Below are 121,896 nucleotides of genomic sequence, written 5' to 3'. Positions count from 1 at the left end.
ATGTTACGCTTACTGGTCTGTAATCCCTGGTTTCTCTTTCTCACCTTTCATAAATAAAAAATGAGAGGTGTCATTTTCCAATCTAAAGGGCCAGTTTTTGAATCAAGAGAGCGTCAGAAGATTGTGGAGAGACAATTGAGATGTCTGACATCACGATTTAAAAGTTTATACAGAGTAAATTGGAAATATTTTTTTTCCGTTAGTTGTAGGATTAAAAACCAGAGGGTATGAACTTAAAGCAATTCAAAGGAGTATTAGAGGGGAAGACAAAGATTTTACTACAAAGGGTGGCAGGGGTCTGGAGGGGACATTTGACACAACTCAAAAGTGCCTGAAAATGTATATAAAAAGCCATGACCTGCAAGGCTATAGAGCAAGTGCAGAATTCAGCATTGACCAAAATGAGCCAGATAAATCTTATGTTTCTCCACTTAAAGTTAGATTTTCCAGTTACAAATGGTGGGATTCAGCTCATATCTCTGGATCAATAGAGCACGTCTGTAGATCCTAATCCATGACCTGCAAGGCTCTATAGCCTTGCAGGTCATGGCTTTTTATATAAAGCATAACCATTGTGCTCCAATGTCTTCTCTCCTGTGGGTTATTTGATATTGGGCTACACTGCTGAGTATTTGATATTAGACCCAAAAAGCTGGAGCAACTCAGCAGGCAGCATCTTGAGAGAAGGAATGGGTGACGTTTCGGGTCAAGACCCTTCAGAATGAGTCATGGGAGAGGGAGTCTAGAGATATAGAAGGGGAAGGTATGAAAACAACAGATCACAGCAGATGTCGAATGGTTCATTGTTGGCTGAGGGGAAGGTGACAATGCTGCATACAATCAGTAATATTTATTGAGGAGGACAGTAGAACCAGTCGGAAAACTGCGATGGGGAGGGATGGAGAGAGAGGGAAATCAATGGTTATGAAGTTAGATAAATCAATATTCATACTGCTGGATTGTAAGCTGCCCAAGCAAAATGTGAGGTGCTGTTCCTCCAATTTGCGTTGGGTCTCACCATGACAGTTGAGGAGGTCCAGGACAGAATGATCAGTATTAGAATGGGAGGGGGAGTTAAAGTGTCAGCAACTGGGAGATCACGTAGGGGCTAGGCGGACTGAGCGGAGGTGTTCAGCGAAAAGATTGCTGAGTCACCTAACTATGATGTTTGATATAGGAGATAAGCTTGTGTTTTTTTTTGTTATATTGAGATCAGATGTGCCTGGATATTTGATATTGGTATCCTGCAAATCCCAGGTGTTCAATATTGGGGCTCCCTTGGATAACTGATACTGCAGTCCATGCCAATCCCTCATCCACTTATCATTACGCTACCTGTGTTGTGTAATTGATAGGGCAAGAGATTGGTATTTCCCTAAGGTAGGATATTGAGATCCTGTGTTGTCTGGTGTTTGGTTTTCTGTGGGTCTCATTTATTCACACTGGGTCCCGGTTTATGTCAGAGCTTGTTATTTGGAGAGTAGAAATAAAGTACTGCAGATGCCAGTTGATACACAAAAGGACCCAAAGTGCTGAAGTAACTTAAGCAAGTCAGGCAGCATCTCTGGAGAACATGGATAGGTGATGTTCCCTGTCCAGACCCTTCTGCCTGACCCGCTGAGTTACTCCAGCTTTTTGTGTCTATATTCGGTTTAAACCAGCATCTGCAGTTCCTTCCTACACATTTTCTCTAATATGGACAAGATCCAATCTGAGGCACCAAACAAAAAGGATCTGCGTACTAATCTCCCGCTCAGACTAGATCCTCGTACCAAACCACGGTTCAGTATTTCAATATCATGCACCAAAATTAATAACATTTCAATACCAAACTTTGGGATAGAAAGTATTCCAATATTAAATTCCAGAATAAAATGGATTCCAATATCGTCTGCAGAAGGGTCTGGATAGGGAACGTCGCCTATCCATGTTCTCCAGAGATGCTGCCTGACTTGCTGAGTTACTTCAGCACGTTGTGACATTTTGTGTATCACCATCCGCTGTGATCTGTCGTTTTCACACCTTACCCTTCTAAATCTCTAGACTCCCTTTCTGAAGAAGGGTCTCGACCCGAAACTGCACCTCTTCCTTTTCTCCAGAGATGCTGCCTGACCCGCTGAGTTATTCCTGCTTTTTGGATCTTAGAGATCCCGGTTTGGAATTTGAGACCGGAATCCTGTCTGTGCCGAAGTTTAATGCCAGATCCGATCGCGTTGGTACTTGACTTGTGTACGTGAGGTGCTCGGTACCATGAACCACTCACTGTGTGCGGGATGTTTCATTCGCGCTCAGTTTCCCTTTGCTTTTTTCTGTGCGCTCCACACGGTCCATTTCCATCTCGCCTCCGTTGCTCTCACACTTTCTGCTTGATTCGCACGCTGTAATGTAGCAGTTTCACATCGGCTCACCTGCATGGCTGCCTGTCTTCCCGCCTGCACCCCGGGCTATGTGTGTTTGTGTGTGTGTGTGTGTGATTTCTCCCTGTGTTCCGCTCGCTGAAATGCCCACTCCGTTTTATCCCTCACTATGTGAGATGCCTGCTCCGTGTGGCGGGCGATTCCAGTGAACCCTGACGCCGGGCTCCTGCGCTGTTGCTGCGGCCACCCATTCCATCCACAACCCGGGACTCGGCGGTCGGCAGGTGAGCTGAGGGATGAAACTAAGAGAAACGATACGGCAACATGACAGAGAATAATATGAGCGATAGTTCACCTTTTCGTAAATTGGCATGGGACGCGAGAGGGAAGTCAGCCTGGTGTGTAACATTTTCCGCTCGAATTGCAACAGAATTAGCACGGCTTTCCCTGCAGCTGATTGCATTTTGATGTGGAATAGATTTTTTTTGTTGCAGACCATTGTATTGAACAATCGCGATAATGTTTGCGCTGTGCTTTCAGAAGTGTGAATTGTCAAAAAAAAAGGACGCGCAATTGTGCAATTAGATGAGCTATTTTTTTTCCAATGAATAATTTTAAATGCCTTTTGTGAATTTTATGTTAAGTGGGGAGGGAGGGTGTCTGTTATTATTTTGGGAAGGAATGGTGGTGTTGCCCAGCTGTCCAAAGACGAGTAACAAAGACAAAGGGCGACGTGTATTGCCATGGAAACAAGTTTACAGAGGTTGGTAATGTCAAGTTTCTGCAAGGACCCGACCTCTCCCCTATCACAAATCTACATAACTCGCAGCCGCTCCAGACTCTGAAATAATTCCGTGAAGCATTTCAGGAAAATCAACTGCAGCTGGAGGCGAGCCATGTACAATTTTCTTTATTTCATATCGTGGTGTCTCCCAGCAATTGAAGCATATTGAGACCCCCCCCCCCCCTCCCCCCCTCCCTCCCCCCTCCTCCCTCCTCCCCCCCAACATCTCAAGCTCGTTAATCCCCAGGGTTGTTTCTTGAACAATTGCATCCATCCAGGTTGCACGTTTAAAACATATATATATTCGAAGGTGTTTGATATTTTGAAAGTCCTCACAAGAACTGAACCCGCGGATTTCCGATTTGAAAATCAATGGTCTTCCCTCCACTTCCCTGAAGCCGCTGACTCATGTTGAGGGCATGTATTCACCGGGGCCGGATGCAATCTATTCAATTCGAATGGTCCTAGGCTGGAAAGCAAAGCCATGACAGCCTCGTCAAATACCGTCCTAACATCACATCCACCGCAGACTGTCACCGATGAACAAAAGCAGGATGGAGGGCTACCTTCGCCTGGTCTCCAGCCTTAGATAAACGGTGTATTTGCATTGCTGATCCCGAATGAAATTGACAATGGTGCTCGAATTCCAATTGAGGATCCGTTTCAAGTCTATAAAGTGTCAGACAGTGTGGTTCCGGGACACTGAGCTGGGTGGACATATTCACTAAAACATAGCTAGATGTAATATAAATGAACTGCAGATGCTAGTTTAGACCAAAGATAGAGATAAAATGCTGGAGTAACTGGACGGGTCAGGCAGCTTCTCCGGAGAAAATGGATAGATGTCATTTCGGGTCGGGACCCTTCTGGTTTCATGCCTGTAGCCTAACAGATAGTTAAAGGAATGACATATTGCTGATTGAAGCTGATATTGTTCGGGACATTTCTGCAGGAATACACTATGTTTAATAATTATTTTACGGGTTCAAAAGGTTACCTGTGACGGCAATAATTCATGCAGCCCGTATTCGGTGTCTGTAGCCCCTCATACACGAGTGTGCCCCACGATCTGAGGTGCCGTCCTTTCCCGGCAATACGTTAAGCCACGCTACTGTCTCAGGTGGGTGCGAAAGATCCCAAGGCACTCTGTCAAGGAAGAGCAATTACTCGGAGGTGACCGGGCCAATATTTATTTCTCAACCAATATCACAAAAAAAACACAATCTCTGGTTATCCTCAACCGCCCGCCCCGCGCCCGGGTGAACATACTGCCACAATTCTGACAGTTTTACAAAGACCGCACTTAAAGAAGTATATGAAGAAAACAAAAGCACAGGTAGACACAAAATGATGGAGCAACTCAGCGGGACGGGCAGCATCTCTGGAGCAAAGCAATACCTTATCTCCAGAGATGCTGCTCGCCTCGCTAAGTTACTCCAGCATTTTGTGTCTATCTTCGATTTAAACCTGCATCTGCAGTTCTTTCCTACACATAGAAAACCACATCACTAAGTTAGAACAGGCCATTGGGCAGTTGGTTCAACTCCCTCTTGTTGAAAGTGGTCATTACTTGGCATCTTTGTGGTGAGAATATTATATCCATGTACCAATTCATGCATGCAAGATGTCTATGTTTGGCTGAATGAGGATTTTCAGAGGAGCTCTGAACGGATGATCTTTGATGAAACAAGTGATGATTGGTGAGCCAACGATTCTGCCCTGAGGAACTCACGTTGCTGGGGTTGGCTCTTACTTTCCAATAACCTACCTTGTTGAAGGAATGGATCCAACCATTGGAATGTTTTCTCTTTGATGCTCATTGACTTCAGCTCTTGAAGATAGCAGAGTCAAGGGGAACGGGGAGAAGGCAGGATCGGGATACTGATTGTGGATGATCAGCCATGATCACTTTGAATGGCAGTGCTGGCTCGAAGGGCCAAATGGCCTCCTCCTGCACCTATTGTCTATTCAGCTCTCCTTAGTCAAATGATACCTGAATGTCAAGGACAGTTACTCTCATCTCATTCTCAGAATTCACCTCTTTGATACCTATTTGGAACAAAGCTGTGAAGAGATATGGTGCTGGCAAAATCCAGAGTGGGTATCACTGGGCATTTTATAGTTGAGTAAGTACTGTTGATGACATATTCTATCAATTTGGTGGAACTTGTGAGCAGAAGTGATGATTGTGTTGACTGGAGAATTTGCATTCTTGGGGTTATGCATTGGGTAATCCAAGACTTTGGCCCAGAGGCAGCAATCCTTTTTTCAGGTTCTATACAGTCTGAAGATGGACACAAAATACTGGAGCAACTCAGCGGGACAGGCTGCATCTTTGGATGCTGCCTCTCCAGCTGAGTTATTCCAGTATGTTGTGCCTCTCTTTGGTGTAAACCAGCATCTGCAATTACTTCCTATACTTGGCCTCCTTGTCTACTTGCCAGTTATCTGTGACAACATTCTGAAGAATCAGCTTAGCTACATATTTTCATGACAAGATCTTCCAGTTTAATGCAAACCACTCTGCAATGTGAGACCAATGTACAACCATGGATCTAGCCATAGATGGCCACTGCTTCTTCCACATTGCGAAGATTGAGGCCAATGTTTTCAATTTTTTGAGCAGACTTTACATTATGCATTAATACAATTTCAATCCATTGTATCTATTGGTCAGTGTAGTTGACAAATCTTTGAGCATTAATTTGTTCAAATTCACCAAGCCTTGCTGTCTTCCATTATCATTCATTTATCCTCTTACTCTGACCTTTTGTGTCCAACCCTCTCACTTCACATGTGGCTGTGGAGGCCAAGTCAATGGATATTTTATAAGGCGGAGATTGACAGATTTTTCTTGACTGGTAAGGGTGTCAGGGGTTATGGGGAGAAGGCAGGAGAATGGGGTTGAGAGGGAAAAATAGATCAGCCATGATGGAATGGCTAAGTAGACTTGATGGGCCGAATGGCCTTATTCTGCTCCTAGAACCTATGAATTTATAAACACTTTTGATGGCACGTATTCTGAACTCATACCCAAAATCCCGCTGCCTTGACTTTTCTCTTTACTTTTAAAGCTTTTTCATCATCCTTTTTTTGTCAAAGTCCAGTCGAGCCTGATCACAGCTCCAACTGCACAGTTTGCAGGGAACTTAACTCAGAGCCTTCCCTTTCTAAATCATTCAAGCTTGAATAAGTCAACAAAGAAATGTAGTACAGACCTCAATCACAGTGTATGGCTGATTGAGTGTCTTTATAAAGCAGTACCTGTAGGCTTGATATAGTTGGATTTCTAAACTAGAGTTGCTGACTGTTAACTTTCCACCTGAGAAACCACCAGATTGAATTTCCATTCTGTTGCTCTGTGGTAATGAATTGAATGACTATCTAGCTGCACTACAAGGATTCAAAGAAAGACACATTTGCAGAAAATATATACAAATGTCGGATAATACACACAATTTATTGTCATTTTCTTTCACATCATTGTCAATGCTCCTGACCAAAAGAACACCGCATTGTAATAATGGATTGATCCTTTACTGTTGTGTAACTTCAAACTGCTTTTTATATAGACAAATAGACCAAAGTTTAAATTAGACCTAAAGTTGGCTCTTTTCCAGACCCACTGAAGTGCTATTTATTTCATCTGTATCTTTCTGGTTAAATATGGCTGAAGATAACAGTAGCAATCTTGTGACATTACTTGGCTCAAAATCTGATGGCTTCCTGTCTATGCTCCCAATTATACGTGAGGAAATCATTCAAACCAGCTATCTCCATGTAGGATTATCAGCAATATTAATATGAAATATGTTTTCCTTATTTAACGACAGAGAAAGTTATTGAAAAGCAGGCTACTAATGGGCTGAACAGTCTCTCTCTGTGCCACAATGATTCCATGATTTTATTTAGGTTTGTTACTTATCAACCAAATGCTTGGGCAATGCTTTCACAGTGTTTCTGTGAAAGATCAATCCCAATGATTGAACAATCAAGTGGATGTATCTTCTACCATTTAGTTCACGAACACTACTTTTATGAGGCACAGGTTTGCTCCACAGACAGTGAATGTAATGAAAATAGTTATCATTAAATAACACCTAAAAGCTCGTAACTAACACCAAACTTAACTCATGAACTGGGAGTACACACATGATCCAACTACCTTTTCGAGTAGAATCGGAACTGTAGGTGTTAGTTTACACAAAAGGACACAAAGTGCTGGAGTAATTCAGGCAGCATCTCTGGAGAACATGGATACGCATTTTTTCTAGTTGGGATCTTCTACATACTGATTGTAACTACTTTTTAAAAATCCATTACTTTAAAATTTGACTCCAGATTTTGAGCAGAATCTTCTTTCCATTAAAGTTTCTTTATAATAAGGTGGGACTAGAATTGTTCAAATTGACAAAGTTACAACTTTTTACATCTGTGGCACTTTTTTAATGAACCCTTTCTAAGTCTGCCCCTCTTCTGAAGGCTGTAAAGTCATTGTTTAGCTTTGTATTGTGCCTGTGCAGTTAATTTGCAAAGTCATTATAACCCCCCTGTAAGTGTTGTTGAAAGCAGCATAGATATAATCAATTAAATGAGCAGGTACAGACTTATTTACTGTCAATAACAAATTGAAATAATACACATCATTGCATAAAATCAGTGAGAGATTAATTTTGTAGGCCCCCCTCAGTTATGACTGACCACGGATGATGCATCCTAGTCGTTGGCTGCGTGCTGCAAACCTCGTCTAGAGCAACGTCACTTGTGGCTGAAGAGACCAATGCGGAAGTGACAGTCTCTGTCGCAAAGATCACATTTGTGTGTGGTGTCTGGTTTGTTGAAGTTGCTGCGCTCCTTTCTGCGTGCCTGCTTGGCTGCTCATCAGTTTCTCTTCCCTCATTTAGAGTTCAGGGTACCTCTCCACCTCGTGCGGTCAGCTGCAAGGCTCTCCCAGGGCTCCACATCGATGTCAAGCGCCTTCATATCTCTCTTGCAGACATCCTTGTAATGTAGCTGGGGGCAGCCGATGGTTCTCATCCCAGATGTCAGCTCTCCCTAGAGGATGTCTTTAGGAATACGGCCATCCTCCATGCGGTGGACATGGCCCAGTCACTGCAGTCTGCACTGCCTGAGTAGAGTGTACATACTGGGAAGGCAAGCGCGAGACAGGATCTTGGTGTTGGACACTCTGTCTTGCCAGGACATGCCCAGGATACGGCGGACGCTTCTAAGGTGGAAGGTGTTGAGTCTTCTCTCCTGTCTGGCAGATGTAGCCCATGTCTCATTGCCATACAGCAGAGTGCTGTCGACACAGGTGTTGTAGACTGCTATCTTTGTCTTCACTATCAGCTTTGGGTTGGTCCACACTCAGTTGTGAGGTGAGCGAGAGTTGTAGCTGCCTTCCCGATCCTCTTGTCAATCTCTGTGTCCATGGAGAGGTTGTCGGTGATGGTGGAGCCGAGGTACATGAACTGATGGACGGCATCGAGTTCGTAGTCGTCGATGGTGATGACAGGCGGCACCTCTGTATCCATCCCCAGGATGTCCATCTTCTTCAGGCTGATGGTCAGCCCGAAGTCCTTGCATGCCCGATAGAAGCGGTCCATCAGTGACTGTAGTTCCTGCTGGGTGTGGGACACAACTGCTGCGTCATCGGCAAATAACATGTCTCTGATGAGAGCTTCACATACTTTTGTCTTTGCTCTGGGATGGGTGAGGTTGAAGAGCCTGCCATCTGATCTAGTACACAGGTAGATCCCCTCTGTTGTAGTGCCAAAGGCATGTTTCAGGAGCAGAGCGAAGAAAATCCCAAAGAGTGTGTGAGCTTTGTTTGACGCCACTGCGCATGTCGAAGGGCTCCGAGAAGTTGCCACTGAACTGCACTGTCCCCTTCATGTTGATGTGGAAGGATTCTATCATGCTCTGCAGTTTTGGTGGGCATCCGATCTTTGGCAGAGCCTTAAATAGGCCATCTCTGTTGACGAGGTCGAACGCCTTGGTGAGGTCAATGAAAACAACATACAGGGGCATCCGCTGTTCTCTGCACTTCTCCTGGAGACATTAACACATACTATAATTGAAGTATTGCACAGCATCTGAACTGATTATTCCTAATCATTAATTTGGCTCCGTCTGTAAAACAGATGCTGTATATTTCAACTGTAAATGTGTTGAAATTGTGTTTACTGCTTGCATTCCACGCTGAGCAACATGTGTAGACAATAATCAAAGAGTCTAGTCAAAATTGTAGTGACATCGTAAATTCAATGAGATCAATCTAAACTTTATACAATAGCAAAAACAGGAGTCTATTTTGTATTGTCGTGAATAGCAAAATGAATGGAATTTGCAATTATAAAAAGGCATGAAATGAGCATCCCTTGTTTTACACTGTTGTACAAGATCTACTCCAGTGAGCAGACATTTGTATTTCCGATCATGTGACTATCTGCCAGTTGAAAATGATGACATTATCATGCAATATTTTTAAGAAACAAGTTAATGCTGTTGACGTTTTCATTAAAATAAGCAGCAGTACAAACTTTAAACCAACATCAAAGTGAGACTCTTCATGGGTCCCGACCCAAAACATCACCTATCCATGTACTCCAGAGATGGTGTCTGGCCTGCTGAGTTACTCCAGCATTTGTGCCTTTTTTTTGTAAACCGGCATCTGCAGTTTCTTGTTTCTACATTTTACTGCTCCACTGCAAAATCTCCTTAAAGTATGCCTACTTTGAAGAGGTTCTCCTCCTCTCTCCATTGGGAGTTGTGTGAGACCCTCCCTCACTGCTGCCCCTCTGTGACTCCTGCTGTTCTCCTGCGCTCTGACTATGTTCTGGCCCGGACTCACAACCACAGCCACATGTGTTTCCTCAACACCTTCCTGTGTCGCCATCTTGTGCCATGTGGCCTCAAGCTCCGTTTCCAAGCCTCCCAATTTGGACCCGTCCAGAATTCCAGGTACCTACACTCAATCAACCGCTTCTCGTAACAGTTCTTCTACCATGAACTTTGTTCCACACTCTCCACCATGCGTCGGCACCAGCAGGCCCTCACTCTATTTGTCCCACAGCTCCGGGCCTCACTCACTCTATTTGTCCCACAGCTCCGGGCCTCACTCACTCAGATCTACAATGGACCTCAACTTTATTTTATTCTCTGCTAAATCTAAGAAAAAGGGTTCCGACTCAATATATCACCTATCCATGTTCTCCAGAATGCTGCAGGACCCACTGAGTTGTTTCTTTTTTTGGGAAACCAGCATCTACAGTTTCTTATTTTTACAATATCAAAGTGAGGTTGTGAAACCCATAATTAACAAACATACCCCAAAGTTAGGTAAAATATTTTCATGGTTCAATGTACTCCATCAAAAGTGGAAAGTTGATATCTATCTAACTATTTGTACTTTTATTCTATTTGAGGGATTTGTACATTTCCGTTGGTGAGCAAATATTGGCAGTCCCTAAATGTCCCTGAGAAGCTGATCTTAAGCTGCCATTTTGCATTGTGCCAGTCTGTTCAATGAAGCAGTTCCCACAGCAGTAGAGTGGCACAGCAGTAGAGTTGCTGCCTTACAGTGCCAGAGACCCAGGTTCAATCCTAACTACGGGTGCTGGCTGTGTGGAGTTTGTACATTCTCCCTGTGACCGTGGTTTTTTCTCTCGATTGCCATGGTTTCTTCCCACATTCCAAAGACGCACAGATTTATCAGTTATTCGGCTTCTGTAAATTGTCCCTGGTGTCTAGGATAGCACTAGTGTACAGGTAATCATTGGTCAGCGCGGACCTGGTGGGCCGAAAGGCATGTTTCTATGCTGTATCTCAAAACTAAACTAAACTAATGGTGCTGGGAGATCCTGCATGTCAGCTCATGACAGTAGAGGGACAGTGACATATTTCCAAGCAAGGATGGTGTGCGACTTGAGACACAAATTGTGGTTATGATATCCTCCCCTGTGGCTGCTGCCATTGTACCTCCAGGTCTTAGAAGCCTTGGATTTAGGAGGTGCTGCTGAATATGTTGTAAATGCAAATATTGCAGCCATGATTTGTCTTTAGAAGGTGTGAATGTTTCAGATGATGGATGGAGGGAGGGTGGGGAAAGGAACAGTCAAAAGCACCATTCTTCAAATGATGTGTAGTTTTTAAATGTTGATGGAACTGCACTCAATCCAGGTAAGCAATATTATTCCCAGCTGATGCCTTTTGGGTTGTGGAATGACTTTGAAGAGGCAGGAAATGAATAACTCAACAAAAAATACCCAGACTTTCATTTGTAGTCGCAGTAATTATGTGCATAATCGCGTTAAATTTCTGGGCAATGCTAACCTCTGGATGATAGCTCAATTGAATGTCAAAAGGAAGTGCTTAAAAATCTATGGTTGACAGTAATCATTGAAAAGAGGAATAATAAAACATAGAGACTGAAGTCTGAAGAAGGGTTCCGAGCTGAAATGTTTCCTGTTCCTTTTCTCCAGAGATGCTGCATGACCCGCTGAGTTACTCCAGCATTTTGTGTCTATCTTCAGTACAAACCAGCATATGCAGTTCCTTCCTACACAATATTAAAACGTAAGCAGGTAGCCAAATATATTCCGTTTTTTTAGATTCAAATTAATGTTTCATCATGGAAGGAATTCATCAAGGAAGGAAAGCCCCATCTGCCACTCAGGGGGACATAAAGGATTCCAATAGATTACTTTGAGGAAGGTTAGCTTTTATCTCAACATTATGGCTAATATTTATCCATCAGTCAACACCAGAGCTGTTTATGATCTTGTTTCTTGTTTCTCCAAATTGACTGCTACATTTCCTACATTATACCAAGTCAGTAAATTTCAAAACAGTAAATACTTCCCTGGCTCTGAAGCTTTTTGTGATGCTATGAGGCCATACAATGTGGGAGAGAGTTGCAAGGCTTTCTTGTAATTGCATATGTTATTTCGGTCTTCATTCCACAAAACAGGCACCATGTGATTCAAAGCTCGTTCATTGTGTTGCCATCATAATTGTAATTATTTTTCGCTGCATGTAAAACACATTAACGTTTATGAATTGGAATGTAAAGGAAAAGGAAGGGTTGTCAAAAAAAATTGCAATGGTTTCATATTTTAGAAAGTAAAAGCCGATGTAATCTAATCCTTGAGAATGGTAAAATAATTCTACCAAGCACAGAATGGCACAGTGGAGTAGAGTTGCTGCCTTACAGCACCAGAGACCCGGGTTCGATCCTGACCTCGGGTACTGTCAGTACAGACATTGTCCATTCCCCCTGTGACCGCATGGGTTTTCTTCGGGTGCTCCAGATACCTGCAGGTTTGTAGGTTAATTGGCTTCTGTAAATTGTCCCTTGTGTGTCAGACTAGAACACGTGTATGGATGATTGTTGTTCGTCGTGGATTGGTGGGCCGAAGGGCGTGGTTGTACAATATATCTCTAAACTAAATTTTACAATTATTTCCTTTTACGAGAGATTTTCTTTTACTATTTTTTCTTGGGAAAAGGGGCAGCATAGTGGCACAGCTGGTAGAGCTGCTGCCTCACAGTGCCAGGCACCCTGATTTGATCCTCACCTTGAGTGCTGTCTGTGTGAGTTTGCACGTTCTCCCTGTGATCTCATGGAATTTCCTTCTGGGTGCTCCGGGAGCCTCCTCTCACCTCCCAAAGACATGTGGGTTTGTAGGCTTATTGGCTGCTGTAAATTTCTCCTCATCTGTTGGGAGTGGATGAGAAAGTGGGATAACATGGAACTCGTGTGAATGGGTGATCGATGGTTGGCATGAACTCAGTGGGCCAAAGGGCCTGCTTCCATGCTGGAACTCTAAACTAAACTAAGGTGCAGACATGATCCAACCCTTTAGAATGCTAAAAGAATTGTACGAGACAAGATTTTCTTTAATTATATTTTCTTAGGATTAGGAATCAGTGAAAAATCATGTATTTATTGCCTTGTCCTGGTTGCCATGTAAAGTTGTGATAGTCTTTGAATTGCTGTAGCCCAGGCATTCTTTGTGTAGCTAGAGAGCTTCAGAGGCTTAGTTCAATGACAATGAAGAATACATTTCCCTGTTGGGCTGAGGTATAAATTGGAGATGATTGTGGTTTTAGTCGCCTGCTTGCTCTGCCTTTCCCAGTGGCAGACTGCTGATTCAAGAGGTGGTGCAGACAGCAATGTTGTACTGTGCTTTATTGATATGGATCTATGGAAGTGGTGGAGGGAGAAGATATTTAGGCCAGTTGCAGAAGTTGTACAGGATTGTGTATAATTGACACACACATCGAAGTGAGTGGAGTGTACCGCACCATGCGAGCCTTACTATTTGGATAAGCTACCTTCTTGCATCAGAATACCAAGCTTGTAGTGGTTGAGGCATTATATCATTTGCTCAGCTGATTTTCTGATCAATAGTGACATTCACATTTCTGAATTCCATTGCTGGGACCTCTGTGATAGAAATGCTATTGACTCTCTGGTTAGGGCAGTTACCTTGCAGTTGTTCATCACCTAATGTGTAGATTAATGTGTTTGGCAAAAGCTTGGAAATGTCTGGATCTTGTGGTCATGCTCTGTATTATATGGGGAACAAAGAAATTGCTGAACACTAACAAACTCCGTCCTGTTGACCTTATGGTGGAGGGCAAAATAAGCAGGGAGGCAATTGAATTAAAGGCGCCATGAGGAGCTCTAGTGGTACTATCCTGGGCCTGATAGATGTGTTTCACCAACGACACATACCTTTCATTGCTTCCGTTATGACTCTAACCTGAGGGGAGTATTTCCCCCTTTTCATTCTGCATTGTTTTGCTCGAGTTGTTTGGTTCCACATTAAGTTGACTACTACTTTTGCAGTGGATGGAAGACTGAATATAGGGCAAAGAGGGCGGCACAGTGGCGCAGCGGTAGAGTTGCTGCCTTACAGCACAGAGACCGGGATTCGATCCTGACTATGGGTGCTGTCTGTATGGAGTCTGTATGTTCTCCCCATGACCGCGTGGGTTTTCTCCGGGTGCTCCGGTTTCGTCCCATGCTCCAAAGACGTACAGGTTTGTAGGTTAATTGGCTTCGGTAATAGTTGTAAATTGTCCCTAATATGTAGAATAGTGTGAGTGTACCGATTAGCTGGTTAGTATGGACTCAGTGGGCCGAAGGGCCTGTTTCCGTGCTGTATCTCTAAACTTAAGTAAAGTAAATTAGTCAAGGAAAGCAAACAGAGTAAGAATAAATGGGTATTTTTCAGCTTGACATTCTGTTAATGGTGAGCTGCCTCAGTCAGCATTGGGCATTCAACTACTCTCATATTAATGCCCAGAATGAAGTAACAGGGCACAACATATCACAGTTTTCTGATAATACAAACAAAATGGGAATGTGAGCTGTAACGGGCACAAATAAAAAAGGATATGGACAAAAAGGTGACAGAGAAAGGATCATGTAAGGTAAAAGGCAATTGATCTTGGAGGAAGAATAGGACAAATATGTTTAAATATTGAATAATGAATATAAGCCAATTTACAGAAACATCTTTGTGGCTAGCTGCATATTACATAGAAGGTTAGTGTGGTGTTTTGACCTTTTTGCATGTGGCCTGGAGGACAAGAAATAATCTTGCAACATTTATTTGGAACATTGATGAAATTATACCTGAAATACTGTTTGCACTTTTTCCTGTATGTAAGAAAATGATTTATATATGCCCATTGTAACTACACCATAGATCCACTGCATTCTTTCCTGAGCTGATTATCCTATTAATTGTTTTATAATTGGCCAATACACTTTGGAGTTTATAGGAACAAGGCTTAACAGATATGAGATTCTGAAAGGCACTGACAGGGTAGATGCTGATAGCCTGATCCTCTAGCCTGGAAAATATTGATCCATTGGCTATGGGATCACAACGCCTTGCTTATAGCATAGATATACACAAAATGCTACGGTAACTCAGTGGATCAGTCAGCATCGCTGGTGTAAAGGAATAGGTGAGGTTTCAGATTGAGACCTTTCAATAGGTCCATGGGTCAAGACGTGTTGAAGGGTCTTAACCCTAAACGTCACCTATTCCTTTCCCCCAGAGATGCCATCTGACCTGCTGAGTCACTTTAGCATTTTGTGTATATCTTTGATGTAAACTAGCATCTGCAGTTCCTTCCTTAACATTTTGCCTATAGCATGCTGCTCCTCATGTATTCTCATGTTATCACAGGTTGCTAACTGGCTTTCATGAATCCAGGTTGTTGACCTTGGATGTTCTTTGGCATTCCACATTTAGTAAAATTATATTTCAAAATGGATGTTCTGATTTACCTGACTGTGCAATAATCCATCATCTCCACTCAGGCTGGCTACAGCATGGTTTCTGTTAGCACTTTCTATTTGAAGAAATGTAGAGAGAAAAAAAAAATCATCAGTCACAAGTAAGGCTTGAGCTTCATGAGATTTTTTCCCCTGTAGTCAAGTCAAGTCAAGTCAATGATGGATATTAGTATATGTCAAAATTATTAATAGACAGTTTACAACAGTAAACTCTATGAGATTGTATGTGGCTATGTGACATGGAAATATCATCAGTGAGAATACAATGTTGTAAAGTATAACTATTGTCAGGCTATTTGGAATGGGGGGAAATGGTTGAGGATCTATAACCTGAATATTGGCGTCTCTGGTTTTGAAAACTTCACCTACTTTTGTACTCTTGCCCCCGTTATATCAATGTTGAGGGAAATTAGTAACATATAATAACCTTAAAATTATGGCCTCTCCCAGTATTTAGAATGAACTGTTGAACCTGTGATCTGACACCATAACAGGAATTTTTTACACATTTTCTCATAGAGCTTTCAGGTTTTCCATTCTATGTACAAACAATGACTCACACCATGCAATTACAATTCTTATTTAAAGCTCTTATTTTCCACCCTCAATATCAGTTACATTCACAATTTTTAATGAACTAGACTTCTTTAATGAGTCAGTTATGGTTTTAGTTATTTCTCTCAACTGCTCGGTTGCAAGTTTGAGTCACATGCTTTATATATATATATATATATATATATATATTATCCCAGCCCATTCAGCTACAGGTTTAAATCATGTATTACTATGCATGTGGGATAGCATGTAATTCCTTGTAATTCTACACCAACTCAGTCCTGTTTGCTGTAATTTTGGCTCAGGTCTACTGGAAGATTTGGTTTGGTTGGGTTGGGTTGGTCAAACCCGGAGAAAACCCACCTGGTTACAGGGAGAGTTTACAAACTCTGTGCAGACAGCACCCATTGTCAGGATCACACCCGGGTTTCTGGGGCTGTAAGGCAGCAACTTCACTGCTGCGCCACGGTGCTGCCACTGCCTTCCGTCCTTTTATAAGCACTAGGAGCACTCACTCCTGAACACTAACTACTGCTTGTTAAATCTCCCGCACCGCTCCTACTTTCAGCTGTTCCCCCATAAGTGAAACTCACTTGGCCTCACACTTTTGGTTGGTCAAGAGTCAAGAGTGTTTTATTGTCATATGTCTCAGATAGGACAATGAAATTCTTACTTGCTGCAGCACAACAGAATATGTAAACGTAGTATATAACGGAAGAAGAAAAGTTCAGTGTTTATATATACACATGCACACATACTCAATGAATAAAAACATATAGTGCAATAATAATAATAGTCTGTTGTAGTTCAGAGCTTGTATGTTGTTGTGTTTAATTGCCTGATGGCTGTAGGTAAGAAGCTGTTCCTGAACCTGGATGTTACAGTTTTCAGGCTCCTGTACCTTCTTCCCGATCGCAATGGTGAAATGTGGCCAGGATGGGGTGGGTCTTTGATGATGTTGGCTGCCTTTTTGATGAATTGAGTTGGAGTAAAGGTTGATAGAATACTATTATTTAATAGTTGCAATTATTTATGACTCATTGTGGTGGAGAGAAGCCCTTTCCATTATAGCAGTTGATGTTTTTTTATTATTTCATTGATTGCTTTATGTCTGCAGGTAGCTGCTTTGCATGATTATTATTTAATAACAGTACATTTGTACAAAGTAATACAATAAATGCCTTTTTATTTGCCATTTCACTATCTGGAACATTCTAGCAACTAACATTTCAGAAATCCCTGCATATAATTGACCCTTCTCCAATAATCGTGTTCCATATTGGAGCCATCCAGCATATGATTCTAGCCTCCTGTTGTGAGTTTATTGAACATAGACATAGAACTGTACAGCACAGGAACAGGATCTTCATCCCACAATGTCTGTGCCGAACATGATACCAAGCTAAACTAATCTCATCTGCCTGCTTATGATGTATATCCCTCTATTCTCTGCATGTTAATGTGCCTATCCAAAAGCCTCTTAAATGCCATCATTGTATCCATCTCCACCACCACCACCACCACTATCCCTGGCAGTGCATTCCAGGTATCCACTCTCTGTAAAAAAAACTTGCCCTGCACATCTCCTTTTAACTTTACCCCTTTCACCTTAAAGCTATGCCCTATGGTGTTTGACCTTTCCAACCTGAGAAAAAATGTTCTGTCTGGGCTACTGGGTATAGTTTTGGTTCATTTGTTATAGGAGCAAATTAGGTCATTCGGTCCATCAAGTCTACTATGTCATGCAATCATGGCTGGTCTATTCTTCCCTCTCAACCCCATTCTCCTGCCTGCACCCCATAACCCCCGACACCCGTACTAATCAAGAATTTGTTGATCTCCGCCTTGAAAATATCCATTGGTTTGGCCTCCACAGCCTTCCGTGGCAACGAATTCCACAGATTCATCACCCTATGGCTAAAGCTGCTGATAGGTGGTGATAGTGGTTTTACAGGGACTTCCCCTTCAATTTAACACTAATGTTCAACTGATAGTAATCTATAATCTTTGCAATGTCATAAATGAAAAATACAACTGTTGATTATTTGGCCTTTCCATTTGACTGGCATTTGTCATTTCTGGCACATAGCAGATAACAAAATGTTATTTATAGCTTTGACATTCAAAGGAAAGTTTTCCACAAAGTATTTTTATTCTGCTACATTTATTAGTTATCAGAAATAATAACAATAGATTCTTCAACTGTTTGTTCATGGTACATGTACAATAACTTGCATGTGGACTATTAGCCTTCATTGCAAACAGTTTGGAGTTTATTCTGGGCTTTGACATGATCTAATTTGGAGTATTACATCGAATATAGAATATGTTTTGTGCATTTTGCGTCTCTGAACTTGAGGATGCCAGTGTAGCTTTGATTCACTGCACTGATTGATGGACTGACCTATGAGGAGACATTGAGTACTCTTTCGAGGTACAAAGAATGAGTTGACCTTATTGGGATGCAAGATTCTGAGAAAGTGCTGGGGTAGTGCATCTATTTGTCACAGAAGTCTACAATCTATAACCGAGATGCATTGTTTCAGCATGAAATATGGTCGTCTAAAATGATGTGAGGAGAAATTCATTTCTGCAGATTATTGTAAGTCATTGGATTCTACAACTCATAAGGGTATAGGGTATATTCAAAGATGAGTTTTTTCAAGCTGAATGGAGCTGAGGTGGGTAACTTGTTGCGGCACCAGATGAGCGATAATGATCGAACAGGAGAATGTCTCACGGGATCTTGTTACCCATTCCATTTGCTTATGTTCATATGGTGTTACTAACAATTTATTGAATGACCACTGTTTAAACAGAATTTGAACATTTCACAATTGATTGTAATGTTATGAACGTACATAAGAATGTATTAAGCTTATATAAATTATTAAATTACAATATAGTTACTCCAGAAAGTGAATCCATATTCTTGATAAAAAAGCTAATATGATGTCAGTGGCAAAACTGGAAGAAATGTCAATGCAAAATGTTTGCCAATCAAAGGTTAATTGAATTAACATCTTTAAAATTATCACATGAGGATGAGTAGCTAAAGTGGATTTCTGATCAGTTGCTGAAGAGACATAGCTTTATACTTAATTGAAACCATAGCTTGCTTTGGCGGTTGGATGGCTATGTGTATGCTGCACCACTGTTGCAAGACTGATAGGAGGCCAGTTCTTGCTGGTGTAGTGCCTCTCCCTGAACTGCCATCTGTAGTGCCCCCAACATCAGCAGTATTCTGTGCTGTATACAGATAACCTATCTCAATGGCCCCCATATCCTGAAGTCGAATGGCATACTCTCAGTGACAGGGCTTCGGGCAGCAGAAAGAGGACGGCCTGCCTTATGCCTCTGACAGCCTTTTAAAATTGGCAAAACTAGAATTGGGGCATTGTTTTCCGTTACTACTGTCATTGATATTAATATATTGTTTAATATTTTACATTCAGAGACATTTAAATGTATTGAATTTCAAGTTAATAATTAAAACAAACAAAACATTAAAAATATGAACTAAAATATCACTGCCTACACAGTTTACATTCAAGATCTAAACAGTAAGAGCGGTTTTAGAGAATTTTATACACTTTTATACAACACTTGTCTGGCCACTTCTCTGTTATTTTTCCAATCATGATTGAATAAACCAATCATGCCCTTGTGCACCTTTAGAACATCTCCTTTCAACCAGATGCTGCCCAACCTGCTGAATGTTTCCAAAATTCCCCACTTTCATCCCCTTTCAACCTTCTTAGTTCCAAGGACAACAATTTCATATTCTCCAGTCCAACCTTATGCTGCAGTCAAATTTGTCATCCCCGAAATAATCTAGCAAATCTTTTGTGTGCCTACTCTGGCACTTTTACATCTTTCCTAAAGCATGATAAATTGGATGTAATACTCCTGCTGTGATATAATGGGCAATTTGCATAGATTCAACATAATCTTCCTGCTTTTGTGCTCTGTGCCTTTATTTATAATTCCAATGATCCCACGTGCTTTACTAACCACCTTTCCATCATGCCCTTCCATTTTTAAGGATTTATGCACATGCATGCTCTGGTTCCATACTCCTACACAGCCCATGAAACTTTCCATTTAATCTATATTCTGTCTTGTTATTTTTTCAAAAAATGTGCCACTTCATAAAATCTTACTCATTCCATCCGCCATTTGTCTGGCCATTCAGTTTATCTGTACCTTGCAGTTGATCATTGTCTTCCTCACAGATTAAAGTCCACCAGGGGCACCGCACGATTGGCAACCCCGCCAACAGTCTGTCTGTTTTTTAGTGTGTGTTAAAAGTGTGTGTAAATGTTCTCCGGTTTGTGGGGGGAGGGGAAGGGGGTCGGGGGAAACTTTCTTTCAGTTTCTTACCTTGCCGGAGATGCGATTAATTTTCGGGTCGCATCTCCGGTCGCTCTGCGGCTACTATCGGTGGAACTGGAGGCCTCCTCGGACTGACTTGAGCGGGGCGTGGACTTAACATCGGAGTCGATCCCTTGCCTGGGATCGCTCCAACCACGGCCTGCGGACTTACCATCAAGAGCTCGCAGTCTCGGGAGAGGCTGAGTCGGGAAGCTCCAACGACGCAGAGGCTCGACCAGCCCCGACCGGGGGTCCGATTGCCGGAGCGGGGGACCTGACCCCCCCCCCCCCCGCGATGCAGGAGGTGATTGCCCCGATGCGGATGACCCAAACGGCGCCGGCTACAGAAGTCAAGATCGTCCCGTCAACGGAGGGCTTGAGGCCCTCGACCGCGGGAGTCACTGTGGTGGATGTTTATGTTAAAATGTATTTTGTGTGTTCCGTTGCTTTTTATTTGTATGACTGACTTGGCAGATGAAATTTCTCGTATGTTGCAAAACATACTTGATTAATAAAGATTGATTGTGATTGTGATTGTGATTGCTCAGCTATTTGGATCATGTAAGTTTGAAAGTTTTTGGCCTTAGCACTCCAACCCACAGTGGGTTATTTTATAGTTTTCATAGCCCGAATGAAGGCACAATTCATCTGGCATGGAAGCTGTGCAACCTACTGAGCGGAATTGGGCAGTAAGTAAACATGCTGGTACATTTCTTAATCACCATATCATTGTGAAGGGACTGGTGATTGTGGAGACCAAGGAATTTGCAGCTGTCGAACACCTCTACATTAGCCCCATTGATGAGGACAGGATTGTTTTCACCACCCCCCTTCTCTAGGTCAGCACCAAACTCTTTTATCTTGTGGATGTTAAGGGCTAGGTTGTTCTGGAACCGTGACACAAAGTACCCAGTCTGTTTCCTGTATTCATCGTTGTTGCTGCACCGTTGGACAACATTGGTATTATTGGTGAACTTAAAGATCAATCTGCCCGTTGCACTTGGCCCTCATGGTCATGGGTGCAGAGGGAGTAGAACAAGAGAGTTAGCACACAACACCTAGGAGCACCAGTGTTGAGAGAGAAAATGCTATTACCAATTCTAACAGACTGAGGGCTGCCGATCATGAAGTCCAAATGCCAGTTACAGAAGGGGTGCCCGAGGCCCTAGTCAGAAGTTTAGAGAGAAGAGCTTAATGAGTATCATGGTTTTGAAGGCTGAGTTTAGTCAATGAATATCATTCTAACATTGGTGTTCTTATCGCCAAGGTGATCCCGAGTTGAATGTAATGTCTGGGAGACAGTGTCTTTCCTCTGGGCAAATCGCAAAGGGTCTAGATTGTCTGGAAGACCGGAACAGATGTGGGCCATTACTAAACTTTCAAAGCATTTCATTATGGTCAAAGTTAGTGCCCCTGGACAGTAGTCTTAGAAGACAGACCACTTTGGTTTAGTAGGGGACTGGAATGATGAACATTTCCTTGATGCAGATGGGAATATGTTGAAGTAAGAGGTTGAAGATGTCACAAATACAGTGGCCAGATGATTTCAGAACCAATGGATGTACAGGGAGTGGGGGCTGTAATGGTGCTGGCTGCTCTCCAAGAGTTTATACCCGTGAAAGCAGTTTTCACTTATGCCACTGAGAAATATGGGACCGAGCCAACGGAGGACAGGGAACATGCCTGGATAATACTTCAACGTTTACCTGTTTAACATGCCGTGAAAGGCTTTGAGCTCATCCAGTAGAGAACCTCCACCCTACCTTGGTAAGGAAGCTAAATTACTTCTCATTTGGATCTGTTGACCTGATTATGGACACCTCTTGAACCACTGCCTTACCTATTATCTCTACTACATAAGTTCTTTTGAGATTTTGGGAGTATCTATTTTGATCAGAAGACCAGAACAATGTTCCATTATTGATGAGTGTTTGACGGTTCACAGTCTGTACTTACTGCCATTTAGAAGGATGAGGGGGTACCTCATTGAAATGTACCAAATAATGGATAGATGTGGAGAGCATGTTTCCACTAGTAGGAGGGTCTGGAACCGAAGGGCATAACCTCAGAATTAAAGGACGTACCTTTAGAAAGGAGATGAGGAGAAATTTATTTAGCCAGAGGGTGGTGAATCTATGGAATTCATTGTCACAGACGGCTGTGGAGGCCCAGTCATTGGGCAATTTTAAGGCAGAGATTGACAGGTTCTTAATTAGTAAGGCTGTCAAAGGCTACGGCAGAAGAATGGGTTGAGTTTGAAAGTTAGATCAGCCATGATTGAATGGTGGAGTAGATTCGATGGGCCGAATAGCCTCTAATTCTGCTCCTCTGACTTATGAACATGAATTCCACAAAAGGACTCAATGTGCCGGAGTTCCTCAGTGGGTCAGGCAGCATCTCTGGAGAATATGGATAGGTGACGTTTCGAGGCGAGAAGGGTAAAATTCTGTTAGTGTGTATGTTAAGGGTTAGCAATCCGTTATGGAAATCAAACTAATTTAACTTTAAGTGATTATTTACAATTTCTCATAGTCCAGTTTGTGAAAAATAGGGAACAATTGTTCTCATTTGTCAGCTGCAAATTGCAATCCATGGGCAATAAAGCTTGAAGTTATATGGAAGGCAATGTAATTTTGTTGGAATAAATAACACGCTGTAATACAATGCTTTATGGCACGAAGACACACTCTTTTTGCACTGATGCACTATGTTTGAAGAAACATTCTGAGAATATAGGGGAATAGTGGTGGCAATTATCGAGAAAACAATGTAAAGGTTAATAGAAGGCTTTGGTTTAATGGTACATTAAGCCAATGACATTTAGATAGCAATTGTCATTAACTTCAATAGGACCAAATGTGTAGGGGTGAATATGAGTGGAGACTGTAATTTCTTTGCTTAATGTTAGTGACGAAGAACTCATTTCTACTCCATAAAGTTTCATACTAAGACCACTTTGCTGTTCTGTAGCACCAATATCAATATCTCCCTTTGAATTGAGTGCAAGTTCTTCAGTGTTACGGCACAACATTATGTTGAAATACTCACTGCGTAATCACACATTTTTGCGCCTCTGGTACAAATTTTATTTCTTCAATATTGTTTGGTTCCTTTGAAACAAATGACTGGCTTGCAAGAAAATGTCGAAAGGGTTAAATTAGGCTGTGTGCTAATCCATTTCATGATTTGATTTCCCCCTCTCTATCTGTACACTGTGGATGGCTCATTTGTAATCATGTACTGTCTATCCGCTGACTGGTTAGCACGCAATAAAGCTTTTCACTCTTCCCTGGTACACGTGATAATAAACGAAACTAAACTGTAGACAGATACAAAAAGCTAGAGTATCTCAGTGGGTCAGACTGCATCTCTGGAGAAAAGGAATAGGTGACGTTTCGGGTCAAGACCCTTCTTCAGACCCCCTGACTCTCAATCTGAAGAAAGGTCTTGACCCGAAACATCACCTGTTCCTTTACTCCAGATATGTTGTTTGACCCGCTGAGTTACTTCAGCTTTTTTTCTATCTTGGGTTTAAACCAGCATCTGCAGTTCCTTCCTAAATCAAACGCTATGTGGATCCATGCTGATGTAAATCAACTCAAGGGACACAGATTCTAACGACTACACATTAGGGAGATGTGCTGTGGGGTTTATGACATCATTAGAATATCCAAACTCCACCTTGACTGTGACAGAATGTCATAATGTTCCATTCAATCATTGTTCACTGTATGAAGAATCAATTGTCAAATCTTACTTGCTTTGTACAGCCTGCTGCCTCCTGAGAGAAATTGTTTGAGGATTGATGAAATGAAAGGTGTATAATCACTCCAAAACATCACTGTGGGGAGTCAAAGTGGATTCGTTTGTGTCTTTTGCTGTTACATCTTAATACTCATGACGCCACTGGTCTGTTCAAAAATTTCAGGTCAGTTCTCAAATATTATGAATGAATTGCTCTGAGGATTGTTTGTACTCTTGTTGATTTAGGTATTGAGCTATCATTGAGAGGATATTATAATTGAAATTGTGTATGATAGTCAAGTTGACCTCAAATTATCTTTGGAGAGTTGATCAAGAATGAGGAGAAAGATTAAAAATCTTCTCTAAATACATTTAAAATGTAATCACTTAAGGTTTATTTACAATGAGCATGAAACAAACCATAAAAGTAATTGGCTTATTTAAGAACAGATTTATTTCTCTGTCATTGAATATGTCACAAACTTGTCTATATTGAGCCTTTAATTTCAGCAATATACTTGCACTATATCCAACTTACTATTTTCCCAAAGCTCTGCCTCACTAATTTCTTTCTCTCTGCCTATTATTTTAATATCATTTTTCATTCATATAAAATATATGGCTAGAAAAATAAGTACAAAATATCTTTAGCTTCCTTTTCCTTCTGCCACAAATTTAACCAGTAGTCAAAGTCTCAGTTGGAGACAAGGTCGCCCTGTGGTTGAGGTAATAGAGCCGCAGCCTCACTGCACCAGAGGTTCAGGTTCAATCCTGACCTTGGGTCCTGTCTGTGTGGAATTTGCAAGGTCTTTGCAAGTGTCCACATGGGTTTCCTCCAGGTGCTCTGGTTTCTTCCCACATCCAAAGACATATGGGTGGGTGGGTTATTCGTTGTTGTAATATTGTCCCTATTGTGTAGCTGAGTGGTAGAATATGGGTGGAGTTGATGAGATTAGGGTTGGATTTGTGAAAATAGGTACTTGATGGTCGGCAAGGAGTTGGTGGGCTGCTGGGCCTGTTTTCATGCTGTGATCTAACAGGAGGATCTTCCCTCAGATATTGGTATCTACATTGAATTCTTTACCCGAGAGCAATGTGGAGGCTCACTTATTGAGTTTGTTCAGAGATTGATAGATTCCTGAGTGTTAAAGGAATCAAGACGATATGAGGATAGTGCAGAACAATTGAGCTGTGGTTGATATATGGTAGACTTGCCCAAAGGGACAGAAGATCAACTTCCGTTCCCAATTCTTTGTTTATGATAAACTGAATATCTTTGAAGGCCTTAGAGGGGTGGTGCAGCGATAGAGTTGCTGCCTTACAGTGCCAGAGACCCGGGTTCGACCCTGACACCCACACACACCCACACGCATCCACCCACACACCCACAAACACACACCCACACACACTCACCCACTTTCACTGGGGCCACTGCCGCCGCCTGTTGCCGATCTTCACCATCTCCCAGGGGCCATCGACGGTAACCTATCAGCAGCTGCACACAAACCCTCAACTTGATACCCTACGGCAAACTGACGTGTAAACTCCCGCGCTACCACAGAACCCGCTAAATAGCCCGCCACACGGAACGTGTTAAGAGCTTGCCACGGGCTGGATAAAATCTCGAGGCAGGCCGGTTGTGGCCCGCGGACCATACTTTGGAGACCCCTGATATTGGCAAACTACTTTCATTTCACTGTGTTCTTACAGTAAATCTTAAGCTGAACAGTTCTGGAGGCAATAAATAATTTCAGATATGTGGGTGATGTGGGGATGTATATTAAATAATACTCTTCAACCACTTAATAGCATTCTAAATAGCTTCAGAACATTTATTGGTCATAGCAAGCTAGTAAATGCATCAAAATGACTGGGACTAAATAGCAATTTATTGTATTGAAATTTCAAAACATTTTCTTTAATGTTCATGATGGCTATTTCTGCTTTAGTTTTATCATTTATTGTGCTATTTTCTACAATTTTACTTCTGTAAACACATGGAATGAAATCCAGCTCAAATAGGCTATAGTAACTGCTATAGTAATAGGCTATAGTAACTATAGTAACTAGATAATACATCACATCATTCCCTGCCCTAACCTTTAAGGCCCTCATGAAACCTCCTTCAGTCAGAAAAAGAGGAGAGTGGATTTACCATCTAATGATAGTTTAGGTAATTCAAAATAATTTGTGAGGCATAGAGTATTTCTATAGTTTTCTGGGTGAAGATTGTATGTTTGCAGATTACACTTGAAGTATAATTTTGTAAAGCCGGGCGTCAAACACTGACAGTCTGAGGATATGACACTGAATCTGGCATTTCTACATTTCTGATGTTATAATTTTGTACCAGAAAGGTTTGCTGAGGTGGCACTTGTGTCAAACCCAACACTGCATTATACAGTTCCATAAAGATGTTCCTGGAATTTGCATGTGAAAACATTTGGAGATGTATAATTGAAGAAATGTATAGTGATGCATTGAAGAACCAAGCCTGCGATGGAGGAAGTCTTGAGTCAAAAGTCTAATGCCCAATAAATATAAAATTCTGCAGATACTGGACATTTGGAAGAAAAGCATTAAATGTTGTTAACAGCTGGTCGAGCAGTCTCTTTGAGAAAGGGAACAGTGTTACAATGTGTAGGAAGGAACTGCAGATGCTGGTTTAATCCAAAGATAGACACAAAATGCTGGAGTAACTCCAGGGTTCAGGCAGCATCTTTGGAGAAAAGGAATAGGTGACGTTTCGGGTCGGAACCCGTTCTCAGACTGAATGATAGAGAAGGCCAGAACAAAACAGGGCCAGCACCAAATGACCTCAGGAAGGAATCTATAATGGCACAATGTTGGTTGGGGAAAATGTGGTAAAGATTGGGATAAAAGGATGCAAACAGTGAAACTAATAGAACAACTGGGGTGGGGGAGGTGAGTGATGGGGGAGAGAGGGGAGAAAGAAATGCAGGAGTTACTTGAAATTATATAAATCCAGACACCTGTCTTTTTACTGGAATTAGAATGCGCTAAGAGGAATCTATCTGGTAAACAAGTGGAGTGGAGTAAAAACCAGTGGGAAAAGTCTGTAACTGGATGTGAGATGGAAATAATTAATCAGCAAAATATATGTTGGTGGAGGGCATGGGATCAGGAATTGGGAGGTCATGAACAAGATGTTAGTAAAGCCACATTTGGAGTATTATGTACACTTCCGATCGCCCTACTGTAGGAAGGATGTCATTAACCTGGAAAGAGTCCAAAAAAGACTTATGAAGATGATACCAGGTCTGGTTTAAGGAAAGGTTAGATAGGTTGATTTTTTTCCATGGAGCATAAGAGGCTTTATACCTTGCAGAGGTATAAAATCATGAGGGGCATTTCATTCATAAAGTGAATAGCCACAGATTTCCCTGGGGTAAAGGAGTCTAAAACAGAGGCGTAGATTTAAAGTGAGAGGAGAAAGATTTAAAAGGGACCTGAAGGGCAATGTTTTCGCACAGATAATGTCAGAAAATTGAATTAGCCGTCAGAGGAAGTGGAAGATATGGGTACAATTACGACATTTAAAGGGACTTGAACAGGTGCATGGTAGGAAGAACTCAGAAACAGATGGGATCAGACAGGGAACAGAAGCTGTATATGATGTGGTCAGAGAGCACAATTAAATAAATGGAGTGTGGTAAATAAGGTCTGGCGCTGCAGATACAAGTTTAGGTAATAGCTTATGAAACATATCTTTGTGGCAAGACATGTTGGGAAGGCTCTTTTTAAAAATGCATTAACGCAGATAGTTGAGTGTTGATTTGAAAAAGCCATGAATAGCTTTGATGAGAGTAAATAAGCATTAACCTCCCAGCAGCAAACGTTCTGTAATGACCATATAAATTTAAGCTGATCTGAAAAAACAATTCTTTCTGTGCAACGAGCGTTGATCTTGAGTGGTTTTCCTGAGTGCTTTGCCGGAAGGAGAGTGAAATACTTTAAACAGAGAATTTGGGAAATTGTCTGGGGCTTTGGGAAAACATAAAGAAATTGGATTTATCATGAGGAACGCATGAGGAAAGCATGAGCAAGGACTAGCAGAGCCATAGGCTGAATGGCTTTGGACAGTGCTATGATTTCACAGTTTTCGGTTGAAAGACGAGAAGATCATTGTTGAATTAGATGGTTGGCACAATGACCAGAGTTCTCCACTATGATCCTGTTATGAAACTGGTTTATCTTCTTCCCTGTCTGTCAGGTAGATGGACCTGGTGCCTTGTACCACTTGCAACCTGCTGATTCACATTGCTGTTTTTCCAGGCGTTGTGTGGAAGATGCCAGCAGGCCCTGGAAACAAAACTAATTGTCCTGAGATTCTTCACTCCCACCTGGGACACACTCACCCTGTGCCCATGGAAGCAGAAGATCTCATAGTGGTCAACATTTCTTCTGAACTAGACCCCAACACATCTGCTGAAGGCATTGCTTTTAGTATAAGGCCTTCAATCTTTATGTCCCCTACCTGTCAAAGTAACTTCCGGTCTCTTACATAACATCTCCTGTTCTTGGCTGTGGGAAACACAATATGATTGTCATCAATGTCTGGGAGTTACAACCAAGGGGCAGGTGGAAGTCCCAATGCCATTTGAATTGAAGGCTAAGAAAGAGTCATAACATGTTTGTGCCACTGGAGAAATTGGTCAGTTAATACAAATTCCCAACAATACACTTGGTCCCATTTCTTGCATTTTCCCCAAAGTGAAGAACATTTTTCTAATGTATGATTTTAAGTCTCAAAGTTAGCTGCAAATATTTTTTTTTGGAGCTCTTTAGTGTGTCCACTAGGCGCACATTCACTCTTTTTAAATAGTAGTGCCATATTTTGTCTCATTTTTATGCTGTACACATTGAGACATGATTTGTACTTTATTCTTCAATATGTTTTTTTTTCCATTTGTTCTCCAATATATTTTGTTTATCAAAATCAAAGTGCAGCCAATACAGAATCCCATATAAATGACAGTAAATTACAGCAAATAAAACTGCCTTGTAAAATTACAAACTCTTCCATATCTTTTTGCTTTGCCATGTAATTCACTCCCACCCACAATGTCCTTTACATCCCAGTCCAACAAGTAACATAAATTTTAATTCAACATTCTGCATAATCAAGTTTTCCTGCTGCCATTCTCAATTACTCAAAACCTCTTTAATTCTCTGTGCATCTTTATATGTTTTTACACATAAGACAAAAGTTGTAATTATTTTTACATTTTGCTCAAAGGATTGTAAGTCTTTGGAATTATTTTGTTCAAGAGGACTATAGAAAGTGCAGTCATTCAGTATATTCAAGGCCACAATGGGAATCATGGCTTCTGTGATGGGATGTGAAAATTGAATGACTAAAATTGGGGATGCAGAAGTTGTCAAAATTGAAGCGGTGCAAAGATCTTGGCAAACTTTGGAGGAATCTTGCATGAAAAAGAATGGTGGAGTGATTTGAATGCAAGGAATCAAGTAATGTGCAACAGAGGCCTGTTACAAGGGAACAGGTTCGAGGATAGACAAAAGTGCTGGAGAAACTCAGCAGGTGCGGCAGCATCTAGGGAGTGAAGGAAATAGGCAGTTTCGGGCCAAAACCCTTCTTCAGACTGGAGGGGGGGGGGGGGGGGGGGAGGGGAGAAGAAAGGAGAAAGGAAGAGGAGGAACCCAAGGGCTGAGGGAGAGTTGAGAAGGGGAGAGACAGCAAGGGCTACCGGAAATTGGAGAAGTCAATGTTCATGCCGCTAGGGTGCAAACTGCCCAAGCGGAATATGAGGTGCTGCTCCTCCAATTTCCGGTGGTGCTCACTCTGGCCATGGAGGAGGGCCCAGGACAGAAAGGTCGGATTCGGAATGGGAGGGGGAGTTGAAGTGCTGAGCCACTGGGAGATCAGGTTGGTTAATGCGGACCGAGCGGAGGTTTACGGTGAACCGATCGCCAAGCCTACGCTTGGCCTCACCGATGTAGATCAGCTGACATCTAGAGCAGCGGATGCAATAGATGAGATTGGAGGAGGTGCAGGTGAACCTCTGTCGCACCTGGAACGACTGCTTGGGTCCTTGAATGGAGTCGAGGGGGGAGGTAAAGTGACAAGTGTAGCATATCTTGTGGTTGCAAGGGAAAGTGCCCAGGGAGGGGGTGGTGCAGGAGGGAAGGGAAGAATTGACCAGGGAGTTACGGAGGGAGTGGTCTTTGCAGAAAGCAGACGGGGGGAGATGGGAAGATGTGGCGAGTGGTGGGGTCACGTTGGAGGTGGCGAAAATGACGGAGGACTATTTGTTGTATGTGACGGCTAGTGGGATGGAAGGTGAGGACTAGAGGGACTCTACCCTTGTTATGAGTGGGGGGATGGGGAGAGAGAGCAGTGTTACGGGGTATTGAAGAGACCCTGGTGAGAGCCTCATCTATAGTGGGGGAGGGGAACCCCCGTTCCCTGAAGAATGAGGACATTTCCGATGTCCTGGTGTGGAACGCCTCATCCTGGGAGCAGATGCGGAGTAGGTTCAAGGATCTGACTAGTAGAACAGAAGAAGGCTCACTCATTTGTTTGGTTACCAATGTGGCCGGTAGGATATGTTTAAAGCCCTTACAGATTTATTGACATGAGAGAGAACAAAAACAATACTTGTCTCGGTATGCATGGGGCCCGTTTTACAGCAGCACACCTCTCCCTCTCTCTCCGCCTCCGTCCATGGTGCTGATTGTGACCCAGCCCGTCGGTGAACCCCCTCATAACTAATGGCCTACCGGCGCCTGCCTTTATACCGGCAGAAATCAGCCATTATGTCCTGGCCAATAGCACTGCCTCCAAATTCAATGCCACCAATGGCAGGGCCTGCAACCAAGCGTGCCCCCTGCCCCCCCCCCCCCCCTTTGGAAACAAAGCACTAACGGCCGTAGACTTGGTGCATAAAGCAATGCACACAGCGCTGCCGGCTTCAGACTTGGCGCGTGTATCTTTAAACAAAGCGCTGTTGGCTACAGCGCTATGGGCCTTAAATCTAGCGCTAATGGCCACAGCGCTACGGGCCTTAAATCTAGCGCTAATGGCCACAGCGCTACAGGCCTTAAATCTAGCGCTAATGGCCACAGCGCTATGGGCTTTAAATATAGCAATACTGGCCACAGAGCCATGGGCTTTAAATATAGCGATACTGGCCACAGGGCTATGGGCTTTAAATATAGCACTGTAGGCCATAGCGCTGGGCTTTAAATATAGTGCTACCGGCCACAGCCATATGGGGCTTTAAACATAGCGCTACCGGCTACAGCGCTATGGGCATGGACTGTTCAGGCAAAATTCTCTTATTACAAGGCCTCAATGCATTTTAGGATGATGGAAGGTACCGTAACTTAAATTCTGATGAGCTTAAGGGTCTTTAACTTGGGGAATGCAAGATAAGAGGCCAGGCATAATAGCATTGTAATAATCAAATAGTGAGTGTTTCTACAAAAGCTGAGTTGAGACCAGATGATGATAGAAAAGTAGGTCATGAGTTGGAGGCTGGAGTGGCCAAGGAAATGGAAGCTTGCATCTAGTAAAAGAAGCCACTGAGTTTTGTGAACTGTTTGATTCACCCTCTGACAGTGGATTGGGTGAATGGTAGAGACAACGGCCTCGGGAATGGGGTTTCCTTCTCACTGCTCTGAGGGAAATATTGATGCTGAGGAATAGAAAATGGGATTTCATTAGAAGGGAGCTAGAATGCACTAGTTCCCACATCTCTCAGTTCCCAGCATTAAAGTCAAACCCTGAACTTCCAGCGGTAATTTCATTAGAGCACTTTTTCTGGGGTAAAACACCCCTAGACTAAAAATTGTAATTGATGAGTTCTTTAACCTCACTGTATTGAAAAGCACCAATTCTTATTTACTCATTGAATGTTCAATTTCTACTCAAATTTTTAATTGGGCTTAAGATGAGAGGGGAGAGATTTAAGAGTAACCGCCTGCGCAACACATATTCAGAGAGTCATCCATATGTGGAATTAGGAATATGGAAAGTTTTTGAAACGGATACGATTCTGACTTTTAAAAGATATTTGGATGGATATATTGATAGGAAGGGTTTAGAAGGCTATGGGCCAAATGGATCAAGTCCAGTATGCTAACATAGGCATCATAGACAAGGAGGACCAAAGGGCCTGTTTCTGTGCTGTATAGCTCTATAACTCAAAACAGTCGCAACACAGAAACAAAAAGAGGCAAGTGAGAGTAAAACTTTATTTTATATCTTCCCATGGTGTAAATGGCAGAATATAGACCAAGAAGAACCCAAGCCTCCATCTGCAAATCAGCCAGGACCCAAGGAATTCTTGTCTTTCTGGGCTATCAAAGTCATACTTTCATCCAAATCTTGCTATGTCCCAGACTGCAGTTCATTCTTAAACAACTTGAGTCATGGGCCTATTTCTATCACTAATGCCATCTGCAAAACCAAATGCTGATGTAGTGTATACATTGTGATCGGGTAAACAGTGAGTACTGTCTCCTTTTGACTCACCATTATTAATACCACTCAAGAGCAGCTAATATACTATGAAAGCCCAGTATTTCACAGATAGTGAAAATCAATTATCATTTAGATATCTATTTGGGCTTAAGTTAATTGTATTGTATTGTATTTTAATGACCACACAGCCAGGCTGGTGGAATTTGGGTTGTCAGCAGCGATACAATAATAAAGAACACACAACCACAATAAAAATTTAACACAAACATCCACCACAGCATTCATCACTGTGGTGGAAGGCACAAAATTTGGCCAGTCCTCCTCCATTTCCCCCCCGTGGACAGGACCAGAGTCCAGAGTCAGTCCAGGATCGGCTCTTCCTCACCAGAGACCGCGGCTTTAAGTTGTTGTAGGCCGCAGGCCAGCGGTCGAGATTTAAAGTCTCCGCCGCAGCCAGAAGCACCGTAGACTGCAGGGCCAGCGGTCGAAGCTCCCCTCCAGGGGTGATGGTAAGTCCATGCCGGCCCCGCGGTAGAAGTTGGCCGCGGGCCGGCAGTGATGGCTTCTTCTTCCCCCGGGTCCCCCACGAGGTATCCCGGGCTGTAGACGCCGCACCAGCTGGAGCTCTGCAGACCGCGACTTCAGACCGCGGTTTCAGGCTGCCGGCTGCCCCGGGCCAGCGAAACGGAGCGCTCCCCTCCAGTGAGCCCCAGCGAGGGCTCACCCGCTCCACGCCGAGAGTCCACGCTGCGCCCGCCGCTGAAGCCCCGGGCGCGTCTCCAGGAAAGGCCGCGCCGATCCTTGATGTTAGGCCACGGGGGAGGCGACCTGGAAAAAGTCGCCTCTCCATGGAGGAGGCGACCGAAGCGGTTTCCCCCTTAGCCCCCCACACAAACCCACACACAAAGAAACACAAAATACATACTTTAAAACATACTAAAAAATAAGAAAAAGTTGAAAAAAAAAACTGACGCGCTGCTGACAAGGCTGCCGCCAGAGCAGCGCCCCCTAGATCTGCAGCAGCGCCCCCTAGATCTGCTACAAATACAAAACACATATCAGGCTCAATTTGTTAATGAACAGCTTGGAATGGGAAATCAGTGATGATCTGAGAAATGTTATCATGCAGAAATAAATGATGACTTGAAGTGGCTGCACTGGGTAATAAACAAGAACAAAGTCACAGATGACATAAATTACGAAAAAATAAAACTTTACTCTGTGGATTATATGTTTTGTCAATTCCATGATGGTTAATGATGTGCGGGGGTGGATTTAATTTTGAATGCTGTGTGAGAAAGTACCCATTTACAGCCAAGGACATGATGCACTCCACAAAGCAGGTGCCACCAGCCACAGATCAGCCAATAAACCATCCAGAGTAATTGCATGTTCAAGGTAACAGCAAAGCTCTGACACTTTCGATTTAGCATACAGGTCACAGAGAAGATGTGATTTGCTTTACAATTTCCCAGCAAATTCTCACCATGAACTGTGCAACTTGGATACAACTGCATTTGGAATGGATGTTGCTTTACTTTTCCCCATCACAATGTAACTTCAAAAAGCAGTTGACTGATAGATGAAGATCAAGACCAGGATGGCACAGTGGCACAGCGATAGAGTTGCAGCCTTACAGCGCCAGATCTACAAGACCCAGGATTGATCCTGATTAAGGCTGCTGTCCGTATGGAGATTGCACGTTCTTCCTGCGACTTCTGATTTTTCTCCGGGTGCTTTGGTTTCTTCCCACACTCCAAAGACATGTGCGTGTGTAGGTTAATTGGCTTCTGTAAATTCTGTAGGTAAATTGGCTTCTGTAAATTGTCCCTGGTCTGTAGGATAGAACTAGTATATGGGTAATCGTTGGTTAGTACGGACTTGGTGGGCCAAAGGGCCTGTTTCCACGCTGTATCTCTAAACTAAATTAAACTTAGAAGTTCGCCTTTCTGACTTAATTATAAAGTGGGCATTTAAGTAGGCACCTTAAATGACTGAGAGGTTCCTTTTGACTCACTAATATTAATACCACTCAAGAGCAGATACTATACCATGAACGCCCAGTAATTCGCATCCAGGGAAATCAGTTTCGCAGAGCACTGTTTACTTACCATGACACAGGAGACCATAGGTCCATGTCAGCTCTTAGAAGAGCAATCCCATCAGTGTTATCACCACCACCCCCCTCCCCTCCCCTCCCCTCCCCACCCAATATTCTTGTAGTTCAATGACCTATACACCCATCAACTCCCTTTTTCTGGTTTTGCCACCTAGCTACCCTGTGGATAATTTACTGTGATTAATTACATCTATAGTTGGGTAAAATGTGCTCTGTGCTGAATTTAATCAGGGGTAACAATGTCTTTTTAAAGAAACATCCATTCCAATATATAGCACGGGTGGCCCAGAGGGAGATCTTGTTACTGCTGGCTCCCTTCCTCACCCTTCTTACTCTCTCTCCTCCTCCCTCACATTTTCCCTTCTTTCCTTTGCCTCCCTCCCAGGAAGTGACAGGGACTGCTCTTACTTTGAGGTATGTGTATGTTTCTTTTGGAACAGGCAAGCAGCTAACATCTAGCTAACATCTTTCACCTGTTCCCTTCCCTATATCACCCATCCCACTGATCTGCTCCCAACCACCAATTTTCCCAATTGTACTCCTGACATGCCTGACATAACTTTCCCTCTTCTTACATCCAGCCCCCCTCCTGATAAACGACCTTCTGCTGACTTAATTATTAAGACCATCCCTGCTGCACACTCGCGTCATATCCTATCTCCTCTCTACATGAGCAAGCAGTGTCTGCCACTGAATGGAGGATCCCGATCATTTGTGTCTTTCCAGCCCTGAGCCTCGACCTCTAGTAAGGAAAATAAAAGGTAAAAGTGAGCACCGCACTGATCTCATAAGGGGCAGCTAGTTTACCACATAATTTCAGGGCCATTCCAATCATAGGGGATTGCTGGTCAATACGGTGCAATTTTGTGCTCTCTTAAGCCATCAAGCTGCTGTAGAGTATACTATTCTGTGCTTGCAGTTCAACAGTAATATTTAACCATTCATTATTTCAGTGCATTGTAACGACCCTCCCCCCTCCTCTGGCATCACACCAACACTCCTCCGTGGTGGTTTTGATCAGCATCCTTCTCAGCTGGTAGATCTCCCACTTGTCTGCGCCCAATGCCTTCTTGTGGGCAGAGAAATAGCAGAGATAACGTTCAAAGACACCCTACATGTCAAGAACAGCAGGAGATTCCAGATATGCATGTTTTCAGGTTTACCGATTACAAAACAGCCAGAACTTGCCTTTGAGCTACAATTTAGGCCTTTGGGACCATAGTGGACCTCTCAGCTTCTCAGGCCTGCTCCATTATTCAATTAGATCTGTATCCTTTTATCTGTGTATCTCTTGACATTCTTGTATTGCAAAGTACCATCAGTCTCAGGTTTGAAACTGACTGGAAGCGTGTTCAAAATTGACACAATACTGTATAGGGTGACATGGTGATGCAGCGGTAGAGTTGCTGCCTCACAGTGCCAAGCGCCAAGGACCTGGGTTTGACCACGGGTACTGAGTTTAAACATTATCCCAATGTCCACATGGGTTTTCTCCGGGTGCTCCATTTTCCTCCCACATTCCAAAGATGTACAGGTTTGTAGGTACACAAACATGCTGGAGAAACTCAGCGGGTGCAGCAGCATCTATGGAGCAAAGGTTTGTAGGTTGATTGGCTTCTGTAAATTGCCTCTCGTGTGTAGGATAGAACTAGTGAACAGGCGATCATTGGTCTGTGCAGACTCAGTGGCCAAATGGCCTGTTTCCACGTTGTATCTCAAAAACGTAAAAATAAAACTTTGTTTAAAAATAACAAAAGGAAAAAATACTAATTAAAAAGTGGGTCAGGCTGCATTTAGGGAGAGATAAGTGGAAAGACACAAAATGCTGGAGTAACTCAGTGGGTCAGGCAGCATCCCTGGAGAACATGGATAGGTGATATTTTGGGTCGAAACCCTTCTTCGGACTGATTGGGGAGGGGTGGGAGGGATGAAAGCTGCAAGAGTGGAGATGCTGGACAAAGAATGACAATTCATGGGGGAAGGCAGGTGAGGGGGATTTTAATAGACAGATGGTTGGACGGAGGCCAAATAATCAGAGTTGTGTAGCTAGAGGATTGATGAGTTGAGAATTGTTTGTGCAACTCTCTAATCCTTTTGTCTCACACTTTGTGTGTATTCATCTCTGGCCTTTGTCCAACCACTCGCTAGTGTTCACCTATGACCTGCCATGCTTTGTTCTACCCCTCCACTCATCGAGCTTTCATTCATCCCACCCCTCCGCTCAGTCTGAAGAAGGATCCTGATCCGAAACGTCATCTATCCATGTTCTCCAGGGATACTGCCTGACCTCCTGAGTTACTCCAGTATTTTGTATCTTTCCTTGCTGGAGTAACCAGCATCTGCAGTTTCTCGTTTCTACAAAGAGAAGGGGACGTGTGTTTCAAGTTGGTGAGCTTTCATCATAACCGTACTGATGTGAAGGATAATATGAAGTTGCCTCTCTTGGGTACAAAAACATCAACAGGAATATTTCAAATATAATTTTAGATAAGTGCAACTATTACATTATATCGCCACCCTGCCATTAAATCATTTTGTATTTTCAAATATCAGTGTTATTAAAAAATTTGATCACACGAAGACAATTGATTGACAAATTTAAATGCTTAATTTTGTGACCAATTTATTTTCAGATTATATTCATCAAAGTTATAAAGATAAACACCATGTCGCTTTAAATAAGTGGGCAGCATGGTAGGGCAGCAATAGAGTTGCTGCCTTACAGCGCCAGAGACCTGGGTTCGATCCTGACTACTGGTGCTGTCTGTACGGAGTTTGTATGCTCTCCCCGTGACCTGCATGGGTGATGGGTGCTCTGGTTTCCTCCCACACTCCAAAGATGTACAGGTTTGCAGATTAATTGGCTTCAATGAAAATTGTAAATTGTCCCTAGAGTGAAGGAAAGTGCTAGTGTACGGGGATCGCTGGTCGGGAGGACTTGGTGGGCCGAAGAGTTTGTTTCCACACTGTATCTCTAAACTAAACTAATATAATTCCTACATTTATCAAGGAATATTTCCAAAGCACGTTTTTGAAAAATTATGTTATAAACCATCAAGAAGCAGATTGCTCACTGCAGATTTTGCATTTGGTGATGTGCTGATAAATTTGAGCGCTAACATTATCGAAACCAGCATATTTCAGCACAACCTCTGCCCGTTTCACTGACTGTTGCAGATGGAGAAACACAACCATAAATATCATGAAACATTTGAAAGGATGAATAGTAAATATTTCTTACAAAACCAAAGTGCTATGGATGATGGAGATTAAAAAAAAGTAAAAATAACTTAGCAGGTCTGGTGGCAGCTGTAGAGGGAGCATAGATTTTCTCCATTTTCTTTGTTCTGCTCCCATTCTAAACTCAGTCCTCAGGCTCCTATATTCTTCTGCTGAAGCCCAATAAAAGCTCAAGGACTGGCACTATACTTTCAACTCTAATGCGCAGACTCAACACGAGTTCAACAGTTGCAGATAATCTTTCTCTTGTTCTCATTTATACTTGTCACAGATTCACATTTTGTTTCTTTACTTATCATATCAGCATTCCCTTGCACTTTGCTAATATTTGGGCAAGTGTTGAATGAGATGCAGTGTGCTTGGTCAGAACCTTGATTATTTTCATTGACACCTGCCTAGCCAGTGCCCCCGGCAGGCTGCTCATGCAGAAGCAGGTGATTGCAACACTTCCCTGACAAATTTGGAAAGTCTGGAAACACTCATCAAGTCTGGTCATAATTATGGACATAGAAACAGAGTTAAGGTTTCAGGTCGATATAATTGTCTGACCTGCTGAGTATTTTCAGCATATCACTGATTTTATTTCAGATGTGCAGCATCTACACCAGTTTGCTTTGGAAGTGCCTATGAACCTTGCTTCAGTGTGACTGTACCTTTCTTGTACATCAGTGGAGCGGCACACTAAATCTCGTTGCACTGACGTGCAATGACAATAAAAGATATATTATTATTATTATTATTATTAAAGTAGGACATAGAACAGTAAAGCATTCGCCCCACATTGTTTGTGCAAGCATAATGCTGAGCTAACCTGATCCCATCTGTCTGTACATGATCCTTTTCACTCTAGTTTCTGCATTTCCATGTGCTTATCTAAAAGTCTTTGAAATGCCACTATCGTATTTGCCTCCACCACCACACTTGGCAATGCATTCCTGGCCCCCACCAATATCTGTGTAAAAAAAATCCCATACATCTCCATTAGGCACTTTGCTTCCTTTTGGAAAATATGAAGTCCAAAATTGATGCAGGTGGTGTTATAGGAGCTGTTTTTCTTGATTTACGAAAAGCCTTTGATACTGTGAACCACCAGATCTTGATGACCAAATAGTCCTATTTTAACCTCTCTTTGAGCACGATGAAATGGATTGAGTCATATATGGTACAGAGAAAACAATGTGTTAGAGTGCACAACAGTAAATCTGCAACTTCTAAAAACCCTCTTGGTGTACCTCAAGGTTCAATCTTGGGACCGTTATTATTCAGTCTGTACATTAATGATCTACCAAGTAGCTGTACATCAAATGTAACTTGCCAGATGTATGCTGACGATGCAGTTGTGTATGTACATGCCAAAAACAAACATCAAGCTGCACAAGACCTATCAGCTGCTATGATTAATGTGTCAAACTGGTTGCAGTTTTCTGATCTACATCTTAATGTGTCAAAGACTGTATGTTATGTTTTTCTCCAAAAAGGCAAGTACTGATGGAGATCCTGATGTGTTTGTACATGGAACAAAACTTAAAATTGTACATGAGTTTAAATATTTAGGAATCGTGATCGATTCACAGCTCTGCTTCAAACAACAGGTGAAAAGAACAGTAAATTTAATAACATTTAATTTGTCCAACTTTAGATATATTAGAAATAATTTAACTATTGATTCAGCCAAACTATACTTTAATGCAATGATTGTGCCATACATGACCTACTGTATAACAACTTGGTCACTGGCATGTAAGTCCACACTAAAGCCTGTTGAAATTGCTTATAAACAAGCCCTAAAAACTCTTGACAAAAAGCCCAGAATGTACCATCACTGTAGCATCCTGAAGAAATTTGATCTGCTGAGCTGGGAAAACGTAATAAAATATTCTGACTCGATTTTGGTTTACAAAATCTTCCGTGGACTAGCCCCACCTCCGTTAAAGGACTTCATAAAGAAAAACACAAATAGGTCGACAAGAGCAGCCTCCAGGGGTGATTGTATAGTCCCGTTTAGGAAAAGTGTCTTTGGGCAGTCAGTATTTTCATATCGAGCGTCGCAGGCCTGGAACGCGATACCATGCGTCATACGGGATCTGCCAACCCTTACCTCATTTATCAAACATCTAAAAATATGGTTACTGCAAAATCAAAATTGCAATCATAATCTACATTTAAATTAACCTATGGTACTCTTTAATTGCTATTTTTTTACTTTATTGTTTGTTTTGTTTTCGTTTTTGTCTTTTGTTTTTACCTTGTTTGGGATGTGTTTACCTTGTGTTGGGACTAAAGATGGAAATTAGCTACTGGCTACAATCTTGCATATTACATGCAAATGTTTATTAATATGCACTGTCCCTAATAAAATCAATTCAATTCAAATTCAATTAAATTTTTCCCTTCTCACTTTGTAGCTAGTGTTGTACCCTGGAAAAAGGTTCTGACTGTCTACCCTACCGATGCCTCTCATAATTTTATATACTACCATAAGTCTCTGGAACATCTCAACCTCTGATGTTCCAGACAAAATAATCCATGTTTAGCCAACCTCTCCTTGCAGCTGAAACCCTCTAATAGAGGCAGCATCCAGATAAAGCTCCCATCACCCTCTCCAAAGCCTTCACATCCATCCTGTAATGGAGCAACCAAAACTACATGCAATACTCCAAATGCAGCCTAACCAGTCTTATCGAGCTGCACCATTGCCATTGCTGGGAAACCACCATGTTTGTACTGTTATTTGTTATTGAGCTCTTTCCTTGGCTCTTACTCATCCCCCATCATCTCCCGCAGTGATGGCCAGCATCTAGCTAACATATTTCACCTGTTCCCTTCCCCATATCGTCCATTCTATTGATCTGCCCATAACCACCAATCTCCCTAACTTCTCCTGACAAGCCTGACATAAATTTCCCTCTTCTCGCCTCCAGTTCCCCCTCCTGATAAATGTCCTTCTGCTGATTTAATTGTCGACTGTCCCTCCCTCACACTTGTGTCCTTTCCTATCTCCTCTCTACTTACTATGCCTCCTCCACTACCCTCCCCTCCCAGATCCCGTACTCCCAACCAATCTCAACCAACTGATCTTCACTCTAACCACCACCCCCTCTCCCAGCTGTCACCCTGACCCATACAAGCACCAATCTCTGCTCCTATAATAATCTTCAATTCCCCACTAGCTGCGTTGCCAAATCCACCCCCAGAACCTGGAGACAACCTCAGCCCAACCTTACATGGACAATGACGGAGCACAAAGTGGAAAGACCAGCAGCCACTTAAGCTTTACTCAGGTACAGCCAACACCTTGGTTCTCACTCAGTTTTCCAGTGGAGAATAATGAACAAGATGTTTGCTGCCCTTTCACAAACCAACTGGCCAATGGATCTTTGTAGGTGTCTTCCAATTACTAGGATGTTTAATTTCTTAACTTTTTCCAATTCTTTTAAGAATTCATGGATCTGGAACATTATCTTTTGTTTCACTCTCTCCACAGCAAAACATTTTCAGTGGTTGGTAATTAAGTAAGTATATTTAGAAACCATCTGGAAAACATAAATGAAGGTCAAAGGAACATGCCAAGTATTATTAGGATGCAGAATACATTGTTATCAATGGCGTTATCTGTCTGGTCAATCATGGTAGTTAAGGGTGAATTAAATCAACATAAGACTTTAAAAAGGCACAGAAACAGAGCAGTGAAAGAGTGGGTAGCTTAACAAGAACACCAGCAACCAGTCCAGCACAGTCAAGGAAACAATATGAGTCCCTGTCAAAGGATACAATTCTTGATTGATAGAATCATAGAACATAGAACAGCACAGCTCAGGAACGGTCATTCGGCCCACAATGTCTGTGCCAAACATGATGCCAAGATAAATAAATCTTATTTGCCTGCACATGATCCATGTCCCTCTATTCCCTGCACATCCATATGCCATTGGAGTGAGGTATAAGTACAGCCATTCTCTTTGACATTGCAGAATCAGTGCCTTCAAAAAGCAAAAGCGAGAGACTAATGATTTGGGCTTACTATACAACACTGTTCCATATATTAGTGACACTTGGAAGTTGCGAGTCTTAGATTCAAGTCAACAATCGTAAGGTTAGCTACAGTGGTCTATAATGCAAGTTGAAAGAAAAGATACAGGTAAATAGAGTATTGCTGTTGAAACATATTTTAACTCATGCCACAGCTGGTAGAGTTATTGCTTTGTATTGCCAAAGATCTGAGTTTGGTACTGACTTTGGGTGCGGTCTGCATGCTGATTGCCTGCTCTCTCTGGATTGCGTGGGTTTCCCCTGGGTGGTCCGCATTCTTCTCTCATCCCATTGCAAAGGGCTTGGAAGGAAAATTTGCCAATGTAAGTTCACAGGCTGATGTGCAATGTGTCCGGATTAAGACGTCTGTGGAGTGGGCCGCTGGAGGCCCAGCAGCAGCCTGGGGCTCAATTAGATCACGCGCCGCTCCAAGTGGCTGAGCACGCAGAAGGGATGTGGCCTACATTGGCACAGAGTGGCAGAGCAGCGATAGAGGACATCGACACATTGCCTGGCCAACTTGTGTGCAGGTGAATTATTAGAATTGAGGGCGAGTTCATGGGTATGTGGGTGAAATAAAAGATAGGATGAATAAGTCGCTTGTGGATGGTCAGTGGCTTGTGGATGGACTTGTAGCAGGAGGGCCTGCTTCCATACTGTATCTCTTTCTGAATCTAAACATCCAAACTTATTCTGAAATTGAGCATCATATTATTTTCTGAAAGCTCAATATGGTTCACTGCACCTCAACTTTAACTGCGATTTTTAGATGCAATGTATTATTTCCCCTTGATTTACACCAGTGTAGCACAGTAGCCACCAATAGTCCCTCAAATCACAGCCGTCAGTTCATCTTCCAGCTGAGAACAATCCCCGCCAAGATGTGCACAATTATTGTGGGTGAGCCATGATTTTTATCTGTCTTGGCATGGCTCTGTATCTTTCCATTAGTCACTGTATTTTCATTAACTTGGCACTGGATCACATTTTCCTGTTAAATGCACTGATGAGTCAGGTAAAAACTCCAGCAGAGTATAAAGCATTCTATGGTGGTAGTCTTTTCCACGATCTTGGGCCTGGCTATAGCTGATGAATGCTTGCATTTCATCATTAGGCCTTGCGTAAACTTCTGTGGGGATCACATCAGTTGAGCAGTAGAAGATTGCTGGTGCTTACTTGTCATGTGTCAAGCTCATAAAATGTAATCAAAACAAGTCTGATTCTGACCCCATGCAGAAGGACAACATAATTTCTAAGTTATTTTTTCAATTAAGACTGGACTGCCTGATCCAATATGTATATATATACATATACAGGTTGAATACAGAGAAGAGAGTGTCGGCATGAATGAATTTATGTGGTTGGATTGCAAAATAAATATGCATTACAAGGAGGATTTTGGTGAAATTACGCTGGTTGCACTTGTGAAGAAAGTGCCTACTTTCATTACTGACTTTCACTCAGAGCACTTGGAATATCTGAGTGCAGGGCGTGTGGCTAAAACATTTCTTTAAATTTAGTCCTGCAATGTTAGAAGAATCCTGATTCCATTTTAATACTCAACTGATCGATGCATCAATGGAAAAATAAAGTGCTTGGGTATATATATAGCGCTTAGAATGCACCAAAGAGTTTACAAATAATCAGTCTAAAGAAGGGTCTCCCATGCCTTCTATCCAGAGATGCCGCTTGTCCCGTTGAGTTATTCCAACATTTTGTGTCTATCTTCGGAGTAAACCAGCATCTGCAGTTCATTCCTACAGTTTACAAATAATACTTATTTGTGGAGTAGAGTCACTTTAGTCAAGTAAGCAAATATAGTAACCAACTTTTACTATATCCAATATCAATATCATGTCACATGTACCTAGGTGGAGTCAACCTTGATGCAGATCCATGTGTCACGGCCTACACATTCTCAGATGGAACCTTAACTTCATACATGGTCTTTGAACTATTAACACTTTCTCTACTGTTTTATTTTTAAGTTAAACTGAAATATGCACAAATGACAGATTCAAACAGCGTCATATGTTCAAAACATTGTATGAACATGGAATATCGCATTTCAAGTAGTTTGGTTTGATTTATCAGTCGTAATGATAATTGTGTTTTTAAGGAGTTTTGAGGGTAAGTTTTAATGCATAGTTAATGATTGATATCTGGAATGCTTTGCCAGAGAAGGCACTGAAGGACACATTCCTAATGTGGGAACATGGTTTTAGTGTGGAGAGGAACAATGGTCAGCATATTGTAGATGTGTTTAAAGATATATCATGGAAACACACCCATCGGCTCACCAAGTTTGCAATGACCATTGATCCCCCATTCATTCTAGTTCTATGTTATCCCACTTTGTCATCGGTCACAGGGAGAACCTGCAAACTCCACTCAGAAGCACCTGAGGTCAGGATTGAACCCGGGTCTCTGGCGCTATGAGGCAGCAGTTCAACTAGCTGTGCCACTGATCCTTTCGACAGCGGCCCTGTGGTGAGCTGAATGTCCCGTTTCTGTGCTCCACTGCACTACAACTTCACAGAATGGGATGGAGAAGCAGTTTACTTTGATCAAAAATGGGTTTATAATGGGTTAATAGGTTCATATCCCTCCATTGGCATTAGTTTATTTAAATTCATTTTTTATTTAGATTGGTTTCAAATATACTTCACTGTGATTAATAGCTGAAATCATTCCGAGATGAATTTGCAACAAATTATAATTAATCTTGTTGCGTCAGCATTGATGTGGTCACAGTTAGCTGGATGAAGAATTTGGAGAATACTGCAGTTTTGAGTTTAATTTACTCAATTTTATTGAATGCATCATTTATAAATTGAACTCTATACATTTTTGCTTGCAATATTAAATTACATTAATCTATTTTTTGGTTGCACCATTTGCAGTGGTTATGTTTCTCTTTCATTCATGACAACAGTATTACATTTTGATTGCCCCATCAAATTGTATGGAGGACATGAAAATCTTATTTTGTTGAAATATTCAAAGGATATTTCATAGGATACAAAATTGGATTTTGGTTGAAAACAGACACACATCACCGGCATATTAACTCTTGCCATTTGACCTGGTACGGAATATACTCAAAATTCATACTGCATCCTCAGTAATATGATGATGGTGCTAAACTCACTCTTTAGTACATAACCACGGCACATTATTTCAGGAGTTCACCAGTTCAGAATGGTTACTGCCGATAAAACCCGTGCCTGCATTTCTTAGAGATAGACACAAAATGCAGGTGTAACTCAGCGGTTCAGGCAGTATCTCTGGAAAGAAGGAATGGGTGATGGGTTCAGTTCGAGAAGGAATGGGTGATGGTTTAGAGGCCTTGGCAGCATTATGAAAAACATAGGCATTAGTAACACCCCGACTTTCCGAAGCTGTTCCCGAGGCCTTCGTGGATGGTAGGTATCCACCAGACATATAGTCAACTGGCAGGAATTAAGGTGTATGAGAGGGATCAGAAGCCAAGCTGCTACAAGAAATGTAATGATCTTGTGTCAAGCTCAGTGAATGTATCCTACATCCTACAGCTGGGCATATACCATGGCAGGTATATCACCTAAACAAACTGCAGAACTCTTGATGCAATTTGACTTCTCTTTTATGGGGAGTGCAAGCACTTGGCATTGGCAGTGCCTAGTCTGAGCATTAAGCCAGAGCTGACAAGTCTCACGTTCTGGAGCAAATGAGACATTTCTGTTATATGTTCGGCTTGCATGCTAGCTTGGCCATCACAAACACTGTGGACAGCAGCATAATGGAGTCCCCTTGCCCCCAAGATACAGCTGGTATAAGCATGCACATTTAACTGTGGCAACCATTCTCCAACTACCCTACTCCCAAATCCCTCCACTGACCACCAAGCACTTCCGTGGCTTTCTCTTTAACCAAGAACCCTTAACTGGCTCTTGTAATGTCTTGTCACTAATGTTTGAGCAGCAAGGGAGTGGTGAAAAGACACTCATTACTCAACATTACCTTTAAGTCTACCAGCTTTTGTACTAGCAATTTGTGTGTTGTGGAGCATAGGTTAGAGTTGGGATTAACACACGTTGGGTCATTAGGTATCAGTTGGCCTGTGACCAGGTTGGGTGAATGGGCAGCCCATCTTGTTGAACCCCAGAGAGTATGATGGTAAATAATTTCTGCTGGGGTACTCAGGCAGATTTCAAAGTAGCATCAGCAAAAGAAGCTTGATGAAAGGCTTTGTTTATGAGCACATCTGTCAGAAAACATGTAGAATGCTTCAGGGGACAAAAGTGTGTAGCACCAATCTTGCCTAGAATCTTGTCTAAAGACAAAGCCCATTCACCTACAGGTGTGGTATGCGATGATCTCCTCACTGCTAGACCACGTGTCCTGTCCATCCGACAGCTCAGATGTCCATCGCTGATAGTGATTAGTGACTACTTATTCCCAAATGCAACATCATGTGTTGATGATCCACCGTCTTGTTTTAAAAATTTTAAATAACAAATATAATATAACTTAAGCCACTTTTAAGTAATTATAAAACATTAAACCAAAGAATTAAAAACAATGTGACTGATCCTATTCCTTTTTTATTTATTTATTTAAAAAAAAAAAATTTTTTAAATTAGAAGTACGGTAAGTTACAATAATACACAACACATATGTCTTAATACATTTTTTTGTACCGCTTCATTTTTTAAGCTTTAAGAAAAAGATAGAAGTAAAGAAAGTAAGGAAAGTGCGCAAGAGTCGTCAAGGTGCAAGAGAGTGTTGAAAAAAGAAAGCCCCTTAGAAAAGAAGTTAGAGAAGGAAGTAAAGAAAGAAAGAAAGTAGACCCTAGAAAAGAAGGAAAAAGAGAGGAGAAACAATCGCTCTATTATAACATTAAACTCCGCAGAAAGGGAACTCCCAACCAAGTCTGTTTTTGTTGCCAGATCCTGGCACCATTTATTTATTTATTTATTTTTAAAATTACTATTGCACCTCATGCTTGTAATAGTTCCAAAAACGTACACCACGTCTTTTGGAATTGGTCTGCTTTGCCTGCTAAGAGGAATCTCATCTCTTCCAGATGTAGTGTTTCAAACATATCTGATATCCACATTTTTATTGTTGGTGTGGGCGCATTTTTCCAGAATTTAAGTATAAGCTTTTTTCCCATTATTAGCCCATAATTGAATAAATTCTTCTGAAACACGTTTAGTTCAGGGTTACCTTCCGATATTCCAAAAATAATCCATTCTGGTTTTGGTACCAGTTTTATTTTAATTAATTTTGTAAAGATGTCAAATATTTCATTCCAGAATTTTTGTATTTTTGTACAAAAAACGAAAGAATGCGCTATGGTAGCTTCTTGACACAGACATTTATCACAGATGGGTGAGACATTAGGGAAGAATTTATTTATTTTAGTTTTTGAATAATATAGTCTATGTAATAGAAACATAGAAACATAGAAATTAGGTGCAGGAGTAGGCCATTCGGCCCTTCGAGCCTGCACCGCCATTCAATATGATCATGGCTGATCATCCAACTCAGTATCCCGTACCTGCCTTCTCTCCATACCCTCTGATCCCCTTAGCCACAAGGGCCACATCTAACTCCCTCTTAAATATAGCCAATGAACTGGCCTCGACTACCCTCTGTGGCAGAGAGTTCCAGAGATTCACCACTCTCTGTGTGAAAAAAGTTCTTCTCATCTCGGTTTTAAAGGATTTCCCCCTTATCCTTAAGCTGTGACCCCTTGTCCTGGACTTCCCCAACATCGGGAGCAATCTTCCTGCATCTAGCCTGTCCAACCCCTTAAGAATTTTGTAAGTTTCTATAAGATCCCCTCTCAATCTCCTAAATTCTAGGGAGTATAAACCAAGTCTATCCAGTCTTTCTTCATAAGACAGTCCTGACATCACAGGAATCAGTCTGGTGAACCTTCTCTGCACTCCCTCTATGGCAATAATGTCCTTCCTCAGATTTGGAGACCAAAACTGTACGCAATACTCCAGGTGTGGTCTCACCAAGACCCTGTACAACTGCAGTAGAACCTCCCTGCTCCTATACTCAAATCCTTTTGCTATGAAAGCTAACATACCATTCGCTTTCTTCACTGCCTGCTGCACCTGCATGCCCACTTTCAATGACTGGTGTACCATGACACCCAGGTCTCGCTGCATCTCCCCTTTTCCTAGTCGGCCACCATTTAGATAATAGTCTGCTTTCCTGTTTTTGCCACCAAAATGGATAACCTCACATTTATCCACATTATACTGCATCTGCCAAACATTTGCCCACTCACCCAGCCTATCCAAGTCACCTTGCAGCCTCCTAGCATCCTCCTCACAGCTAACACTGCCCCCCAGCTTAGTGTCATCCGCAAACTTGGAGATATTGCCTTCAATTCCCTCATCCAGATCATTAATATATATTGTAAATAGCTGGGGTCCCAGCATTGAGCCTTGCGGTACCCCACTAGTCACTGCCTGCCATTGTGAAAAGAACCCGTTTACTCCTACTCTTTGCTTCCTGTTTGCCAGCCAGTTCTCTATCCACATCAATACTGAACCCCCAATGCCGTGTGCTTTAAGTTTGTATACTAATCTCTTATGTGGGACCTTGTCGAAAGCCTTCTGGAAGTCCAGATACACCACATCCACTGGTTCTCCCCTATCCACGCTACTAGTTACATCCTCGAAAAATTCTATAAGATTCGTCAGACATGATTTACCTTTTGTAAATCCATGCTGACTTTGTCCAATGATTTCACCACTTTCCAAATGTGCTGCTATCCCATCTTTAATAACTGACTCTAGCAGTTTCCCCACTACCGATGTTAGACTAACTGGTCTGTAATTCCCCGTTTTCTCTCTCCCTCCCTTCTTAAAAAGTGGGGTTACGTTTGCTACCCGCCAATCCTCAGGAACTACTCCAGAATCTAAAGAGTTTTGAAAGATTATTACTAATGCATCCACTATTTCTGGAGCTACTTCCTTAAGTACTCTGGGATGCAGCCTATCTGGCCCTGGGGATTTATCGGCCTTTAATCCATTCAATTTACCCAACACCACTTCCCGGCTAACCTGGATTTCACTCAATTCCTCCAACTCCTTTGACCCCTGCTATTTCCGGCAGATTATTTATGTCTTCCTTAGTGAAGACGGAACCAAAGTAGTTATTCAATTGGTCCGCCATATCCTTGTTCCCCATGATCAACTCACCTGTTTCTGACTGCAAGGGACCTACATTTGTTTTAACTAATCTCTTTCTTTTCACATATCTATAAAAACTTTTGCAGTCAGTTTTTATGTTCCCTGCCAGTTTTCTTTCATAATCTATTTTTCCTTTCCTAATTAAGCCCTTTGTCCTCCTCTGCTGGTCTCTGAATTTCTCCCAGTCCTCCGGTATGCTGCTTTTTCTGGCTAATTTGTACGCATCATCCTTCGCTTTGATACTATCCCTGATTTCCCTTGTTATCCACGGATGCACTACCTTCCTTGATTTATTCTTTTGCCAAACTGGGATGAACAATTTTTGTAGTTCATCCATGCAGTCTTTAAATGTCTTCCATTGCATATCCACCGTCAACCCTTTTAGAATTAATTGCCAGTCAATCTTGGCCAATTCACGTCTCATACCCTCAAAGTTACCTTTCTTTAAGTTCAGAACCATTGTTTCTGAATTAACAATGTCACTCTCCATCCTAATGAAGAACTCAACCATATTATGGTCACTCTTGCCCAAGGGGGCACGTACAACAAGACTGCTAACTAACCCTTCCTCATTACTCAATGCCCAGTCTAAAATAGCCTGCTCTCTCGTTGGTTCCTCTACATGTTGATTTAGATAACTATCCCGCATACATTCCAAAAAATCCTCTTCCTCAGCACCCCTGCCAATTTGATTCACCCAATCTATATGTAGATTGAAGTCACCCATTATAACGGTTTTGCCTTTGTCGCACGCATTTCTAATTTCCTGTTTGATACCATCTCCAACTTCACTACTACTGTTAGGTGGCCTGTACACAACACCCACCAGCGTTTTCTGCCCCTTAGTGTTTCGCAGCTCTACCCATACCGATTCCACATCCTCCAAACTAATGTCCTTCCTTTCCATTGCGTTAATCTCCTCTCTAATCAGCAACGCTACCCCACCTCCTTTTCCTTTCTCTCTATCCCTCCTGAATATTGAATATCCAATGTTTTGAATTGAATGAGAGTATGTTGTACGTTGATCGAACATTTATGCACCTGTAGTAAATGATTATCCCAGCTCTCTTTTGAAATTTTTATAGCTAATTCTTGTTCCCAGTCACTTCTAATTCCATCAGTTGTGGGTATTTCTATGTTTAAGATGATGTTATATAAGTACGATATTAAATTAGCTGATTCCGCTTTTGTCTTCATTGCTTCATCCAGTAAGTCTATAGGCATATTATGATAGTCTTTTGTGTATTTTTTCAGATAATCACGAATTTGAAGATATTTAAAATATTGATTATTTTTCAAATTATATTTCAATTGTAGTTGTTGAAATGATAGTAATTTTCCCAATTCATACAGATCTCCGAGCGTTTTGATTCCCATTCTTTCCCATTGTATAAATGATTTGTCTATAATTGATGGTTTAAACGACGGATTATTAACTATTGGTATTAAAAGAGATAGGTTTCTTAATTTTAGGTTCTGTTTTATTTGTTTCCATGTTCTAATTGTGCTATGTATAATTGGATTTTTATTATAATTTTTGTTACTCAGATGTATTGGTGAGAGGAGAGTCGCTCCTATATTACACGGAGAGCAGTCCTCTCTTTCCATTACAATCCAGTCCACCTGCTGGGCAGAATTGTCCAGCAGGTGAATCATATTTTTAATATTTACTGCCCAATTATAATACATAAAGTTGGGGAGCGCTAGACCACCCAGCTCTTTTCGTTTATTAAGGTGTGCTCTTTGTATTCTATGGGATTTATAATCCCATATAAAATTTGTAATGTCTGAATCCAATTTTTTGAAAAACTTTTTTGGGAGATATATAGGTATTGATTGAAATAGGTATAGGATTTGTGGTAGAAAGATCATTTTTATAGCGTTTATTCTGCCTATTAGGGACATTGGAAGTGTTTTCCAGAATTTAATCAAATTATTTAGTTTCTTAAGTAAGGGATTATAATTGGCTTTAAACATATCATGGTAGTTTCTAGTAATTTCAATTCCCAAATATTTGAATTTTTCTGTGGCTATTTTAAAGGGGAATTTCCGGAGGTGTGTTGAGTCTTTTGGTTTTATCGACATAATTTCACTTTTGTTCCAGTTTATTCTATATCCTGAGAAGGATCCAAAGTCCTCAATTAAATTCAATATGTTTGGTATACTAATTTGTGGTTTTGTGATGTACAGTAGTACATCATCGGCGTATAAAGATATTATGTTATTTGAGTGTTTTGTATTATAACCATAAATATCCGGGTGTGTTCTTATTTTTTCAGCAAGGGGTTCAATTGCCAAAGCAAATAACAGCGGTGATAATGAACATCCTTGTCTATTACCCCTTGATAATTCAAATTTCGTGGATAGTATATTATTAGTTAGTATTCTAGCCGTGGGTTTGTTATATAATAATTTTATCCATGCGATGAAATTCTCTCCCATTTGGAATTTTTGCAATACTTTAATCATATAATCCCATTCTACTTGATCAAACGCTTTTTCTGCATCCAGTGAAATGATAGATAACTCTTGGTCCTGAGATTTATGTGAGTGCATTATGTTTAGCAAGCGTCTCAAATTATTGAATGAGTGTCTCTTAGGTATAAATCCTGTTTGATCCTCATTTATTAATCTACTAACATACCTGCTTAGTCTTCTAGCTAGTGTTTTCGCTATTATTTTTTGATCCGTGTTTAACAGAGTAATAGCTATATGATCCTGGTTCTTCTATATTTTTATCTTTTTTAAGTATTAGTGTGATCGTTGATTCTGCTAATGTTTCAGGTAATCTTTGCTCTTTAAAAGCATATGTATACATTTTCTGTAGGCGTGGAGTAACTATGTCGTAAAAGGATTTATAAAATTCGTTACTGAATCCGTCTGGTCCAGGTGTTTTTCCATTCTTAAGTGTGTTTATTGTGTCTTCTATCTCCTTAGAAGTAATTTGTGCTCCCAGTTCCTCTTGTTCCCTCAGTTCTAATTGAGGGAGATTACAATTATCCAGAAATTCTGAGACTTTATTATTGTCTATTGACGTTTTAGATGTATATAGATTCTGGTAAAATTGAGCAAATCTTTTATTGATATCCTTGGGTAGTGTTAATAATTCCCCTCTATCTCAATTAATCTTTAGTATTGCATTCTCTTTTTCCCGTTTTTTCAATTGGCGTTCTTGCTTAGTAATTTGAAATAGTGTTATAACTTTCTCTGACAACAATTTGTTTAGCTTGAATTTCAATAGTAGAATTTTATTATGTTTATCCATAGTTGGATCTTTAGCATTATCTGTATCTAATTGTTTTATTTGTTCTTCTAAATGTCTTTGTTCATTCTTATTCTTTTTATTTTGAAAAGCTTCAAATGAAATAATGACTCCTCTAATAAATGCTTTGAAGGATTCCCATAATAGCGTGGGGGATATATCTGGTGTATCATTTATCTCAAAAAATAGGTCCATCTGTTTTTTTAGATATATACTCCCTTGTGGGTCTTTTAAATTTTTGCGAGTTAAACCTCCAGAACGATTTATTCATAGACATTCCTTCTAATTTTAAAACAAAAGTTAACGGAGAGTGGTCTGAGATCGCATTGATGTGGTATTTAGGGTTCATAGTATGCGGAATTAATTTTGTATCCACTAGGAAATAGTCTATACGTGAGTATGTTTTATGTACCGTTGAATAAAACGAATAATCCCTTTCCGTCGGGTTTGCAATCCTCCAAACGTCTGCTATATTTGTGTTTTTTATATATGTATGTAAGAGTTCACTGGTTTTAGATTTCATGTTACCTCTTTGTTTTTGCATCGATTTATCTAGATACGGGTCTAAAACACAGTTGAAGTCTCCTCCAATTATAACATTTTGATAATTAAATTCTGCAATTATATTCAAAATGTTATTAAAAAATTGAGGATTATCAAAATTGGGCGCATAAATGTTTACCAGCGTAATTGGCGTAGTATTGATTTCTCCTGTTACTATAAGGTATCTCCCTTCCTTATCTGATATAATATTCTTTGATTTAAATGGTATTCCTTTACGAATAATGATTGCAGTGCCTCTAGATTTGGAAGTGAATGAAGAGTGAAATGTTTGGCCTATCCAATTCGCCCTCAGTCTCGTCTGATCTTGGTGTTTAAGATGCGTTTCTTGTAGAAACGAAATGTCCGTGTTGTATGATTTCAACTGAGCTAGTATCTTGCCCCTTTTAATAGGTTCATTAATACCCCTTATATTCCAACTACTTAGTGTGATTCCTCCCATTTTCTTTTGATTGTCGTCATGCATTTTTACCAATTTTAATGACCTTATTTATTGCGGTGCGTCCATACCTCAGGACTCTCGTTATTTGGGGGGCGTTTATCCTCCCGACTGATTCAATGATCCTGCAAGTGGTCTCAAATGGTGCATGATCGTGGAGCAGATTCCTCATCTTACCCTCTGGAGCAGACCTCATCCAGCATAACGGGGTCTATTGCATTAACATGGGAGTCCCACAACTGGCAAGCATTTTCATGTGTAAATGTCAGCAAATCCTTGTGGAAAAAAACCCAGCAAAAATCTAGGTTAATATGTTTCTGGAAACAAAAATGATTTATGGCATGAACATAGCACGTGGAAAACCACAGCACAGGAACAGGCCCTTTGGTCCAAAATGTCTATGCCAAACATGATTCCAAAACAATGTTATCAACCTGCACATAATCCATATCCCTTCATTCTCTGCTAATCTATGTGGCTTTGTAAAAGCATCTTAAACACAAATATCATATCTGCCTCCACACCAGCCCGGGTAATGTATTGCAGGCTCTGGGTCCCGCACATCTCCTTTCACCTTAAAGCTATGCCTTCTTGTCTTTGACACCTATGATGAGACAGTAGGTTGATGGGGTGATTTGAGCAAATGCAAACAACTTGTTATCTAAGAGCCTATCATAGAAAATTATCTAATTAAAAATGCTTTCATCGCTATTTAAACACTATCATTGAAACTGTAGGAGGTTGAATATTGAAGATCAGAAACTGATGCAAATTAAATCGTTTCATACATGAGGACAAAAGTTAATATCCTTAGGAAGTCACAAGGCCCACCTACCAAAGCCTTGGAATTATGTACATAAAACTCTGGTTCGTTATATAAATTAGGATTACAATTCGTTATTCACAATCTTGATATTCTGCTTGTTGCCAGAATTGATGTTCACCGTAATTGCAATTTATTTATCTCAGATGAAATTGGTTAGTTACTCAGAAAAAATAACAGGCTGATCACCTCAAAGCATTTAAGATTGCGATGCTGTAGAACTATTCACACTGGAATAACTAAATTAAGCATGAGCAGAAATCCCAAAGTCTATACGTTTTCAGCTTAATGCTGATGACAGCAATGCCAACTCCTTTTCCCCATCATTATAAGTGCAATATTTGGGCCAATAACTCAAAAGTAGCAATTTATCTTTTATAAATATGGTCTGGTGGGTAAAATTTGCCATCAACACCAATTAGCAATCTTTTCTTTTGCAATGTCTTTTGGAATTACGAGGCTTCAAATCTCAAACCACACTGACAAGGCATGCCATTTGCATTTTTTATATTGTGCATCGCAATTATTGTAATGGATTTAAACAATCACTAAAGACGTATTATGTTTAAATGCACTGAAGGATTTTGCTTAATTGGTCACATAGGAAACTCTAGTAATCTTCAATTCTTCAACCATACAACTCTTAATTTACACAAAAAAGGTTTTAATACTTTTGTTGGAGCTGCCTGGATCATAAAAAACGTACTGGTATCATTGCAGAAATGCATACAAAAATACAAGAAGGGCAAAGAATAGCTCAGGATTAAGTTTCTCACTGAATTACAACTTTTGTTGGCCCACAAAATCAATATTGTGCAGCTTTAAACAGTTATGCCTTAGGTAGATGCTTAAATAAGAATTGGGTGGCAACAAGATATTTTAGTCTCTCTAAATCATTGATGAAGAAGGGGTGCATGCATTTCTGTTGTGGATCTTTATCAGGACCATTGGAATTATCCTCTTGGAACTGAGCAACAATAATCCTCGTCCTTCCTCTTCGTCATCGGGCCTTTGTCTCATCCCTGCTCTATAATGCCCCTAGTTAAATTAATAATTAATTCACTGGGAGAATAGATGTTTTATTTTACAGTTCACTACTGTATATAGCACACTGCAGAGCACTGCATATTACCACAGAGACTAGCTACACATCACATTTATTGGCAGTAAAATATTTCCTATGTATTAAATGTTGTGAAACTCACAGATGATAGCAGGAATATAGTTTAATACTTTTGATCTGCATGTTACTCGTTCCTTTGATTCCACGTGGTTTAACTTGGGTTGGAACTGAGTTACTTTCAAACTTGGCAGCAGGATTTTATCTGCTTAAGATATTTAATATCGGAACAAAGTGGCAGAGCTGGCATCTTCCCCCACGGCTTTGAAGCTACCATCAGGTTTTGCTACAACATATTTTCCATTGGGTCCTTTTAGGATTATTTGATCAGAAGTGATCAATTCAATAGTGAAGTTGACAGGAGTTTCTCCTGTGGCATTGATCGAGTCGTCTTCAGCTACTTCCCAGTATTTGTCCAGAGATACTATTTTGAACTGATAAAATCCATTGTCAGTGATAGTTATTTGGCTTGCCTCATATATGGGCCTGTTGCACACCAAAATCTGCTTCTCAGGCATAATGCCAACAAATCCAAAATCACTATGAAGTATTAGCTGTGATCGGTTGGCAAGTTTGAAGATAAATTCCTCCTCTTTTCCAATTGAACTTGGCCCCACCAAGAGCTGACCTTCGTTGTTGACAGTCACATACCTCCCATCTATTGTTTTCATAGCTGCCTTTTCCCCGTTGTATACTATTTGAAACCAGCAGTTAAATTCCAACTCGGTACAGATTTCGATGAAGCCATTGACACCAACTGCAAGGTAATAGCTGGAAACGTGTTGGAAGCACACTTTCTTTTTTGTCGAGTGCACCATAATTTGGAAGATTTCGGCATCCTTTGTATCAACGACATTAGAATAGACATCTGGACCAGCTTTGCAGGACACGTACTTCTTATTGGTCAAGGACATGATACTAAACTGCCCAGGAGAAGGATCAATGATGAAAAGTTCATCTGCACCTGGATTCAAAGTTCTGATTGCTTTAACATTGCAGTCCTTCACAGAAAGGAACTTTCCATGCACGTCTTTCAGACAGATCATCCCATTCTTTATCTGTAGATGATATAATGTCTTGTGTGATATTTCCGGCTCAGTCTTCCCATTAAATGCAATGAAACTTCCATTTCCTGTCCTAATGGCATATTTTTTCTCTTTGATGTCAAAGTAAAGCGTCATTACACAGTCAGAGCCCCAGGGTGAGCACTTATCACAACACACTTGTTCGTTCTTTTCATTCAGCCGGAGATAACTATCGCTGCTGGGGTTGAACATGTTGACACTAGGATGAATGACTAGGTGAGGCACCCACTTCTCGCTGTCCGAGATTGCCTGGGCAAAGCAGGTGATGTTGTCCTGGTTTCCTCCTAAGTACCGTTTGGAAGGCTCTGACTGGAAGGAAACTCTTCCATCTGGGTGAAGCATCATGATGAATACACAATTTGGATTGGGAAGCTCCTGATCACAGGTGACCTTGCCATCCTTGTCTGCAGCAATGTACCTATTAAAGGAACTTTGAATATGCACCAAGGGGGAGTCCTCCCTGGTGAACTCGATGGTCCATATTTGATTCCTATTCAGTGAGGAACCTGTTGCATTCACTTTGTAGTTGAAGACCTCTCCGGTCAAGTATTTTTGGGCTGAATTAATTAGGCCAAAAGGAAGTACTTTAAATGCCATTTCCCACTGCTTCTCACCTTATACATTAATATGCACCTGTCTCTGGCCAGCAGCTGTTTTTATACATCCAATGACATCATTGTCATATTCCCTAGCAATGCTTATGACATAGCAGTGAAAGATTCAATGACTTTTGGCAATACCATGTTAGGGGCTGCTTCAAACATTTCTTTTAATACCAAAATGTCTAATATTTGTTAGACTGAAATTATAATTTATTTTCGTGTTCTACGCAAATTAAACTGCACGTACTATAATTAGTACTACGATTCAAATATACACTTTTTTTCTCAGGAGATTGACTTTTTAATGCATGCATATATTAATTCTAATTGCAATCAGTGCCTATTATTGAGCGAAAAATTATGACATCCTTGACTTTGCAGTGTAAAGAAAATCCAGCACTAAAATCTAAAAAGTAGTCATGGTTAAAACATGACCAACAGCCATCAATGCCTGATGCAATAGCTATGATTGATACCTTTATCCTAATCTTCATAATAATATCAGCTGCATTTTTTCTGGTACCGTGGACTCTAACTATGTGATAGGGAACAATGAAGGATTCACATTTTTCCTCCACAGACGCTGCTTGATCTGCGGAGTTCCTCCAGCAAATTGTTTGTTCCTCCAGATTCCAACATCAGCTGTCTCTTGTATATACAATTTCTTTGATCTAGACTTCATTAGCACAGACCACCACACAATTTTGAGCCATCCAAGTTGCAATATTGAGGATGATGGTGCTCCTTTGATTGTGCATTAATGGCTAGAATGCGAAAAGATGACTTAGGGATAGGTTTGCTTTCTGCACAGGAGTTTGATACTGAGCTATTTGTAGATGAGGCCAGAAGGGCTGCACATATATCTGCAGGTGTCCTACAGTAAGCAGCTGGCCGGAGAAGTGGATTGCAAGTTCCTCTGTTCTGATAGATAGGTACGGAAGAGGTGTAGAAGTAATTACGAGGAAGATGGTTGTGGTGGAGGATGGTAGATAGATGGTTGTAAATGGATTGTGCTGGCGAGATGGAGGAGTGTTTGGTATCATTGTGGAGCCCAAGGAAGAACTCCATTTGTAGTGGCATTTTCCAGTGGGAGTGACAACATTTCCTTTAAAGTAGTCAGCCTTGCACATTCAAGCCAACACACTCTTCCAGAGGGCTTTATTTCCAAATGCAAAGGAGCTTGCACTTGTTTCAAACATAAGCCCCAGATGCTTCCTGCTTACTTTAACAAATATTTAGACGTTTGCTTCATACCTGTGAAACAAGTGCAGCAACAACACATCTTTAGGTCATCCTGTTACTTTCAGTTTGCACAAGTGCTACCTGTCATCAAATAATTTTCTTGCTGCACCCAAGTAATTTGTCAGAAATGTGGAAGGAATTTAAGTAAATACTGATTGTATTATTTAGCATGTGGATATGTCATGTGAATAATGCTTAAATACTTGAAGAGGTAAGAGCAATTGTACTTTTTATTATTGCAACTTAATGGATATGTTTGTTACTGGGAACTATTATGTTGAATACAAAGAAACATCAACTTCATTGAAGTATCTGGTGTGATGTTTTGGTAAGATGACTGTGCCCCTTGACTATCTCCGGAGAACTGCAAACTCCACACAGGCAGCACCCGAGAGCAATATTAAACCTGGGTCTCTGGTGTCATGAGGCAGCAGTTCTATTATCTGGCCACTGTGCTGCCCTAGATGAGTGACAGAATCTGGGGGAGTGATGAGAAAGTGGGGAGAATAAAATGGGTTAAGGGCATTTAAATGCAAAGTCATCGCCCTCAATATGATATTCCATACATACAACATCAGATGAAAACCTGAATGAGCACTTGGTACCAACCCTGGCAGCTGTACTTAGAAGAAATATTCGATCAACTAGCACATGCCTTACCCTGTGAACTCAAATAATCATAAAACTATATCCAAAATTTAAGAGGGAAAGAAAAGATTCATTACACGCTACCTTAATCAAGCAGCATTTTACCATCCATTAAGCTAATATCTTTTGTGTGCTATTATGACCAATGTTGCTACCCAGTGAGAGCCATTGAGTCAAGTGCAATGCATAAACATTATGTAAATCTGCAGAGTTACAACATAATCCAATGACATCACTTCCATATTCTGGCCACACAGAAAGCGCTCCTATTTCCCTAATAGAAAGAGTCATGACATCATAAAGCAGAGACATAACTTTGTGAGTTGTGTTCATGGTTCGAAAGTTCATTCAATAAATCAGTTTCATTCATTCAATCTATTTATGGATTGCTTCATCAAGGTTAATTTGCATGTTACTACCCTGGCAGAGATATAGAATGAAAAAGCTAATTGCAGGCCTCCAAAGCACTAGGCAACAAAGTAATGGAGTATGAATTCACAATCATAATTTTTCATACATTAATTACCTGCTATCAGCCCCACCCACTGTGGGTGGGCAGGAGCACAAATGACTTACCACAAAGAGGAAATTAAGATATGAGTTTTTTTCCAGGTATTACTCAAACGGTTTCATCCGGCGTAATCCCTTGCAAAGGATAATTACATTCTATAATAAGAGTGGCTGGCACCATTATACATGGGGTTGAACAGATCAATATTGTGATACTTGTTGCTATCAGAATATGAACAGACAAAGACAATGTTAGAGTGGGAGAACATTCAACTGTGCCTGCTGCTGCCTCTTCGTGCTTCCCTCAAACTAAATTGCTGTTTGTGCCAGCTAAACGTGATGCAGTGAACCAAGGACCCGTTTGAATTAGGGAACCACCAGGCAATCTTTTTAAGCAGTGAGATTCAAGGATATGGAAATAAGGATCAAGAAAATAAGCAGCAGCCAGCAGAAGAAGAAGGAATCAATTGGTGTAGAAGGATTCTGTGACAAATTGGATACACAAAGTCAAATTAAAAAGTGAGGAAACAGAGATTGGATCAAGAGAGATGATAAAAAAAGGAGATAGGTGAAAAGTAGCAAAAAAGTATCCAAATTAAAATATTGCAATTTTCAAAACTTCAACCACCATGCGGCTTATTGTAATCTACACAAAGACACCTGAATCAACTGTGCTTCCTGGCGTCAAAAAGCAGAACAAGATAGCCTAATTTGCTACACCTTGTCAGACATACAAGGAAGAAGCAATGGGCTGAAAGGAGACAGGTAGATAAAAGGCAAGAGCTGCAGACTGATCGTAGAATTCTTCTCTTCCTTGTCTTCTTCCCATGAACTGCATTGCTTGGTGTCAGAACAGATCATAAAATCTTCAGGATAATCCTATTGGATGAGCTTCACAGTTCAGAAACTAACTACAGTATTTTCAAGAAGAACAACCAAGCCTCTCTACTCCTGGTGCTGCCGATAGATCAACGTTAAGGCCCAGCCTAACAAGAACCAGGCAAATCGATCTTTGGTTGGTGGAGGTGACGGGTATTGATTGCTGGTGGGTGGGATGCTGAGTGGTGCTTACTTAAAGAATAAACTCGTGGTAGGTTTATGTGGTGATCCACATATTCTGACCAAAATGGCAAAAAGGTTCTAATTAGAGAAAATTAAGCTGGTAGATGAAAGATCAGGAAGTTTTCAGCTGAAGGAGTTTGGAAGCTCAATTTAACACTTCTACTCATAGGCTTGCCTCCTGAGCATCGTGTATTTCTGCATGGACCGTCGATGGTTTGCAGTATAATGCAGCATAAGGGGAATCATTTGGACGAGGAGCCTAGGCTTTTGTTTGAGAAAGGATATTTCTCCCACACACCTGTGCTACATAGCTTTTGGAGTGCAACTGCACAGCTCCCATATCTCCAAGTGCTCATTTTTCATTTTGCAACTCCATGCTCCATTTTGCAATGAATAGGATTGAATTGGTCCAAGCAAGAAGTGCTCACCAACAAAAAATATATCTTACTGGACCTAAATCAGTGAAGTCTGAAAGCTAATCTTGAAGGATCATATAATGTGCCAAATTTTACTCTGCATAGCAAATGAATAGCAGCTGGTGTTCTATGCACTTGCCGTAGACATTCAGTGGGATTTTCCACAGCAAATTGGTGTAAGCTACTCATCGAAATGGTGCGTTGCCATCTGCAAACCACCTGGACCCATATAAACAGGCCAAGTTACAGTGCAGCTCCTTTCCTGGTAAGATTAAAATACTGTTAATGAGCTGCTCAAATTCAACCAAGAAATGCCAATTGGAATAATGAACACAATTAAAAAATAAGGGAAGGAAAAATACGATGAGGTGAGAAGAAAGAGCAAAAATAAGAAATATTAATAAAATGCTCCAAGAAAAACTGAAGGCCAAAGAAATGAAATCCCACAATTATAAAACATAAGTTTTAGTATCTCGTAGCTTATTTCAGTAGGATTATAGTTTACCATGCAGACTGATTCTTTGTTGGAATGTGCAGTTGATTTAATCTATACATTTATCAGAAAGTGTATTTGATGCTGGGATAAGCATTAAAAAAGGAGCCAAGCAGTGAGATGCTGGCTTTAAATAGCTGAAAGAAGAAGGGTGATGCATCTCAGACAACAAAATAAGCTTGCGGAAGTTGCTGACTGATTTACACATAAATATTAGCAAACATTGTTAGCTTCATCTTTATTTTTGCAGCAAAATGATCTAATATATTTTTGGTTGGAAGCAGTTTAAAATGGACAGAAAACAACCCTTTCTCCTCAGTATCTGCAGGTCTGAAAGACTAAAGGCAAGTGATTTTTAAATGAGTGAACAGTGTCAGTTTTCATCTAATTTTAAAAGCGCATTGGGCGGAATTCTTACGTTTTTTCCTTCGTTTACATCGAAGGAATTGGGTTTTTACAGATGCATTGCTGGACCTGGAACCAATACAGTTCAGTGAGCAAGCACATTTAATGGCCTCTATCCATGTTGGCATGTGACTAAATTGTTCATTATGGCTAACTCACTTACATATGATCACCTGAAGAAAATAAATGATTAGATTTGTACATTCTGTGTGCATGAATCAGAAATCAGGAAATAGCTTTCAAAAATACTAGAAGAATTTGGATTATTTTTGGCTGTGGTGCGTAATATTTAATTGCTTTTCCTACTTAGTTCATAGTTAGTTACTTAGTTCATAATTTGTAATACAGCGAAGCAAAGTGTGCGGTCATGCACTTTGGCAGCAGGAATAAAGTGCAAAGGGACTTGAGGGTGCTGGTGCAGGATTCCGAAAAGGGTAATTTGCAGTTTGAATCAGTTGTAAGGAAGGCAAATGCAATGTCAGCATTTATTTCAAGAGGACTAGAATATAAAAACAGGGATGTAATGCTGAGGCTTTCTCATGCACTGGTCAGACCACATTTGGAGTATTGTGAGCAGTTTTGTGCCCCTATATGAGGAGGGATGTGCTGGTGATGGAGAGGGACAAGAGGAGGTTTATGAGAATGGCCCCGGGGATGACTGGGTTAACGTATGGTGAGCGTTTGACGGCTCTGGGCCTGTACTTGCTGGAGTTTAGAAGGATGAGGGGAGCTTCTATGAAACTTACCGAATGGTGAAAGGCTTGGATAGAGTGGATGTGGAGAGGATGTTTCCATGAGTGCGAGAGTCTCGGACCAGAATCTATTGCCTCAGAATAAAAGGACGTACTTTTAGAAAGGAGATAAGGAGGAATTTATTTGATCAGAGGGTTGTGTATCTGTGGAATTCATTGCTACAGAAAGCTGTGGAGGGCATGTCATTCAATATTTTTAAAGCAGAGATTGACAGGTTCTTGATTAGTAAAGCTGCCAAAGGTTATGGGGAGAAAGCATCCTCCAGAAGACGCACACCTCCAGTTTCAGGGACAGTTTCATTCCAGCTGTTGTCAGGCAACTGAATCATCCTACCACAACCTAAAAGCAATGCTGAACTACTATCTACCCCTTTGGTGACCTTCGGACTATCCTTGATCGGACTTTGCTGGCTTTACCTTGCATTAAACGTTATTCCCTTATTATGTACCTAAACACTGTAAATGGCTCAATTGTAATCATGTATTGTCTTTTTGCTGACTGGATAGCACGCAACAAAAACTTTTCACTGTACCTCGGTACACGTGACAATAAACTAAACTGAACTAAACTGAGAAGGCCGGAAAATGGGATTGAGAGGAAAAGATAGATCAGCCATGATTGAATGGCGGAGTAGCTTGATCGGCCGAATGGCTTAATTCTACTTCCATGACTTATGAACTTATGAATTTAAACAAATCAGCAATGGTAATGCAATAACAAATAATTCATTACATGGTGCGATGTGATATTTTAAAATACAATGCACTCCTTGCGCTTATAAATCGTTAATTTATGCTTGAAATTGTTTCTATTTACCATGACTTGGATTCAAATACTTTAATTATACAGTTGTTGCAGGATAACATAATTGAAGTTTTTCTTTCTATTGGAAGGGATTGTTTGCTCATGTACCTGTATTGATGCTTTTGCTATTACATGAAAATTTCCTTCAGGTAATTGTTGTTAGTCATTTTGCTGTGCAGCATTATATTGAGCAAATTAACTTTTACCATGAGTACATGATCTTATAATAGCAACATTTTTCATTCAGCAATTTGATACATGAAGCCTACCTTTTAATGCCGAGCATAGTCTTGGAATAAATTAATTGACCAGGTTCCAGTTTCATTTTTCAAAAGGATGTGACAAAATTATTCAGATTCACGCCCTCTTGTCAACTTCTCTCTGTTTTCTTTAGGTTTTTGAATATCGCTTAAATGTTGAGTACCAATGAGTGATGACATCACTTACTGTGTGGCACCTGGCTCAAAGGAGTTCCTGCAGCCAAAGGAATGATGAAGCGGAAGTCCGAAGGTGCATTCTCCGACTCGAGGGTGCTTCAGTGATCTTGCACCAAGCCCGTGCAAGTTAAGTCAACAGCAGTGCACAGCTTGGATCAGTGGGGTAAATTTTCTAAATCTCATATCCATGAGCAGGGCACAATGTGCAATGAAAAACCTACTGCAAAATAATTAGGCCCTTTGCATGTACTTTTCTGACTGTTGCAATAATTGATCTTCCAGTAAACCTAAACCTAAACATTATGTCTCTTCTTCAGGCCACTTTCCCAGTGATATGATCACAAAACACATTTGCTAATAACTGACCCATTCATTGTCACTGATCTTATAACTTGGACACAGAGTAGAAATAGTATAATTTCCTTCAAATAATCGCAGTGCCACTTTGCACCAAGGATTACTTAAACAGATTCTATTTTTAAATTGAGAGATACACGGGTAACTTTTCCATGAAGAAACTGAAGTAAGGTAAGCCTTTGTGATAGGTCGCATGACCCATGTACAATATTGGTGGATCACTGCAGTAACAACTAGCAATTGCCACCAATGTCTAAATCCCCCCCAAATTAACAATTAAAAAATATTATTGTATCTTTTGTGTCTTTAGTCAAAAGTGTATTTTGAAAAAAAGAAAGATGGATATTAAATTAAAGGAATTGGTCATCTTAAATTCTGCACTTTAAACCCAACTCGTAGGCAGGAACATCTAAATGTGCAGAATATAAAGGAAGGCAACTTGGTACTAAGTAGAAATCTGCACTGCATTATTCATATTCATTATTCCATAAATCCTTACGACATTGAATGAGGCCATGAAGACTATGCTAGTTCACAGAGCAATACGATACGATAGAACTTTATTTATCCCAGGAGGGAAAGTCATTTGCCAACAGTCATAAAAAACACAAAAATACATGAAACATGAAAATAAAGTGACAAGCGGTAAGGCTTTGGGGATGTGCAAAGATTGAGGAGGTGGGGGGTGGGGATGGGGAGCTCAGTCTTAGTCTCAGTCTACCCCACGATAGAAGGGGGAGGAGTTGTAAAGTTTGATAGCCACGGGGAAGAAGTATCTCCGTTCTGTCCTGCATCTTGGAATCCCATTATCCTAATAATTTTACATCATCTCCCTACATTCCCATCAATTCCATGCCCATCTGCACGAGAGGCAACTTTTACAGCAGCCAGATAATCTACCAAGTCACCTGTTTTTGGAATGGGAGAGGAAACTGGACACCAGATGGAGACCCACCTGGTCACAGGGCGAACACAGACAGGGAGGTCAGGACTGAACCTGAGCTGCTGGAGCTGTGAGGCAGCAGCTCTATTAGCTGAACCACTTTATAATCAAAGAACTACAGAGGCTGGAAATATGAAATAAAACAGAGAATGACAGAAACACTCAGAAGATCATGCCACATCTTTGAAGAGAGAAACTAAGTTAATGTTTCAACTTAATAATTTTTCATCAATTAATTTTCATCCAAGTTGCTGATAGCACATTGGCTTTCAAACTTTTTAGTCCATGGGATAGTGATGACCTCAAAAGAATCTCTTACCCAACTTTTACCCAAGACAATACAGGCTGCTCTAGAGTGGTATTATTGCAGACAACATTTGATTATAGTATTATCTGATCTGATTGTATAGCATGCAAAATAAAGCTTTTCACTATACGCTGGTACACGTGACAATAATAAACCTAAACCTATTTAGCAAGTTGCCCCAGAAATATCATTATGGAAATGACAGAAGAACTGATGACATGCATAAACCTTCTGAGCTCAGACGTGCTGACTCCATTTGCAGATCTCTAGGATGTAGAGTCCAGTGTAAAACCCTACTCTAGAAGGCATTACTGAGAAATAATACAGGATGTTTTGATGTATAATTAATGTAAAAGGATAGGAAAATCAATCATCTGGAATATCAATACTTCACCCCAGTAACCTAATCTGGAATTAATCTGTAAATCGGTTAATTCTTGCCTATTTTCAGGAGGAGCTATGTACCGTCACCTTGAAATGTATTAATTTTTGGTGCATTTGATTGTTGGAGGTTTGGGTGGTGCTGGCAAAGCCATCATTTATTGCCCATTCCCAACTGCCCTGGAGTAGGTGGTGATAAGCTAATATCCTACATGGGTCACATACCTTAGCACCTTCTGCATGAGGTATACCTTGCTGCAGGTCTTTTGTTGAAAATATGCTAGTGTATTTCCCTTGAGTAGGAACATTTTATTAATAAAGGATAACTGATTTTACCAATATGTTCTGCTTTGAGGGTGTTTGAAACTTTGCTACACATTCCAATAATTGGATTACATAGATGCAAAAGACAAATACTGGTTTGCAAATACTATTATTCATTTCTTAAAAACAGATGAGACACCATACTTATCTGATACCAAATGTCACGCATTTTAAATATCCTATTTCTCTTCACCATAGTTGGCAATTTGATCTTTTCCTGGCTCTATCTAAAAGGGTACAATATCAAGAAAATGTATTAATTGGTTATCTTCATTTTATGGAATTATGCTTTTATTTACAGGTATACAACAAGATCGACATTTATGATTCATAGTCATACAGCACAGAAATAGGTCCTTCAGCCTAACCTGCCCATGTTGACCAAGATGCCCTATTTATACTGGTCCCACCTGCCCCCTTTTGGCACATCTCCCCCTAAACCTTTGCGATCCATGTACCTGCCAAAATGTCTTATAAATGTTGCTTTAGTAACTGCCTCTTCTGGAAGTTCATTCCATATACCCACAACCCTCCATGTGAAAAGGTTGCCCCTCAGGTTCCTATTAAATCTTTCCCCTCTCACCTTAAACTCATGTCCTCTAGTTCTTGATTTCCCTACTCTGGGTTAAAAGCTCTGTGCATTTACCCAATCTATCCCCCTCATGACCTTATACATCTCGACAAGATCACCCCTCATTCTCCTGCGCTCCAAGGAATGAAGTCCTAACCTGCCCAACCTCTCCCTGTAGCTTAGGCCTTCAAGTTAGGTCCTCAAGCTCAACAGCTTCGTAAATCTTCTCTGCACTTTTCCAGCTTGACAACATCCTTCCGAGAGCAAGGTGACTAAAACTGAACACAATACTCCCAATGCAGCTTCATCAATGTCTTGTTCAACAGTAACATAACATCCTAACATCTATCCTCAAAACCCTTATTGATGAAGGCTAATGTATCGAATGTCTTTTTACCCGTATCTACCGGTGGTGCCACTTACAAGGATTTATGTACCTGCACACCAAGATCATGCTGCTCTACATTGCCCTGCTATTCATTGTGAAGGTTCTGCTCTGATTTGACTTCCCAAAATGCACCACCTCCCACCATCTTCATTAAATTCCATTAACCATTCCTCAGCCCAAATGATCAAGATCCTTCAGTAATTTTTGATAACCATCTATCTACCTATCTATAATACCACATCTGTTATCATCTGCAAACTTACCAATCATGCCTTTTACATTTGTATCCAAATCATTGATATAAATCATAAACAGCAATTGGCTCTGCACCGATCCCTGAGGCACACCACTAGTCACAGGCCTCCAGTCTGAAAACCAACCTTCCACCATCACCCTCTGCTTCCTTCCATTTTGCTAATTCTCTATCCAGCCAATTCTCTATCATGTTTGGTACAGACATTGTGGCTCGAAGGGCCTCTTCTTGTGCTGTAGTGTTCTACAGTATGTTCTGTGTTCGATTGCCGAAGCTGAATATTGCAAAATCACTTCTTCTTTGGCAGTCACTTGGGATTAAGGATGATTTAGTTTGTTTCTACACATTTGAAGTCTGATTGGGCAATTTAGTGTGTAGGGTAGTCATGGAGGATTTCTGTGTCAAGATTCTCAATACCATCTGAAATGCTGCTCCTCCACTTTGAGTAGTCATGGGCCAGAGGTTTCCAGGAATCAGTGGGCATATGGGATCCCTTTACTTTAAACAGATCTTTCTTCTGTTCTCTTGGTAATCTCCTTCCATGACAAAGCTCAATAGAGTCTGTTTTGGGAACATGATGCTGACTGAGTGTAATTTGGGTCTCAAAACTGAAGAATTTGATCAGGAAAGCATGCGGTTCTCTTGTGATGATTTTTATGTAGTGTATGTCTAAGAAAGATAAAGAGGACAGAGATCATTGCTGTCCAGTAAAGCACAAGTTTGGGGGAAGGTCCAAGGTCTCAAATACCCTTTTCCTCAACAGACTGGAAGGTATGCTGATGGTTTGAGGGTGATAGTGAGGCAGAATAAGTTGTGAAAGATGGAAGGATGTCACTCTGATGAAATGGCCCCTGAATTTTGAACTGTTTTACCAGACATGATATGTTTTATCCCCACAAGGTACTTCAATTTTTATTTTATTTTTAAAAAAAAATGTTTTAATTAGAAGTACGGTAAATTACAATACTACACAACACATATGTCTTAATACATTTTTTGTACCGCTTCATTTTTTGAGCTTTAAGAAAAAGATAGAAGTAAAGAAAGTAAAGAAAGTGCTCAAGAGTCGTGAACTTGCAAGAGAGTGTTGAGAAAAGAAAGCCCCTTAGAAAAGAAGTTAGAGAAGGAAGTAAAGAAAGAAAGAAAGAAGACCCTAGAAAATAAGGAAAAAGAAAGGAGAAACAATCGCTCTATTATAACATTAAACTCCGCAGAAAGGGGAGGTACTTCAATTTTAATAAATATAATTCATGGGGAAAGAAAGAACTAAACAGGAATGACTCTTGGCTTTTTTCTCAGCTGAGAACAAGCGCTGCGTTAATACAGGCATGGAAGATCTCGAGAAATATTAACAATAGCGACAACACTATTTTTTTTATACTTCAATGGAGGGAGGTTCTGTTCAGTTCAGTTCAGTTTATTGTCATGTGTACAGTGAAAAGCTTTTTGTTGCGTGCTAACCAGTCAGCAGAAAGACAATACATGATTACAATCAATCCATTTACAGTGTATAGATACATGATAAAGGAATAACGTTTAATGTGAGGTAGTGCCACAAGGTTGCAATTGATGAAATAAAGAAGGAAGGAAAATGGGTATCACCAATTTACTGATACCATCTAAAAGGGGACAAATTTTCTCAGAGTATCTTTCTCGCCATTGTTCTTTCCATGGATGTTGACTGACCTGCTGAATATTTCCAGCATTTTTGTTTTTATTTCAGATTTCCAGCATTTGCAGTATTTTGTTTTTAAAATCTAATAGACAGTCATTTGAAAGTATGTCAAATCTCTAAGGACCAACAAGAGCAAATTGCTTGTTAAGTTTCTGTGTGCAAATCTGAGGCATCCTAATCACCCTTAATGAGGTGGGAGAAACCCCGATTCCCAAGACAGGGACTGACATCAAACTATGCAGCATGGGATAATCAAATATACTAAGAAGACTAGCATGTTGGTTATCTGTTACATTAAGCAAATGAGTCATATGTCAAAATACTAATCCATCTGCATCTCATTTGAGGTGCATAAACCTATAAAAATAAGTAATTAGGAGGCAATAATCTGATCTCATTTGTTGGCATGGCAGAAGAAGGAGAAGCATGAGATGCATGTGTCTTATTAAATAACTTTCATATAAACCACCAAAATATCATCAAAATATTTTAAATGTAATAAAAAGGAACTGCAGATGCTGGTTTATACCAAAGATAGACACAAAATGCTGGAGTAACTCAGCGGGTCAGGCAGCATCTCTGGAGAAAAAGGATAGGTGGTATTTTGGGTCGGGACCCTTCATCAGACTCAGCCTGACGAAGAGGGATCCTGACCCAACATGTCACCTATCCATTTTCTCCTGAGATGTTGCCTGATCAAGCTGAGTTACTCTAGCATTTTGTGACTATCAAAAGATCTTGACCAGATACACTGCTGGTTGATGCAGAATAAATTCCTCGTGCTCTGCCTCAACAAAATGCCTTCACTTGTCAAACCAGAACTCCATCAAAAGCTCTCAGTAAGGAACACATGTCTGCAAGTGGATTATGTTGTGATTTAATGGTATTCAAGACATTTTCCTCAATGGAAAAATATTTGCACTCACTAGCGATAGTGGGAGATACGAAAGTTTCCTGGGGCAGAACATTTGCTTATCAAATGGAGTAACTTTTTGTCTAATTCCTGTGCAAAGTGGGTGAAATCAGCTATAATGTTAGGAAATTAGAGTATAGCCATTTGAAAGGCAGAACTGACTGCTGATTACTACGATAGGTAACTTGATTCACTTTGCGTAGCTTACAACCCAACGATATGAACATTGAATTCAATAATTTAAAGTAATAATCTCCTCCCCCCTCACCGCCCCTCTCTTTTCTGCGCATTATGCCTGGGATAACACAGACACTTTTTGGGATATTCCTATTCTCAAACATCTCCTGCCCACTAAAGAAAAGACCATCCAACTCTTGTCACAGAGGATGGTAAGGTCAAGAGTTGGAAACTCTACTTTACTTCTCACAGGAGAACTACACATGTAAGGCCTCCAGGTTCTTACTCCACAGCACCAGAACAGTGGAGTATGGTGGTAAGCCGCAGCCTCACACCATTAAAACTCCATCAGAGTTCAGAGATCAGAGATGTAATTCGGAGCAAATTGCCACGAGAGAAGAATTAACTTGGTTTCAGGACAAGCAGCCAATCTCCTCTCACAAAACCTGCCCTTTTTACATCCTGGAGAATCACAGGTTCCTGATTGGAAGGATTGCAGCCACCCAGGGGGGAAAAAACCCTGTTTATTAGGTTAGTTTGCATTAAATTTGTATTTTGTTCGAATACAATTCTAGAAGCTGTTGATCCATTGATCATGATATTTAATCGTACAGGTAAGGTTGCAGTTGAATGTGCTGACATTGAGGCATGTAATGGCAAATGGTCATTTGGAATTGAAGAGAGAAGATTCGTGCAAAGAAAGGTGTTTCTTTCAAACATTTTTGAATGTTGACCTTTAAAGTATATATATTCTGGTTCATTTTATGTATACTTTTACATTATAATTAATAGTTTTTTTAGTTTATGTAGTGACATACAGATTTTGAACAATGTTAAAATGTAACAGAATGCATGCATGTTAAGTCAAATACATCCTTCCTTTACCTGCATAAGATTTTCTCCTTACACACTTAGCCATTATTAGGAATATCCCTCAATGCATACGTCAGTGAGTGTGTTTAGGTCAAAGGAAGAGTTAGGAAGTTTGACCAGGATGTTGCCTGGACTGGAGTACTGGAGTTATAGAGAGATTGGATATGCTGGGCTTGTTTTCCTTGGAGCAAAAGAGGCTGAGAGTTGTCCTGATTCAGGTAAATAAAATTATACAGGCATAGATAAGATAGATCCTTTACCCCATGGTATGGATATCAAAAATTATAATGCATAGTTTTTAAAACATAGCAAGGTGTTTTAAAGGTCAGGTGATATACTTTTTAATATCTCTTCAGCATTAGAATAAACGTGCATCCCTCAATGTTAGGAGCAATATATGAGCCTCAGATGAATTGAGCTTCACAGAGAAAGACAAGTCACTCCGAGCTTGGAATGCACCATTATTTATACATTCTTTTAGTACACGTTTGCCACTGTTGAGAAGCACTCACATAGGAATCTGTTTTTTTTCTTGTGTTTCAGGAGAGTGACTATTCAGATATCATGAATGATCAGTTTTGTATGGGAGGTGATCAACACTTCCAAGGTCAAGAGTTATATGAAGAAAATGAGCCAACACAGACAGCACGCGCAACACCAAACAGTAGTCTCAGTGCCAACGACAAAGGTTTCCTGCCTACCATCAAACTGGAGAGCACTCTCCAACTAAAAAGCAACTCCAGTTCCATTAAATCTTACGATGTCTCGACCAGACCGAAAGGGGAACCTATGACAGCAGCGGAGGCAAAGAAACATTATTTACACAAACTCACACCCTATGAAGAACAGGAGATAGCTAGCTATTCAGAAATCTATTTTGTTGGACCAAATTCTAAAAAGAGACCAGGCATTATTGGAGCACCAAATAATAATAGCTATGATGATGAGCAGGGTTCTTATCTATATGTGCCACACGATCACATCGCTTATCGATATGAAGTCATCAAGGTAATCGGGAAGGGCAGCTTTGGCCAGGTGGTGAAGGCATACGATCACAAACTCCACCAATACATTGCCTTGAAGATGGTACGGAACGAAAAACGATTCCATAGGCAAGCCGCTGAGGAGATCAAGATACTGGAGCATCTGAGGAGGCAAGACAAGGACAACACCATGAATGTCATCCACATCTATGAGAGTTTTTCCTTCCGCAACCACATTTGTATGACCTTTGAGCTACTCAGCATGAACCTCTACGAACTCATCAAAAAGAACAAGTTCCAAGGATTCAGCCTGCCCCTGGTCCGTAAATTTGCACACTCCATCCTGCAGTGCCTTGATGCCTTGCATAAGAGCCATATCATCCATTGTGACTTGAAGCCTGAGAACATCTTGCTGAAGCAACAGGGCCGGAGTGGAGTTAAGGTGATCGACTTTGGGTCCAGTTGCTATGACCATCAAAAGATTTACACGTACATTCAGTCACGTTTTTACCGAGCTCCTGAAGTGATTCTAGGAGCACGGTATGGGATGGGTATTGACATGTGGAGTTTGGGCTGCATTCTTGCTGAACTGTTGACTGGACATCCACTCTTACCAGGGGAAGACGAGGGAGATCAGCTGGCTTGTATGATAGAATTACTAGGAATGCCGTCGAAAATGCTGCTAGAATGTTCGAAAAGGGCCAAAATGTTCATCAGCTCCAAGGGTTACCCTAGATATTCCTCTGTTGTCATGCTTCCTGACGGGACTGTACATTTGAATGGTGGACGGTCACGGAGAGGAAAGAATCGCGGTCCCCCTGGTCAACGGGACTGGATCAGTGCTCTCAAGGGCTGTGATGACCAATCCTTCATTGACTTCCTGAAACACTGCCTGGAGTGGGATCCCACCTTACGCTTGACACCAGCACAGGCCTTAAGGCACCCTTGGCTGCGAAGACGGCTGCCAAAGCCTCCAACAAATGACAAAGCAACATTTGTGAAACGCATGTCAGCAAGTCCTACTGCCCTCATGGACGCAGTGGCTAAACTACCTCCTACTTCTGCCAACATTGCCAACAAACTGCGATCCAATCAAAATAACGATCCCAATCCCAATATGACTCAGAGGACTGTACTCCCAAAGCTGGTCAGCTGATTGGATACTTGAAACAAAAAAAAATCAAATAATTATTGACACTCACAATATGAATTTTTGTGGCATGCAGTATACAGGGAACACAAATTCTTCCTTTCTACATTCCAACGTGACTTGAAACAACAGGTCTTTTGATTATTACTAGGCTGCAAGTCTGCACTGAGTTTGCTCTAGGACTACTAGGCAGCTCCCATCAAGCCACACTGTACGCATTGGTTTACACTGTACAATGACGGAAACTACCCATTGACGTTCACAGTAAAGCAGTTGGGCTGGATGCACAAATGAAAAAGGTGTTCTTTGATTGGATTATTATTTATTTCACATCAGTAAAACCCCACACAAAAATAGCTGTGTTTTAATCCTTTGGTCCCCATATATTTGAAGGTCAAAAGTGTCCTTGTATTCACTGATGAAACTGCTGTGCATAAAAGTAGCTTTAATCCATTCACATTTATTGAAAACAAAATAACCATACTCCATTTAAAAAATGCTCATGTTCTTGCAGTTGTCACCATCAATATCCCATTGTAAACTGACCATGGGTTGGATGGCAGTCCAGGTGGACACTTCTAAACACTGCGAGAGTGATAAAGTGGCCAGGCACACGAAGTGATGGTGCTGCCCCCATACTGCCTAGTTCACTATCTGATTCAATTGCTTTGTTCAAGGTGCTGTGTTAATTTATATGCAGGGAATGCCACTGCCTTGCGGGGTTTTCAAATGAACTGCAACGTCCTAGAACGTGGGCCATTTTTCTTAATTTAAAAAAAAGCTGCTAACGTCAAAACCTGTGGGTAGATCACCTTAAATTTTGGCCTTGGCGGAGAGATATTTTGCCATTTATATTTTGCGTTTGTGCCCAGGTTGTTTTACTGCTTCAATTTCTGTTTTATGAAGATATATTATCTATTAAAGAGGATGACAGAAAGGAACTCTCATTGGTACCGCTCAGATAGAGAAAAGATTAATCTGTTTATTTGTTTGTCTATTATTTTATACTTTCGTCTCCTGGTGGCAGGGTGCAGTTGAGGATGGAAATTTGTCCCCCGAGAGTGGGTGTGTTTCCCCTGCAGCAAAAAGCTTTAAATCCACAGAAATGTCGGTGGATCAGTAACCTGATATGAAGCTGCAATTTTCCTGATTATAATTTGATTATTCAAAGAGATTCACTAAGTTAAATATGTTAATTGCTCCTTAACAGCCAGTCTGACTGCTGTATTTGAATTTAAGCTTATCGTAGATTGGTTTGTCAGAACTTATTCCAACGTAAAAGTGAAGCACAACTGGCAGTACACTACTCAACATCACAATTACTATATTGAGTCTCTCAAGACATTGTCGAGAAAGTTCTGTGAGGATAGAAACATAGACATAGAAACATAGAAAATAGGTGCAGGAGGAGGCCATTCGGCCTTTTGAGCCAGTTCATTGTGATCATGGCTGATCGTCCCCAATCAATAACCCGTGCCTGCCTTCTCCCCATATTTCTTGATTCCACTAGCCCCTAGAGCTCTATCTAACTCTCTCTTAAATCCATCCAGTGACTTGGCCTCCACTGCCCTCTGTGGCAGGGAATTCCACAAATCGTGGCAGGGAATTCCACAAATAGATACAGTGCTCATTTTGTCAACATAGTTGTCCAGTTCTCCACCTTTGAACCTTGGGCATTTGCTGACTGCAGTGAGCAATTCTCCACTGTGTGCATGTTACTTGTGCAAATGTCCCGTGCGTATGAGGTGTCCTGAGGATTACAATCACAAGTCTCTCAGAAACAGCAGCAGACTGATCCTGACCCACCTTTTGTTGAATGTGTGTGATATATGGGCAGCCCCTCAGAGAGAGGTCATGCATACAGAATATGCCTGTATTGCCAACGTGATCACCCGATTGCCAAACACTTTAATTCCCCTTCCCATTCCCATGCTGACCTTTCTGTCCTGAGCCTCCTCCACTGTCAAGGTCAAACGCAAATTGGATGAACTGCACCTCATATTTCGCTTGGGAAGCTTACAACCCAGTGGTATGAATATTGATTTCTTTATCTTCAAGTAACCCTTGCATCCCCTCTCTTTCCGTCCCCTCCCCCACAATAATCATTGTACTAGTTTCACTGTTGTCCTGCTGAGTTTCACTGTATTACTCGTTATCACCTTCCCCACAGCCAACAATGGACCATTGTGGGCTCCACCTTTCCTTGATCATCGTTGCTGGCTTTAATCTGTCTTTTTGCATACGGTCTATGTACCTGTTCATATCTCTTGGTTGTCTCTCCCCTGACTTTCAGTCTGAAGAGCGTCTCAACCCGAAACATCACGTATTCCTTTTTGCCAGTGATGATGCCTGACCTGCGGAGTTACTCCAGCTTTTTGTGTCTACCACAGGATACAGAGCTGGGTTTCCTTGAATATCATTGCCTTGGTGGCTTGGCTATCATGGCACGATGTAGCAGAATCCTTGCTAATTCCCAGATCAAGATCTATCTGCAGCCGAGCCTAGCGGCTATCAAACTGTCCAAACTGCTATACTTTGGCATTTCTCCTATCCCTTGCAGAGTTTTATGGAGGACACACAGGGGACTGCTGAAGCTGGAGAAAACAAATAAACTGCTGGATTATGCAGGGTCCTGACCTGTAACGTCGACTAACCCTTTGCCTCTGCAATGCTGCCAAATCCTCTGAGTTCCTCCAGCAGTTAGTTTTCTGGCTTATGGAGGATCCTGCTCATAAACCCCCAGGGTGGTTGCCCTGCTTCCAAGACATTGCATATAACTAAACTTCACCATCAATGACACAGGGTAGGTGCTCAGGTTTGTGAGTCCGACTTGCTTCTTGTGAGTGAAGCTCTCACGGTATCACAAGCGGGAGCTTTAATCAATGGGAAAGGCTTCTGCTCCATTAAGGTTCAGGTCATCCATGTGCTGGGCTACCAAGTGCAGGAATTCTTCATCCTGCAGCGGCCCCTCTTCCTGATACATTTAATCCTACATGGGATCCCCTCGGTAAATACAGGTAAATGCACAAAAGAGGAGTGACCAACGTTATATGTCCACCAGAAATGTAATTAAGAAGAGCATTAAAATGGTAATGGTATATTTTAGCTGGTTTGGCCACTCTGGACTTCAATGTATCAACTCAGTCAAGACTGGTAGTGATCTGCTGTGTAATGCATTGTTGGACACAAGCCAGAGAAACAAAAACAGCCTTCTTCAATGAGAAGTAGGAAGAGGATGAAGAAGATTCAGGTAGTATTGGGAAGTTGTGGACTTTACTTTAGGGATATGCTCACAGCTGTGAGATTCAGTTGCTCTCCAATAATGCTACCTGATGAAATCTAGACAGTAACTTCTCCTTATCTCACTACCTTACACCAACATAGTCCTAGCCCACAAGGATGCCCATGATCAGGGCCTGCTACTCAACCCCCCATTCCATGCAAGCTAAAGGGCCATTTGCCATTCAAATAACACAATTTGATTGAAAATTTGCACCGAAAATCACTTATACTGACAACCACACAAAAACTAATTAACACTATTAAATTGTACAAACCACCCTTGCACATATTTCATGCAGCTACAAGTGTTTAGTTTTGTTCTTCTTACAACATCATGTGGCTTCAGTGGGCAATGAGACAGACTGTTCAGATCCCTTTTCTGGTGGATGAGATGGGCTTGGCAAATGATTCTGAGGTTTGAAGCTCTTGAGGGTCCTTCTATGGATTACTCTACCTGGATCTGTGCAAGGACCAAGTTAACCATATGGAACACAAAGGAGTGCTGACTGAGAGGAGAAAGGCTGGTAGAAATCAATAAGCACTTTGAACAAAATTTCATTTTGATGGTGTGTATCCTTGATCAACATGTTGCTTTCCTGCTGAACACTTTGTTGCAGGTCCATAGGACACTGGATAGCCAAGGATGGGGTATCCGTCATCTGAAGGAACGTCTCATTCACAGTACACAAGTCCTTGATAAGCATCTTAATTCACTTGTTGAATTGCTCAACTTGGAGGTTTGTGGACGTGGAACATTGGAAGGGCTGTGAGACTGAGCCACTCATCTGAAAACAAAACTGCTCTATTCTCTGCTTGAAGGCTAGCCAATAGATTAGACAGGCTTTGCTGCTTGTGAATGGCCCCAAGGCTAGCATTGATTGAGCTGAGCAGCACTTGGAACACCTTGAGTTCTCCAGCACCAGTTTTTGACTCCATTATCACTATTTGCTCTTCTGTTATGATTATAACTCCATGTGAAAACCTCTCCCTCCGAACAGACCTGCCAAAATATGAGGATCTGAACTGGTCTACAGAGGCCAGGAGCCTTGTGACCCTGCACCCTCAGGAGATCTTGCTGCAATTCTTGGGAGGTGGGTGAATTACAGGAGATTAAAGACATGAGTTAGAACTTTACAGGTAAGAAAAAAAAAAAAATGCTGATCAGGCAACATCTGTAGAAAGAGTAACAAGAATATCTGACATGAATGAGAAAAAAATAAGTTACTTTTAAGGTGCAGAGAGTTTTTTTTTGGGGGGGGTTATAGACAGACAATAGACAATAGGTGCAGGAGTAGGCCATACGGCCCTTCGAACCAGCACCACCATTCAATATGATCATGGCTGATCATCCACAATCAGTACCCCGTTTCTGCTTTCTCGCCATATCCCCTGACTCTGCTATCATTAAGGGCTCTATCTGATAGGGCAAATAATGTATCTCCATGTATCTCCAATAGGTTCTCAACCTCAACTATAATTTTTTTAAACATTAACTATGCTTCTTTCAACAGATGTTGTTGGATATGCTGAATGTCTCCAGCACTCTTTATTTTATTTTAGATTTCTAGCATCTGTAGTTTTTTTATTTTCTTAAACGTTGCATGGAAAATGACTGGATGAGATAGAACTCTGTCACTAGTTTACCAGGGAGGTCCTCAGCTTCCTGTTTCTGTTCGTCAAGCACCAAAATCTGCCTAGGATATCCAAATACACTGCCTGTAGTAAACAGCTGGTCAATGGTTGAATAGACACCTCTGGTTCCCTGCCTCTTAGGAAAGAGACGTAAGAGGATAAAAGTGTTGTCAGAAAAACTGGCTTCTCTCTGCGTTTTAATAATAACCTTGTCTTTGAGCAGGAGTGCAGGAAATATAGGAAGCCTGCCCGGTTCTACAGCAAATATCATTCCATTTGGAAGGATGCCAGAATTTTAATTGGATACTTAAGTAAAGGGAGGTTTCCCAATCAGGCCAAATTAGCTAAGAACTGAATCATAGCCCAGAAGAATAGAGAGGAGTTTTTTAGGTCTTCTTCTTGGGTAGATGAATCAGGATTGCTTTTCTGGGTCTCACAAAGACAGGTTGGATCTATCTGGCCTTAGCATCCTCCTCCATACTTGATTACAATTGGATTCCCTTCCTCCTCATTGCATATGTATCTATTGACATTTATGGGCTGATCTGTTGAACCCTTCAGTATCCTTTGACATATTGTCATATTACACTCAGCTAATCTGACAGACATTGTCATTTTAATTATCCTTACTTCAAAATACATACATGTTTACATATTGCCTCCCATTGATACATTTTGTAACATATACTTTAATTTTCCAGTAGATCTTCTCTGTGGCATGTTCAATCCACACCCTGTCTTATTTAGCCCCATGTCGCGATAACCCATGCTTGCCTATGTTTATTAGCTCTATGACTGTTTCAGAGTCCTTACCCAAAGTTATGTCCCTCCTAATTAAACCCCTTTCTTAGCACCATAGCTTCCATTATCTTTATGATTGGGCATACATCCTCTAACTTTAATTGCCTTTTAGTCCTCTTTTGCTCACTGCTCCAAATGGAGCAATAGGCAAAGCTTTAAATACATTTATTGCACAAATAGCAACTCTTTCCCTTTATCCCTCCATCTTTATCTTTCGTTAGAATTTATCTCTTTAATTAAATTTTAGGTCATTACCCTCTCCCTCCACTACTAATGTTCAGTTGTTATTGCCTTTGCATTACAGCATTTTACCATTTTAACAGCTTCCTTGTCATTTTGTCAAAAACACCTAATTTGTTGACTGACATGAGAAGTTTTCAGTTTCCAAAATATAGAAGGAGTAAAGAGCTAAATGATATTCTTCTAGAATACATCAGCCTGTTATTTTATTTAATATTGTATTCCTATCAAGGCTCGTTCCAACTGTTTCAGGTAAATACAGGGGTGAATACATTAACTGGCTAAATTTGGGTATTCCTATGTAAAACTGACCATTTTTTTAAAAATTGCAAAAATAAAAGGTAACTTTATTTGAGAAATTAATTTAAAACTTAGTTTTATAGAAATGTCTTCTACCACACAGGCTAATTAGGGAGGGACAGATAATGTTTTTGAAAGATTGGGGAATTGAAGGCTCTGTGGAACTGGCACACAAGAGGTGTTGAGTCCTGGAGCAGGCAGGGCAAGCTTGAGGGCCAAGTGTTCTACTCCCCCTCCTCCTATCTTCTTGTGTAAGATCAGTGTGCTTTGCTTTCAGTTTCGCACTCCCAAGATTATAATGGAATGAGCTACATTCAGGCAGCTTTGGTCCATTGTCTTTTGTCCCCATCCAGCTAAACCTGATGTGACTCTCCATTCTTGGGAGTCAGGTGTAACCATGTCACAACATTGACCAGGACTCAGTGACTACACTGTTGAGAGCTCTTACAGGCTGAGGTCTTACAGGCTGTTGAAAGCTCTTACAGGCTGTAATTCCTGTTAAAGCCAGCATGCCAGCAGCATGTTTAATGAGTTTTCCATTTTCTGCAAGATTTAACTTAACATTATTGTGAATAATTAAAATAAAACTGGAGCATGTCTTTTGCCTCCTGAGCAGCACTGATGTTGGGTCATCGTCAAGAAGTCAACAGTCATATGAACCCCAACAATAACATTCTTACTTGCTGCAGCTTAACAAGTTTCTTAGACACAACAACAGTAAATACAGTATACAATCCATTTTTGGTTATTCCAAGTAAATCAGATCCTGCCGCTGCAAAATAGGCACATGGAGCAACCGTAGTAGTGACGTGTTTGCAATAGTTTGGTAGGTTGAGGTGGTAGGGTTATGGTTAGGGTTGTTCAAGGTGGTTCAAGAACCTAGTAGTTGTTGGGAAGAAGCTGTTTATGAACCTGGAGGTGACATAAGCTGGTATCCATACATGAATGGCAGTTTCATGCACAGACATTGCCCTAAGTCAGTGGTGGCATCCATCACTCTGTGGCTGACAGTTGTGGCAACGTGGGTGGACTTGTCAAGCACAGGAATTCCCATTCAAATGAGTGGGTGAACTCAGCTGCCGAGAAAAGGGCAAGTGATTATATTCTCTTATTACTTACTGATGTCAATTTCAATATTTTAAAGAAATATTTATGCGAATATGCAATAAATATAGATATTTTTTTCAAAGATACAGATTTTTAACATCAAAGGCATTCCCAAGTCGACAGTAACAGACTAATTTAACAGCCAGCAATGCTGGAGTCTCACTGCCTGCACTGTATGGACGCAGTCTAGTACTACACTCAGCCATCCTCTGAATTCTGCCCCATCTTAAAAATCTTCACAAAATGAAGCTTAGTTTAGTGTATTTTAGAAATATGGCATGAAAACTGGCCGACCGAGTCACCGAGTCCAGGCCGACCGTCAACCATCCATTCTCGCTTGTTCTATGTTATCCCACTTTCTCATCCACTCCCTACACACCAATGGCAATTTACAGAGACCCATTAACCTACAAAGCCGCATGTCTTTGGGATGTGGGAGGAAACCGGAGCACCCGGAGAAAACACCCGCGATCACAGGTAGAACGTGCAAACTGCACGCAGATAGCACCCGAGGTCTGGATCAAACCTGGGTCTCAGGCAGTGTGATACAGCAGCTCTACCAGATATGCCACTGTGCTGCCCTAAAGATTAAAGACACAAATCATTTGAAATTTTGAACAATAGGTAACCTAGCAAATACCAGGTGAGGTATTTACATTTGGCCCTGCAACTGGAGTCCATGCAGATTCCCGTGACAGAATGGAATGGCAGGTACATTAATTTATGTCATTTAGTTTCTCCTAGACCTGCAGGGGAGCTGGGTGTATGCACTGTCTTAGGCAGTAGCATGATTTAGCCTGCTGTTTTGGACTTGATTGGAAGATTTTGCTGGCAAATGTAAATGGAACAGGGGAAACTCCTGCACAACTGGCAATAACAAGTCTTTCTACTTGTGCAGATTACAATGCAGCAGCGATGAAGTTGTGGTTGGCAGAGTCTAGCTTAAGAATATGAAACTGCGCTGATGCCCAAAACCTATTGGGAACCGACATTAACATTCTGCACTTGGCAGATAGAGACTTTTCTTCATTCATTTTAATGCAGATGAACAACTGCAAAGGACTTTGTTAGGTATTAGTTAACTTATATATTTCAAATTGAGTGTCTTTAAATATTATTTCTAAAATGGTTTTGTTCATATATTTTAGAATATTTGGAAATTGTACCTTTAACATTTTTATACCTCTGAATGTGCAAAACCATCAGAGTCCATCAATGATGTGACAGCTATGTTAGTGAGTGCGGCTAAACTGACAGCCAATGTTTATGTGAGTATGGCTGATTTACCACTGTCGCCAACCAATAACCACTTAGTACCCTGGGGGAAAGATGCCTTCCCTTTCAGGTTCTAATTAGGAGGGTTTCAGACAACTCCTGCCATAAATTAACATTGCCTCAATCGTTCTAGGTGAGTTCCACAATGTATTGCAAATGTAGGCAGCTCAGTCAACCATGAATTCGAGCTCAATATTAATCAGCTTGCACATGTCTACTTTATATTCTGTGTAGTGTACATCTTACTAATGGTAAAACTATTTTCAACTCCATTCTAAAAGCCTTTCTTGCACTGAATGAACAAACAAGCAGTTTACAGGAAATTCAAGGGCATATAGACAACAAGAAATCAATGAATGGAATATGTTTCTTTTAATTTATTGCTGACTTTGATAATATAATTCTTTTGAGCACTATTCTCCTATAGTGCTGTTTCAATGTTATAATTTACACTAACCTCAATTTAACATTAAAGTTAAATATTCTGAGATTATTAATCCCCACTCACCTGTGATTTCAGTCTCCACAACCGAGGGAAATATTTACCTTGCATTCATCGTCATAAATCATTTAAGTATTTTATCAATGCTACTGAGCTAAATATTTTGCAATGAAGTAAATAAACTGACAGCTCAGCAAATGACCCATTCAATTGTATTGATCTACAAATAAACTGGGGTCTGCTCCAAGACACTTTTTTTCAGCATCATACACATGAAAAGTTATTATATTTTTCTTGATTGGAACACAATTAAGATCATTTCTAAATTGACATGCACCACACTGGAAATTCAACTGGGCGCTTCTGAGAATCACATTTGTGTGTCTGATGCAATTTCTGCATCATACATTCATCTAATGTGCTCCTTTAAAAAATGGTGGGGAAATTAGTCCATGTAATTCTTGGAGCCATAAACCCAAGCTGTAACCCACTCAGATAGGTCCCTTTACTTGTGTTCTTTCTTCAGGCATCACCCTGCTACTCCAAATATTGTGCTCACTGATCTGATTCCACAGCCTGAACTCCTCACCCTTTTCCACAACGTGCTGTGTTTGGTTAAACTGCTGGCTCTCTGATGGATTCTGATCCTTGACTCCATCATCAGGACCAGGTCTCAATCTCATAATCTGTTTCACTCCACAAAGCCAGATCACTTTTCTGTCTCCCAAACTTCCCTGTGTCCCCCTTTCGTTCCACTTGAGATCCCAGCTTCCTATCAGGTACTGATCTCCAACCAGCCACTGGACCTCAAGACCCCATGAATCCACAGATCCAAAGCCAATTGGTATGACAATGCAAGATAAGAAGTATAAGGTAGTCACAATGAATGGTGTACATTTGTTGGATAGAACAGCTAATTTGTGGGTTGCTACAGTTTGCAAGGGGAATATTTGCCATTACAGAACTGTAAACATATGGATCCAGTGATTATACAATCAGCTGGCAGTGTATGTTCACCTCTCCATTTTAATGCTAACATTAAGAACTTTATTTTAAACCTGAGCGAGAAATGCTTCAACCACTCAGTAATACACCAAACCATATTTTAGGGCTACAGAAATGAAAGGTTGATCCCCAAGGTTTTCATTTGTCAGCGAGTTTTTTAAATCACAAATTTTCAAAATACTAGAAATATGACAGTAATTTTATCCACATAATATCTCTTTAGTTTACCTGATCCAAAGAGTATTACAATATGAGGTTTTCTTCCATAACAGAGGTGTTGCAAACCATTGACAAAGAATGAAAGGAATGATATAATTATACAGGCCTGGAGAAAGTACTTTAGATTTGAATTCATCGTCTTCTATTGCCTCTTTGAAAGCACAGACTACAGAATAGGAGATGAAATATAATCAACAAAATTATCAGTATCAGTGATTAAGCAGTCTAGTTGTATCTAGTTCCAGATAAAAATGTTACGATCATTAACAATTCTCATAAATACAAACAATATTTTTGTAGAAAATCTCAAAATGAACGTCATCATTAAGTATAGTATTCTGTTCTTCTACTTTATGGATTTCAAGTTACAATTAAGTTTACTTTAAAATGAGGTTATGGAATATTTAGGTTCAGAATCTTAATTATATGATTATGGGCCAGTAAGTTCTTATTCAGCCCAGGCCATTCTGTGTTCCATAGATAAAGACATAAAGAATAGCCAATTTAAGCACATAAAGGACTACTAATAATTGTGGATCTGTAGCTCAGCATCAGCCTCCATTGAGAGAAAAACAGGGAAAATTGAAGAAAAACCAAGCAATTATATTTGTTTACTCTTCTTTAATGTGTTAGGCCTTGGTTTGGTGTGCAGGTCCGTGAGTCTATGCATGAGTTCTTTACCTGCATACCAAGTGATGATAAGATTAGTTGCAGTGCACATACTTTCATAAATAAGCCTGATGGTTCTCCTGTCCTAATGACCATCTTGAAATTATGCCAGAAAACCCCTGGTTTCTGGACTCCAGCTTGAAGTCTTTCTGAGGGATCAATAGTGATGGCTTCAGTCATTATAGGTTGGGATCATGGCATTAGAGCTTCCTTGTAACCGAGTTTTGTTATTTTACCTGAGACACTTAAAAAAAAGTGCTTACTATATTTTGGAAGAAACTAACGAGGGATGATTAAAATTTATTTTTGGAATAATGACACCCCCTCATTTTTGGTTGACATGTTCCCCTGAAGAAGTGCAGCTATGAAATATCCTGGGACCAGACTGTCACCATAATCCTTTGTGTCCACTTCCGAACCTTCCGTCCACTTATATTTTGTTAGATCTAAAGATAATTAAAATGAAAGGTGATCTTCTTCAGGTATATTACTGAGAGGCTCTCAGGTCAGCCCCACATTGATTCTGAATCATGTGTTTTGCTGATCAGAGCTACTTCTTTGTTAATGCACAAATTAACTGTAACACACAACGTGAATAATTTTGCAGCAACTATCCAATTTAGCTTCCGTTTTTGCAGAAAACGTTGCTTTACCCACGTTTTGATTTAAAACGTCTTTATTCCTTTGGGTTTTTAGAAAAAAACTTTCACCCCTCAATTATAATTTAAGAACCCACCTTCTCTGTGTAATGTGCTGGTATCATTTGCTAAAATAAACACATAGATTATCACAGTAGCAAACTATTTGGCAAAATAAGACAATGTATTAATGTGGCTCAAACCTCAGAGCAAATCAGATCTCGACCAGGGTTCTTATGAAGTGCAAAGATATTTATCTATTGTTTAGTTTAGTATATTACGCTTGGAGTAAAATGATAAGGTACCAACACATGTCATCATTCAAAGATCATGGCATCTCTTCTTGCAGCCACCGTTCATTGTTTTCAATTATTTCTTGGTTAAATGCATTCAGAATAGTAACTGTAGACTCAAGGCTTTCCACCAGCCGTGGTTTACTCTTTGGATCTGCAATCATGCTCCCAATGTATAAGTGTGGACATTGTTATCATGGACTCGGCAAGTTACTTCCAACATTCTCACCATTTAATTAAAGTGGGTGCATTTAAAGGATTTTGTGACCACCAGAAGCTGCCTGCTAGCCTCTCTTCCAGTTTCTCTGCACATAACGCGATGATAGCATTCATATGAAGAAATGTCATCACTTTGCCATCTGACTCCTTGCACGATTTGCCATGTGATGAAAACAATAGAGCCTCATACTCTGATACCTTCTCACCTCCCTGGCTTGTTAGCTGGGATAGGTTTCTGTTTCCAAATTTCAAAAATGTGCACCTTTTTTGCAAAACCTGATGGGTATGTCAGTAGAAATTTCCAGCCTGCAGGCCTGTGCCTTAACCCACTTTTACCACAGTGAAACCAACTGTTGAATTGTACAGGTGTGTCCATTACTTACTGTTTTATCGTTTCAAAATACTTTTGTCCCAACAGGCAGATGTGTTTCCTTATACCTCTGATTATTTAATGCAAATAAGAGATTCATATAAGGACTGTTTGTGGTGTGTTTCTGTACAAAAAAAAAGTGTTGGACTAGTTAAAGATTCAGCTTTGTCAATGATTGTTAGTGTTAGAGGATGTGGTACCTTAGGCAATAGATACAAACTGAAATTGTATTATTTAACAAGATGATACTGTATGAAATATAGGGATGCGGTGCAGCCATTGGGTTTATAACAATTTCAATTCTATCAGTTGTGTCAATATTGTATGAAAAGAGAATCTGTTTTAAAGTGTTTTAATTTGTGAATATATACGTATATGTTTATTTACACCTTTACACTATTTGTTTAGATTAGAGTTGAGCATTAATAAAAAAAGTAATTTTGGATCATTTCTGATCAGTTCTTCCAAAATGAGAGTTCTAACAGAATTGGGAGAACTGGTGGGGGTACAGTGGTTAAAATTTGACAATATTAATATAAAAATGATTAATCACAAACTAATTGTCTGGTGTGTCTCGCATAATGATCACAGTAGTCTTTTAATGTTCATTCCTATATAAACTAGAAAGAACAATATATGGAAGCATACCCTTTGATAATTTACGTCTGACAAATAGTAAAGAAACATTAGTTCTTTTTCCCCTCACAGGGTCTGACTGCCTTATGCGTTTTTTATAAAACCATTATCATAATTTGTCCTATAAATAACAGATTGCTGGTTTTGAAAAAATCATCGTAAAATATGTATATTTATGATTGTTCTGTCTCCACCATTCTGCAATATTACATTTTTGTAAGTTTTCACAAGTTTTGAACATATCGTTGGCATATTCATGAGGGTTAGAGAATAGTAGGCAAGTAAAATCTGAATATTATTTCTTAGCAAATGACTGAGGGTGAATTATTATTAAAATCTGCAGTGTAATACACCATCAAGGTATATTACATCTGAATGTACTTTAAAAAAAGCTTCCTGTTGTCATATAATTTCTCAATTTTTCCATTACAAAGTATTTCTCGGGGAAGTTGCTGATGCAAGCTCTTCTCTAAGTAATTACAGTCTGGCCAGGGTGGTGGCTTTTCCATACAAGTCGCCGAAGATGTTTACTGAAATTTTTGATCCATCATTGTGTTCTCAGTAACTGAGTTCCTGAAGCAGTTTAATTCAAAAAATATTCAATATATTCACATTTGTGAGGATACCACAAAACTGTGCCTCACTTTGCTCAAATAATCTCAATGAAATTATCTTTAACATTTGTGTGCTTGGTGATCGGAAATGGCATTTATCTTAGTGCAGCAGTGAAACACATGATTCTGGGCAAAATATACATGGTTACTGCTGATTGCTTCCACTGCTGCACTTCTGGATTCCTCAGTCTCTCCTTTCCCATCTCAACACCTGCCATGTGGAGCACCATATGGAAGATGGTTTTGTGCCAGGAAACTTTCATGAATATTAATGAAGACACAGAAGGGTAAAAAAAATATTATCAGGTTCCTAGTGATGTAACGCCAATAGATAAAATCTCTCTTCTTGCCCAATGTTGGTGGTAAATAGTCTTAGTGTGTGTCTTTGTGTGTGCTGCTCAGGCAACATCTCACAATGCTTGAGGTAATATTCCTCAGCTTTTTCTGCCTTCATTTCACCAATTTTATTTCATTTCCTCCCTGTGAAAGCACGGATTGCTTGCTGAGACAGTGGGATTTATTTTGCTCCTGGTGTTAATTAGATCGGAGTGAGCAGCTGGGATGTATTAATAAACATAGTCATCTGAATCCGACTCACACCAATAACGGGTTTCAGTAAATTAAGCAGAAAGAAAAAAGCACCTATAAAACTGTTTTAAAAAGAACGTGAAACCAAGTGAGACCTAAACTATGGGATTTGTTTCAAGGGAAAACGAAATTTGGATTTTCAACACGTTATTTTCAGAGCTGAAAATTTTTAACACATAGAAATTAAAGTCTATTCATTTTCACATTTCAATTAGTTGATGAGCTGCTGTAGCAGACATGAAATGCAATGGGTTACAAATAGGGTATCACAGATGTAATGTAGTGTGCTGGTTTTGTGTCAGCAGGAAGATAGTGGATGGGGCGTAGTTCTAGACAATCTGCAGGCACTGTTATCGAAGGCATTACATTACCATGGCTACAGTGCTCACAGCAATCTTCCAGGCACCTGTCACTAACCATGCAAGAGTCACTTCCCCCACGTTATGCAAACAGTTGCCAAAAGTAAGAACACAGCAAATAAAAGCAGGAATAACCTTTTTTTGGAACATATAAAGGTACAGCACAGGGACAGGCCCTTCGGCCTACATTGTCTGATACCATGATAAAATAATCTCATCTACCTGCACATGACCCATATTCCTCCTACCCTACATATTCAGATGCCAATCTAAAAGCCTCTTAAACACCACTGTCGTATCTGCCTGCTCCACCACCTCTGCTAGTGTTTTCTTGGCACCCACTACTTCATCTGTAAAAAAACTTGCCCCGCCCATCTATATATAACTAAAAGGTTTTGTCTTGTATGTGCCGACGATGTGTCAATCTGGTTTTCCTATCTTCTTCCAAACGCTAGGCCACAGCCTTCCAATTTTCACACATCCTACTCACATTTTTCCCGTGGTGACGATAAACATCTTCCGGTCTCATTTCCACCTATATTTCCGAAGTTACAGCGTTTAAAAAATATCCAAAACCAAGTATTTAAACAGAAAATCTTTCAACCCGCTTCCAAAATGACATCACAATGCCCCATAACGGGGGACGGGGGTGGGCGGGCACCAGCTTCTGGGGGGAAGGCCGCATTTAAATAGGGGGTTGCATGGAAGGTCGTAAGGTCAAAAGGTGTGACGAATGGAGTCGCTCATGCCTTCTGCAGTACCACACACACCTGGTGTGTGGGGATGATCAGCCATGATCACATCGAATGGCCGAATGGCCTACTCCTACACCTATTGTCTATTGTGTGTTGGATAATGTGAGTGTGCAGGAATCGCTGGTCGGCGCGGACTTGGTGGGTCGAAGGGCCTGTTTCCGCACTGTGTCTCTAATCTAAACTAAACTAAAATAAAAGATAGGTTTGTTGATAAGAAGCATGAGTACTGATTATGACTGAGGCATTTATCAGAAACTGGGTGAGGAAGAGACATAAGTATGTCAATGGGAAATATTGAGTTTACCTAAAGTTGGAAAATTCAATGTTCATTCCAGAAGATTGCAAAGTGCCTAGACAGAAGATAAGATTCTTTGAATTTACTTTGGAACTCACTATGGCATTGAAGAAGACAGGTCGGAATGGGAGTGGGATTGAGAATTAAAGTGGTTTACAACAGGAACATCAGGATCACTCCTATGGACTGAGCGCAGGTGCTCTGCAAAGAGATCACACAATCTGTGTTTGGTTTCTCCAGTGCAGGGGAGGTCACTTCGTCAACACCAAATGCAGTAGACTGGAGTGGAAGAACTGCCAGTGAATCATACTGGGTGTGAGCAGACATGCAGGAATTAAAAGAAATGATGCTGGAAGGCTTTCAAAGAATGTATGTAATTGACTGTGTAAGATTTATGTGTTTTTTAAGAAATGTTCTCCAATAATTATTTTATGTTTGCAGGTGTCAGTTAAATCAGCTCCAGAAAGAACAAATGGGATAAATAAAGAATGAAAATACAGCATCATGAGTCTATAGCATGGCTTTGGAATTGCAAAATATCTGCATGGTTTGCAATCTTCTTTCCCCAATTATTGAGCGCAGATTTATGGCATTGTTACAAGAAAACCATCCATCTCACTGTTATAAAGTTTATGGAGAACAGTTCAAGTTGGCTCCATACTTTGACTTTTTCCCATAACCACTGCAAGTTTGGCCACTAGAATATATTTCAATTATCTTTTGAAACTTCCTGTACAATCTGATTCCAACATCCTTCCAGGCAAAGCATTTTAAATCTTGGCAATGCAAAGCTGGGGAGAAAAAAATAATACTCTTTTTAATTCCTTTGTGAATGATGTTAAAAACGTTTTCCTGATTAAATTGTGCCCTCTAGCCATTTTGTTAATTTACATCTTCAGCACAGGATAACCTTTTGGCTTCCTTCTAAATAGCACCATTTAGATTTTTTCAACCTTAGCATGTTACTTTCCTCACATATATCTGCAATAAATTGCATTTGCTACATGCCTGCACATTGTACCAGCCTGCATCCTGTTGCTGTCATGCTCACTATTTATCACTTTATGTTATTTACCGACTGAAATTGTTCTTCCTTTGCTCAAGTCTGGGTCATTTGTACGTAACATCTCTCTCGTCAGTCACCACTGCTCTCTACCTCCTGCACTTTAGTCAATACTGCACCCATGATATGACCAAGACTAGGATCTGCCTGCAGTGGTAACTTATTGGACTATCCTTTGAAACAACGCTTCCACCCATAATGATCAGAAAGCTCAGGGATCCTCCACAGGCATGTGAGTGTGCACAAGTCCTGAGGTTCCTGATGGGTGCTCATTGGCAATTCCCAGATGCATTGCTGGAGCTTCACCGTTCTGTAGTTTCCAGTAATTATGCTTGGCGATCTGCTCAATGTATCTGGGTCAGGCTGGATCAAATGCCAGTTCACAAGGAAGAGAAGTACATTTCTGTCATTTTCATTGATTGGTTAAGCATCTTCTAGTAAAATGATTTTATAGTGTGATTACTTGTTAGGAGTAATTGAATATTTGTGCTTGTTGAACATTTGCAGACATTTGAAGTAATTTAGTAACATGAGTAGACCACAAGTCCTTTGAGTGCCAAATATTTGCAACCTATTTAAAGAGAAAATTTGCCATATTTCTGACATTGTTGGTGACCACTTATTTTTAAACAAGGTCCCTTGTTCCAGATTCTCACACAAGAGGGAATAGTTTCTCTCTACAGTCAGGATTTTATAACATTCATTCAAGTCCCCTCTCACTCTTCAAACGTCCAACATATACAAACTTGTTTGCCCAACTTATCCCGAAAAGGCAACTCACTTTATTTCATTGACGTCCTTTCTGAAATGCCACCAATCCATTAACTTCTTCCCTTAAATGAGGAGATCACACAGTACTCAGTATCCATTTCCCCCCCCCAATGCACTACATATCTCAAATGTGACCAAACTTCAATTCTGTTTGACAACTGAGCAAAACAATTCTGTATCTGGTGCTCCTGATGGATGTTTGCAGGAGTTTATCAATCAAGATGAAGATATCATTGCAGACCACGACATGGGAGCCTGAAGATGGAAATGCGGATATTGCAGGTGGGGAGGAGGCAAACAGGAGCAATTTTACATTGCTGGGTTAATTGCCCACTGTAACTTGCCGTGAATGTGTTGGTGAGTGGTGGAATCTGGGGTTAGTTGATAATGTGGAGTGAATTAAAAATTGAATAGTGCAAATTGATGGATGATGTGTATTTGAAGATTCAAGGGGGCTGATTCCAAGCTGCATCTTTCTATGACTCTATCCCATCCAATGTCTCTACTCCATCCTCCTTTATTGCATCAATAATTATTTTTTGTGAGACAAGCAATTTATTTGATGGATTACTGCCTCTTGAAAGCTGGGTTGCAACAAAATTAACTTACTGTTTCAGCACAATGATGATATCAAGCCAGAAACATAAAAAATTTCAATCCATTACACTTATCTAGCTCAATGGATCGTTTAAGAAAGAACTGCAGATGCTGGAAAAATTGAAGGTAGACAAAAATGCTGGATAAACTCAACGGGTGAGGCAGCATCTATGGAGAGAAGGAATAGGTGATGTTTTGGGTGGAGACCCTTCTTCAGACTGATGTGAGGGTGGGGTGGCGGGGGGGGGGGGGGGGGGGGGAAGAAAGGAAGAGGCAGAGACAGTGGGCTGTGGGAGAGCTGGGAAGGGGAGGGAACGAGGGATAAAGCAAGGACTACCTGAAATTGGAGAAGTCAATGTTCATACATCTGGGGTGTAAACTACCCAAGCGAAATATGAGGTGCTGCTCCTCCAATTTGCAGTGGGCCTCACTCTGGCCATGGAGTAGGCCCAGGACAGAAAGGTCGGATTCGGAATGGGAGGGGGAAGTTGAAGTGCTGAGCCACTGGGAGATCGGGTTGGTTAATGTGGACTGTGCGGAGTTTTGTGCGAAACGATCGCCAGTCAACTGCTCTACATCGGTGAGATCAAGCGCAGGCTTGGCAATTGCTTCGCAACAATGAATGGCAAAGACCTTCATTTTAAACTGATTTCACCCATTGGATGAGATAAATTTAGTTGAGATGTTGGGAACTGAGCACTTACATAATCAGCTCCACACTGTATCTTTGTCTCTGCATTCATGTTAGCAGGAGAGCGAATAGAATGAGAAAGGACAACACTTGTAGGAAAGATAAGAATGACTATCTCCTGTACATTTTCGTATCAATATAAAACACTTGCATCTTCAATAACAACAGTTTATAGGCAAAATTTCTTATGAAGTGATAATAAATAGCCTTCCGCTATATTTTCCACATCAAAAACACTGGCTTAGACTGAGACACATATATAGCTGTATGTTGTGACAAGCAGCAGAAAATGCATGAGGATCCACTCCTGAAAACAAGTGGGGATAGCCATACTCACATCCTTATCTCTGAAGGTATTGTGCCATTGTTTCAGTAGTTGGGTGATTGTATGGCTAAAGCTGCACAGTTTCCTCTCTGATCCTCATTGAAATGTTCTTCATGCTTTGAATCCTTTTGTGCATCCTCATCATGTGGTGCCCTCTAGCTGACACATTTGGAGCTTTCATGGAACGTAGAACCATACAATACAGGAACAAACCCTTTGGCTCATTATATCTGTGTCAAATCTGATGCCCATTTAAACTAAGCACACTGCCTGCACATGCTCCACATCCTTCATTCTCTGCAAGTTCATGTAATTATCTAAAATCTCTTAAACACCACTATCGTATCTGCTTCACCACCACCACTGGCGGATCATTCCAGGCACCTTCCACTCCACTGTTTAAAAATAAACTTGCACTGTGTAACCTCTTTAAACTTTCTTCGTTTGTCCTTGTAGCTATGCCCTCTGGTATTTGACATTTCCATCCCAAGAAAAAAAATCTGACACACACACACACACACACACAGACACAGACACACACACTCTCTCTCACACACACACACGCACACGCACACACACCCACACACAGACTCTCACACCCACACACAGACTCTCACACACACACACAGACTCACACACACACACACACACAGACTCACACACACACAGACGCTCTCACACACAGACTCACACGCACACAGACTCTCACAAGCACATTCACCTTCCTTGTACGATAAAGTTAAATGCAAGGATGATCGCTTACAGTTGCACAATATTTAATTCAATTTCCAACTCCTCAACAATGAAGCAGGCCCAGGCATTATTCAGGCATTTGCCGATATGTGACAAGTAACAGTTACTCCACCAAGGTACCAGGCAATGGCTCACTCTGACCATCAAGCCGGATAAGAGAGCACCACACCACCACCTGCAGGTTCCTGCTCATACTGCATAAAGTCCTGCCTTGGAAATATATCAATGACGCTTCAAGGACATTGACATTCGATCTAAATCCTGAAATTCCATCCACCAAATCAACGTGGGAGTACCTTTACCAGACAATTTAAGAAGATAATTCGCTAACACTTTCCCAACAGCAACAGCAGGGAATAAATGCTGGCCTGGCCAATGACGCTTGGATCCCAAAGAAGAATAAATAATAGTGAATGATTTGGGGTAGCACAGCAGTGCAGCTGTAGAGTTGCTTCCGTACAGTGTTAGAAACCTGGGTTAGGTCCTGACTATGGGTGTTGTTTGTATGGAATTTGTACATTCTCCCTCAGACCGCGTGAGTTTTCTCCGGGTGCTCTAGTTTCAAGATTCAAGAGAGTTTATTGTCATGTGTCCCAGTTAGGACAATGAAATTCTTGCTTTGCTTCAGCACAACAGAAAAAAGTAGGCATAAATAAATACAGAACAGAACTGATCAGTGTGACCATATACCAATGAAAGTATATATACACACATAAATAAACAGATAAAGTGCAATGGGCTATTAATTATCAGAGTTTTGTTTGAGTTGAGTTTAATAGCCTGATGGCTGTGGGGAAGTAGGTATTCCTGAACCTGGATGTTGCAGATTTCAGTCTCCTGTACCTTCTACCTGAAGGCAGCGGGGAGATGAGTGTGTGGACAGAATGGTGTGGGTCCTTGATGATGCTGGCAGACTTTTTGAGGCAGCGACTGCGATAGATCCCCTCGATGGTAGAGAGGTCAGAGCCGATGATGGACTGGGCAGTTCTTACAACTTTTTGTAGTTTTTTCCGCTCCTGGGCGCTCAAGTTGCCGAACCAAGCCACGATGCAAAGGGTCAGCATGCTCTCTACTGTGCACCTGTAGAAGTTCGAGAGAGTCCTCCTAGACATACCGACTCTCCGTAATCTTCTCAGGAAGTAGCGGCGCTGATGTGCTTTTTTTATAATTGCATCCGTGTTCTCGGACCAGGAGATATCTTCAGAGATATGCGCGCCCAGGAATTTGAATCTCTTGACCCTCTCCACCATCGACCTGTTGATATAAATGGGACTATGGGTCCCCATCCTACCCCTTCCAAAGTCCAAATCAGTTCCTTGGTTTTGCTGGTGTTGAGAGCCAGGTTATTGCGCTGGCACCATTTGGTCAAACGGTCGATTTCACTTCTATACTCTGACTCATCTCCATCATTGATATGTTCCACAACAATCGTGTCATCAGCAAACTTGATGATGGAGTTCGCACTATGACCGGCTACGCAATCATGAGTATAGAGTGAGTACAGCAGGGAGCTGAGCACGCAGCCTTGAGGTGCTCCCGTGCTGATTGTTATCAAGGCTGACACATTTCCACCAATAGGGACAGACTGTGGTCTGTGAATGAGGAAGTCGAGGATCCAATTGCAGAGGGATGCGCAGAGACCCAGTTCTGACAGTAACCAGCTTGGAGGGGATGATTGTGTTAAATGCTGAGCTGTAGTCAATGAATAACAGCCTGACATATGAGTTGTTGGTGTCCAAATGGTCCAGAGCGGAGTGGAGACCCAGCGAGATCGCATCCACCGTTGATCTGTTGTGGTGGTAAGTGAACTGCAATGGGTCCAGGTTTTTGTCGAGGTGGGAGTTGATTTGCGCCATGATCAACCTCTCAAAGCACTTCATCACAACTGACGTTTCCGCCCACATTTCAAAGAAGTGCAGGTTTCTAGGTTAATTGACTTCTGTAAATTGTACCTAGTGTGTAAGATAGAACTAGTGTAAGGGGTGATCGCTGGTTGGCACGGACTCGGTGGGCCGAAGGACCTGTTTCCACACTGTATCTTTAAACTAAACTAAACTAAAGCACCAAGAAAATATTAGAGACAATGTTTTATTTTTATCTATAGTGTCTTATCTCCTGACTATGCAAAGACCATCCGAAGGTCATGACTCAGGAGTGCAATGAAACAGTCTCGGTTTGTCTGGAATAGTGCAGCTCCAACAATAGTTAAGAATTGTACCAATAAAGCAGCTTGCTTAAATGCCACGTTAACGATGGTCCTGAACATTTGCCTCCTCCAAAACAGGCTGTCATTAATAACAAAATGCACGATCGCAATTTGCAAAGGCAACTTCAAAAGACAACTATCACACCTATATCTCTATTACTTAAAAGCACAAGGGAAGTAGGTAGATGCAAATGCTACTGTTTTTGTTAACCTGCAAATCACAATTGATTTGAACTTAGAAAAATATCACTGTCCTTTTATCACTGCCAAGTCAAATTCTTTGAACTCTTTACCTCTCAGCACTGTGGGAATCTCTCCACTTCAAGGACTGCTGTAGATTAAGGTCGTGACTCATTACTGCATTGTCAAAGACAACGAACAAAGATAATTAAATGTTAGCTCTGCCAGTAATGAAGCACTACATAAATGCATAATTATAAACTCACAGACCAGAACATCTAATCCATAAACCAATTTATTGTTCTGGGGTGGAAGGTGGCTGGATTGGTTGAGTCATTCACCGGTCACCAAGCCAACAACCTTCTGACCGCTTGCTTGCCAATCTCATGCTCCGTGAAGGGAGTTCCGTGCTACACCTCTGGCAGCTAGAATCCCAACCTTTGTATCAGTGGTCAATCTTTACCAATAGGTGTTGCTTAGGTGTTTATGGCACACCAGTACCACTGTGTAGTATGAGACTTGCGGCTGAGTGAGATCCCAGAAGGAACAATGTCCCTGGCTTCATTTGGCACTTGGGTTTGGGGGTTAGGAGGAGAAGAAATTGTGCTACAAGATCTGCTAAAGATGTCATACCTGGTGGGTATATTTTCACTTGTGGGTGAGATAACACAAATCCGGTCTGTCATTCTTTATTAATCCATGTGAAATATTTAGTTAAATCTGCATAACATATTTGTTGTGATTAAATGTAATTGTATTATAATAATTATGCATGTATTAATTTATCTGAATAATCCAAAACATAGTTAAACATTCCTGAATTGCTTTCAATGGACATTTGGAATATTGTGAGCAATTTTGGGCACCATATCTGAGGAAGGATGTGCTAGCTCAGGAGAGGGTCCAGAGGAGGTTTATAAGAATGATCCCAGGAATGAGTAGGTTAACATGTGATGAGCGTTTGATTGCACTGGGCCTATATTCACTAGAGTTTAGAAGAATGAGGGGGGACTTCATTGAAACGTACAGAATAGTGAAAGGCTTGGACAGAGTGGATGCGGAGAGGATGTTTTCACGTTGGAGAGTCTAGGACTAGAGGTCAGAGCCTCAGAATTAAAGGACGTTCATTTATGAAGGAGATGAGGAGGAATTTGTTTAGTCAGAGGGCAGTGAATCTGTGTAATTCTTTGCCACAGAAAGTTGTGGAGGCAAAGTCACTGGATATATTTAAGGCAGAGATAGATAGATTTTTGATTAGTATGGGTGTCAGAGGTATGGGGAGAAGGCAGGAGAACAGGGTTATGAGGGAGAGATAGATCAGCAATGATTGAATGGTGGGGTTGAAGGGCCTAATTCTACTTCTATCTCATGATCTTATAATCTTATGACCATGTAAAGAACAAAGGTTTAAAATAAAATGAAATTCTGCAGATAATTCACTTTGATAGTACAGGTACTCCATCTATACTTCAAATTCTTTGACAAGAAAGCTTGTATCTGATCGTACTATTGTTGGTCCCTTGTTGACTTGTTTTGCTATAAAGTATATTAGGGGTTTAAATATCAAAATATCAAGAGAATATCACACCAGAATACTAGAGACATGCTTGAATTATCATCACGCCTACATTCAGCTGCAAATGTAATCATATTTTCTGCAATATTATCTTCGACTGGATAATCCATTCATATGTTGCCTTCAATTTTCAATTACCTTCACAATATCAGAGATTATTTCAACAAAATTACATTTTTTTTTTGTGAGCCACATACAGAAATGTATTGACATGCCTTGCGCAGCATTGCCTTTCTAAAAGGTCAGCTAGACTGTTCTGTTAGATTATACTGAATTAGGTCCAGGAAGTAACATTAAGCACTTGACTAGTACAGGTGTCAGGGGTTATGTAGAGAAGGCAGGAGAATGGGGTTAGGAGGGAGAGATAGATCAATCATGATTGAATGGCCGAGTAGACGTGATGGGCTGAATGGCCTAATTCTGCTCCTATCACAAGACCTTATGATGTTATGTAACAAAAATGGCAAAGGTAATAGATTGTTTTCTATGCCTGTCTGACCTTAAAGTGTCCATCTTTCCTTCCAGACTATTAGGCCACTTCAATTTACGTATTCTCAAATATCATTGAGTTTAGCATTTGTGAAGCAAAGGCACAATTGTGGGCAAAATAACTGCAATAATTGAAAAATGCAGATTTAGCATGGATAATTTTATTTCATTGACACATTTTCCATTTAGTACAATGCCTGGTTATTTTAAAGTGTTAATAACAAGAAATCATCTTTAACACTATGTTGATACTGCATTTTCACTTTATTCTATCATAGTTCCAAAGCTTATGGGAATGTGTCAGAATATTACAGAATATTTAATACATCTGAAGAATTTAAATAAAACAGACAACATAAGTATTATTGCTTTACTTTAAAAAATAACTAATTGCAGAGATTCCTTCATCAGTACCAACTCTGAGGGTATATTAATCAGTTATTTGATTTACTTTATATTATTTTGGTCCTCGGGTTTTAAGACCACAATCAATTTAAATAAACTCCTGCCTTGCTTATCTTCAGTATAATTTTACTCATTCATTCCTCAGCAATAAAGGGAGTTCAGATATTAGGCTTAGCTGCAGGATTGAAAATGTATTTTCTTTTATAGTAGGTATAAGCATGAACGAGGGCCAATCTCATGCGAATGGAATTTGCTAGAGGAAGAAACTATTAGACTTATGCAGGAGAGCATCAGGATTGCCAAGGGTTAACCGAGAGGTATGCATTACGACCATCACTGACTGGGTATTTGCATTGCAATTGCCGGCCAAGATACTCCGACAGCACCTCCCAAAGCCACATCTTCTATTGGCAAGGACAATGACATTAGGAGCATTGGTCAGTTTTCATCTGCAGATTCCCTTCAAGTTGTACACCATCCTGAACTACAAATATATCTTCAGGACTTACATCATTGTTGGATCTTAAGCCTGGAACTCACTACCTAAGAGCACCGTAGGGATTTTCTAATGGAAAAGGACTGCAATGGTTCAGGAAGATGGCTTACCACCATCTTCTCAAGGGATGGACAACAAACATCGCTCGCTACATCCAGAGCTAGAAAAATAAATAAAATAATTGGTGGGACATTGTAGCCACACCTATTACAATTAATGATTCTCGCTAGAATTTAGAAGATTGAGGGGGGATCTTATAGAAACGTACAAAATTCTTAAGGGGTTGGACAGGCTAGATGCAGGAAGATTGTTCCCGATGTTGGGGAAGTCCAGAACAAGGGGTCACAGTTTAAGGGGGAAATCTTTTAGGACCGAGATGAGGAAAACATTTTTCACACAGAGAGTGGTGAATCTCTGGAATTCTCTGCCACAGAAGGTAGTTGAGGCCAGTTCATTGGCTATATTTAAGAGGGAGTTAGATGTGGCCCTTGTGGCTAAAGGGATCAGGGGGTATGGAGAGAAGGCAGGTACAGGATACTGAGTTGGATGATCAGCCATGATCATATTGAATGGTGGTGCAGGCTTGAAGGGCCGAATGGCCTACTCCTGCACCTATTTTATATGTTTCTATGATTCGGCCATGTTATTTAAATGAGCAAACTAAGTAAAATTTAATGTCGCTAAAATGTAAATCGCTGCATGTAGATAGGAAGTATAAATGTATAAACAACATATTTATTTGATGAGTGGATTTTAAATAGTTTAGGAAAAAGCCAAAGCTGAAAATCTATTCATGAAACAAAGAATGTAATGCATGTGAAGCAACAACTGGAATGATGCTCATGGAGACAGTTCCCAGGAGAAGGGACTGCATCTTCAAAGTTACACTGGACGAACCGGTCATATTCTTGGAGCAAAGAAGAACTTTGAGGGGAGATTTGAAAGGCACGTACAAAATCATCTACAAGAAAATACACGAGGCCATCTGTTGGATTATAGCCTTGGATTTAGTGTTCAGTCCAATTTTCTTTATAATGTTCCAGATGCTTCAGTTACTATTTATAATCAAAAACTGTAGTCTTAAAATTAGATTATACTACATAACTCACCTCCTGATTGTCACTGTTCTATTTTATGTTCGCAAATCACTTGCTACATTGCTGTTTCCCTGTGATGGATTCTCAGACTTACGCTCTATGTTGTCTAATGATGAGAAGCTCTATCTATCACTTAGGCTGTGTTTAAGGTCAAACCATCAGTACATAGTAAAACTTACTTTCCTGGACACTCATAAATAATAGAGGATCATAAAACATGTACATATTTTATGCTACAGTAATGGCAAATGCTGCAAGTTATAGACTGCGGACAGGAACTAATAAATTCTACTTACTTAGCCTATTTTATACCTAAAAAGATGGCACCTGGGCCTCCTATATCTTTTCATGTGATTTTACTTGGAGCCAAGTTCTATTGTTTCCCTCGTCTAATCAGCCATGATCACATTGAATGGCGGTGCTGGCTCGAAGCGCCGAATGGCCTACTCCTGCACCTATTGTCTATTGTCTATTGCCACAAAATATTTCAAGCAAACATTTGGGAAATACTTGAGAAAATATTGCTGAAATGTATTATCACGAGTAAAGCATCTGGGATCTCCATGAGCTGGCAAATGAAAGAACTAGCAGGTGGGAACTAGTATGAATGTGCAAAGCATATTGCCATAGGACACGGAAGAAGATGTTTTATGTCCAAAGGATCACCGAGTCAGAACTGGACTACCGAAACACGTCCTTCGGCCCACTTTGACCATGCTGAGCAAGTTGGCATTTTAGGCTTGTCCTATTTGCCTGCATTTGGTCAATATCTCTATATACCATTCCTATCCATTCATCTGTCCAAATTTAAATTGACCAAAAATTGAATGTATCAAGTTCTACAGCAATCTCTGAGAGCTCTTTCCAAATATAGACTACTTTGAGTGCCTCTGATGTCTCTCTCATCTTAAGCGAATGCCTCTAGTTTTAGAACCTCGATATTAGGAAAAAGACTATGAGTGTTCACTTTATCTTTGTTCCTCATGATCTTATATTCCTCAAGATCTGTCAAAGAGAAACTAGCCAACAGAGTAACGTATTTCATGCAGAGCACAAAGATTTCTTTCCTTTCAAGTTTTGTCTGTTGTCCACCAGAAAGTGAATGGTATGTTAGCATTCATAGCAAAAGGATTTGAGTATAAGAGCAGGGAGATTCTACTGCAGTTGTACAAGGTCTTGGTGAGACTACACCTGGAGTATTGCGTACAGTTTTGGTCTCCTAATCTGAGGAAAGACATTCTTGCCATAGAGGGAGTACAGAGAAGGTTCACCAGACTGATTCCTGGGATGGCAGGACTTTCATATGAAGAAAGACTGGATAGAATCGGCTTGTACTCACTAGAATTTAGAAGATTGAGGGGGATCTTATAGAAACTTACAAAATTCTTAAGGGGTTGGACAGGCTAGATGCAGGAAGATTATTCCCTATGTTGGGGAAGTCCAGAACAAGGGGGTCACAGTTTAAGAATAAGAGGGAAGTCTTTTAGGACCGAGGTGAGAAAATCATTTTTTACGCAGAGAGTGGTGAATCTGTGGAATTCTCTGCCACAGAAGGTAGTTGAGGCCAGTTCATTGGCTATATTTAAGAGGGAGTTAGATGTGGCCCTTGTGGCTTAAGGGATCATGGGATATGGAGAGAAGGCAGGTATGGGATATTGAGTTGGATGATCAGCCATGATCATATTGAATGGCGGTGCAGGCTCGAAGGGCCAAATGGCCTACTCCTGCACCTATTTTCTATGTTTCGATGTTTCTATGTATTTGTTACCCATGCATTCAAAAACGTTCCAAGAATTTTGCAGTGCATCCTTTGCATCTTATGCATGTCTATGTAATTATGCTTCTGAAGCTTACTCCCCTTAGTCTAGTTCAGTAAAACACTGAGTCAAGCACTGGATCACTAAGGGAACAACGAATCCCCTATACAACACCTAAACCACCGCGGGTTCGATCCTTCTCTCTGCCTGGCCAAGCCTTTCAGCCTCGTGCAAGCAGACACTTCCAAAAGGTCACGCAGTCCCAAGCACCCCTCCAGAAGATCGACAACGATCCTAGTGGGGGCTACCTTTTATAGGTCAACGAACCCTGAGGGGCCGAACTACATAGGGGTGGCGCCCCTTACAATTGTCATAAATCACATATGCCGCACTTGCAATAAAAACCGACAAAGAAAAATAAATTCTACCTTAAGTCATTAAACTGTAGATTATCCAGGAAATTAATGTGAACCATTTGAATATTTCCAAGTATACTACAAATGTGCGTGGTCTTTATTTTAACCTCTCATGTAGAGGATCTCTAATAATTAGTTGCAGGAAGAGGTTATCCTGAAAACAAGGACTTTTCTGGATTTAATAGTGCTCTCCAGATTGACGGTTTGAAACATCCATCTGTTTACAACAAGTGGACAGAACTGCAAGTGGCAATAACTGCAAGTGACGTACAAAATAGTGGCACAGTAGCGCAGTGGTAGTGTTGCTGCCTCGTCTGGGTTTGAGCCTGACTACGGGTTCTATCTGTGCGAAGTTTGTACATTCTCTCTGTAACCGCGTTGGTTTTTTGTGGGTACTCCCTCAAACATTCCAAAGACATGCAAAGGTTTGTAGGCTAATTGGCTTCTGTAAATTCCCCCGAGTGTGTTGGATGCGAAAGTGGGATAACATAGAACTAGTAACAGAAATACGAAGGGTGATCGATTGTCGGCTTGTTCTCGTTGGGCCAAGGGACAGTTTCCATGCTGTATCTCTCAATGTCTAAAAAGAATTGAACACCATTTATTAATTTAGTTTAAAGATAGAGCTCGGAAGCAGATCCTTCGACCCTCTGAGTCCACACTGACCATTGATCACCCATTCACATTATTTCTGCTACCCCGCTTTCTCATCCACTCGATACACACTCAGGGCAATGTACAGAGGCCAATTAACCTACATACCTGCACATCTTTGGTGGGATGTGAGAGGAAACTGGAGCACTTGAAGGAACCCTGCACGGTCACAGGGAGAACTAGCAAACTCCAAACAGACAGCACCCTCGGTCAGGATTGAACCTGGGTCTCTGGTGCTGTGAGACAGCAGCTCTACCCACTGTGCCATTGTGTTGGCCTAATTATAGTCAAGGTAACCAAAACGAACTACCTCAGATGTTGCCAGTAAAATATTTTGATTTGCTAGACATGGTTACCCCATTGGGAGCTTGCAGTCCAGAACTGTTCAATTCATCATGGTAAGTTCTTCAATGATTTTCAGTTTACTGTAACATCATCCATCTGCCAAAGTTTCAAACTGCATATTTCTAACACCAAAAAATATTTAGGGACAATTAACATTGATGTTTTAGAAAGTTAAAAAAATGTATTTAAACAGATTCAATTCATTTTTTGATGACATTGACTGCCAACCAGCCTTGTAGTAATTCCCTTCCATTCAATCAATGGAGCAATGTCCCTAATCTCCAGGTCCAAACTAGTGTGAAATATTCAGCTGGTTCCTCACCATCAAGCAGAGATTCAGTAAACCTTTTATCTAAATTTCCTCAAACAAGATATACTGTACTTTGCTACATTTTCTCCCTGATATACATCAATCCTTCCTCTTTCTAACAACCTAGATAATTTAAATATAATATTTCAATAAAATACATATGCACACATACAATACATTTACAACCAACATACTACAAAATCCACAAATATTTGCACAAAAAGGCAAGCTTTTCACTGTACCTTGGTACACATCACAATGAACTAAACGAAAAGAATGCACTTCTCAGTTTTTACACGTAACTCCCCCCCCCCACCCAACAAAAGGCACTACATAAACAGTGTGCATATTCTAATATGTATACATATTCTAGTGTATACATAAATTCAAGATTCTCAAATGCACATAATACATGTTAGCTAAAGTTCAACAAAGTTATTCACATTTCTTTCATACTAATTTGCTACATCTTTGTCATGATAGTTAATAAAAGTCACCAATATTATGTTGTTTCAAACATAAGTTAGGATTTAGAGCAGTGGTAACATGCATGAGTCAATATCCCAGTGGGTGATGCCCAGATAAACAGAGAGGAAGAGGTCTACTTGCTTATTTTAAAACTTCATTGCAACAGCACACGTTGTGGTGACAAATATCTGAACATATCTTCTGCTCTCAGTTCCATTCTTTTTAAAGTACTCAAGCAAAACTATAGGAGCAGTGCTGCACCCCATTGCCACTGCCAACCCTTGCCACATGCCCTAAACATGCTGATGAGAGGTCTCGTTGATTACAGGAATTAACACGTCATTCATAGGAACGATGATAATGAGAGGCCATTAAACTCAATCAGTATGTCAGCAGCGGACAATAGAAAATCTTGCATTTCCTTTCTGCCTTTTGCTTTACTGACTTATTTATTGTTGCAGATGAAAAAAAAACTGGCTTATACAAGATTGAAGCTTACTGAACACTAGGAAAATATCAATTGTTTCAGCTTTCTAAGAACAGAACCCTGCAGAATCCAACAGAGGATAAAATTCTGGAATTTCGTATTAAGTACAGAATTAACCAAAGCTTAAAGAAAATATATGCTATTTTATGGGTGGACAAAAATGCTGGAGAAACTCAGCGGGTGAGGCAGCATCTATGGAGTGAAGGAATAGGTGACGTTTCGGGTCGAGACCCTTCACAGATCAGTCTGAAGAAGGGTCTCGAACCAAAACGTCACCTATTTATTCGGTCCATAGATGCTGCCTCACCCGCTGAGTTTCTCCAGCATTTTTGTCTACCTTTAATTTTTCCAGCATCTACAGTTCTTTCTTAAACATATGCTATTTTGCTAACATATGCAATCTCTAGGTTGGCTGATTTGATGGACCTATGTTGTATTTTTCATTTGAAGTATATGTTTTTCGAATAACATTGCCTTTTGATGTGCTCTCTCACCTCATGCCGCTGGTGTCCTACTCCATGCCTCAGCTCTGTGTGACCCTGCTTCATTTTCAAGTCCTGTCTATTTCCTGAGGGCAGAAGATACAGAATCTTGAAAGCACGTACCACAGGAGCAGCTTCTTGCATGCTGTTATCAAACTATTGAACAGACCTCTCACAAGCTAAGGACTATTGCAGACGTTGAACTTTTTTATCTGCATTTTCTCTGCAGCTTGAAACACTATCTTTTTAACTGTTTAATTTCCCTGTACTCTATCTGTTGTACTCATGTATGGTATATCTTGCATGGACAACATGCAAAATAAAGTGTTTCCACTGAATCTTCAACAATAATCAAATACCAATACCAATTTCCATCTCCTGAACTTTCCTGTTCCCCCTTCCACCCCTGAACCCGAATTGTGTCTCACCATCTCTCTAGGCTTTGCCTCTGCATTTTCATCTTGCTGGCATGACTGCATCACATTCTATCCACTAACTCAGCCAGTGTCCTGTGCCATTTATTGGTCCTGTATACGTCCGACTCCATCTCCTGCTTTGTCCCTGCTCCCTCTCCCAGTTCATTTATTGACGGTTTAGTTTAGTTTAGTTTATAGGTACAGCGTGGAAACCCATACTCTAGTTCTATGATATTCTACTTTTGCGTCCTGCATACTGGGGGCAATTTACAGAAGCCAATGAACCTACAAACCTGTAGTTCTTTGGTATGTGGGAGAAAACCAGAGCACCCAGAGTCAGGATCGAACCCGGGTCTCTGGCACTGTGATGAAGCAGATCTGTCGCTGCCCACAGTTGTGATATGAGATCAAACATCTCTACTACACCTCAATAATGTGTTTATTATTACTTAATCATGGAAAACTAACTAAATAGTCACATATTTGGGTGTCAGAACTCCAACCACCTTCACAACACTTCAATTCCAGGACAAACAACAATGGCACTCATCAAAAATATCTTGACTGATATACCCAGCTTTGCTCAGAATGATGGATAGTGACCAATTTCTGTCAATTACTTGATTAGTTTTGAGCTACGGTTCAGCTAATGTGAGTTTGATGGCAATCCTTCTTTTAGATGTAGATATTCTGGATTCCTTGTAATAAAATATAATTTCAGATCCATTATTTCAAACACAGTGATGTTAAAACTAGACATGCCTATTGACAATGTATTGCAGCTAAATAACAATGCTTGAAAAATATAATGAGAAATAGAAAGAATGCTCGATAAATATTTTACATTTGATGTAATTTGCTTCATAACTATGATTTCTGATGCAATTCCTATACTGCAAAACACAAAACAAAACAGTAAACGGGTTTTAACATGGCCAATTATTTTGTCATGTGGTTACCCCATTTTTCTATTTTGATTTACAGGTCACTGCTATTCATAGGACTCTGCTGTGCACAAATGGATACTACATTTATGAATAGTGCGTACATTTCAAGATTGATTTGCAGTCTTGAGCATAGACCTTCCAAGCAATGCACAAAGTACGACATTATAGACCCAACCAATGTTTGTGGAAATACAGTTGTAGTGGAGTGGAAGTAGATACAAGAAGAAATAAAATGAGATTGGACCATGCAATGAATGTTTCTGTCCCATAACATTGCCGCAGAGAATTAGCTCTAGCATTACATGGTAGCCAGCACCTGTTACTTTTAACTTTGATGTATGAAAAGAATACACATACATTTTTGAAATGGGCCAGGTATACTGTATAGTCACCAGTAAGCATAGATTCTGTTCTCCTAAAGATGCTGAACTGGTGTAAGATCTCGGTGTGTTCACTGCTGATAACTAGATAGCACAAAGAACAAGAATTCTGTGGTTCACAAAATTGCTGGGGAAACTCAGCGGGTGCAGCAGCATCTATGGAGCGAAGGAAATAGGCGACGTTTCGAGCCGAAACCCTTCTTCAGACTGATGGGGGGTGGGAGAAGGAAGGAAAAGGGGAGGAGGAGGAGGAGCCCGAGGGCGGGCGGATGGGAGGGTGGGAGGAGACAGCTAGAGGGTTAAGGAAGGGGAGGAGACAGCAAGGGCTAGCAAAATTGGGAGAATTCAATGTTAATGCCATCCGGACGCAAGGTCCCCAGACGGAATATGAGGTGCTGTTCCTCCAATTTCCGCTGTTGCTCACTCTGGCAATGGAGGAGACCCAGGACAGAGAGGTCGGATTGGGAATGGGAGGGGGAGTTGAAGTGCTGAGCCACCGGGAGTTCAGGTAGGTTATTGCGGACTGAGCGGAGGTGTTCGGCGAAACGATCGCCCAACCTACGCTTAGTCTCCCCGATGTAAATCAGCTGACATCTAGAGCAGCGGATGCAGTAGATGAGGTTGGAGGAGATACAGGTTAACCTTTGTCGCACCTGGAACGACTGCTTGGGTCCTTGAATGGAGTCGAGGGGGGAGGTGAAGGGACAGGTGTTGCATTTCTTGCGGTTGCAACGGAAAGTGCCCGGGGAGGTGGTGGTGCGGGAGGGAAGGGAAGAATTGACGAGGGAGTTGCGGAGGGAGCGGTCTTTGCGGAAGGCAGACATGGGGGGAGATGGGAAGATGTGGCGAGTGGTGGGGTCACGTTGGAGGTGGCGGAAATGACGGAGGATTATGTGTTGTATTTGCCGGCTGGTGGGGTGAAAGGTGAGGACCAGAGGGACTCTGCCCTTGTTGCGAGTGCGGGGATGGGGAGAGAGAGCAGTGTTACGGGGTATGGATGAGACCCTGGTGTGAGCCTCATCTATGGTGGCAGAGGGGAATCCCCGTTCCCTGAAGAACGAGGACATTTCCGATGCCCTGGTATGGCATCACCCCACCACTCGCCACATCTTCCCATCTCCCCCCATGTCTGCCTTCCGTTTCGCCGAACACCTCCGCTCAGTCCGCAATAACCTACCCGAACTCCCGGTGGCTCAGCACTTCAACTCCCCCTCCCATTCCCAATCCGACCTCTCTGTCCTGGGTCTCCTCCATTGCCAGAGTGAGCAACAGCGGAAATTGGAGGAACAGCACCTCATATTCCGTCTGGGGACCTTGCGTCCGGATGGCATTAACATTGAATTCTCCCAATTTTGCTAGCCCTTGCTGTCTCCTCCCCTTCCTTGACCCTCTAGCTGTCTCCTCCCACCCTCCCATCCGCCCGCCCTCGGGCTCCTCCTCCTCCTCCCCTTTTCCTTCCTTCTCCCCCCCCCACCCCCCATCAGTCCGAAGAAGGGTTTCGGCTCGAAACGTCGCCTATTTCCTTCGCTCCATAGATGCTGCTGCACCCGCTGAGTTTCCCCAGCAATTTAGTGTACCTTCGATATTCCAGCATCTGCAGTTCCTTTTTGAACAGAATTCTGTGGTTCTCCATTGTCTGGGCTGAATCAAGGTTGCCTCCACAGTCAGGGTTGATCGCATATTTTCTTATTGGTGTGTTCATATTGTAAGCATTGCTCTTTCACCCATTTGTACTGATTGCATTGGCTACTTTCCTATCAGAATCCTGTATCAATGCATATCAGCTTACATTCCCCTCTGACTCTGCTGTAGGATTGAGGGAAGACTTCACTGACAGAGGTAGGATAATCCAACAGGCCACTAAAAAGAATCCCTCTCTGCTTTCCAGACAAATATGCATGGTACTGTTAAAAATGAGAACTAACCCACATGTCATTGGTAAAATTTATTCCTCAATCAATATCATTAAAATAATCGATTATCTAATCATCAATACCTCACTCTTTATGGGAGTACATGCTTCATATTTGTTGACACATTGCCTATATTACAGAATTGATGACAATTCATTGGCTACAAGGTGGTTTAGGTCTTTTGAAGATTATGAAGGACTATTGAAAGTCAAGTGTTATTGTTTCACTTCTGTCCATTTTCATCTGAATGAGCAGTGTTCTTGGAGAGAAATGGTGCGCTGCTGCCACCCAGTGGCTAAGTAGGGCTACATCACTGAGACACAAGTGACTGCAGATGCTGGAATATGCAAAAACATAAACTGCAGGAGACTCTATGAGTCAATCAGCATCTGTGGAGGCAAATGGATGGTTGATGTTTTGCGTCCTGGCCCCGCAGCAGGACAGAGACTGTGGAGGAAAAGTAGCCAGAGGGGGAAAGGAGGAGTGTTGAGGCAGAGGCTGGGACTTGTAGATAACTTGCATGTGTAGGAAGGAACTGCAGATGCTGGTTTAGACCGAAGATAGACGCAAAATGCTGATGTAACTCAGTGTCCTGCATCCCTTGTGTTCCTTCCCCACCCACTAGACCATCACTCTCACTTTGTTCACCTTTTCCATCGCCCCCTCATTACCTGGACTCATCATCCCACCTGGATCAATCTGCCCTTCACCTGCACAGACGTCTACCTGAGTTATTTTCCGTTGGTTCACCTTTCCTATCTCCTCCCCCACCTGCTTCCATCTGACTGCCCATCATCCCCCCCTTATCTGGTAGCCTCTAGACCCTCTAGCTTTCCCTTCCTCCACCTGCCTTCTTTGGCATTGTTTTCCTTATGTTTCCATCTGTCCACTACCCGTCTCTGTTTCACCCGTCCCGCTCACTTCTATATACTGGCTATCTTCCCTCTACACACTTGGTCCTGATGCAGGGTCTCAACTTGAAATGTCGACCATCATCCTCCAATGATGCTGGTTGACCCATTGGGTTTTACCAACAGTTTATTACTCGGGTACACCACCACCAAGAAGGTTTGGATCAGACGCAGTATATGAGACTCTGGAAGAATTTTACTTCGGAGTCACGTGAGTGACTACGTGAAGAACCCCGCCACGACGCATGCGTGTCATATCGCTTTCACGCTTGCGAAACGACAGGCAGGGTGGAGCGTCCCCCGCAGCGGTAAGTTTGAAACCGCGACCTGCAGGTAAGTAATTTACTCTGCGGTAGTTTTTGTCCCCGCGCTGTTTTTACACAGGGGGGGAAGCTGGACAAAATAGTGTCCACAAGTGCTGCGAGTAAAGCTGGCTGGGGAGGACCGCAAAGTTGCGGAAATCGGCAGCAGCTGAAGGCACAAGCCCCGTAAGGGATCAGCTGTGCCAAATTTTGGTCCCGCGCCGGCCAGAACACCACGGCCGGGCGGGAGACTATTCAAATGGGGCCGTCGACTTTTTGGACAAGTCGAAATACGGCAGGAGACGGGGTGGAACGACGTTCCCCCGTAGCGACAATTTTAACCTGGACCTGCAGGTAAGAGCTGCTGTCTTTTTTGTGTTTTTACCATGCTAATTACAGGTGGAGAAACCAACGGGCTGCGACAAAGCTGGTGGGCTAGATGGGATCAGCTGTGCCCGATGTCGCCTCCGCACCGGCCAGATCGACTCCACGGCAGGGCAGTAAGGACAAAGCTGGTGAGGGAGGACCGCGGAGCAGCAGGCAGCCAGCAGCAGCCAGCGGCACTCGGATCACCGATAGTCGGATCAGCTGTGCCCGATGTCGCCTCCGCACCGGCCAGATCCACGGCAGCCAGGCGGAAAGGCTAGACACAAAAACAAACAAGGTCGTGGACTCAGAGGAGTCCGACTTTGAACAACCGCGGGCGGCCAGCGACCGAGAGCGCTGGAGCCGGATGGAGCGGTGTGTGGAGCATTTGCTCCAATGAGACAGACTCCGGGAGGTGGAGTCGGGTCACTGTGGGCCCTATGATAAACCCACAGCAGTACCTCTTGAAGGGCTGCACAGTGCTTCTACCTCATCAGAGGGGAGCACTGCGGGTCAGTTCTGGGCTGACCTGGAAGAGGGGTCCGCAGAAGGAAAGATAAGTGTGCAAGGGGTGCAGGAACAACAGAACCTACTGGACTAATAAAATGGACTCCAACAAATACTACAGCCAAAGACAGCACCCCTACGCACCCACCAGCAGAACTGGTGAAAGCTCGAAGGCCCGGTATTCAAATCATGAGTCTTTTTAGGCCATGGCCCAGGCCGGCCTTCTTGGAAGATGCGGGGACCTCCAACGCCAACCAAACCGAAAATCCAGACACCAGCGCAACAACAGCGGCGAAGAACCTACAAAAAGATGTAAACCTGCCAGTGGTAACTATGGAGGTAGGTGGGTCTGGTTCCCTACAAAATACGGGGAGCATGTTAACAACCGATACTTACATCTTAAGCAGTATCCAGGGATATACAATAGAGTTTATACACAAGTACAGCCCTCCAGTTCAACATATACCGAACCGAATGTTCGTGCCTTCTGATAAAGAAAAATCAAAAGCGCAAGCTGAACTGGAGCGGCTTTACATAAAAGGTGTAATTGAGAAAACTCAACACGAACCATTAGAATTCGTGTCCAATATATTTATCAAAAACAAAAAAGATGGTGGTTGTCGCATCACCATAGATCTGACAAAATGGATACCTTTGTTACTGCTAAACAATTAATTTCCAAAGGTTACTTCATGGCCAGCATCGAGTTAAAAGATGCTTACTATTCAGTGCCTATACGAGGTGACCACAGATGTTACTTAAAATTCAACTGGATGGGCAACTCTGGCAGAATAAAGCACTGCCAAATGGGTCATCAGCCCCAGGCTGTTCACAAAAATTTTGAAACCAGCCCTAGCGTTTCTACGTAAACGTAAACACATGGTCATGGCATATTTAGATGACATACTCATTGTGGGCAAAACTTTGGAATTGGCCAAACAAACTGTAACAGCCACAAAACAGTTATTTGAAAAACTGGGATTTATTATCCATCCAGTTAAATCTAAACTAATGCCTTCCACTACTATGGACTATTTGGGGGTTTCACTATTGACTCGGTTCACATGTCGGTGACTCTGCCTAAGGGAAAGGCTAGAGAATTAATAGAGGCTTGCATAACCTCATTGACATCAGCAAACCATCCATCAGATTGGTAGCAAAAGTAATTGGCAAATGGTGGCTGCCTTTCCAGCCACACAATTTAGACCTCTACATTACCGAAACTTACAGAGAGCAAAAATACAAGCACTCTAAATTAATGCAGGTCACTTTGACAGACCTATGAAACTACCAATCAAGCTAAAATGGAATACAATGGTGGATAGATAACATCTGGCTTTGTTCCAATCATTGTCAGTAACCCTTCCATGGTACTACAAACTGATGCCAGTGCACTTGGGTGGGGAGCCACCAATACCATCACCAGCTGTGGAGGTAGATGGACTGCTCAGGAGGCATCATTATTACTCACACTGGGCATAAACTACCTGGAAATGTTGGGTGCATTCCATGGCCTAAAGTCATATTGTACTGGATCATATCACCAGCATGTTAGACTACAGATAGACAATACCACCGTGGTAGCATACATTAACCACATGGGTGGAAACAAATCGACATCATGTGACAATCTGGCTAATACAATTTGGCAATGGTGTATCCAGAGAGATATTTGGATATCAGCCACTTACCTACCAGGAAGACTAAATTTAGTGGCAGACACCAGGTCACGCAAATTTAATGAAAACACCGAACGGATGTTGAATAAAAAAGTATTTGCTGATATTACAGCAAAATATGGAACACCAGATATCGATCTATTTGCATCCAAACTTAACCACCAGTTATCAAATTATGTTTCATGGGAACCAGACCCTGGGACAGCGGCGACAGATGCATTTGCGCTGCATTGGGGGGGGAAATTGTTTATTTACACATTCCCTCCTTCCTGCCTCATCAGTCGGGTATTAAGGAAAATACAACAAGACTCTGCGTCTGGTATTGGTAGTACCCGATTGGCCTACTCAACCATGGTTCCCAGTGGTATTAAACATGGTATTAGAACCATGTATCACCATCCCACATAGACCAGATTTATTGCTACATCCCGTAACAAGGGATAGCCACCCATGCCATAAACATTTGAACTTATTAATTTGTAGAGTTTTAAAAACACCTCTACTACAACTGGGACTGACGGACCGAACAGTGAACATGATCTCGGCGGCCCAAAGACAGTCAACCAAAAAACAGTATCTGGTCTATATCAGGAAGTGGACGATGCACTGCCATAAAAACAACATCACCTACAGAGACATGAACATCCCGTCTGTTCTGGAATATCTGGCAAGCCTCCACTATGATGAGGGGCTCAGTTACAGTGCCATCAACTGTGCCAGAAGTGCCCTATCGACTTACCTATGGCAGGGGACAGAGCGTTACTCTGTTGGGACTCACCCACTGGTAACAAAACTTATGAGGGGAATTTTTAATACTAATCCCCCAAGAACCAGGTACTCCCAAATATGGGATGTAAGTATTATCCTGAAGATGCTCAGGAATTGGTCTCCAGCAACAGCTCTGTCCCTACACAGACTGACATTAAAAACAGTCATGCTAATGGCATTGGTCACGGCACAGAGGGTACAGTCACTGCATAAACTAAGACTGGACAACATGACTTCCTCAACAGAAAATATTACGTTTCATATCTATGAATTAGTAAGCAGAACAGACAGGGATCAGCAGGCCTCATATACAATTTAGGTCATACCCAACAGATGACCGTCTGTGTATAGTAAGACATCTGTCGTTATACATGGAGAAAACGAAAATCCTAAGAGGCAATGAGATGGCACTTTTTGGTCAGCCACTAGCAACCACACAAAAGAGTGACGGGCCAGACCATCTCAAGATGGCTGAAACAGGTGCTAACACAGGCTGGGGTGGATACTAAAATTTTAAAATCTCATTCCACCAGGGCTGCAGCTACATCGGCAGCGATACAGTTGGATGTACCAATGGACCAAATCCTCAAGGCAGCAGGATGGTCTGGGGGGAAAAAACATTCCAATAGTTTTACAATAAACCAGTAATGAAACCTGGAACGTTTGCAGAAACAAATTTAAGTTCTGTAAATTAATTTAAACCCATAAAAAGGGGTTATAAATTTGTGTTAATAAATTTTATGATTTCAATGTCGAATTCATGTCCAAATTATGTTAACACAATTCCTCCTACAGTCATCAAGGCAGACGTGATGCATGGACTCGTTTCCACGGCATGAAATCACAGAGCTTTAAAATCTTCACGTAGTCACTCACGTGACTCCGAAGTAAAATAGTAAGATTAAACGAGAACTTACCAGTTTGAAGTTTGGTCTGTATTTTATGAGGAGTTACGATGAGGGATTACGTGCCCTCCGCTCCCACCTTTGATCATATACTTAACTGGTATCTCTTCTCTAATCTTACTATGTTTAGTCATTACAGTTATCTGTAATTTCACACCGCTGCTTTGAAGAATGACACGCATGCGTCGTGGCGGGGTTCTTCACGTAATCCCTCATCGTAACTCCTCATAAAATACAGATCAAACTTCAAACTGGTAAGTTCTCGTTTAATCTTACTATTAAACTGTATCCAAAAAAGCACCTTTATAAACAGCAAGCGAATGAGTCTCCTATGCGGCAGTGTTTCTCCTTTCAGGCTTCATTCAGACTTTTTTTGTGAGATTTCCCACTTGATTAATCAACATTTTGTTCAGTGCATAATCATAAGCAACTAGGTTGTATTTGTCTAAATTTAAGGTACAAAATGCAGAGATGCAATTTGTTTGGGAACAGTATAAGGAAGGCGCGAGGACACAAAATGATTTTGTAAGCTCAAAGCTGTATGGAAGCTCTAATACTTAAGTGTGAGAAAGTAATCTTACCCCAATGCTACCCACTATCCACTGGGAACTTTCTCGTGAGAATAGATTTAACCTACAGTACTAAAGGGTAATTGTTCAATTGTTTTCACCTCAGAACCAAGGCACCCCCGACTTTGGGTGGCACAGTGATCCTGCAGGTAGTGATGCTACTTCACAACTCCAGTCACCCACTGCTATTTGTATGGAGTTTGTATATTATCCCTGTTACTGTGTGTGTTTCCCTGGGTGCTTAGATTCCCAAATCACGCTGAATTACAGGTTAATTGGCCACTAAGATTCCCATAAATTAGATAGGTGGTAACAGAACCTGAGGCGTGTTCATGGACATGAGAGAGCGAGAATAGATTCAAGAGAAATAAGTGGAGAATGGAATTGTTCTGGGAGCTGGCTCGGGCTTGTTGGGCAAAACAGCCTGGAAAATATAGAGCATCTCGAATATCGCACGAGTCATCTCTGTGACGTCGATGGTAAAATTCACCATTGCTTTCTGTGCGTCACCATGAACTCAACCATCTGTCGAAAAGGATGTTTTATGATCAGGCCTGTTTCAATACAATATGACTATACTGTATCAGGTACATGGGTCAGAAATGTATAGTGTGGTATGGGTCAAGAGTGGGAGGTTGGGCTGAAGGACCTGTTTCCATGCTAAATGGTGGGGGCGCTGCAAGCCGGCGCTCTGTCAGCAGCGTGTCCGTTTTATTCTACTTTTTTTGTTTTTTTAGTATGTTTTACAGTATGGTTTTGATGTTTCTTGGTGTGTTTTGAGTGGGGGGTGGTGTGGGGGGGTAAGGGGGAAGCCTCTTTGGTCGCCTCCTCCACGGAGATGTGACTTTTTCCAGGTCGCCTCCCCCGTGGCCTAACAGCAAGGATCGGCGCGGCCTTTCCCGGAGACGCGCCCGGGGCTTCAGCGGCGGGCGCAGTGCGGACTCGGCGTGGAGCGGGCGAGCCCTCGCTAGGGCTCACTGGAGGGGAGCGCTCCGTTTCGCTGGCCCGCGGCAGCTGGCAACCTGAAGCCGCGGTCTGCAGAGCTCCAGCTGGCGCGGCGTCTGCAGCCCGGGATCCCTCGTGGGGGACCCGGGGGGAAGAAGCTCCGAATGCTGGCCCGCGGCCAACTTCTACCGCGGGCCCGGCGTGAACTTACCATCACCCATGGATGGGAGCTTCGACCGCCGGCCCTGCAGTCTGCGGTGCTTCTGGTTGCGGCGCATATTTTAAATCTTCGACCGCCAGCCTGCGGCCTACACCAGCCTGAAGCCGCGGTCTCCGGTGGGGAAGAGCCGATCCTGGACTTACCTTGACTTTTACCTTGTCCTTTATCATCTGGACGCCCGCAGCGACGGCTGCGGAGGGTTGAGGTCCCGACCACGGGGGAAAATGGAGGAGGACTGGCCAATTTCTGTGCCTTCCACCACAGTGATGAATGCTGTGGTGGTTGTTTGTGTTAAATTTTTATTGTGTTTGTGTGTTCTTTATCATTGTACCGCTGCTGACAAATTCATTTCACTTGCACTTTATGTGCAATGTGATGAATAAAACTGATTGATTGATTGATTGATATGACTTCTAATTAAGCACAGACCTTAGTCTACCAGGCAGCAGTATTTGTTATGTACCTATATGCTTTTGAGACTTATACTAGGATGACATTCTACAGGCATCTCAAAGCACTGGAGAGCTATCTCCATTGTTGTGTCTACAAAATCTTCTAAATTCACTCGCAGGAAAAGCAAACCAACATCAGCATCCTCACCTAGTCCATCTGCCTCAGTACATGACCTAATTATTAGACCAATTTCCCTCCTGGGATAAATAAAGTCTTATCGTATCATATTTGGTTTTCTTAGGCAGATCATTTTGTTCAGATGTCTGACAGCAGGCTGGTCAAATAGACCCTCAGAACCTCCTTGATATAATGCAACATCTTCACTGACTCTGGACCATGGCTTTAATCCTGCCTTTGGGGGGCCATCTGTGTGGGCTTTGCACATCCTCCCAGTGACTGCATCTGTTCCCCCCTGGTGCTCCTGTTTCTTTCCACATCCCAAAAATGTGATGGTTGGTTCATAGGGTACTATCAATTATTCCTCAGTGTAGGTAAATGTACATGATAGGCCAGGTTTGGAAGGGTATGGACTAGTGTAGCTGGGACATGTTAGCCAGTGTGGGCAAGTTATGCCAAAGGGCCTGTTTTCACACTGTATCACTCTATGACTCTAAATGGGAACAAATTAAACAAGGAGACATTGTATGCATGAGGAGGAATACATTGCAGGGCACGGGGATGAAGTTCAGTAAGTGGCGGCACTGCCCAAGCAGCTGTGACTCGCCTGCAGTCCGTCTGTCTTTTTCTTTTTTATTTGTTTCTTTTGTCCTGTTGGACGTATGTTTTAGTTTATTTTTAGTTGTGTATGTGTGGGGGGCGGGGGAAACTTGTTTTACTCTCTTCCTTCGGGGGGGGGGGATGCGACCTTTTCTTTGTCGTATACCCGTCTCCGTCTCCGCTTAGGCCTAATCGCGGAGCTGTTGGCCTCTAACTGGGGTTGACCTCGAGGCTCCGGAGGCAGAGCAAGGACTCACCATCGCGAAGCTGGCCGACTTCGGGGCTGTGGTGGCGCTGCGGCGGCGGCCCGACTTCGGAGCCTCGGAGGCTTCAGCTGCGGGCCCAGTGAACGACAACATCGGGAGCTCGCAGGTCCCAGGTTGGTGACCGATTCTCTGGAGCTCCCGCAACAACTGCTTCGTCCGTTGGACTGGAGGGTCGCAGCTTCATCCGCTCCGGGCCGCGGAGTTTGAACCGGCCCGTTCGCTGAGCTCGGATTCGGCCGCGGGACTTACCATCACCCGGCGGGGGGCCCAACATCGAAAGCCTGGATCACCTCAACGCAGAGGGAGAACAAGGTAGGAAGAGACAAGGACTTTAAGACTTTTGCCTTCCATCACAGTGAGGAGGTGCCTGGTAGACTCACTGTGGTGGATGTTAAACTGTGTTCATTGTATGTTCTGTTATTTTATTCTCTGTCATGACTGCAAGGTACGTAATTTCGTTCAAACTAAAAATTTGAATGACAATAAAGGATACTTTACTTTATACTTTGAAAAGTCAGCAAAATGGATGGTCCTGAGGAGGCAGAGGAAATTTAAGAAATTGCAGAGAAAGACTCAAAGTTCTGCAGTACCAAAAAGAGACAAAGTGTTGGATTGCGTGTTTTTTTTTTGTAAACCAACCAAACTCAACCAAAAACTTCCTGGCAGGGAGTTGCAGATGTGGCCCAATCCATTACACAGACCACAAGTCCCTCCATCTACATTTCACGCTGCCTCAGAAAAGCAGCCAACATAATCAAAGACTCGTCCCACCCGAGCATTTCTTCTTCTCCCTGCTCTCATCCAGCAGAAGATACTGAAGCTCGAAAATGTGCACCACCAGACTCGGGAACAGCTTTTTCCCCTCTGCTCTCATTTTTTTGAATGGTTCTCCCATGAGCTAGGATTCTGTTGGATTCATGTTTACCCCACAAAGGCCATTAAACGTTGCCTATGGAATTAATGCATTACATTGCGCTCTAATGCTGCGAACTATATTCTGCACTCTGTATCTTCCCTTTTGCTCTATTTATGGTACTTGAGTTTGATTTGATTATATTTATGTATTGAATATCTCATCAGTTTGCATAGCATGCAAAAACAAAGCTTTTCATTGTACCTTGGTACATCGGATAATAATAAACCTAAACCTGTATATGGTTACAACTGGAAGAGATATGTTCTTATTAGAGCCCGAGCAAGATTGAGGGAGAGAGTCGTCATCTCCTACACCTAATTTATGGGTTAGTAACTAAAAAAATACATCATAGGTAAACATCGATTAATTACCGGTATTACTTTCTTTTGGAAACTGCTAACAGATCCCTGTTGTTAACTAAACCTCATTATGATACTTTGTGGTTATATTGCATTTGTTGATTATCTGACTAAAAAGGTTCATGAGATGTAGAAGAGCATATTATGGAGACTAATTAAGCTGTTTAAATGCAATTATGAGATTAATTATTCAGATCTTACTGTGAATAAATATATAGTAATATGTGCAGAACATGCACAGTAAACCATGTGTAACATTGGTCAGAGTAGAAAAAGGTACTGGTTTTTAAGGGGTCATAGTTACAAGGTAGTCACATCAGATGGAAATGCATCTGAACTCCTACTTGCATATGGTAGTGAATCTTTAAATATTTCCATCCTGGAGTGTTGCGGGGGCTAAATGATTGGGGATTTTTAAAAAGGTAGAAAGATTGTGGAACTGGGGGATACAGGGAACTGGCACAGAAATATTGATGAGGCCTGAGATATATCATCCAAGACCATATTTATTGACAGGGTTGGCGTGGGGTCAAATAGCTTGACTCCTATTTTCATACATCCCCAGAGTTTGCCCGTTGCAATTCTCTGGAAGTCGCTATAGAACAGTACAGCATGAGAGCAGGTCCTTTGGCCCACAATGTCTATGACAAGAACAAATCTTATCTGCCTGCACATAATCCGTATCTCTCCATTGCCTGCTTATCCATATATGCCTATCCAAATGCCACTAATGTATTTGTCTCAACCACCATCACAGGTAGTGTGTTCCAGGCACTCATCGCCTTCTGTGTAAAAAAACTTACCCCACACATTACATGTAAACATAGCCCCTTTCACCTTAAAGCAAGCCCTCGAGATGTGATTTTTTTTCTATGCTATGAAAGAGGTTCTGACTGTCTACTGTTTGCTAACTATGTTTCTCATAAATTTTATATACTTCCAGCAGATCTACCCATAACCTCTGGCATTCCAGAGAAAACAATCCAAGCCAGTCTAACCTCTTTCTATAGCTATTACTCACTATTCCAAGCATCATTCTGGTAAACCTCCTCTCCACCCATTCCAAATATATGGGGTGAAGATTATCTACTCTGCCTCAAAATAGACGGAATCCACACTGCAATTCAGGAAGTTGTTTCTTGCTCACTGGGAGAATGCAGTTAAAGACGATCCAGCAATTGCAAACGTCTATATTGGAAGGACACATGGTGCTGGAGTAACTCAACAGGCCAGGCAGCATCTCTGGCGAACATGGATAGGTGACTTTTCGAGTCAAGACCCTTCTTCTGACTGGTTTCTCGACCCGAAAGGTCATCTATCCATGTTTTCCAGAGATGTTGCCTGGCCTGTTGAGTTACTCCAGCACTTTGTGCCATTTTGTGTATTAACCAGCATCTGCTGTTCTTTATTACTAAATATATGTAGGAATTTATGACCGGGCAGACATATCCCCAAAACAGTACTTTCCAACCTCTTCCTTGACATGATCCACTTCAACATCAACAATCCGTGATCGGTAAATAGCGTCCTTGATTTACCATAAACTTACATGACAATACCTGTCAAATAACTCTTTGACCCAGGGCTGGCAAAGGTGATGCGAAAAGACTATTGTCGTCTGATCTCCAAACGCTATTCGATCCACTTAATCAAACAGGACCTTTTCTCAAAACATTTATTGTTGTTGAAATAAGTTGTGACAGTAAAAAACCTCGGCTTTCCCGACGATTCCACCGCCTCCAAATGGTGCTCTCCTCGTGAGTGTTTTGGAAATCCCACCAACAGGTAGGTACCAGGCCTCTTCCTGGCCCATTTGGACCAAACGAAACCGTCTCCGTCTCCGTCTCCGTCTCCCTTTGACGAGAGAATTGAACCCGCTGCATTTCATTGATCAACGTACCCCGTCGTTTATTCTAAAAGGCTTGGGGCGGGGTGAGAGCCCTGATTTGCCATTGTAATTGAGGGGGCGTGTGGTTTGTTGCCACCTTGTTGTCCTCCCCTGCAGGGAGCGGTCAGTCGTCGCCTCCAGCCGCTGTTTGAGCGGGTCACTGCTGGGCGACCGGCGCTTGGTTCAGAAGCCTCCGTTCCAGCGGCAACCCAACCCTTCCAAATCCACAGTAGGTTGTTCCCACACATCTTTTGGGAAATCTTTTTTTCCCTTGTATTACAAATGCTCTGGTATTATTCCAAGAAAATAAACTGTAAACTTTTCCTTGTTGATGTGCATATTATTGGTGTTAATAATGTCGAAACAAGGAAAGCGGGTCTATCCGACACAAGTGCTGGAGTATCTTAGCGGGTCAGGCAGCGTCTCTGGAGAGAAGGAATGGGTGTCGTTGGTCCCGACCCACTGAGTTACTCAGTACTTTGCGTCTGTCGTTGATGTTAGTAACTTGTACAATGTTTATTTTCGTATGTTGTTATTTTCCAATTGTTGGGACTGCTTCGGCGTGAGGCATTTCTTAAGGCTTTGGAAATACATCCATATTGATCAACAACTTTATGCAGGAATAAAGAACACGGTTAACTGGTGGGAGTTTCAATCAAAGATACTAGAGGAGCCCATTTAACAAACAACATGGCGGTGAAGGATTTTATTACAATGGCAACTAAAAGAGGGAAATGTGTCTTTTGCCTGTTGAATATTTTGTAGAATTAAGTTTTTGAGTGTTGGGAGATAGAACATGGAACAGTACTACACAGGAACACAATGTCTGCGCCGAACATGATGCCAAGATTAACTCTCTTCTGTCTGCACATGGCCCATATCTCCCCCCCATTTCCCTACATATCCATGTGCTTTATCAAAGGGTCCCTTAAACACACTCTTGTATCTGTCTCCACTACCACCCTGCAGCACATTTATAATATTCTTACTGACATAGTTTAAATATTCTTACTGGCATAGTTGACGCTGCTAAATACAAAGCCACACACCACAAAATTATTAACCAACCTACATAATGTTGAATTTCTAATGTGAAATAGAGTTCGTACCATTAAAAAAAATGGACATATGTTTGCTTAAGTTTTAAATTGGGTTACAAAAGTATGTTGACAACCCTATTTTAAAGAAGATTCTTGGACACCAACAAATGACACAATGAAAGCCAAGTGATGAAAAATGAACAATGTAAACTGATAACTGGAAATGCTGGAAACCTAAATGAAAAACTAGAAATTTTGTTAAGTATTTAGACCATGCAACATCTGTGGGAATAGAATGAGGTTAATATTTTTGCTTGATGGCGTTTCATCTGAATTGAGGAAAGTTGGAGATGAGATACCAGGTGATCTAAAGTAGTAAATGATAGGAGTAACTTTTTGAGTCAAATAACGTTTAAGTTGCAACTGGTGTGGTTCCATTTTAGATCATTGGCAGAGAAAGGATTTGAGTTGGAGTCTGGGAAAAGAAGTTGGCGGAAGGTACTAAAGTCATAGCTTTGATCTTTCCACGTGATGTGTTAACAGGAAAATAATTGTAACATGCAAATCACTAAGTATGCACATTGGCAGAAATTTCTCATACACGAAAGGGAAGAAATGATCCAACCTCACTTGCAGGTTTTTTCATTAGGTCATAAGAGATAGGAGTAGAATTGGGCCATTCGGCCCATCAAGTCTACTCTGCCATTCAATCATGGCTGATCTCTCCCTTCTAACCACATTCTCCTGCCTTCTCCCCAACCTCTGATGATGACATACGAGTCCTCGGAAGACTATGCAGGCAACCACAGACTCTGAAGAGAGTTTTGGGAAACCATACGATTTTCAACAAACAGTAATCACAAAATTAAAAACAGAAAATGCTAAAAATACTCAGCGGACAAGGCCACATCTACGAAGAGAGAAAATTTGGAAAAGTTTGACAATGTTTTACATAACAGGGAAAGAGGACGATGA

At 41.4% G+C, this 121,896-nt stretch overlaps 2 protein-coding genes across 2 annotated transcripts; one reads left to right on the top strand and one right to left on the bottom strand.

The window, feature by feature from the left end:
- The first annotated feature begins 2,165 nt into the window (after positions 1-2,165).
- On the top strand, positions 2,166-74,646 carry LOC116983128 (dual specificity tyrosine-phosphorylation-regulated kinase 2-like). The gene is made up of 3 exons (XM_033036743.1): positions 2,166-2,641; positions 63,810-64,015; positions 71,558-74,646. The coding sequence occupies exon 3, from the start codon at positions 71,579-71,581 to the stop codon at positions 73,151-73,153; it is 1,575 nt and encodes a 524-aa protein (XP_032892634.1). The 5' UTR covers positions 2,166-2,641; positions 63,810-64,015; positions 71,558-71,578; the 3' UTR covers positions 73,154-74,646.
- LOC116983129 (fascin-like) lies at positions 55,614-57,077 on the bottom strand. Its single transcript, XM_033036744.1, has one exon. It carries the CDS (start codon positions 57,075-57,077, stop codon positions 55,614-55,616), a length of 1,464 nt encoding a protein of 487 aa, XP_032892635.1.
- Positions 74,647-121,896: the final 47,250 nt, after the last annotated feature.

Source organism: Amblyraja radiata, chromosome 18, assembly GCF_010909765.2.
Source record: "Amblyraja radiata isolate CabotCenter1 chromosome 18, sAmbRad1.1.pri, whole genome shotgun sequence".
Classification (NCBI taxonomy): domain Eukaryota; kingdom Metazoa; phylum Chordata; class Chondrichthyes; order Rajiformes; family Rajidae; genus Amblyraja; species Amblyraja radiata.
Note: the sequence above shows the minus strand (reverse complement) of the source record. Positions and strands in the feature narration are given on the sequence as shown.

Excerpts from the sequence above, each read along its gene's own strand:
- LOC116983129 (XM_033036744.1), bottom strand. The coding sequence starts at position 57,077 with ATGGCATTTAAAGTACTTCCTTTTGGCCTAATTAATTCAGCCCAAAAA.
- LOC116983128 (XM_033036743.1), top strand. The coding sequence starts at position 71,579 with ATGAATGATCAGTTTTGTATGGGAGGTGATCAACACTTCCAAGGTCAA.